Source organism: Cebus imitator, unplaced genomic scaffold, assembly GCF_001604975.1.
Source record: "Cebus imitator isolate Cc_AM_T3 unplaced genomic scaffold, Cebus_imitator-1.0 Scaffold64, whole genome shotgun sequence".
Lineage (NCBI taxonomy): Eukaryota > Metazoa > Chordata > Mammalia > Primates > Cebidae > Cebus > Cebus imitator.
In genome coordinates, this window is record NW_016107379.1 from 5,910,966 (window position 1) to 6,038,339 (window position 127,374).

The 127,374-nt window shown below is 48.9% G+C and overlaps 2 protein-coding genes and 1 long non-coding RNA gene across 9 annotated transcripts in view; 2 read left to right on the forward strand and 1 right to left on the reverse strand.

Annotated features, from left to right (window-relative positions):
• Nucleotides 1-15,999: 15,999 nt before the first annotated feature.
• WHRN (whirlin) lies at nt 16,000-121,382 on the forward strand. 5 transcript variants are annotated; one of them, XM_017530272.2, is made up of 13 exons: nt 16,000-17,343; nt 42,922-43,140; nt 55,382-55,507; nt 96,428-96,630; nt 97,786-97,822; nt 98,266-98,478; nt 99,291-99,500; nt 102,747-102,779; nt 114,879-114,950; nt 116,094-116,631; nt 119,449-119,630; nt 120,156-120,278; nt 120,556-121,382. In XM_017530272.2, exons 1-13 carry the CDS (start codon nt 16,726-16,728, stop codon nt 120,736-120,738), a joined length of 2,757 nt encoding a protein of 918 aa, XP_017385761.1. In that variant the 5' UTR covers nt 16,000-16,725; the 3' UTR covers nt 120,739-121,382. The 5 variants fall into 5 exon arrangements, with proteins under 5 accessions (XP_017385761.1, XP_037595103.1, XP_017385762.1 ...); XM_037739175.1 differs by having other exon boundaries at nt 119,452-119,630; XM_017530273.2 differs by lacking the exon at nt 102,747-102,779.
• Nucleotides 121,383-124,892: 3,510 nt separating this feature from the next.
• The window catches only part of AKNA (AT-hook transcription factor), a 61,935-nt gene continuing 59,453 nt past the window's right edge, over nt 124,893-127,374 (forward strand). Inside the window, exon 1 of one of the 3 annotated variants that reach the window (XM_017530282.2) lies at nt 124,893-124,998. The gene's annotated coding sequence lies outside the window, so the exon portion shown is untranslated. The other 2 variants (XM_037739177.1, XM_017530280.2) reach the window with 2 other exon arrangements.
• Nucleotides 126,841-127,374, reverse strand: part of LOC119471546 — an 8,885-nt gene continuing 8,351 nt past the window's right edge. The window contains exon 2 of the long non-coding RNA XR_005200621.1: nt 126,841-127,260. This is a non-coding gene — a long non-coding RNA (uncharacterized LOC119471546). The remainder of the gene's footprint in view (nt 127,261-127,374) is intronic.

The following is a 127,374-nucleotide window of genomic DNA, read 5'->3' on the forward strand; positions in this document are numbered from 1 at the left end:
TACCTTAGAATGTAACCTTATTTGGAAATATGCAAATAGGGTCATTGCAGATGCAGCTAAGATGAGATCATACTGGAGTAGAGCTGGCTCCTAATTCAACATACTGGCTTTAATTTTTTTTTTTTTCATATGCAGTTTTGCTCTTGTTGCCCAGGCTGGAATGCAGTGGCACGATCTCAGCTCACTGCAACCTCTGCCTCCCAGGTTCAAGAGATTCTCCTGCCTCAGCCTCCCAAGTAGCTGGAATTACAGGCATGTGCCACCACACTTAGCTAATTTTTGTATTTTGAGTAGAGATGGGGTTTCACCATGTTGGTCAGGCTGGTCTCGAACTCCTGACCTCAGGTGATCCACCCGCCTTGGCCTCCCAAAGTGCTGGGATTATAGGTATGAGCCACCGCACCCGGCCAATGGGTGTCTTATAAGAAGCTGGTCTTGTGAAGATAGGCACACTCAGGGAGGAAGCCGAATGACATGAAGGCAGAGATTGGAGTAAGGCAGCTGCAAGCCAAGGCTCGCCAAAGATTACCAGCAAGCCACCAGGAGCTAGGAAGACACCTGAAGCTAGAAAGACACAAAGTATTATTTCCATGCAGATTTCAGAGGCAGGATGGCCCTGCTGCTACCTTGCATTTCAAATTCTAGCCTCCAGAACTGTGAATAAATTTCTGTTATTTTCAGTACACAGTTCATGGTACTTTGTTAACGGTAGCCTTAGGAAACACACGCAACTATTTTTTCTTTCTTTGCTTTTCAAATTGGAAAATAATAAAAAGAATAAGTTCCCCAGGGCTTAGCAGAATGTTCATGACGAGTGGGTATAGGCGGCACTCTCATATCCTCCTGGAGGGAGACTCTACCTGTGAAGTGTTTTTGATGGGTATTGGCAGAAAGTATCAATAAGAGCCTTTAAAAAAGAATAGACTTGGTGAGCTGTTATGTTTCTGTGAATTTATCCGAAGGGTTAAGAAGACAGAAGACTGTTAGAGCTATGTTGACAATAAGAGAAAGTTAAAATATTGAAATGTCCAAAAACACTATCATGATTATCATGATTGCTTAAAGAAATCATGATACATAATATATCGTCATTAAGAATGATATAGATGAATTTGCATTGCCATAGAAAAAGATTGACCACATATTGTTGATATGGTAGAGAAGTTCAAACTATATATAATATATATAATGATAATATCTTTTATGTAGGGAAAGATGTATATATTTGCATGCCTACATATGTAAAAAAAAAAGTCCCCAGGGTTTGGTAAAGTACTTAGCAATTGACACCCAATAAACCTTTGCTGAATGTGTATAGAAAAAAATGAATTGTTCTTTATATTCACAGTTAACACTTCTGTGGCCCCAGATATGTGAGGATTTTCCGCACACAGACAGCTACTATACAATTACACTCTGACACTATCTGTGTAGAGCTAGCACACACCCACAGGTTAAGGGTGCAGTCCTGCACGACTGCCACTCACTTCAGACACCAGTCGCATGTCCACATCATCACCTGCGCTTCCAACCAAGCAGCTGTAAATCGGAGGTTCCTACAACCTTCTCCTCAGTTTTGATCTTTGCCAGAGCTGCTTACAGAACTTAGGGAAACACGTACTTACGCTTACCGGTGTTTTATGAAGAATGTTACAAAGGTTACAAACAAACAGCAGAGGAAGAGGTACGCAAGTCAAGGTATGTGGGCAAGGGTGGCAGCACTTCCGCATCTTCTCTGGACTTGCCACCTTTCCAGAACCGTCGTGTGTTCAGCAACCTGGAAGCTCTCTGGACCCCATGGTTCAGGGATGTTTATGGAGGTTTTATCACATGGTAGATTATTAAATCAGTCTCCAGCTCCTCTTCCCTTCCTGGGGGACGGGGGTAGGTGGCGTGAGGCCTAAAGTTCTGAGCTTCTTTCTAATCACGGTTTCATCTTTCTGGTGACCACCTCTATTCAGAAACCCACCAAGAGTTGTCTCATTAGAACAAAATATGCTTCCATCATCCAGGAAATTCTAAGGGATTAGCAGCTCCGTGTCAGGAACTGTGGTCAAAGACCAAAAAATATATTTCTTATTCTAAATCACAATATCACACTGAATAAATGAATGAATAATTACATAAATAAAAGCTATACACCCAACATGTTTGCATCCATTTTCCATAGTAAGGGGAATTAGGAGTGATGTTTTTCAAAGAAAAAATGTTTTTTTAATTCTTTTTGCATCTATTTACATCTATTTTCAAATGTTTATACAATAAGCACACATTACTTCTATAATAATAAGAAAAAAAGAAACGGAATTCTGTCAAACTCTACCATCAACTTATTTTCTGACCTAGGACACCACAACTCCCCTATCTTGCCTTAGAGTCCCCAGCAAGAAATGGAGATTTGGTTGGATGACCCCCCAGGAATCCCCCTCCCCTGGCCAGGTGGAGTGGAGGAGAGGGCAGAGCCAAGGAAGGCTCTACAGCAGAGGGAACAGGAACAAAACGGAACTGGGAACAGAAAGATTCCCCATGAGCCAGCGAAAGTGTGCAGGGGAGGGACTGCAGTACGTCAATCTTGTCAGGGCCTCGGAGCCTAAAGGGAGGAATAGACAGAGCTGCCCCAAAACTGTGACTTTTCCTGGGCCTGAAGCCACATCGCATCTCAGTGCTGGCTGGTAAAAAGCTGACAAAGAAAGAAAAACATCAATAACAACAAAGAAGAAACTAAAAGTCACACAAGCAGGTGTTAGATTAAAAGGCCTCAAAAGGTTGACTCTTGAAGGCTCTAAACTCTAAGGCTTATTGCAGCCATTTTGGAAAACAGTCTAGCAGTTCTCCAAATTGTTAACCATACAAGTATCTACGGTTAACAAAGGTTAAACAGCTCGGCAGTTCTACTCCTAGGTGTATAACTAAGAGGAATGAAAACATTTGTCTGCACAAGAACTTATACATTAATATTCATAGCAGCATTATTCATAGTAGCCAAAAGGCGAAAACAACCCAAATGTCCATCAACTGATGAAGAGATAAACAAAATGTGGCAAAGACCTATGATGGAATATTATTCAGCCACGGAAAGGAATCAAGTTCCGATACATACTACAACATAGATGAACCTTGAAGACACTACGCTAAGTGAAAGAAGCCAGTCACAGCTGAGTGTAGTGGCTCATGCCTGTAATTCCAGCACTTAGGGATCGCTTGAGGTCAGGAGTTAGAGACCAGCCTGGCCAATATGGTGAAACCCCATCTGTAATTAAAAAAAAAAAAATTACAAAAATTAGCCGATGTGGTGGCAGGTGCCTGTAATCCCGGCCACATAGGAGGCTGAGGCAGGAGAATGGCTTGAATCTGGGAGGCAGAGGTTACAGTGAGCCTAGAATATGCCACTGCACTCCAGCCAGGGCTACAAAGCAAGACTCCATCTCAAAACAAATAAACAACAGAAAAAAAAAAAAGCCAGTCACAGTAGGCCACATATTGAATGACTCCATTTGTATGAAATGTCCAGAATAAGCAGATCTCTAGAGACAAGAAGTAAGTGGCATTTTAGGCGTAGGGCATTGATTATGGGGGATGATGGCTAGAAGGTATGGAGCTTCTTTTTGGGGTGATGAAAATGTTCTAAAATTGCACAACTGTGAATATATCGAAAAACCACAGAACTATATACTTTAAGTGAGTAAATTGTATGGTACATGAATAATACTCCAATAAAGCTGTTACAAAGAAAAGAAAAGAAAAGCAATTGAAGGTTCCCTTTTTCTAATTCATGTTATCAGTTCATCCTGCAGAAAGTGTGATTCCAGCTCCCATTTATTCAAGGCATTCCCTGTCTTCCAGGCAAAAGTGTTAACTGTGACATGGAATTGGATGACAAGGGATGTGTGGGCCAGTTGCTCCTGTAGCCGCAGCCAATTGCCAGAGAACTGACAGGCAAGTGAGTAAGGGCCTCCTAGATCATTGAGCTCCCAGCTGAGCCTCCAACTGACTGCAGACCCATGAAAGAGCCCAGCTGGCCCACAGAAGTGTGAGCTAAACCAGTGATGGTTGTTGAAGATGGTTTGTTACATAGCAGAAACCAATGGACCCATGTCTGGTACAAATGTGTAAGAGTTTCCTCCAGGAAATATACCAAGATACAGAGCTGCCAGGTCTAGAGTTGGCATTTTTCAAGTCTATTAGATACTGCCAAGCAGCTCTCCACAGCGGTCGTGCCAATTTCTACTCCCACCTGCCCCGTAAGCACATTCTTTTTGCACCACAGCCTTGCCAATACTTGGTAATGTCAGTTATTTTGATTCTGCCAATCTGGTATGTGCGAAATGGTATCTCAATGTTGTTTTAACTTGCAACTCTCTGATCACAAGTGAGGCTGAATATTGTTTCCGAGGTTTATTGGTTGAATAAGGTTACTGCAAGAAAAAAAAAATGACCTTGGTCAGATCTGTGTTTCTCTCCCTTCTTGAACTGGCACTCTCCCAGACGTGTGTTAGTCTTCACTTCTGGAGTCCCCTTCCCAGCTCTTTTACCTGCCTTGTCCTTAAGACTCAGTGCAGGCATTCACTCCTCCAGGAAGCCTTCCTGACTTCCAGCCTCTTTGTTGGGTCAGGTGCCCCCTCCCTGCCCCATCTGCCTTCCTCTTTTGGAGCACCCACCTCGTTCTATTGCAGTTGCCTAACTGTCCTTTTAGAGCAGGGATATTCAATAAAAGTTTGTTGTATGAATGGATGAAACTCAAGTTTTGCCTTTTAAAAGCTTAGCCTCCCAGCCTCAGTTTCCTCATCTGTTGAACGGGGATGATACAGAAATCTTGGAGAACAGATATAAGTCTTAAACAAAGAAAGGAACATAATGTATATGATAAAGTAAGCGCTCAATTAATTGAAGCAAGTGTTATTTAGAATAAGGAGGTCTTAATGTTTTTGGTCATGGACTACAGAATTTAGAAAAATGAAACATTGATATGCACACATGCACAAATATGGTGCATAATTTCTGAGACTTTACAGATGCTCTGAAGCCATGAGCCCCACATTAAGAACCTGTAATCTGGCCGGGTGTGGTGGCTCACGCCTGTAATCCCAGCACTTTGGGAGGCCGAGGTGGGTAGATCACGAGGTCAGGAGATCGAGATCATCCTGGTAACATGGTGAAACCCGGTCTCTAAAAAAAAATTTTTAAAAAAGGACGCGCAATCTATTAGATATTTATAAATGCCAATTATTTTTACTTTTATGCCCACTATTAGCACCTAATAAATGTTCAATAAGACAGTGCTGATGAAGGAGTTAATTTTGAAAATGGATCAGCAGCCACCCTCGCCCCATGAAATTCCTGCATCTCAGTCCATGGTCAGGCTTTTGTTGTCCATCACTTAGAAAGAAAGAGGACTCCCTACCAGTGAAGTGACCTTGGCTTTTTTTGACAAGCAAAAAACAGTGGCACAAAGCCTTTGCCACATGACCAGCAAAAGCTTCCACAGTCTCCCTGGGCCGGCCACCCTTCCTAACCTCCCCACAGTCCAGTAAAAAAATCCTCATCTTCTCCAACTCCAAAATCAGAGCAATGTGATTCTGAAATGCAACTGCCATCGCCTTCTTGCTACAGTGCCTTTTAATTAGACAACAAAAAGCCCTGGAGATCATACTGCTCCCTTGTAATGGTGTGTTCCAGAAAATTACTGCCACTGGATTACATTAGAGAAAGATTATTCAAGTGATTGGTTAGGCACATTCCAACAGTGTTAGGATAGCCCCAGGGCTGTTGTTGCTGTTTTTGTTATTTATTTATTTTTTTGTCATTTACAGAGCAAGGAGCAAATGCATGTCCTTCCGGAATGTTTTCGATGACACAAACTAGTTCGCATAGAATAATTAGGATGGGAGTGCCTGAGAAGTCATGCCTGGAATTGGGACATAAAGATTTTCACAAATTGGGGGTAGAGGAGGAAGCATCTAACGTTAGTTGGGAATATACATACTATTATAAGCTGAATTATGTCCTGTCTTACCTCATATTCATACGTGGAAGTCCTAACCCCCAGGGTCTCAGAATGTAACTGTATTTGGAGATAAGGCCTTTAAAGAGGTAATTATGATGTTTTAGGGTGAGCCTTAATCCCATGTGACTTATAAGAAGAGAAAATTTGGGCACAGACATAGGCACATAAACAGGCAAAAGACCATGTGAAGACACAGGGAGAAGGCTGTCTACAAACCAAGGAGAGGGGGCTCAGAAGAAACCAACCCTGCTGACACCTTGATCTTGGACTTCAAGCCTCTAGATTTGTGAAAAAATAAATGTCTGCGTTTAAGTCACCCAGGTGGTGGCATTTCATTACGGCAGCCCAGTAGGGTCTGGATCTGTGTCCGCACCCAAGTCTTATGTTCAGTTGTAATCCCCAGTGTTGGAGGCGGGGTCTGGTGAGAGGTGATTGGATCATCTGAGTGAATCTTTCACGGATGGTTTAGTACCGTCCCTTTGGTGCTGTTCTGATGATAGAGTTCTCGTGAGATCTGGGTGTTTAGAAGTGTGTAGCACCTTCCCCCGTCTCTCCCTCCTGCTCTAGCCATGTAAGATGTGCCTGTTTTCCCTATGCCTTCCACCATGATTGTAAATTTCCTGAGGCCTCCCCAGAAGGCCTGTACAGCCTGCAGAACCATGAGCCAATTAAATCTCTTTGCTTTATAAATTAGTCTCAGGTATTTCTTTTTAATTTTTTAATTTTTATTTTTATAAAGACAGGGTTTCACCATGTTGCCCAGGCTGGTCTTGAACCCCCAAGCTCAGGCAGTCTGCCTGCATTGGCCTCCTAAAGTGCTGGGATTACAGGTGTGAGCCACCATGCCCCGCCTCAGGTATTTCTTTATAGCAGTGCAAGAATGGACTAATACACAGCCCTAGCAAACTAACACATACGCTGTATGCCAAATGAGTACTTGGCATATATAACTGTATTTCCTCTTCACTGCATCCTCTATTATCTTCATTGAATGGCTGAGGAAATAGAGCCAGAGGGGTCAGTCATTCAAGGTCTTTCAAGCCAGTAAGTGGCAGAATCAGGATTTGAACCCTAGGCTGTCTGAGTCTGATGTCTGCCACACCTGCCAACCTGTATCAAACTGCAGTGAGGAGAAAAGGCAGTCATTGGCCTATGTGGATTTTGACAGCCTCTTCCAACATAAACAGTCTGTGTCTTGGTATGCTGTGGTGGCTCAGACATATTTTTAGCAAGCTCTGATGTCTATCAGACTCCTGAAGGAGTGCCACTGTCACTGTGGATCTTTATGGAGTACAAGTGCATCTATAAATCTCTCAGAGCTGTTAGAGAAGGTGCCTGATACTCCTCCAGGAAAAATCAGAACCTGCACCTGCCAATGGATGGTTCTCTGTTGCTCTTAGGATAAGGTGAAAATTGCTTAGCCCAGCATTCCATGTCTGTCATAATCCGCCCCTCTGCAGTCAAATCTCTGGCCATGTATTTGCTACATCCCGTTACGCTGGACTTTCTTCATTTCCTGAACTTACTGCATTCTTTTTTGCCTCTATGTCATTGTTCATGCTGTTTCTCTGCCTAGAGTGTCCTCCCCACTTTGCCCACCTGGTGACCCTTTACTCACTCAAGTGTTCCCTCTTTCGGGACGTCCTTTTTTTTTTTTTTTTTTTTTTTTTTTTTTTTTTGTGACAGAGTTTCACTCTTGTCACCCAGGTGGAGTGCAGAGGTGAGATCTTGACTCACTGCAACCTCCACCTCCCAGATTCAAGCGATTCTCCTGCCTCAGCCTCCTGAGTAGCTGGGATTACAGATGCCCACCACCATGCCTGGCTAAGTTTTGTACTTTAAGTAGAGACCGGGTTTCACCATGTTGGCCAGACTGACTTCAGGTGATCCACCTGCCTCACCCTCCCAATGTGCTGGAATTACAGGCGTGAGCCACTGGGCCAGGCCTCAGGAAGTCTTTTTGACCTCACCTGGAAGAATCTGTTGCTTCTTCCTCTGGGCACTTGCTATACTTGGACATTTCACACAAAAAATGTGTGTCTGTGACATTTTCTGCGTGATAGACACACCCTAAGGGGACCCCCAGCCCAGTGAGTCACACCCATGTATGTTCTCCTCCCCTTCAGTGTAGGCAGACAGGCTTCTAACCCATAGAATGCGGTAAAGGTGATACGAAGGCCCTCCCTTGCTTAGGTTACTTTATGTGGCAAAGACAATGGGATGTTGTTCCTATGATTGCAGGATGTTTTATAAGGTATTATCTTAGCAGACTAGAGAGAGAGACCCCCTTGTACCTTTCAAGGAGTCAACTAACTTGTGCGGACCACATGGCAAAACATTGTGAGTAACTTCTTGGAATAGAGAGTGGCCTCCAGCCAACAGCCGGGAAAAAGGTGAGCCCTCAGTCATACTGTCACAGAGATGGACTCTGCCATCGACTGCATGAGCTTGGAAGTGGATCCTCCCCAAGTGAAGATTTCAGATGAGAACCTAGCCCTGCCAACACCTTGATTGCAGCCCTGCGAGATCCTGAGCAGAGGAAGCAGCTAACCCATGCCCTGACTCCTAACTCATGGAAACTGTGATGTAATAAATGCATATGGTTTAGGCAGTCAAGTGAGTAACAATTTGTTACATAGCTTTAGGTTACTGATACACTGTATTACAGCACATAGCCAGTATTGTTCTTTATATGTTACTACCACTTAGAGGAGAGCCATGAGAACAAGAACTAGAGTTCAGCTCTTTCAGCCCACACACAGTGCCTGGCACATAGTAGGCACTTGATAAACTGTTTGTTGAATGAAAAAGGTGAATAGATCTTTAAGGTTCCACCTGGCTTTAAAAAAAGACTATAATTTTAGGATGCTGAAACTCCATTTACTGTGACCTTCACAGAAGGTCAATGAGAGTATTATATTTCCAAGGAATAAAGAAGAATGCAGACAGAAAGCATTCTTCTGTAACAGTTATAGATTCTTTGACACAATTTGCCAAGTAGTTGGGCAAGCTGGGCCCTGTAAATGTAATAGCAATGTCTGCTGAGTGTCTTTGAAGATGGTCAAAGTCAAAAGCAAAAATCACAAAACTGGCTGAAAGGCAGCTCGGACCATTAGCTGCTATTTGGAACCCAGAGACAAAGAGACATTAGGAGCTCCAAACCAGTCAGAGGAAGAGTCATCAGTCAGCTGTGGAACCAGGGACAGAATTCTCTATTTGCATCAGCCCAGAACTCCCAGAAAATGTTTCACACCCCACCACCCCACCCCCTGTCCCTCTCTTCTTCCTTTCCCCTACCTCCTCCTCTGCTACAGAAACAAAAACATAATCCTTAGCTAGAGAGGGCTGCAGACCACCACCTCCAATCCCCTCATTGTACAAATGCAAAGACTGAGGCTGGAGAGAAGGAACTTGACCAACAGTATCCAGAGGGTCCCACATTACATTTTCACAATGCCCTGAAGACTAAAAGTTAAAAACAAAACCAAGCAAAAAGCTTCCTTAAGGAGCAGTGAGAAAATGAGGCAATTCCACGGAAAGTGAGACACCTCACTATTAAATAAAAAGCTTGATGGGAGCTATATAGATAGGCAAAGCAAAGGAGCAAATTTTTCAACGTATTGTACTTATAACCAGCCCAGAGCTGCCCCTTGTTCCATCTTTCTGTTTCCATTGCACAGTTCCAAGCCACTGTACAATGTGCTTTACATGAGTTCTCTTCACTAAACTTCCAGCCACTCCCCACCTGCTTTTTTTTTTTTTTGAGACAAAGTCTCGCTCTGTCACCAGGCTGGAGTGCAATGGTGCAATCTTGGCTCACTGCAACCTCCAACCCCCTGATTCAAGCGATTCTCCTGCCTCAGCCTCTTGAGTAGCTGGGATTTCAGGCACATGCCACCACGCCCGGCTAATTTTCTTATTTTTAGTAGAGACAGGGTTTCACCATGTTGGAGACCAGGATGGTCTCAATCTCCTGACCTTGTGATCCACCTGCCTTGGTTTCCCAAAGCGCTGGGATTACAGGCCTGAGCCACTGCGCCTGGCCTCAGCCCCACCTTTTAGCTCTTTTTTTTTTAATAGATGAAAAAACTGAGGCTCAGAGAGATGATGTGATTCCTCCAATGTTAGTAAGCAGGGATTATTTGACCAAGTCCATCTGCAGTACTGACCATGGTGCTCTGATGCTGAAATGGGTGGGAAGCTGAGGCTCAGATTAGAGGATGCCAGCTGGGAAGCCTTGCCTGGAACCCTCACCTCACACCTCACAATGCTTGCATCCAGCCACTCATCATCACATTTGATGCACACAATGAGACAGCTCCTGACTGTCAGCTCCAGGACGGCAGGGACCATGGTGGTCTTGCACCTCCTGCTGAATCCCCGGAATGTAGTCTGGCAGAGCGGAAGGACCTAAGTACCTTCTGAATGAATGAATGGAGTGAGTGCATGAATGGATGCTTCAGTGAACCATGCTGATGTGTACATGGCAAGGATGATTTTGCTAAGGGCATCTCTAATCAGAAACGAGCTGGTGTTGGAGTGAGTGTCCCAGTGTAACCAATACCTAATCCCCTGATTTAAGAAGCTCTTAACAGACTTCGTAGCAATCGGATTACAGCACAGCATGCATGATAATGTCGCCTCTACTGTTCTGCCTCTTTCCAGCCCACAAATCAGCTCCCTGCAATTTAGTTTTGCTATCATAATAGTCTGCTATTCCCTCCAAAGCTATATAAGAGAAATTGGCATCGATTCTACCTGTCTTACTATAAGATGCAGTCAGAGAACAGACTTTTGAGAACCAACACATAGCTTGGACACTCAGTTTCCTCATCTGTACAGTGAAGGAAACAATAGTATTTTCAAAGGATCCTGGGGATTAAGAGCAACAATGCCTATAGAGCGCTTAGCTCACACTCAATATATTTTCCTTTAGGAAAAAGCCTGGGACAGGCACCACGGTCTACTGGCAGTGCTATGGGCAAGATAGCAACCTTCTCTGTCCCCTGCGTGTCCCATGTGTAACACAAGAGTGGGAGAGGGAGGAGTCTAAGGAACCATTCAGCAAATTATTATTGAGCATCTACTGTGTGCTCATCCTTGGGCTGAGCACTGGACACAGAGAGATAAAGGAGCCATGGCCTTGCCCTTGAGGTGCTCTCACGTGCTAAGAGCTTTGAGATGTATGTCACGCATTGTAGGAGCACCTAATATGTGCAAGGCATATTGAAAAACACTTTGTATATAAGAGCACAATCGATATTTGCAGCAACACTGATGACAGCACCATTGTCCTTGTTTTAGAGGTAAGGGAGCTTAGGTACAAAAGCCCTCCATGATTTGCCCAAGGTCACAAAGGTCGTGAATAGCAGAGATGGGATTTGAACCTGGAGAGCAACTCTGTGCTCTAACTCCCTTTCTTGCACAAACATCATACGATTCTCCATAATGATGAAACAGACTCAGGAGATTACACATAGGCTAAGATACATACCGGTATCTCTCCTCTTTTTGCGATGTTTTTGTGTTCTTTTTCTTGCCTCTCTTTTATCTCCTTGCACTTCCATCAATATTGTCTGCATTATCTACCACTCATAGGAGTGACTGCTTCTCTTTTCATTGCTGATACCACTGCCACTGACATTGCAGGGAAGAGAAACGTTGTGGTCCTGGAGCAGAAGTGGTAACTCCAGTTGCTAAGGTCCTTTCTCCAGGGATCCCAGAGCTGGAAAATATTCCTCATGACACCCAGCATCAGATAACCTTGAGCCTCTTACTCCACCTGCAATCAGGCTAAAAACCCTGGGGGTCCCCAGATCCTCTCCATCTCCATCTCTCCCAATGACATCTTCTTGACTAAACCCCTGTTCATTCCTGTCGCCACAAAATGTCAGCTTATGAAACAGGAATTATTTGCATGTAGCTTGTTTTAACCTTTGATATTCCCAGACACATTTTTTTCTTTCTTTTCTTTTCTTTTTTTTTGAGATGGATTCTCACTCTGTCGCCCAGGCTGGAGTCTAGTGGCATGATCTCAGCTCACTGCAACCTCCGCCTCCTGGGTTCAAACGATTCTTCTGCCTCAGCCTCCCAAGTAGCTGAGATTACAGGCATGCACCACAATGCCCAGCTAATTTTTGTATTTTTAGTAGAGACGGGGTTTCACCATCTTGGCCAGGCTGGTCTTGAACTCCTGACCTTGTGATCCATCCACCTCAGCCTCCCAAAGAGCTGGGATTACAGGCGTGAGCCACCACACTCAGCCCCAGCTACATTTTCTAGAGAAAGTGTGACCCTCATACCATTCCCATCCATGGGAAAATGTGGTCCTCATACCAACCCCAGCAGAGATACTGAGACAGTTCAGCATTTCCGAGCCAAACACTGGGGGGACCACACAGCACAGGGGTTCAAAATAGGAGCTCTGCAGCCAGAGTGTTTGGGTTCAAATTCCAACACTTCCATTCACAACTTCTATAAACTTGGGTATGGTTATTTCTCTATGTCTCAATGTCCTGTCTATTTTACCAGGAGCATGATGATGATGATGGTGGTGATGGTGATGGTATCTCCCTTACAGAGTAGTGGGAGGATAGAATGAGTTAAAATACAAGTGTTTAAAACAGTTTGACACTCAATAAACATTAGCTTTATTTTTCTGTATGTCCCATTTCAAATCCATCTCCATTGCTTTTAATGGTACATTCCAGAGGATAAAAGGAAAAGAGAGACACTGCCAGTGACTATGAAATACGTAATAGCAAAAGGCTTTTTAAGATTGCCGTAAGGAAGAGGAAAATCACTCACACTCTATGGTACTCTATGAGTTGCAGCATGTTTCCATTTGTTGCACAGAATATGAAACATACAGGTCACAGTTGTCTTGTGGGGAGGCAGGAGGTTTGGGGACCTCATTTTACAGATCAAAGGTGAAGTCCCTTTGCCATATAACTAGTTGAAGGGAAGCTCTGAGACTGGATTCATGATTTTCTGCCTGGTATCCAGAGTGCAGCTCAACTTCTTGGTTAAAACTAACACATAGGAACTAAACCACAGTTCAGGCCTGCCATGGTGACTCGCACCTGTTATCCTAGCACTCTGGGAGGCTGACGCGGCTGGATTGCTTGAGTCCAGGAGTTCGAGACCAGTCAGGGCACCATGGCAAAATTTTGTCTCTACAAAAAATTAGCCAGGTATAGGAGTGCCAGCTAACCAGGAGGCTGAGATGGAGGATTACTGTGCCTGGTGGTGGAAGCTGCAGTGAGCCATGATCATGCCACTGCACTTTAGCCTGGGTGACAGAATGAGACCCTGTCTAGAGAAAGAAAGAAAGAGAGAGAGAGGGAGAGAGAGAAGGAAGGAAGGAAGGAAGGAAGGAAGGAAGGAAGGAGGGAGGGAGGGAGGGAGGGAGGGAGGGAGAGAAGGAAGGAAGGAAAAATAAATGTCCAATACAAGTTACTATTTTTCCCTCTGTCTTTTCAACTGCTCCAGTGTGTTCAAGTTTCCAGGAACATTCCTAAGGGAAGGGCATTCATTGGCCAGCACTGGGGAATATTCATGAACAATTAAAAGTGCCTTTGGTGAAGAAAGCAAACGGAAGCCTGCTGCACGCATGGGAGAATAATATTTTTCCTCTGAAGAGGGCAGTATGCAACCAAGGCCAAGTTGTGTACTCAGGGTTTTTCCAGGTCTTGCAGTGCAGCAGCCCTCAGAAGCCGGGGCATTTGGGTTTCCAAGAGCTTATTTCTGAATGACAAACATATCTTCACACATAAAATAGGATTCTGGAGGTCTGAGCATAGTTACACACTTCCTCTCGCCTGAGGGGACACACTGCAAAATGATACTAAGGTGGTTATGCAAGATAGATGGAAGAAACTCCAACGATTTCTTTTTCTATCATCTGCCCTCCCAAACCATCCTCTATGAAACTAAACAATAGCATAGCATCTCAGATGGTCTCTGATGTTTGCAGAAGAAAGTGTTTCTTTTTACGCTAAGATTGCATGGAGCCTAGTTTCTGCTGCCTGAAGCAAAACACCTTCTCGAAAACATCCTTTGCACAGAAATAACATGTTGGGACTGGGGATCTTAGCTCCTGGGATGCATTTATCAAGCCAATCACAGTAATTATAATTAAAACACAAACTAAGTGAAAGCTGAGCATGAAATACATTAGCGGGAAACCTGAACGGCATACAATCAAGCCCTACTTGATGGTGTTTTGAGGTATATCATTAATATATCTTTGGGGTAGAGGAGATTGATTTTTTTTTTCTTAAACATCTTGGTTTAGTCGCATGAAAGGCTTCAACATCAGTTACCAAGGAGGAATAAGAATATCCACTATTAACTGCTAAACTTAGAGCTGTAAGACGGATGCCCAAAGGTAGCCTAATTGGCTACTCTAAAAAAATCTTCCTCAGACACACTGTTAAATCTGTTTATTGAGTATTAATTTAACCTATGTCTGTTTTAGGGAAGTAAAAATTCGAAGATCTTTAGGGAAAATACAGCTTCCGTTCCTAGCCTCAATGCATTAAGTCAACAGCGTTGAGAATCTTTCCGTTCTTAGGGGTTCGTCATTCAGGTATCACCTCTTCCGTGAAGTCCTTACCATATTCTCCTCTCCTAAACCTGGGTTCCCACAGCCATTACAACACTTATCACACTGTTTTTCAACCTATTTATTTGATCTTTCTCCCCTGGGTCTCCAGCACCTAGCACATGACCCAGCACAGAACAGATGCTTTAAAAACATTGAATGAAGAGTAACCAAATAAATAAATAAATAAACGAATGAATAAAGGAATGCTCTATCCTTCTGGGTACAGCACAAACCAACTCCTCCAGGTGATACACCGTCTTGCCCTACCCTGGATGGAAGTCAGCTGGCTCTGCAATGGAAATTCTGGAAGAGTTTTAGGAAAAACACATAGGAGAGTAGTTTAGGAGAGGGAGTTCATGTTGGAAGGGATGTGTGTAAGGTAGGGGTGTGTGTGTGTGTGTGTGTGTGTGTGTGTGTGTGTGTGTAGCACTGTGAAGCTCCCCCTTTGAATAAAAGCACAGAGCTTTTACTTAGATCGTTTCTGGGGGATTGGGTGGGTGACAACAGACTCCAGGTCACGCCTGGGTATATTTTCCCATTTTGCCTAGGGATAGGAGAGCATAGAAGAGTTTTTTTCCTCCAAGCCACTTCAAATATGTTTATTTTAAATTTCTATTTTGAGATTGTAGATCCAAATGCAGTTGTAAGAAATAATACACAGACATCCCATGTTTCCCTTCACCGAGTTTCCCCCGATGTTGAGACGCTGACATTGACATTGATACAATCCACCCACCTTACTCAGATTTCAGCAGTTTTGTATGCACCCATTTGTATGTGTGTGCGCGCGAGCGTGGGGTGCACACTTTATATAATATTTCTGAAAGTGGCTTTTCCCTCGCACTGGAGACTGGGAAGACGGCCAGTCTGACCCGTCCCCGCCACGGAGTTGGCGGACAGCAGTCTGCGCTTGTATTCGTCTCTTGCACACAGTAGGTGGCCGACGACCGTCCACCTAAACCCCTGAACTTGTCGTGGCAGTGCGCGTGCAGGAGGGGGGCGCCACATTGTAAGGAAGAAAACCGAGACCGAGGTGCCCAATATTTTAGAAGCAAAAACCAAACAAACACAAACTTGGCGGTGTCGCCCTAATTGTGAATTAGCGAGCTGGCTAATTGCTCCAAAGCCATCCCGGTGCCGGCGCTCGCTGCCACCGCCGAAAAGCGCTGTTTTTTTGAGCCCCGCTCCCCGCTCTGCCCGTGGGATCGGGGACGCGGGGGCTCCTCCCGCCCCTACCCCGGCGTTAGCCCCTTTCTTCCCTGGGGCTGGACTGTTTCACCCCGTCTCCAGGCAACGGCCAGGCGCACCAGGCGGGACGTCATTTCCTGAGGAGCCCGGTGGGAGGGGGCGGGCGGGAGGAGGGGCGGGGGCGGGGCCCGGCCGGGCGCGCGGCGCGGCGGCGTCGGAACTCGCTGGAAGACTCGGCCCGGCGGCTCAACAGTTCGCAAAGTCTGGGCTCGCGGCCGCTCGGCTGTGTCTGCGCCCGGGCGGTGCAGGGGCGCGGAGGCCCCCGGGCGGCTGCAACCCGGGGCTGCCCCGGACATGCCGCGCACCCCTTGCCGGACGCCCGCGCGGCTCCACCGCCTACGACTCCCCGGACTGCTCTGGGACTAGAGCGCCCCCCGCCCCAACTTCTGACTTTGGGGTCCCCCAGCCCGTGAGGAACGGGCGGCCCGGCTGGGGGAGCCCCGGGCATGGTGTGACGGGGCGGTCAGGTCAGCTTGGCGGCGCCCCCCGACTCCAGCCACCCGTGGTCTCCGTGCCCTCCGGGATGTAGCTGCTGACTCCGCGCCCCCGGGACTCCAGCCGCAGTCTCCGCGACCTCCGGGCCCCAGCAGCCAACTGCCGCGTGGCCCAGGAACCCGCCGACGTCTGCGCGTTCCCCAGCAGATTCCAGGTTCGCGACCCCCGCCGTCTTCGCGCCTCCGGACTCTAGCAGCGGTCTCCGCGATCCCCTAGGATCCAGCCACTGTGCCCGTGCTCCCCAAACCCGGGCTCCAGCCGTCGTCTCCGCGCTCCCGGGGATCCAGCTGTCGTGCCGGTGCCCGCGAGGGCAGCGCCACCCTCCTCCCCGCGGCGCGCGCCCCTAGCCTGGCCGGGCCTCAGCGGGGAGATGAACGCGCCGCTGGACGGCCTGTCGGTGAGCTCGTCCTCCACCGGCTCGCTGGGCTCGGCGGCCGGGGCGGGCGGCGGCGGGGGCGCGGGGCTGCGGCTGCTGTCTGCCAACGTGCGCCAGCTGCACCAGGCGCTGACCGCGCTGCTGAGCGAGGCGGAGCGGGAGCAGTTCACGCACTGCCTGAACGCGTACCACGCGCGCCGCAACGTCTTCGACCTGGTGCGCACCCTGCGCGTGCTGCTGGACAGCCCCGTCAAGCGGCGCCTGCTGCCCATGCTGCGTCTGGTCATCCCGCGCTCCGACCAGCTGCTCTTCGACCAGTACACGGCCGAGGGCCTCTACCTGCCCGCCACCACCCCCTACAGGCAGCCCGCCTGGGGTGGCCCCGACAGCGCTGGGCCCGGGGAGGTGCGCCTGGTGAGTTTGCGGCGTGCCAAGGCCCACGAGGGCTTGGGCTTCAGCATCCGTGGGGGCTCGGAGCACGGCGTGGGCATCTACGTGTCGCTCGTGGAACCAGACTCTCTAGCTGAGAAGGAAGGATTGCGGGTCGGGGACCAGATTCTGCGCGTCAACGACAAATCCCTGGCCCGAGTGACCCACGCAGAGGCCGTCAAGGTAAGGCTGTGGTTTGGAGAGGAGTATGGGCAGATTATGGACAGGGTGGCACAGCTTCTTCAGTAACTACGTGCTGTGTGTCCTTAGGCAAATCACTTGGCCTTTCTGGGCTTCTTTTTCTTTTTTCTTTCTTTCTTTCTTTTTTTTTTAATACTTTAAAACACGAATATATAGCTTGCAGAGCAAATAGCTGTCAGGCACTGGGAATGTAGTGATGCACAACAGACACGGCCCTTGCCTTCGTGAGGCTTAAAGGCTACTGCAGGTGATAGTATGAAATACTTGAGCAAATGTATGGTTACAGTGTGTGAAAAGGGCTGTGGATTCGTGTGAGCATTAAAAGAGAGAAAAGGTCTGCGTGGCATCATTAGGTGGCCTTTGCTGCTGCCATTCTGTAGGTTTTTTCCCCTGAAAGAAAGTTTTGTTAGCTCTTACGTGGCCTGAGGAGGCCGTTTGTGTGATCCACAGCGCTCTGGCTTGACCCCGCTGTTTGTGGACCGGGCTGTGTATCCTGGAACAAGTCACTTGCCCTCTCAGGACCCCTTGTTCTCCACTTGGAAGATGGTGCCACTGGACCAGATAATTGCTCCCTAACCTTTTTGAAAATGAGATTCCTGCCTGAATGTCAAAAATAAATTCTCCAGCCCCTGAGATTATTTGTCCTCTCTGCGGTCTGTTAATTGAGAAAAATAACCTCATCACAAGCTTCCAGGGATTTAATCATGCTTTTTAAAGGAGTGTTTGTGCTCGCAGATCTCACAGCCCAGGGCTACTGAAAACCAGTTGGAGTATGATGGGTAGTGTTGGGTCCAGGGTGGATTTCAGGATCCCTTGAAGGCATTTTCCCCCCTTTCCTCTTCCCCCACCTCCTTTATGTGCAAGAAGTAAAGAGTTTGGGGAAAAGGGATAATAACACATGCTCTGCTTCTGTAGAGAAGTGCTTCTCAGGGGTTGGATTGGCCTGTAAACCCCCTACTCCCCCCGCAGTGCAGGTGTTTTGAACTCCTGCTGAGGGCCTGCTGGCTACTGGGGAGCTCCTAGGCAGCACAGGCCACGGTTACATCCTCCTGAGTGTCGTTCAGTGACCTGTCTCCAGGTGAGTCTTGAGCTGGCGCTCTGGCTGTGCACCTGATGTTGGCTTCCCTCATTTGCTTCCCAGCCCATCAACCCCTTGAGGCTTTCGGAAACTTCCTTGCAGCTTCTGGAAAAAGGCCGATCGGTTTATACTGCTCCAGGGTGCAGTGGGTGAAGCTCATTGTGAGTTTCCATGCAACAATTCCTCTTCCCTCCTGTCAGCCTTTTCCCTTTGTTTAGCATTCCATGTATGTATGAAGAAGTAGTCCATTAGCCTTGGCCCAAAAAGATCTGGAGTTCCCAGATGATAAATGTATGCACTAAAGATACTTGATGCAAATGGTCATTTATAAATGTGGATTCAATTTAAGTGGCAATTTAAAAAGACTTGGGTAACTTAACAGTCGCAGGGTATAAGGTGATAGGCTTTAGAAAGGCTGTAAGTTACCTTGGGCACTCAAAACACAGACTGTCCCTTCAATTTGCACCCCTGACTCAGCCGTGCCATAAGGGTCAAGCTGCTTGGCTGTGAGTTTCAGTTTACCAGCAGTGCTCCCCGCCTGCCACCCCTGCCTCCACCCCTCCACCACTTCGTTGATCCGGCTCCAGATCTTCTCTCTGAACCTCCCTCAACAATACCATGGTGCTGTTAAACTGTGGCTCAGAGCAGCACTGGCCTTTAGCTCGTTTATTTACTCTTGCTGCTTCCAGAGTAAAACCGAAACTCTCCATGTGATAGTTTTTGAAGCCTGAGAATGAGCCCATGCTGGCAAGGGAGAGGTCGATAGGAGCAGAGCTGTCCTTGAAGTGTGGGAGCCTGTGGCGCAGGAGGCTGTGCGAGCCCAGCGGCTCTATGTCTGACTGTCATTTTCCCATCAGAGGTGGCTGCATTGGCAAAATGAGCTCTTGCCCCAGGGTCACCCTTCTTCAAGCCGTGATAGGACACATAACCTGCCTGCCATGGACCCCTTTGGACCCTTCAGAAACAACAGGCAACATGGACAGCTGCTTTGTGTTACATTAACACTCCACGGGGAAAGAGGACAGACTTTTCTTTGGTGGGTGGAATTTAAAACGGAGGAGGCGGAACTTAGTCCCTGAGGCCAGGGCACTCCAGGGCACTCCTTGTGTAGTTTCAGGGACAGTTTAAAAGACCGCCTGGAGAACCGTTTGACACATTTCCACAACATTAAGAGCGAAAAGTCCCTTAAGTGAAAGCCAAAAGAGGCCTCAGCTTTTCTACTAGGCAGAGACTGCGCTTAACCAGGATTTCTCTACGGGGATCCGTTATTTGTAAACTGCAGTGCTGCAAGTCACCGTGTCGGGGATTTTATGGTAAAGGTACATTACCGTTAACTGGACTTCAGACTTTATTCAAATTTCGCCAGTTTTTCTGCCTACATCCTTATTTTGTTCTAAGATACCACACTGCATTTAGTAGATGTGTTTTTAATCTTAACAATCTTTGTTTTCCTGCGATGGAAGGTGGGATGAGGGGGAGGAGATCTTCTGGGCTTCCCAAACGGAGAGATTGAGAGAGAGTGAGTGAGTGAGTGTGTGTTAAAAATTAAATTTTTAGGAATCAAGTTACCTAAAAGTTTATGAAAAGGGAGTGTTGCAGCTTTTAAAGAGTGGGTCGAGCAAAGTTTTTTCCCCTTCTCTTTCTGATAAATCAAGCATCCATTATTACCTGAAGCAGTTCAGTGAGGATTTGATCCTATATCCATTGGGGCCTCCATCCCTCTCTTGAAACCCATTTGTGAAATCAGCAGTGACAGGCCCAGATAAGGCAAACCCATTTACTATTTGAAATTATGTTGAAATGTTTGATTTTTGAAAAAAAAAAATCGGTATCTTGAATGAACAGGAGCCAGACTCATAATAATAAAAAAGTAGATCTTTCAAAGGTTTTCAGCCAGACGTGCTTGATAAGTTGGTCAAAGAGTCCACAGACCAGGGATACTGCCTTGGGCCCTGCAGCACACTTGCTGTGTGACCTTGGGCAAGTCACTGACCGTCTCTGTATTCCAGGACCCATGGGCCAGGAGCTGTCCAAATCCCTTCCAGCTTAGATGTGATTTGCTTGGTATGTGCTACACAGAGGCATTTAGAATGTCTAATCTGATGTTTTCTTGTTCTTTTGAAATTGCTTTCATTTAAGGCAGAATCAGGAAAGTTGGCTAAGGATTGGGAGATGAGAATCTTGGCACTCTTGTGTGGCAGCCTACTAAATCAGGAAATTGATGGGTTATACACCATACTGACGAGAGCTTGACTGCTGTCTCTTGACCCATGAACACCAACCCTAGTGCTATTCCAGAGCAAATGAGGAAACAATAGGATTCTGGCACAAATAGTGCTGCCCTGGGAGCATTCAAAATCAAATTCACTTGCTCACTTGCTTTCTGAATCCCCTGGTTGTGTGGGTAGCAGAACACAGGGTATCCAGGTACTGCTGGGATATGCGTATGTGTGTGTGTTTTATCTCAATAAAAAATAAATAGCTTCCTTATGGCCTCAGCACCCCCATGGGCAAATTCAAGGAGCATATTAGAATTTGAAATATTCCAGAAGTTAAAAAATGTTGCTGGTACTTTAATTAGAATGATCACACCCTCCCTCCCTTTGCATAATAGCCTGAAAAGAATCTGTCCATATTAATAAAAGACATTATATTTGGTCCAGTACGTTCTGAACGACACAATTGTCCTTTTTCCATTGTGCACGGTTAGCTGAAGCCATTACAAATTATTACCACTTCCAACTCCGTGTCTGAAATGTCGGTTCTCCCCCTGGTCTCATTCCTGTGTTCCAATTTGGAAACCATGGCACCATGGCGTGCACAGACTTTCCCCTGGCCCTGCTTTCACTCTTGGGTCCTGTGAGTCCTGCCAGCAGTGACATGTGGAATAGCTCACTTATTAATAAGCCCATTATTGAGTAGATTCGCGGCCGCTGCATATCCAGAGTGTGATGCAGTACATTGAGAGACTCTGTTTCTTGTGTATTTAGCTGGCTCAAGCTGACACTCAAGGTTTTAGAAAATGATGATGCCTAGGTAGGACTAAATCCTTTTTCATCTGTTTAAATCAAAAAAGCATTTTGTAGGGTGGAAGAGAATGCCCTTTAAAAATAAAAAAGAATCAGTGTTTTTATAGAAGACTCTTTCCTCCTGACTTGAAGCTGGACATGAAAGAGATAGAGAACCACACCAGCACTAGTGTCTTGTTTTCCTGTCATTTCCCTCTGCTGATAAACCCAGCGTTGTTTATTACTTGCCATTGATTCATCATTTGGATGGAGCTGCAAAGATAAGTGTGATCCTTTAACCCTTCCCCCTGCACCAACCAATGGGATTGTGTGTGTGCCTGCTGTCAGCCGCACCCGCAGTACACAGCCGGCCTGCACCTGTGAGTAGCTGCAGCCCCTCGCTCGTGTGCCTGTCTGCTCAAGCTCGAAGCACATGTATAGTCTCCTCAGAGTCATAATCCCCCCTCCATCCTGCACAGGGCTTTGCACTGAAGCAGGCGTTCTTAGGAGATTAGGCTCCAACTGGTGATTTCTAGCAAGGCTCTTTTATGACCTGGAAGAGAAGCTTTGAGTTTACACTTCTCAGGGACCCCAGAGTAATCCTCAGCCAGGACCAGAGAATCTGATTTGAAAGAATGACCTTAAATGGCTGGGGGTAGCTGGAGGCTGAAATGCAGATCTTTCAAAACTGACCTTTTTTCTTTTTTAAACTCCTGAGGAAGAATCTGATATTAACTCTTAACTCACACAGACTTCTAATTGTGCCCCAAGGTAGGGGTGATTTTTAAGATTTTTGTGCTGCTAACATTGGCCTTTTACTTTTAAAGCCTGGCAAGCGGAAAGGGTGCCGAGAATAGGAATCAAATGCTCTCTCCATTCTTTTTCCGTGCGTTCCTGGTGTCAGCTGCAGGAAGCAGCACCATGGGGCCAGTGCACTTGTGGTTATTTATTTATTTTTCAATAGACTGTCTTTTTTAGAGCGGTTTTAGGTTCACAGCAAAATTGAGCAGAAGATACAGAGATTTCCCAAATGCTAGACACATGCTAGCCTCCCCCATTATCAACAATTGATGATCCTGCATTGACACATCATTGTCACCTAAAGTATGTCATTTACGTTGCACTTGCACTGTAACCTTGCTTTAGTGGAAGCCTGTTGGGAACAGGGGAGACTGCCATTAATGAGTACCTACTATGTGCTGGGTGCTCTGTCCTTCCTCTTCCCTTTCCTCTTCCCCAGGGGAGGCAGGCAGGTAAGAAGGGTCATGCTCAAGGACATGGAACTGGGGAGCTCAAGGTCCGCATTGGAATTGGGAACCCTCCCTGCTGGAACCCAGCCCAAAGGTTTTGTAGTCAGTCTCCTGGAAGAGAACACCAGCCAGTCCCCCTACTAGAAAGCATGGCAGATGTCACATGTTGTGTTTGACATTTGGAGGCCTTTTAACCACCCCGAGGCTGGGCACGGTGGCTCACGCCTGTAATCCCAGCACTTTGGGAGGCCAAGGCGGGCAGATCACAAGGTCAAAAGTTCGAGACCAGCCTGACCAACATGGTGAAACCCTGTCTCTATTAAAAATACAAAAATTAGCTGGACGTGGTGGCCTACACCTGTAATCCCAGCACTTTGGGAGGCCAAGGTGGGCGGATCATGAGGTCAAGAGATCGTGACCATCCTGACCAACATGGTGAAACCCTGTCTCTACTAAAAAAAATACAAAAATTAGCCAGGCAGGGTGGCATGTGCCTGTAGTCCCAGCTACTTGGGAGGCTGAGGTGGAAGAATCACTTGAACTGGGAGGCAGAGGTTGCAGTGAGCAGAGATTGTGCCACTGCACTCCAGCCTGGTGTCAGAGTGAGATTCTATCTCAAAAAAACAAGAAAGAAAGAAAGAAAAAGAACCACCCAGAAACTTCTCTTTACTAGGTGAAGGAGTCTGAGACTTACATATCAAGGGAGAGTGGTGTATTTCAGCCTGTTCCATCATCGGGTAGAGCCATGCGACCACACATTCTCTGAGCAGTGCTTACCACACACGGGCCTGTGGCTGCTACTTGGACATCAGAGATGAACAGGACGTGACCTCTGTCCTTGGGGTATATAGACCCATCCGTGGCCACAGGTCACCCAGCATTTAAAGCGCAATGACGTTCTCATGCTTCTGCATCCCTGCCACCCTCTGTGAGGTAGCACCCCACCTGCCCACTCCTCTATCCTTTGACCTGGCTTTAATTGCCTGCAGCCCATTTGTCTCTACTAAAAGGACATTTCTTTATGTCTGTTTATGGTCTGCCTCCCCCATTACAGGTTTGCTTCAGGATAACCAAGATTTGACCTGCCTTGCTCATTCACATATCCCCAGCTCTTGGCACACAGTAGGTGCTTTAATAAGTAAATGAATATTTGCCAAATAAATGGAATGATCTTGCTCCTAATCCAGCATTAGTGAGTTCAGAATTCCCCAGCTTCTGAGAGGGAGATCTGAAGGAAGTCGGCGTGGTGTGTGGCAACGTTGTGGGTGCTAGATAAAAACATTGAAAAAAGCCACAGACTGCAGTATTTGCGTTACCACCACGCTGTGTGGCCATGGGCAGTTCACATGACATCTCTGAACCTCAGTCTCTGGAGCTGTGAAATGGGCATAGCTACCTCCCACCTGCCTCCTTCCTGGGTGGCTGTGGGGGTCAAATGACTACTAGATGTGACTACATTTAGAACTGTCTGCTATTTGAGTGTAAGGCCTTTAAAAAAAAAAAAAGTGGTCTGTGCCTGGATACTCAGTGGCTTTTCTCATCCCCTGAAGCCCAGATCCACGGTACAAAACCCTTTCAGCTGGTTCATTTGTCACTTTGCTCTTAATTTTCAAACCACATCCCCAGAAGTGGGTTATTTCAGCAGCCTGATTGTGTCGGTGATTCCAAAATAGAATCATTTATGCATTCTGAAGCAATCAATGAACCAATTTTGGGTGAGATATATCTTCTGGCTTTTGGGTCTCTTTCTTTCTTTCTTTTGAAAAAACAAAAACCGTTCAGGTTTCTAGAAGCCCAGCATTTTGGGTGAAGGCCAAGTTTCCAGTAGCCGCATGTATTCTTAAAAGCTGCTTTATTCTCTGGATATGCATAAATGGATTTATTTTTTCTTCCTTTTTTAATCCCAGCACCTTTGCTTCCTTCCCCAATTGAGAATTTGTGTTCCTTTTGCTAAACTGGCTGTGGCTTTGCTTCAGTTAGCAACCAATTTCATCGTGATTTTTTCTCTCTACCTGAGTTTCCTAATATTAGCATCCTCTCAACTTTGAATGCAAAGCAAATATATCAGCCTTCCACAAACAAGTCCCCAAATGTCCTCTTTCCTGGATTCTAAAGCTGTAGGCTGCAGGGAAGTACAGAGTAAAATGGTATTTAAAAAAAAAAAAAAAGATGTTCGCAAATACCCAGGTGTTGGAGCCTTAGAAGTGTAATTTACAATGTTAGCTTGCTTAAGAATTAACAAGCTCCCCAGGCAAGCCTTAATCATGCTAAGGTTTGGGAAGCACTGTCTTCCTTTAGGATTCCTCTACCCCCAACACTGTTTCTGCCCATAAATACTTGACCAGAGAGGTGGACCCTTCTTGTCCCTGTCCTTAACTATTTTGTAGCAAGATTCCACTTCTGCAAGGTCAGCTGATATACTGGAAAATCTGAGTAAGGGAGGTATGTACCCAAGAGGTTAGAGATGGATTTTGGAGATGGACCTGGGTTCATCTGACAGTGTAACTTGGTTGTGACCTTGGGCAGGTCCCTTTACCTTTCTGTTACTCAGATGTCCCACCACCAGACCTGGCTCATAGTCCTCACAAACAGGTCATTGTTGATGTCGAACATCAAAAGTCTGGAAAACCTGGCAGTGGAGGTCCCCCTGCAAGCATTGTAATGAAAAATGGTATGGACTGCATTCACTTATCTTTGAAAGTCTTCTGTTATGCCTACTTAGTTTTTTTTTTGTTTGGTTGGATTTTTTTTTAGGCACTATTGGAAGAAAATACTGAACTCAGGGCCCTTGTGATCCACTGTAGCTGTTTGAATTGCAGAGTCATTTACTAAATGTAGTCAATATCCCCACGTAGACAGAGTTTCTTTTAAAATGTAATTGCTCCTGTTTGGCTTTTGGCATTGGCATTTTTGCTTTATGGCAGTAATAAAGCCCAGTGGTTGAATAGAACTGTGTCCCCCTCCCCCCACCATCCCTTCTGATTATCTGTGGGTGGCACACCAGACAGTTGCATGACCCAGAGTGTGACAGCTTGTCCTCTGGATCAGCTGCATCCGTAACTTTGTTCCCCAGCAGCCTTCCCTGATGGCCTCCCCAGGGGCCCTGATGAGGAAGGAAAGGAGGTGGCTGTTTTTAGAGCCCATTAAAGCAATTAATGCAGGTGAAATTGGTGATTTGATAACATGGGCTTCTGCACTTAAAAAAAAAAAACCCTGTAATTTATTTGAACTACATCTGAAAAGGTATTCTAAGTCTCATTAAGAGGTTTCTGATTAAGAAAAGAAACGTGATCCAGCTTTCAGAAACTAACCTCCCACGTAGATTGGAAAACTTCAGAAGTCAGGGAGGAGATTTTCCTTCTGCCACATCCATTCTTCTCCTGTCCCTACACGGAGGGGTGGCATCCTTTGTAGTGTTTGGACCTAGTGTACCCTTTTCCTTTTCTTCGTCTGTCTCCTTCTGCCCCCTCCTCTTTCTCTTTAGGAAGCCAGACATTTCTCCCAAATTTTCCCCGACTCTCTTGAGCCCTCCTCCCTGCAGGTCCTTCCTATCCTGAGATTTTTCAGTCTACTTCAAAGGTCAACATACATGTACAGCTCTCCCGCAGATTCTTCTTTCTCCAAATGTCTGCATCTCCTCCCATCCTCCAGCCTTGTCTCTGCACAGGGTCTGTGCCTCCTTTTAGTGTGTTCATCTATCTTTTAATTGCTTTCTCATGGTACCTTCTCTCATCCTTAAACTCATGGACAGTTCCCAAGTTAGTAGCCTTCGCCTTCTCTTCTTCCCCACTTTCTCCTACCTGAGTGTTGTACCAGCCCCAGAGAGGCTGGACTCTCCAGGCTTTACTTCTGTCCCGCATTTTGCAGACCACACCTCTCTTCCCCATCATCACCATCGACACCGGCACTGCCCAACTGTAGCAGCCTCCTGAGCGGCCTTTCTGTCTCCTGTCTTGCTCATCAGCCCCCTGGTCTGATGTCCATCCTGGTGACAAGGCGCACTCTCTAACTATGTATATCATCAAACTGAGCCCCGCCTACAACCCTGCTCTTGAGCTGGGAGCCTGCAGGGCAGAGGCCAAGCTCCTCAACCCGGTGTTTGGGCTGCCCATGCTCTGATCTTTACCTGCAGGCAGCCCTGTTCCCCAAGTTGTGTCTACTCTTGGCCAAGCAAGCAACATACTCCCCTCTGAAGCGGGCTTTGACTCTGCACCTGTTAACACCCACTGATCCTGTCAGGTACAGCCTCAGTGCACTCTCTCCAGAGGACCTGCCTGCTCACCTCGCCGCTGTCCCCACCCCCAGGAGCCTGCTCTTCCCTCCTGAACCACCCGCAGTGTCGTGGCCTGTCTCACTTCTCTCATGACACAGATAATGCATTTCTTGGTGTTTTCTTTTCTTCGTGGCTCATTGTATGATAATAACCTTACATAGAGGGCTTAGCGTGAGCCAGGCACTGTCCTCAGTGTGTGTATAAACTCAAACCTCGTGACAACCCTGTGAAGCGCAAGGTAGGTATCATTTTTATCACTTTGTTTTCCAAAATTGCCAAGAGTTTGTCACTTGCCAGTCATCACAAAGGTGGAAAGGGACAGAGCCAGGATTTACACCTAGGTTTTGTAGACTTGAGGGAGTGCGTCTTTGCCCCAACAGCAAAGAGAAGGGATGCCCCACCGTGCTCTAGTCTGAGGTCCGAAGCCCTAGGTTTCCAAGCCTGGCTCTGCCACTTTGTGGCTGTGGGGCCTTGAACCAGCTTCCCAACCTCTCTGATTCTCAGATTCCTCTTCAGTGAAATTGTGATGGGAATAATAGTAAAATAGCAGACAAGTTACTTAACCTTCTCTGTTCAAGTTTCCTCGTCTCTAAAATAAGGATACTGATGGTTGTGCAGATAATGTATTAAAGCCCTGGGTGTATCTGTTGGTCTGAACGTTTGATGGTAGTTTTCCACGTTCAAACTGCTGTGTTGGGATCTGTTTCCTACCGGACGCTGCTGCTCTTCCTGACACTGTAGAAGGTACAAAACAGATAACACACAAGATGCTTACAGTACTTAGCGCACTAAAAAATATCACCACCATTGGGAATCTTCTGTGACATCACAAGCTCTGTGTGGGTTTCACCTAAATCCCCCACTGACATCTCACATACCCGCCTGGAAGAAGACACTGAGCATTGGAAGAGGAGGTGACCCATCACAGGCACACAGTCAGAGGTGGCAGGACCAGAATTTGAACACAGGTATTCTGGTCTCCAGAATTGCCTGCTCATTGTCAGGGCTCTTGGCGGCTTCTAACAGAGAAGCACAGCATACGGCCCAGCCTGGTGCTGGCAAGAGCAGTTCAGTAAATGTCCATTTCCTCCCTGAGTTCTTTCCTTGTGGAAATGGCTTTGCAGCTATTTGATAAGAAAACCTAGGCCGCGGCCGCCCTGTTCTCTCCTGGGCATGCCGTATGCATTTTGTTGACTAGACTTCAGGAACAGAGGTGGCGTTGGGCACTTCTTCCTTTTTATTTTTCTTCTTTTTCCTCTCTCTTATCTCTCTCGCCATGCCCTGACCTTTGTCAGGTTTTTATTTTGTGCGTTGTCTGTGGAAATTCCCTGATAGAAAACTGTAACCTCATTGTAACCCCCATTAGAATAAACTGGTGACTTGTGAAATTATCTCATTGAATGGTGGAGTCTCTGAATTCGTCTACACTGCCAGATCAGCACACTTCAAGGATGAGAGCAGGGTCTCTCTCCTGGGCCTCATGTAAAATGCTTATGGTCATCAATGCTGCTGTCACAGACTGGGCAAGTTAAAAGGGGCATTTTGTTTGGTCATAGGAAACTTGTGGAATAGAGGAATTTGTCTAGGTTCTTAAAATGTGTTTCCTTCCCCTTCTTCTTTTTTTTAAAGAGATAGGGTCTTATTCTGGTGGCCAGGCTGGAGTGCAGTGCCGTGATAATTGCTGCAGCTTTGAACTCCTGGGCTCAACTGGTCTGCTTGCCTCAGCCTCCCAAGTAGCTGGGACTACAGGTGTGCGCCACCACATCTGGCTAATTTTATTTATTTTTGGTAGAGATGAGGTCTCACTGTGTTGCCCAGGCTGGTCTCAAACTCCTGGGCCCAAGTAATTCTCCTACCTCGGCCTCTCAAAACACTGGGATTACAGGTGTAAGCCACTGTGCCCACCCTCTTTAATTACCTAACATATATGTACTCACTTGTTTTTCTTTTTCTGAGACAGGGCCTTGCTCTGTCACCCAGGCTGGTGTGCTTGGGTGCCATCCTGGCTCACTGCCTCAACTTTCCAGGGACTACAGGCTCATACCACCATGCCCAGCGTGGGGTGTGTGTGTGTGTGTGTGTGTGTGTGTGTGTGTGTGCGTGTGTATATATATATTGTGTGTGTGTGTGTGTGTGTGTATATGTGTGTGTATGTGTGTGTGTGTGTATGTGTGTGTGTATGTGTCTGTGTGTATTTTTCTTTTGTAGAGATGGGGTTTCACCGTGTTGCCCAGGCTGGTCTCGAGCTCTTGGGCTCAAGCAATCCACCCATCTCTGACCCATCTCTGCCACCCAAAGTGCTGGGACTGCAGGTTCAGCCACCACACTGGGCCTGGACTTAATTTTTAGAACTTGAAAACCTCAGAAAAACACCAAAGAAAACCTCCCCAAATCAGTAATAATTGTACCCACTCACTTACCCAGAAATAATCACTGTTGACAGTTAGAGGACCCTGTGTGTCTGCGTGTGCATTTACATTGGGAACTCTCCTCCAAGCTGCCATTCTGAGCGTCAATATCTAGCCTACTTGTTACACCAAGCGATGTATCATGACTGTGTTCCCACCTTGATAAATGTTTCTACAGTGTGATTTTTAATGATTGCATAATATAGCACAGTGAAGAGGTCCATGATTTATTTAACTAATTTCTTCTTGTTAGACAGTTTGTTTTTTAATATTATCCATATTGCTGCTTTGAACATCCTTGCACATTAATCTTTAAGCACATTTCTAGTAATTCCTTGGGCTGTCTTTCTAGAGGTGGCATTGGCTCGGGGGAGAGGCATCATTTTAAAGCTTCTGATTAACTGTTGCCAAACTGCTCCTGGGAAGGAATTTGTTTTTTCTATTTCCTCCCACCAGCGTTTAACAGTACTTGATGTTCTTCATTTTTCTCCAGCCATGCCAACACTGGGTATTAGATTTCTTTTCCATTTTTGCCAATCTGATAGACAAAAAGGTATCCAGTTTTAATTTACATAACTAAAATAGTGAAGTTAAACTCCGTTTTGTTTTTCAAATTACAAAGCTATTTTTTTTTTTTTTTTTGAGATGGGAGTCTTGCTCTGTCACCCAGGTTGGAGTGCAGTGGCATGATCTCAGCTCACTGCAACCTCTACCTCCCTGGTTCAAGTGATTCTTCTGCCTCGGCCTCCTAAGCTGGGATTACAGGTGCGCGCCACCATGCATAGCTAATTTTTTGTATTTTTTGTAGAGGCAGGGTTTTGCCATGTTGGTTGGCCAGGCTGGTCTTGAACTCCTGACCTCAGGTGATCCACCAACCTCGGCCTCCCAAAGTGTTGGGATTACAGGCGTCAGCCACTGTGCCCGGCCAAAAGCTGCCTTTAGTATTTTGGGGTAGGCCCCACAGGAATAAAAAAACACTGGGTAGGGGTAACCCTGTCACCCCTGAGAGTGACCCAGGGGGAGAGAGGCCACCTGAGGGGAAGGAAGTCCAAAAGGGACCCGCCGTAGACTCAGGGCAAAGGAAGCCATCAGGGCTGGGACCTGTGGGCCCCGCAGGAGGAGACGTGGGTGTGGTGGGACTGGCTCCAGGCACTCAGACGAAGGGCAAGAGGGTTGGACACGAAGCACAAAGCTGCTTGGGTTCCTGCTGCATCATCTCCAAGTCCCTCTGCTTGCAGGCAGCAGCAGAAAGCCCATCATCTGGGTGCTTTCCTTTACCCAAGGCATGCTCTGCTTTTTCATACTCTTCTGGTGGGTTCCCTTTCTAGTTACCACAGGTCATGGTGATGGCAGCGTCTCTGACCTGCCTCCATTGCATCCCCTCATTCTGTCCCACGTTGCAGTGAAGTTAAACTCTTTTACATGTTTATTGTTTGTGTGTGTGCTCATGTATTTACACGTATATATTTCATGCATAACTGATTGATATCCTATCACAAGAGTTTTATATTTCAGTATCATCAAATCTATCGTTATTTTCCAGACATCAGCTGAGAAGGTTTTTAGGAATTAGTTGATTCATCCACCTTGAATTCAGATTTTTCACCTGAGGTTGAATTAAATTGGAAGGCCATCACCTTTTCAACTGAGAATTGTCAGAAAGTGATGAGGGACGGGGATATCAAGAGTCTGGGAGGAGGCTAAATCCCATCAGCGTATCTACTCGTGGACTGAGAAAATGATAGGGACATAAACAGATATTCCTGATGGATCTCTGCTTTGGACATGGATTCCAGACAGCAAAATCCTCCACTGCAAATCCCTCAGGGGTCATCTTGAGTGAATATATATATGACTCTTGAGAATCTTGATCTTCCTTAAAGAAAAAAAAGAATAAATAGACAAAACTTAAAAGAACATTTATAAAGCAATTTACTTAAATTATAAGAGACTGAAAGCCAGGCTTTGAGGATAATTGAAGAATTGCATTAAAAAGGAATCAATATATTTCTGGAATCTGTCCTCTCCTCATCTTATGAGTTGTTTTGCAAAGGGGTGGACAGTCTATCTGTCACTTTCTTGTGGATTTCTTGTAGCATTATCCCCAAGGTCAGGATTTTATCCCTCTCTTTGAAGGTTTATGTTTTTTCTTTTCACACAGCCTTAACTCACCAAGACATTTAGAAGCAATGACAGAGGAGAGCAGGGACTTTAAAATGTCAGGTCTTTCTTCCAGCCTCTGAGATCCTGGCATCCCCAGCATGGGAGCAAAGGTATCCTGCATTCTCACACTGAACCCTTGGAGAAGGTCAAACTCTTCAAGAAAAGAGGGTGGAAGGAATGAACAGTTGGTTTTTATATCTTTTTTAAAAAAACTTTTTCTTTAAATGTTCTTCTTTCCTTAAATACTCTCCTATCCAGCCGTTGGTTTTTAAAAACCTGCTTCGTGAGGCCCAAATTAAAGGCATATTTAAATAGCATTAAAGAAAACCAGAAAAGGGGAGCAGACACCCACGTTCCCATTCTCCTAACTGGACATCATGCATTTCTCTGCCATCTCCCGTGGCCTTTATCCCTGTGCATTCACATTTCCTCAATTGTCAAATCACCTGCTTCCTTGCATTGCTGTTTTGACGTTTGTTGTCATTCGGTTTCATGATCCTTATGTGGAGCTGCATTTCGGGGCTGGGACTTGGATGGTTTCACACCATTGGTCTGTGGTCCACTGGATTTACCCTGGGATGCAGCAGCTAAAGGAAGTGAGGTAGCTGCACAGAGCCAAAGCAGATGGGCCACGTTGTGGCATGGCTGTGTCGCAGGTCGTGGCCCCTGGTGAGCACACAGATGTTGAGGATGCTACTGGGAAGCTATAGTTCTTCGAGAAACACTAAATTCTTACCACACCACTGCCCAGTTATATCATCATTCCTAAATAGTATAATACTTTTTGGACTTTTGTTTAAGAAAATGTTTACAAATGACATGTGTTCTTAGACCACACTAGTAGCTGCCGAGCCTTTCTATAGAGTGGAGGGAGGTAGGAGGAGAAAGCAGAATGATTGCCCAGGCATCTGTAAAAAGGATCTCCATTGCCAGTTGCATAGAGGAGGTGTCTAATTCTAGAAATGTGCTTAGATTTTAGTGTTTATTCACTCACTTGGCAATGGTTTTATTGAGTATCTACCATGTGAATGGTGTAGTTTAACACCCATTTAAAACTCTACATGTTATTTTATTTGCTAATATGTTTATGATTGGGATTCTTTAGTCAAAAGTAGTTGAGTGAGTTAATCTGAAAAGCACTTCATTTAAAAAGTAGAGGAATCAGAAGTGATCTTGGAAGGTGCCTTTGATGGGAACAGTATTTAATACTGAAATTGAATTCTGAGCCCTCGAGCAACCAAGAGAAATTATTGGATTATTTCCATTTTACTAGAGAAATCATCGGTAACTTCAGGAGAGGTAAACTTCTTTATTGGTGTTCAATTGCAAGAGGAAAGCATCCTTGCATTTCTTCACTGTCTCTTTCCGTGGAGTCTCTCACCATCTACTGTGTTTTCTAGTTTTTGGTACATCTGTGATCAAGCCAGAACAGTTTCTCACCTTCCTGGTCAACTGAGAGGGGTGTAGATAATAAAATAATCATTTGCATAAGTAAGTATGTTGAGATGTGTACTTTCAGGGACAGAGCATCACGTGCAAAGGCCTGAAGTGGAAAAGAGCTTGGAGTACTTGATCCTGTAAGAAAACTCAGGTGGCAGGGCAGGAGATGAGGCTGGCCAGGCATCTGGGCCAGCCATACAGGCCTGAGATGCACTGTGGGGAGTTTTATAGCAGAAGCAATGAGGAGAGTTTGGAGAAGGCAACGGCCAGAGTCCACTTATATTTTATAAGCATCCTCTGGCTGCTCTGCAGTGACTGGGATGAGAGAGGAGGCTGGGAAGCTGCTGCAGTTAGTGGTCCCTGTAAGAGGTAATTAACACAGATAAAAACAGTACAGATGGAAGGAGCTTGGAAGACAGAGTGCTAATTAGGGTTTTACTTTCTCATGACATTAAAATATGCTACTGGGGCAGAGTCCGCATCACCAGTTTCTGTCCTCCCTCAAAGCAGGGCTAAATGGGAAGGGACTTTCCAGTCCATGTGGCTGGACCCAGCACCTGCTCGGGGTTCAAGACTCTAACAGACTTTCTCTTGTTTGCATCCTCTAAGGCCCATGTCCTCTTTAAAAACCCTCCCATCTGTCTTAGGCCAAGATGTGGGATTGGCCTGGTGTTATCCGAACCCTCTTAAACTGCTGGGGAGAGGGCCATGGAGACAAGCAGAGAGAGGGTCATGAATATGGAAAGATCAGGATCTAGAGCCAAGCCCTGCCTTTCATCCTCTTTGTGACCATGCATAGGCCCTTCACCACCTAGAATCTTTCCTCCTCTGTGCAGTGGGAAGAATAAAACGTGGCATCATTGCTGTAATTTTGCTGTTACTAATGCCAACCCCTATTTGCCGGGCACCTCCTGTGCACCCTGCCCAGTGCAAGATGCTTTGTGCACATCTTCTCCTTGGTCCTCATTCAGTTTGCATGACAGCTCTATGAGCAGAGGCGTTATGGCCCCTTTTAATAGGTGGGAACACTGAGGCCAGAGAGGTTAAGTAACTTGTCTAAAGTCTCATTAAGCTAGGAAGGGGTTGAACACTGTTTGAGCATGGCTTTCTAGCAACTGTGCCTTCCACTGGGAAACCCTTTGAAGGGGTCCACACCCTAAGACACTACCAGGTTACCCTTTTCATTTCAGTGCTTTGCAGTGCTTTAAGGCCCAAGATTTAGTCCCTAGATGATTGGAAGACAGAGCCAAGATTTGCCTAAACTGGAAGCTTTTTGGAGCCTGTGGAAGAAAGCACGAAGGAGGGTGGATCTCTGCACCAGAGTGGTCACTGCCTTGGGAGAAGGACGTTGCGAAGCCTCCACCCAGCCCCATCCACTTTGTCAGGGGAATTCAGGGCCTCTGTGGGCCCAGAGGGCGTAGTGCTTCCCCCTGCAGGTAGATAGAGGAACTACAAAAAGGATAGAGGCATGCCCCAGGGGACACCCTGGCCAAGAAGCATGATTGTCCGTGAATAAAGACACACTGCCTATGGCTTCAGGAATTCCATTTTTCTCTAGTCTAGGGAATAGTCTTAGATGCATGTGTGCTCCAAGATGGCACATACAAGGATGTTCATCGCAGGTGATGGTGCTAGCAAAAAACGAGAAGCAGCCTAACTGTCCACTGATAGGAGAGTGAGTTCAGTGGTGGTGAGTCCCTTCCAGGGAATGAGTTGTAGTGTGGGAAGAGATCAGCTTCATGTCATTGAACTGACAAGAAAAGATCTTCAGAGTACATTTTTAGCAGGAAAAAAGATGGCGCAGAAAATGTTGAGTTGCGAGTTGATTTATGTAATCAGATGATAAGCTGGTGTATGTATACAGACATGTTTATGAAGTACAAGAGCAAGTCAGGAAGGGTGGACACCACCATGCATCAGTGGTTACCATGGTGGTGGGTGGAGACTTCCACTCTGGGTACTGGGTTCTCTCCAGGAATAATACCTCACTTTTTTGTATCTCTTACCTATGTTCCAGTTGCTAAACATTTTTTTTTTTTTTTTTTTTTTTTGAGACAGAGTTTCACTCTGTCATCCAGGCTGGAGTGCAGTGGTACAATCTCGGCTCACTGTAACCTCTGCCTCCCGGATTCAAGTGATTCTCCTGCCTCAGCCTCCCAAGTAGCTGGGATTACAAGTGCCTGCCACCATGCTCAGCTAATTTTTGTAGTTTTTAGTAGAGACGGGGTTTCACCATGTTGGCTGGCTGGTCCTGAACTTCTGACCTCAGGTGATCCACCTGCCTCGGCCTCCCAAAGTGCTGTGATTACAGGCGTAAGCCACGGCGCCCAGCTGCTAAAACATTAACTAATTTATTCATCAGAACTACCCTGTAGATAATACCTTTGTTAGCTCATGTTTTTGTTTTTGTTTTTTTTTCCTGGGAATCTGGGGACACAGATTGCTTAAGTAACTTGCCCAAGTTTACTGTTGGCAGGTGGCAGAGCTAGGATGGAATTCCTGCAGCCTGACTGCAGGGCTGTGGCTCTTAACCATACTTTCTTCGCTTGTCTCTCCACATTCCATGTGTATCTAAGGTGTTTATGGTCACATTAAGGTGGAGAAGTGTGGTCTGCCTGACTACTGGTCTGAAAGGGAACTGCTCTTTCTGTGCCCTAATCTGAACAGATTCCTGGGGGCTATCTGGCATATAGAAAGCTCATTCAATATCTTGTTCAATGAATGAATGAATGGATGATTGGCTAAACAAATGAAGAGGAGCAGGGAGAGGTTCTAAAGGAAACAGAACATGTAATGTGCCTCAAGGACCTTGTCTTGTAAAGATAAGATCACGAATGTGACTCAGAGCCTGTGGTATAGATGGCAGCACAATCACAGAAGTGCGCTGGATGCTCCTGGAGGACGGAGTCAGCCACAATCTGGGAAGCCTCCCTGGAGGTCGCGGGAAAGGAGCTGAGTGTTGAAGGCAGAGCAGATATGAGGAAATGTGGATTATAGAAGGATGTTCATTAAAAAGAGGATAGTTGGGGGACACATGTATTTGTGTCCATATAGATTCAAGGTTTAGAGAATTTCTGGGGCTTCTGTTTGGGAAAAGGAGCTCAGAAAGGGAATTAGCATGCATTTAGTACCTACTGTGTACCAGGTACTGTATAAGCAGTTTACAGTGTCTTAAATCCTCACAACCATTGCTTTTATTTTATTATTGAGACAGAATCTTGCCGTGTTGCCCAGGCTGGAGTGCAGTGGCTCGATCATAGCTCACTGTAGTCTCGAACTCTTGGGCTCAAGCAAACTTCCCACCTCAGCCTCCTAAGTAGCTAGGACTACAGGTGTACAACATTATGCCTGTGTACTTCAATTTGTTTTGCAGAGGTAAGGTTTCACCATGTTGCCCAGGCTGTTCTTGAACTCCTGGCCTCAAATCATCCTCCTGCCTCTGTCCTACAAAGTGCTGTGTTTGCAGGCGTGAGCTGCCGTGCCCAGGCAACTGTTGCTTTTTAAATGTAGAAACAGGCACAGTGGATTTAGGTAATTTGCTCAGTGTCACGCAGCAAGTCATCTGCAGAGCCAACCCCTGAACACACAAAGCCCCAGCTAGGCAAGGTGGGGCTGGGAAGAGCAGGCATGCATCATTTTTTCCTCCCTTCTGGGTCACTAACCTGGGTCTTAGACCAGTTCTCCTTCCTGTTGTTCAGTCTCTGTTTCCAAAAAGAGAAGACCTTGGCCTTTGAGGTCTGCACCCTGAAATAAGCTGGGTGACTCACCATTATATGTCCTCACTTGAGACTTTTCTGGAACACCTCAGCACAGCGATCTGACAGTCTGATGACCTTGAGTCCACCCCATGCTTGCCTTTGAACACAGGAGCGTATGTGTGTCTGCCGTGTTAACACATCCATTAGTCCCCTACACCGTGACCCTCTCCAGTCTGTTTCTCACTCCTCTGCTAAGCAGAGAATCATGTCAGCCTGGCCTATGATTTTGGGGTTTCAGAGTTGTCTCCAAAGAGCTGAGTGAAGCATATTTGCCTCCTGAGAGCATTAGTCCAAGTAGCAAGTTATTAAGTTTGAAGACATACACATATAATTTATGTTTCCATAATCATAACATTCTGCTGGAATAGTCATCTGGTGATGGATAGTATCTTAGTCATGCCATCTGCTGGGTCAGATCCAGATTTCTCTGTGATCTGAGTTGGAATGCCCCAGGGTCAAGCTTCACCAGTAAACGTGATAATGAGCATGGGAACACAGCACTGTGATGACCATTCCAGCAGGCGGTGGGCTCCCCCCGGGTCTTGCAATTTTTTGTTTCAGCCGTAGCTCATTGAATTCTTCAGTGACGGGCATTGTGCTAATAGGGCTCCCCTACATAAAGAGAAAGGAGAATGATGGGCTTCATTTTGCAGGAGAGAAAACAGATGAACAGAGACGTTTGGCAACTTGTGTGAGATGGCACAGCTAATAGGCCATTGATTCAGGAAGACTGGTGGATCCTGCAGAACTGTCATGGCAGGAAAGGGGTGTGGTTGATGGAGAGTCACCAATGTGCCGATGGATGTGTTGGATGTGACTTACTACCTACAGGCAGCTTCCACAGCCATGGCCTCGTCACAGGGGCAGCCCTCTGGCCTTCAAGTCCTTTCAGAGGTCTCCTGCTGCTGCTGATAGTGCGGAGTTGGATGTGCATCCTTCCGTAACTGAGATGCTTCAATTGTCCTTCTGATGTTTTCTTAAACTCTGTGGAACCTCAGAGCCCCTGGGCTCTGGCTCTGGTTCCGTGACCTGGTAGCACCACCAGCCAGCACAGTTCAAGTGCTCACTCCTGGGATGGGCGAAGCTGAGGACAGTTTTCCAGGCCCAGAAGTCAGGTGCCCACTAGGCCCAACCCTCAGCCTGCCTGGCGTCTATCCCTGGGTGTCCCAGAGCCTCTGATCTCTCTACTCTAATGACCTGTGACCACCGCGAAAGCAAATATAGTCTTTCCTTCTATTCTAAATCCAGCCCTGAACCAGAAAGACATAGAAGTCTAACTTGGAACAGGATCTTAGCAAACAGGCAAGACCAAGGCCTAGCAAGGGGAGAAGCAACCCTAGTAACCACCAGCAAGCTGGTGGCACGACAGGGACCTGCTGGGTCTCTGTCTCACAGGCTCAAGCTCTGCTGGCTCAGGCTACTTGCTCTTGTAGGCTGCTCCGGTGAGGGAAGTAAAACGATGGTCTCGTGCACCTAACCATGGGTGAGGACCTTGCACCCCCTCGGGTGGCCTGAGCCTCAGGGATCAAGGTAGCAATGGTGGGTGAGTTTGAAAGGCTGGCAGAGTGGCTACAGGGAGAAGGCATTACCAGCTTCGTTTAGGAAATAACTCTCCTGTTTAATGATGCCCTTTAAATAAGCAAGCAATGGTTTGTAGAAATGGAGACAAGAAGACAGTAGGAGCAGAGACCGTCCCTCTCCCCTTCCCTGCCTGACCCACACACACTTCAGTGGCATTAAGCAGCGATGGGTGGAGCTGCTCCTGCAGGATTCTCATGGCCACTGCACCAAAACCATATCCCCAGAGCCTGCATAGATGTTGACAATCTGTCTCAGGAATCTTGTTTATCAGTTTTGCCAGAAACATGAAAAAGCAGCAGAGGATGGTGATATTCTTGCTGTCCAAGACCCGTAAAAATCCCATGTTTATTCCCAAAGAATAATTATCAGAGATAGAGAAATGGTCTACGCTTGAGTGGCTGTCCGAGTTTCTAATCCCCATCCCTGTAATGGGGAAACTGAGGCAGAGAGGGGAAGGAGGCACAGGGCTGGCCTCCTGCGTCCTGGGCCGTGCCTCTTGTACTCCTGTACCTTATGTGCCCCTTCCCTTCTTAGGGCTTCAGGGTCCCCTTCTGTAAAATATTGGGGACAGGCAGCACGTGGGAGACTCAGTGTCTCGGCCCAGGCCCTCTCCAGTGCTAGCTCTCCATGGTGTTCTCATCAAGGGCATTAACCTCCTCCCGGTTCTCAAGGTTGCTGCTGGCCTATTTATAGAACTGACCAAGAGGATTCTAATGTTGCCGGCGGTAAAGAATACAAATGATGCTCTGCGCATTGTTCTTTATTCTTTCCTTCACTTTTTTTTTTTTTAAAACTCCTTGGTCAACGTTTTTCTACCGCATGGTTTCCCATCTCCATGCAGACGTTCTGGGGGAGCGGGGAGTGGGCTCTGCCATTTGCTGAGCTCCTACTGTGTGGCCAGGAAGGCTCTGAACTTCATGCACCTCGTCTCATTTAGCCCACGCTGCCCTGGGAGGTGGGCATTGTCCTTCTCCCCAGTTCACACAGGCCGCTTTGCAAGGGGAAGCAGCTGGCCCAAGGACTCTCCACCGGCAAGCCGTGGAAGTGTGGCTGGAATCCCGTTTTCTCTGTCTCCACGATCCATATGTGGTTTTCCATTTGCACCCTTCTGTTCCTGACCCGAGCATACCCTTCCAGACTAGATGTGGGTGCAGGAGAATGCCTGTGGATGTTAATTGTTTCTTTTGAGGGTGATATGTACTTTCTTAACCAATCAGGTAGTCTCTTTTCAGGACCTACTGTGTGCTGGATGGTACTTTTATCTCTTACCAGGCTGTGAGCATCATTGAGGACCTACTGTACACCAGACGATGCCTTGTACCTCACCAGGCATGTGTTGTGAAGACCTCCTATGGACTTGGCTATGCTTTGTTCTTCACCACACACAAGTGTCATAGGACCTACCGTGTGTAGGACAATGCTATGCCCCTCACCAGGCTCAAGTGTCATAAGGACCTACTATGTGTCAGGCAATGCCTTGTCTCACCAGGTGTGTGTCATGAAAACCTATTGTGTACCAGGCAATGCCTTGTCTCTCATGAGGCTTAAGTGTCCTGAGGACCTACAGTGTGCCAGGTGATGCCTTGTCCCTCCCCAGGCATACGTGTCATGAGGGCCTGATGTGTGCTGGGTGATGCCTTGTTTCTCACCAGGCTGCAAACTGTCATGAGGATAGGCCCAATTTGTTTCCTCTAGGCTTGGCACACAGTTGGTGCTGGGTCAGCCCTTGTTGAATGAAAGCTGTGGTGTAGTCCTGAAGAGGAGCAGAGAAGGCAGGCCAGTGGAACAGCACTGGAACAGAGACCTGTGCCCTCATGGAAGAGGGAGCAGTGGGCAGAGAGGAGAGGAAGAGGAAAGAGGGGTCAGGAAGATGGCCACGGAGGATGTGGCGGCCTCAGAGGCTTCTGCCGACGTCTCCTGTGCCCTGAGCCACTTTCCGCTTTGCTCTGGGAGAAGCCACTTGGTCTCAGGCTTTCTCCATCCCGCATCTTCACCTTAGCAGGGACGTGATTTTCCCGAGTGTTCTGCCAGGGGAGCCCTGGGGAATGCTAAAAGAGTACTGTAAATCTTACCCCACTCATCTTTGCAAAAATCTTTTCTAAAAGCAGAATTTTGGAGAGACGCCATCTTCTCATGATCCCTCCACTGGCGACTGGCATTTAGCTGTGGAGCTGAGGACCTGGGTGCCCCCTGGCTCGCCCTTCTCTGCTGAGAGAGACTCAAATGTCAGAGAGTTGCCTCTTCCCGCAGGCCTTGCCTGGCCAGAGCCCCCTCCTGTCTTTGAAAGCTCAGCCCAGGGTCTGGTTTGTCTACTGAGAGTGTTGGGGAGTCGGTAGAGCTGTATGTGCAAATCGGGGCAAGCTTGGGGGACACAGAGAGCTAAGTGTCCACTCCCCTTCTTAGGCATATCATATATTTCTCCAATATTGAAAGCAATGTGACCTCCTTGTGGAACATTTGGAAAATATTGAGAAACAGGAAGAGCAAAATAATAATCATCCGTAATCCTCTCACCAGAGAGCAGCACTGCCAGCATCTCGGCACATTATTCTTAGCTTTGTTTCATTTTGTTTTTCCAGTATGATTTTTCTCTTAACATAACTGACTTCATACTGTAAGGCATGATTTATGGCCTTTTAACCCCACTTAACAGTAAAATATATCACATTTCCATGGCATTACAACCTTTGTAAATATGATTTCAATGGCAGCATAAAATTTCAGTATGTGTGAATCCATCATTTATTCAAACAGCCAGATGGTGCTGCCATAACAAAATACCATAGCCTGGGTGGCTTTAGCAAGGCGCCTTTGTCCTCAGGTTCTGGTGAGGGCTCACTTTCAGACTTGAAAACTTCCATCTTCTCATTGTGTCCCAAATGGAAGAGAGACCAGAACTCTCTCCCTCTTCCTGCAAAGCCACTGATCCCGTCATGAGGTTCCCACCCTCACGGCCTCATCTAACTCCAGTTCCCCTGCAAGGCCTCATCTCCAAAGTACCGTCACATTGAGGGTAGGGCTTTGGTGTACGGATCTGGAGGGAAACCGTTCAGTCCCTGACACAGGCTGTGTTGATTAATCCTAGTGCTTAGTGACTGTCCGTTTGGGTAAATGTCTTCATCTCAGCTGCAGGTGCCTTGTGGTAAAGCAATATAGCAGACCTCAGCTTCCACCCCAGGCTGTAGAGTTTGGGCTTGCCCCTCCACACAGTGGTTCCATCTGAAGACCGGGAAATGTACAATAAAGGTGTTGTCCACACTCAGAATTAGTTGCTATGAAAAAGAAACTTTTTTTTTGGTTTGTTTTTTTGAGATGAAGCCTCACTCTGTCACCCAGGCTGGAGTGCAGTGGTGCAATCTCAGCTCACTGCAACCTCCGCCTCCAGGGTTCCAGTGATTCTCCTGCCTCAGCCTCCCAAGTAGCTGGGATTACAGGTGCCCACCACCATGCCCAGCTAATTTTTATATTTTTAGTAGAGGTAGGGTTTTGCCATGTCGGCCAGGCTGTTCTGGAACTCCTGGCCTCAGGTGATCTGCCTGCCTCGGCCTCCCAGAGTGCTGGGATTGTAAGTGTGAGCCACTGCACTCGGCTGAGAAAGGAACTTCTTACTCACTGTGTGGGCAGGCAGTTTCCTTCCGTTTCTTCATCTGACGAACAAGATCCCCCTTTCCCTCTGTAATCCCCCTCCCCCATTGGATTTCATTAGGATTTCATGAAATCATGCCTATCAGGTGCAGTGCAGTGCGGCTGACACATACAGGCCCTTTATAAATGTCAAGCGATAGCTATAACCATTGTTTTTATCTGTCGACTCTCCGGCCTGGTATTTCATCAGGGTCCCCAGGACCACACCCGGGCTCAGTGATTCTCTGGGAAGGCTAGCAGCGTTCAGCATATGATTGTACCTGTGGCTCGGGTTTATTACAGCCAAAGGATAGTGAGCAGAGTGAGCAGGAGGGAAAGGTGTGTTGGGCCAAGTACAGAGGAGACCAGGCACAGGCTTCCACGGGTCCCCTCCCTGTGAGTTCCACAGTACATGCTCATTCCTCCACTGCCCAGTGGTGACAGAGGTGTGGAATGTTGTCTGTGAGGGGAGGTCATTAGAGAGCACCCATGGTTTTTATTGGGGGCTGGTGACATAGACCCTGTCTGCTCGGACCTACCTTCCAGACTCCCAGGGGGAAAGCGGCTTGAGCATAAACCACACCGTTTATAGGCAGTCTAAGCACATGAACCACATTTCTCAGTTAGGGAATGGTGGGGACACTCGAAATCCAAGGTCCCAGACGCCAGCCCAAGGCCGGCCCTGCACACGAGCCTGCCTGAGGATAGCCGTCTCAGGCCCGCGACGCAAACCCCTCTACAGAGGTATCCTAAGGGATCCTATTTCTTGTATTTGGACCACTCCAGGATAGGGGTGGGACAGATGCTCTTGTTTTCATGGGACAAAACTGAGGGCTAGAGAAGGAAAGGCACTTAGGGGCTGTCCTCTTCTTCCACATGGGGCTCCTGAGAAAAACCAAGGCCTGGATCAGGGGAGGGTGTTTCTCAACAGCCCCAGCACCTGCCTTCCTCTAACCTGTGTGTCCCTCTCTCCCCAGGCTCTGAAGGGCTCCAAGAAGCTGGTGCTGTCTGTGTACTCAGCAGGGCGCATCCCCGGGGGCTACGTCACCAACCACATCTATACCTGGGTGGACCCACAGGGCCGCTGCATCTCCCCGCCCTCGGGCCTGCCCCAGTCCCATGGCGGCACCCTGAGGCAGCAGGAGGGTGACCGGAGGAGCACCCTGCACCTCCTGCAAGGTGGGGATGAGAAAAAGGTGAGTGGGGCAGGAAAAGGAGGCCCCTTCATTCCAAACCCAGAGCAGCAAAGCTGGCTGGAGGCGCCAGGAAGAAGCTGGTTCTCTGTCCAGGCTGCCTTCCTGTGCGTCTGTACTGAAGGGTGGTGGTTTTGCTTTTCTTTTCTTTTTGACCTATGTGGTATCTGTTAGGATACAGGCTAAGCTGCCACAATAAAAGAGCTCAGATGCTGTGATTTCTTTATGTATTGGTTTATTTATTTATTTTGAGACAGAGTCTCACTCTCTTGCCCAGGCTGGAGTGCAGTCGCGCAGTCTTGGCTCACTGCAACCTCTGCTGCCAGGCACAAGTGATTCTTGTGCCTCAGCCTCCTGAGTAACTGGGATTACAGGCCTGCAGCACCATGCCTGACCAAATACTGTGATTTAAATGAGAGGGGTTTTTTTTCTTTCTCCGTCATGTAACCGAATAGAGGGACACTGTCATCTAGGGGACAGTTTTGCTCCAGGACTTATACTGGGACCCAGATTCCCTCCATCTTCCATCCCCCAGGATGTTGCCTGTTCTTGTGGTTGAAGCTGGGCCACATCAAGTCCCTATTCTAGCTCCCTGGAAAGGGGAGGAGGGGCATCTCTTTAAATTCAAGATCACCCAACTTCCCACTGGCCCAGGCCCAGGTGCATGGCCACACGTGGCTGCCAGGATTGTGGTCAGGATTGCTGTTCCACAGGGAATCTTGTGCAGTGTAGATCTTGGGGTAAGGAACAGAAACCAGCCCTGGCCATTTCACAGAGCAGGGATGTACTGGAAGGAGGGGGCCTGTCCCAGAATTGAAGCTGAGAATCTCAGGGTGCAGCCTGTAAGAGGAGGATGTCCACAATTCCGTTCTCAGTGTCCTTCCCCTGAAGATTCCCAACAAGGGAGCACCTCACGGGCTGGCAGGGATGTCTGGGGACTTTGATTGATAGGACCACCAAGACTGTAGCCGGTGGGGGAGGGGTGGTTGCTCAAAGCACCATGGAGTGTTCTAACTTGCAGAAGGGAGCAAGGACACCAATGGATGTCCCCGGTGGAGCCCCTTCTCCCCCAGACCTGCACTGTTTCTTGAAACACAAGAAGACTGGATTGTTCCCCGATGTCTGACCCTTCTCTCTGCGTGCTGTTTGCATTCGCCCCTTGGTTACTCCTGGAACCAAGAATGTAGCTGCTGCAGGCGGCTCCCTGGCATGTAGGACCTTGACACTGACGGCCGGGAGGCCTCATGGCTTGGGCTCCCAGCCAAGTGCCTTCCCTCTGGAGACTCTTTCTCAGCTCTCCTTTTCCTGCCGATAAGACCGTAACATTTATTTAATGTGTTTCGTGTTCTTTGCTCAAACGTCAATATGCAGGACGCCGCAGACATCACAGCAGCTTCTACTGGAGGCGAGCGGCAGTGAGTGGCTCGTTGGTATGCAATGCGGCAGCCCGGACCGCGTCAAGGTTGCCAGGGCTGGGTGGGCTCGTACGCCCTCCCCACCAGGGAACGTGTTCTCTGGCAATCTTGAGAGAATGCTGCCAGTGGGACTGAGTCACGTTCAAGGGCAGCCGTCTAGTGTTGGGCACCGACCTTGCTTTACCTTTTTTGGTCGTTTTCCTGTACAGGGCATGGGGTGAATTGAGCTTATCATTGATAGAGCTTGTGTGCCCAGCCCTGTGCTCACAGCGTCTTCCTGAGTCCCCCTCAAAGCCACCTCGATGGGGGTAGGTGTTGTCATCCCCATTTTACAGATGAGGAACCTGAGGCTCAGCACTGTGGCCACCACGACCCAGCCAGCAAGTCTCCCAGTATTTACTGAGCACCTGGGTGCCTGGCGATGTTCTGGGAGGTGAGAATGAAGCAGTGAACCAGAGCGCTGAGGCCCTGCTCTGGGGAAGCGTCCAGAGAGTTTGGAGGTGGTGGGAAGCGTGAGACGGTAATCCAGAAATGAGCACTAGCGAACAAGATAATATAATGAAGATAGTGCAAACTGATGGGAGGCAGTGAAACCAGGAGCAGGGTAGAGTGCCGGGGAGGGAGGGGCTGTTTGGGGCGAGGTGGTCAGAGAGGACTTCTCTGAAGGGTTGGCTTCTGAACTGAGACCTAGAGAGGGAGAGGGACCTGCTGTGTACCATTCAGGGACTGAAAATCCCAGGCAGCAAGGACAGTGTGTGCAAAGGCCCTGAGGTAGGACTGAGGCCAGCGTCTGCAAGGATTGAGCAGATGGGAGGGTGGGGGCTGGGTAAAGTGCCTCTGGGAGTCTCAGAGTAACTCGTATAAGATCATGGGACCGGGCACAGTGGCTCACACCTGTAATCCCAGCTCTTTGGGAGGCTGAGGTAGGAGGATTGCTTGAGCCCAGGAGTTCAAGATCAGCCTGCACAACACAGTGAGGACCCATCTCTACAAGTCATTTAAAAAAAATTTAGCCAGATGTGATGGCATGCGTCTGTGGTCCCAGCTACTTAGGAGGCTGAGATGGGAGGAACACCTGAGCTCAGGAGGTCCAGGCTGCAGTGAGCTGTGATTGCCCCACGTCACTCTAGCCTGAGCGACAGAGTAAGCTTCCGTCTCAAAAATAAAAAAAAAAAAAAAAAATGCAGAGGTGGAGGCTGCATGAATCGTACTCCAGGGAGGACTCAGAGACCACAGGAGGCAGGAGACACCCTGAACCATGCCAGAGAGGCCTTCCCAGATTCTGCAGCCCCAGACTGGCGCACCCACCCTCCTCTCTGCTCCTCCTCTTCCTGGTGCAGTGTGGAAAGCCCATTTCCTATTGGGAAGAGGCATGCGCTGATGTCTCTGGATCCCTGGCTGCTTGATCTGGAGTAAGGGGCCTGGTGGGCTCTGATTCTCTTCTCTCCAGCAGCCTGGTCCCATCTTCTGATGGTCTAAAAAGCCACGACCAGACTCTTGGACCTCTAAACATAACCTCCACAGAGGAGGTGCCTCTCTCAGGAGGTGGATTCTCAGGGCAATAGTGACATAAAAATCACACATATAGCCAAGTTACCCCTGAAAATCCTTATGCCATCCACCGAAGCTGGTTATGTTTTATAGCTCTTTTCAGGAGCGTCCTCCTCTGTGCCGTTGTATGAGAACTGTCCTGTGATGCTGGAGACAAAGAACAGAGGGAAGAACAGATGTGGTGCTCTGGGAGTCAGACCCGGCTACTCTGAAATCACTGTCAAATCCTCAGACGTGAATGGGGCAGGTGCAGAGCGCTCAGGGCACAGCTTCCCGTGTCGTGCTAACCCGCGGCCTCTACAGCTCTCATAAACTGGAATGGATTTGTCGTGGGGGGTTAACTGGGATAATGTCAGTGTGGCAGGGATGGTAAGACCTTGGGTCCCAGGCGGCCTGAGTTCAAACCTTGGTTCTACCTCTTGCTTTTAGTTTTTTTGGATATATACGCCCAAGTAGAATTGCTGGACCATATGGCGGTTGTATTTTTAATTTTTCGAGGACCCCACATGATGTCTTCCCTAGTGTCTGCTCCACGTTCCGTTCCCACCAGGGGTGCACAGCGTTCCACTTCCTCCGCATCCTGGCCAGCACTTGTTATTCTGTTGTTTTGATGGTAGCTGTCCTCGTGGGTGTGAGGTAGTGTGAGTTTTTTCCTGATGTGTCTTCGCTTTGGGCCTTTATGTGACGCCTTAGCAACGTGATGACAGCGCTGAGGGTCCCAGCAGGGACTTGGTGGTGTTCAGGGGCAAGGTCAATTCTGCCTCTTTTTAAGCTGTTGATCCTAACCATTCCCCTGTTTCTCCTCCCCAGTGTGAGGAAGCAGGTTTGTGGCACAGGACTTGTTCTGGCACATTCCGTGAGGTATAAATGTGATACATGTCCTCTGAAAGGGACAGTGAGAGTGCTGTGGTGTGTAGAGGAGGGAGATCCTGCCCACCAGAGAAATTGGGTAAGGCTTCCTGGAAGAGGCAGCATTTTAGGTTTGGACATGTGGCAGTAGAAGGGAAGGATGATCCAGACAGAGGGAATAGCATGACAATGTCCAGAGGTTAGAGAGCACAAGACGGGTCCGAAGCGATTCCTTTGGCTGTGGAACAAGGTTGGAGAAGTAGAATATGGAGTTGGCTCCTGCAGGCTGAGATGCTGGGCTGGGAATGTGTGGGTGGGGGACAGTTTATTTCTGTAGACAACAGAGACTCGCTGGGCATTCTCTTAAATGGTGAGGGAAGAAGGGCAAAATCAATTCCAGGTTTGCAAAGACCTTTAGCAAGACCATGAAAAAGAAGGTGTGCAAAGCTCATTTTCAAGAGGGGTGAAAGTGTCTAAGTATAAACACAAAGAACTTCTGGAGCCGGTGGTGATGTTTCTTGTTTTAATCAAGGTGAGCTTCCAAGGGGGAAAATGAACCTTGGGGGAAGGTGCCAGCACTCCCTCCCGTGCGCATATTCAGGATGAGATTGTTCTTGAGTTGAAGTGGAGTGAACTCATTTCTTTGAAATGGAGGATGGTTTGAATCCGCTTGCAGGACTGGGATGGCAGGAGAGAACGAAGGAAGACCTAGGGGAGGAGGCTGCATCAGGATGGGAGAGTGAGGGTGTTGCTTTGGGGTCTTTGGGGTGGAGGGAGCAAGCATGTTTCCAGACCCTGCTCTGAGGCCGGCGCCTTCCCTTCTCCTCCGTGCCTCCCACAGGCTTGGGAATGTGGTCTGAGCTGCAGGACCGATCACCTGTTCTTGGGTTCTGACTGTGAAAGTGTGGGGGCTCAGCCTGGGGCCATTGCAGAGCATGCAACAGAAAGTCACAGATGGGCGTTCAGAAGAAGGCTTGCTTCTCCTGCCTCTGCTGCTTCCACACACCACACTTACACTTCTGTCACGCATATTTTTTGGAGATGGGGTTGTTAACCTGGTGATGACACAGCATCAGAGTGATGGAACCACAGCTTCCCAGGGCTTTATCTCTGCACTGCAGTTTTCAGATTTCACCGAAAACTGGTTTTGTAGAGTCATTTGACTGACAAGCCTGTCCTATAAAATACCTACAGGTAGTATCATTACTCCCATTTTCCAGATAAGAAAATGGAGTCCTGGAGAGCCTGCATGAATCATCCAGGTCATACAGCTAGAGAGCGGCTGGGACAGGTCATGCTTACATTCTCAGGCTTACGCCTGGGCCCTTCAGTGTCCCCTGGCTCTGGCCCTTTGGGTCTGGCCCGTGCACAGCTGCAGTGGTGGCTTGGCTCCCTCCGGGTGGAGAGACCACAGAGGCCGCCTGCCACAGCACCAGTCATCTTGGTCAGCATCTGGAATCTGCTCTGGGAGTGATGGGGGGCAGGAATAGCTATTTGTAGAACTCAGATGCCCCTCTCACCCCTGCCCGGTCATTTGCCCATGAACTTTATTGAGAACCTCCTAAGTCTTGTTCCTCTGCAGTGTCCCTGTCCCACAGCCCTTGACTCTGCAATGAGCAGTGAGAACCTGCTGCAGCAGACGCAGCCACTCCGCCAAGCCCATGTGTCTCCAGCAGCCACAGAAACAAAATGGACCCTGCCCTTCAGCTCAGGCTGCTTCAAGCCTGGAACACAAGGAGAGGGGGTTTTGGGCTCAGCAGCACTGGGTGTGAAGCCTGTTTCTGAAACTTCCTGACTGTGTGACCTTGGGCAAGCCACTTAACCTTGAATGAGTCACTTAAGCTTTCCCATCCTTGATTGGAGGATGGTCACACCAGCCATGGGGGGCTGTTTCATGGATTAATAATCAAGGCTCATAAGCACAGAGCACAGCGCCTGGATATAGCGATGAATTCCAGCAACAGCCATCGGTTACTGAATGCTGTCTAGGTATAGTCTCTTTCCCCCAAAGCATGTACGTTTGAGTGCTCTGTGTACTGGGGCTACAGCAGTGCTGTGTATGCTAAGAGTGCTCTGCGTACCGGGGATACATCAGTGAACAGACAAAGAACAGACCACACCTTGGCCACTGTCAAGGGCTGACACTCCAGTGTGTTGTGGGGGGACCATGAGGGGCATGAGAAGAAACAGTATACAGTTTATTGTAAAATGGGAGAACTAAGCAAGGAAAAGGCATGGGGGCATGAGAGGGTGGTGTATGCATGGGGCAGTGTTAGCGAAGGGGCAGGGAAGGCCTCACTAAGAAGGTGACAAAAGAAAGGCTTTGGGCCAGGCGCGGTGGCTCACACTTGTAATCTCAGCATTTGGGAGGTCGAGGCGGGTGGATCATGAGGTCAGGAGTTTGTGACCAGCCTGGCTAACATGATGATACGCTGTCTCTACTAAAAGTACAAAAATTAGCTGGGCTCGGTGGCACACGCCTATAATCCCAGCTACTTGGGAGGCTGAGGCAGAAGAATCGCTTGAACCTGGGAGGCAGAGGTTGCAGTGAGCCGAGAGCGTGCCACTGCACCCCAGCCTGGGTGATACAGCAAGACCCCATCTTAAAAAAAAAAAAAAAAGAAAAGAAAAGAAAGGATCTGGAGCTAATGAGGAAGTGATTGTACATGGATCTGGCCCGTCTGGGCAGAGTGCCCCAGGCGGCTGGAGGCCTCAGGCAGGAGAGCAGGGCCTCCGGAGGAACAGCGGCAAGACCTATGGGATTACAGAGGAGTGAGGCAGCAGGCACAGGCAGCCAGACTCTGAGTGAGACGGTGCCATGGCAGAGCTTTGAGCAGAGGAGGGATCTGGTGCAGATGAGGGTCCAGCCAGACTGCCCAGCTGCTGGATGGAGGGTAGATGGCAGGAGCAAGGGTGGAAGTGGGGAGTCCTGGCATCCTCATCTTTACAACAGCCCTGTACGGTGCTATGAGTTAGGGGTGCTTTTGGCTGGGGATCACAGAAGGCCTGTATTGCAGGAGCACACACACTCAGGTGTTCACTGCTCTCTTCGGAAGTGTAGGTCTGGGCAGCCCCAGCTGTGGTTTGCCAGGGAGTGAGTCTCTCCTTGCTCCTGTTGTTAGCTCTTGCCTTGGGCGTGTTGCTTCACAGCTGCAAGATGGCAGCCACTGCTCCTGCCATCACAGCCTTTCACAGCTGTGCCCAAAGCAGAGTGGGTGGAGGGAACAGGAGGCCCTTCTCTTCCTGTATTTCTGTCTTTTCAGAGTGGGGGACCTTACCCAAAATCCCCTAGCAGACATCCCCCACCACCCCTCTTGGCCAAAACTGGCCTAGAACTACCTGCATGTATTCCAGTCCCTGGTAGAGGGGAACGGATGACCTAGACTGGTGTCATCGCCTGGAGCTGCTCTGGTTGCCTCTGGACATAGTTGAGGCTCCGTGTCAAGGCAGGAAGGGAGATGGCTACTAACTTGGCCATGGGCAGTGCTGGCCCCAGGCAGATGGTACAATTCTCATTTTATAGATTGGGCAACTGAAGATCTGAGAAGCAACAGGCTTATCCTAAGGGTGCCCAAAAGTAGGGGCAGAACCAGGACTTAAACTCAGGCCCGTGAGAAGCAGTGTGGTGCCTTGGTTAAATGCCCAGGCAGGCCACGCTGCTGGCTGTGTGAATCTCAGACCCATCATTTCACCCCCCAGTGAGAGTCGAGCCTCAGTTTCCTCCTCTGGAAAGTGGGAATAACAACAAAACCATAGAGGAGGAGTGAGGATTCAATGAGGTAATTTGTGTAAAGTACTTAGCACGGCGCCTGGGACATAGGAAGCACTCAGTACATTTAGTGATCAATTTCATGAGTTATTATTCTATTAATATTATTAGCAGTAGTGTTGTTGGTTTCACTGGGCCAGGCTGCGTCTCACAGTGTCGTTTGCTTTCCCACAGATGAATTCCGTTTCGTGCCAAATGCTGGTTGAATTTTCAGCAAGTGATTGAGGCAGATTACCCTGTGCTTGATAGAACTGTCATTACAGTTCTGTGATAAAGACTCACTTTATTCTGATGTAAAGAATTTATGGGGAGGTGGCGGGGAGGTGGGGAGGATTGTTTTCATCCTTGGTATTCAGAGGAGGCTGCTGCAGACATGGGCTGCCATCTGTGTGTTCCTGGGCTTGGCTGCAAAGACACCCAAGCTCCTCTCGGCTCTCTCCCTACTGAGATCTTCATGTCCTGGAGCTGCAAGGGACCTAGGTGGGGGTGGCGGGGTGGAGTGGGGTGGAGGACTGACTGCAGGTCACCCAAGGAGCTGGGATCCTGGGTGCGTAGACCTCAGGCCAGGCCTGGCTTGTGCCAAGCCCTTAAGGTACAGCATGGAGGAGGGGGCCCTTCTGGGCATGGCAGGAGTGGGGGTCAGGGCAGGAGCTGCCTACTGTGTCCTCAGCCAGCCTCTCTGCTCTGTCCCTGGTCTGAACCTCACCTTCCTCCCACATCACCACATCGTAAGACACACCTCCTCTCATGGGGGAGCTCCAGATCCCCTCTCCTGCTCCCTGTCCCCAGGAGTCTCCCCGCAGTCCACAATGGAGTCTGTCACTGCCCTGCCCGCTCACAGCCCAGCCTCTTAGCCTGGCTCATGGCACCCTCACCAGCCAGGTGAATTTCAGTCATTTTCCCTGCTCTCCTGGCACACTCTGGCCATATAGGACCTGAGTGGTGACTCCAGAGGGCTGCGTGCTGTCCTATGTGTGGGCTTAGCACGTGTCGTTGGTCCTGGGGCGGCACATTCCCTCCTCTGGCCCTGGGTGCCCCCCCACACCGCCCAGCCTTCAAGGCTCAGTGGTCATATTTCTGGGGAACTCTGCCTGTGGCTGGGCTCCTGGGAATAGACTCTGAGACCAAGATTTGCCTGAAAAAGGTTTATAGGAGTATCCTCAAGTTTGAAGATGTCCACCTCCTCCTCCCTGGAACCTGTGAGTGGAACCTTATATAGCAAAAGGGATGTTACAGATGTGAGTGAGTGACGGTCTTGACATGGGGGATTGTCCAGGTGGGCCCAGTGTCATCACAAGCGTCCTTGTAAGACAGAGTCAGGAGGTCAGAGAAAGAGAGATGTGATGATAAAAGCAGAGAGCGACTGATTAGAAGGTGCCGTGCTGCCAGCCTTGAAGGTGGAGGATGGGGCCATGAACCAAGGAATGCAGGTGGCCTCTAGAAGCTGGAAGAGGCAAGGAAGCCGGTTCTCCTCCAGAGCCTCTAAGAGGAGTGGGGTCCTGTTGGCACACTTTATACTTCAGCCTCCCAAATGGTCAGATAAGAAATCTGTGTTGCTCTTAGGCTCTGACTGTGGTGATTTGTGGCAGCAGTGCCCTGGGGTCAGTGCTGGCAAAGAAGTGAGGGACACAGGACAGGGCTGTGGTGCCCTCTCAACACGGGTCTCGGCAGGTCCCACAGGGAGCTCTGGAGCTGGGATGGCCCTGCAGAGGTGTCCAGAATTGAGGCAGGGGCCGGCTTTTACCCAGCCCCATCAGCCGCTAGCCACAGAGCTGCTTCCGGGGAGAGGTATGATCCTGGTGAGGTGCTCCCTTGGCCTAGGGCAGTTCTTGAGGAGGGACTCGCTGCCCTGGAGAAAAGCGCCTTGGTCCTGGAGGGGGTGCACTGTCCCTTCCTGGGTGGCCTTGATCTTTCCTATCAGCATTCTCTTACCACCTGGTGACTCCTGAGCCTCTGGAGGGACCCAGCACAAGGCCTAGCACAGACTCCCGGCTCAGAGGTGTTTGGATGGAAGTCCAGCCTGGCTCATGTCCACACGGTCATCCCGGCCTGTGCAGCAATCCACCGTCATCGTCCCCCATGAGGAAGGCTGTGGCACGTTTTCCATGTCGCACCTGCTGGCTTGGCCAAGATGCCACTGTGAGGATAGCCACAGACAGTTTCCTAGTGCCTCCCTGTGCCAGCCATGACTCGAAACAGTCTACATAAATGGACCCACTCATCCCTCACAGCAGCCAGGAGAAGTGGGCATGACCGGTTTCTCTGTTTTCTAGATGAGGAAACTGAGGCACAGAGAAGAGGTGAAGCAGCTTGGCCGGGGTCACACACCTAGCAAGTTGGCAGTCTGGCTCTGGAGCCCGAACATATATTAACCACCATTCTGTGTCGCCTCCCAAATACACAGAGCTGCCTGTGACAAGGGACCAGGGTGGGCCGTGAACCCAAGTCCCCTCAGATCTGCTCAGGCCTTGGAGCTGGCACTGCACTGGGGCAGGACGGGTCAGATCATGGGCGCTAGGTCACTGTTCCCAAGTCTGACCTCCAGTGTCCGCAGAGCCTGCTGTTTCTAGAACATCTATCGAACCAGCGGCCGCCTGTGGGTCTCCTGCTTGCTCCCTGCCGAGCTCCGTGGGTCTCACCAGAGCCCGCCTTATTAACGCGGCCATTCTGTCTGAGGAGCAAACTAGAGCTGGTCCCACAGACCTGGGATTATCCCGGGCATTACCCCACGAGCTAGACCACCCTGCCATACTGCGGAGTCTGCCGTCCTGGAACCAAACCCTGGAGAGTCACTGTCTGTTGGGCTCTTTCCTGACGTCGGTCGGCAGCCAACAGGAGCAGAGCCACTGCTTTTGTTTCCAAGCGGTGGTCATCAGAGAGAAGCAGTGCATTAAAGGGTTCTGTGTTCCCGAGGTGGGCAGAACCCAGGTCTGACTTGGTCACGAGTCAGCTGCGACTGTGTGACATTGTCCGGTTTCCTAGCAGGACTTATGTGTACAACCGAACCAACAGTAGCTGATATTTATTGAGCATCTACTAGGGGCCAGAGACCGGCCACAAGCTCTGACTTGTCTCTTAATCCTCTTCATGGTAACCTTATACAACAGGCAGATATTATTGTCATCCTCATTTTTAGGGGAGGAGGCTGAGGCACAGAGAGGTTAAGTAACTTGCTTAAGGTCACACAGCTGTGCCCTCCCCTGGAACGTTGGGACTTGAGTCTGTATTCTTCACCACCTCTCCCCTGAGACAACATGTTTAAAGGGCACAGAACGCTTAACTCTTGGATGACTAACTTCTGAAATAGAAATCTGGCTGGATGGCCTTCCCTGCTGCAATGAGCTGTTTCCTGGTGCCTGAAGATCCCCACCGTCCCTGTCCCGTGGGCAGTCACACTGCTCTCTCTGGACCCCTCGCATGTCACCGGGTCTTGTTGCCGCGTGTGTCTGTCCTCTTTGGGCTGGGTTTCAGCTATTCTGGTCCCCTGCTTGCTTTTCCGTGAATCCGCCATTTACACCCAAGGTACACTTAACCTGCACATTCCTGCTGCCTCCCTCATGGATTAGGACCCCTTCCGGAATCTGCCTGCAGCCCCCACTGCCTGTCCTCCCGAGCCCCACCCTGGCCCCAAGCACTCCCTGCTCTGGCCACAGTGACTCACCTCCTCCTGGGCGGTGCTTGCCTTCCTAACTGAGCACTGACATGAGCCATCCCATATCCCTGGAATGCTCCATTCCCCCTTCCCCACCCCCTGTCTGACTCTCGCTCACCCTCCCATCTCATCAGAGACACGCCACTGTCTCCAGGAAGCACCCCCCACCCCAGTCAGGACTATTGCCCCTTCTCTGCACCCATGTGGCCCTCGAGGTGCTTTGTCACACGCTGATCACGCTGCCCATGAAGGTCAGTTGACTGTCTGTACCACTAGACTGTGGGCCCCTCGTGAGCAGGACTGTGTCTATCTCATCTCCGAGCCGCAGCTCTGGGGCTGCATTTAGTGGGCAAACCCTATGTATGTAGAGCTAGGGACCGTCATGGTCCTTTAGGACGGATGGCAGAGCAGAAGACCCCAGGGAGGCAGAAGACCCCCAGGGAAACAGCAGACATCAGGAGAGATAGACTCCTGAGGTGACAGGAGACCCCTGAGGTGACGGGAGGCCCCTGAGATGATGGGCCCCTGAGGTGACGGGAAACCCCTGGGGAGGCAGGGTGGTGGCTGTTCTGATTCTGGCCTGAACCTTGATCCTAAGGAGGGAAGATATCACCTAATTGAGGCCCCGGGGTGTGAACAGTCACCCCCTGACTGGAGCCTCAGTGAACGTGGCCACTGTGACTTGAGGAAGGTGTGGAGTGTCTGAGAAGTCTCGGATGTTAGCCCTGAGGGGAGCTGGAGGTCATCCCTCTCAGCACCTTCTTCCCACTGCAGTTGCAGCTGTGACCCAGAGAGGGTGAGGGGCTTCCTCAAGGTCACCCATCAAGTCAGAGCGGAGCTGGGGCAGGAAGTGGAATGTTCTAGGGTATCTTCCAGGACTTGGCTTGGGCCTCCTTGCCAGCCGGATAAGCTGTGCTCTTCAAGGTACAAGAGGAGGCTCTGCAGCCTGCTGTCTCCTGAAGGTATGGCTGCCCCAGTCCCTCTGATGTTCTCCTCTCCCTCTTACAGGTGAACCTGGTGCTGGGGGACGGCCGGTCACTGGGCCTCACGATCCGTGGGGGAGCTGAGTACGGCCTTGGCATTTACATCACTGGCGTGGACCCAGGCTCTGAAGCAGAAGGCAGCGGGCTCAAGGTGAGGGGAGGGTGTGAGGGAGGGCAGGCTCTGTGTGTGGAGCTCTTTGCTGCTGATTTTAATCAGACTTCCAGCAAAGCAATCAGCACCCCACCTTGAGGACTGGTCCCAGCTGGGGAGCCCTCCCTGGCTGCTGTACATTTAAATTCACAGCTCACAGCAGCAGCGGGGTGGCCGCCTACGTGGCGTGGGCAGCAGGCCAGCCTGAACTTGTCGTGCTACTGTTTTGCAAACAGTGCTGATGGCCTGTGACGGCCCGTGATGGCCCTGGCTTCAGGGTTTATTAGGATGTGTTGACATGGAAGAGGAGAGAAACTGATGTGCAGGGTTGGGGTTCCCTGGGCAGCACTAGCAGTTGTTGAAATGATATTATCGGCTCCCGTTTTATTTATTTTTATTATTTATTATTATTATTTTTTTGAGAGATGGGATCTCGCTATGTTGCCCAGGCTAGAGGTCAGCCACGATCCCACTACTGATCAGCACAGGAGTTTTGACCTGCTCTGTTTCCAACCTGGGCCAGTTCACCCCTCCTTAGGCAACCTGGTGGTCCCCTGCTTCTGGGAGGTCACTATATTGATGCTGAACTTGGTGCGGATACCCAATCGACATAGTGCACTGCAGCCCAGAACTCCTGGGCTCAAGCGATCCTCCAGCCTCAGCCTCCCGAGTAGCGGGGACTACAGGCATGCGCCACCACACCCGGCTGTTAGCTCGCATTTTAAGAAGCCTAACTCTGTGCCCAGCATTTGTGATCCACTTTGCACATATCATCTCATTGACTCCTCAAGCTGCCCTGAGGGGTAGGGTATTACTACTCACATTTTCCAGTTGAGGAAACTGAGGCATAGAGCGGTTAAACTGACTTGTCCAAGGCCACACAACTGGTGGGTTGCACAGCAGAATTTGAAGTTAGGCAGTCTGAATTTCAAAGCCCTCACTTAGCACCCTGCTGGGGAGCCCGGGAACTCGCTCAGAGAGGCGAAAGGAGGATGCCGGACCCAGGACACCAGTCACCAAATTAAAGAGCACAGTGTGTTTGGGCTAAATTCTGATGCTGGGGATGCCACAGCAGCAGCGATGGGTAGTGGTGACCATGGCACAGGTGGCATTTGAGCCAGGCCATGGGGAGTGTGAGAGAGAGGGATGGGTAAAGGGGAAAGATGGGAGCGGCTGGCCAGAGGACCACGCGTCTGAGTGTTGGTGACTCACTGCATGGATGCCTAGTCTGTGTGCAAAGTCAGGGGAACACAGCACATGATGAGGCTGTCTTTGTAACAAAGGGCCTTCCTGTCATGCCCCGATACCACGAGATTTCATGCTTCATGCAGACAAGAAGAAAAGGTCACATGTGGCCACCAAACCACATCATGGCAGACAGGCTGGAGTACAGAGACGATGCGTCCGTCATGTTTTCTTAGGAAACAGGCATCGTGGGAAGAGCTCTGGGTTTGCCATAGGGGAGACTGGGTTCAAGTCCCAGTTTTGTTGCTTTTGCTGTCACAGCTGTGTGACCTTGGAGAGTCCCTCCACCTGTCTGGTGTTCCCTTTCCTGTATAGTAATACTGAGTAAGTCCTCTCCAGACACTGAACCTGCTGGCATCTTGATTTTTGACTTCCAAAACTGTGAGACATACATTTCTGTTGTTTATAAGCCACCTAGTCTCTGGCACTTTGATATAGCAGCCCAAAGGGACAAAGGCAGACATCATCATCATCATCACTGACGTGATCACTAACATCTGTCGTGTCTCCCCTTTCCCAGTTACTCTTCCAAGTGCTTTACATCATTAACTTGCTTCACCTTGCTTCCCTTCCCTATATAATAATAACAGATAACATTCCTTTCTCAGGATTATTGCAAAGATCACATGGGGGAATTATTTACTATAGTAAACATCACCATTGATTGTGTTCCTCCAAAATTCATGCATTGAAATCCTTACCCACAAGGTGATAGTATTAGGAGGTGGGGCCTTTGGGAGGTGATTAGGTCATGAGGGTGGAGCCCCCTGAATGGGATTAGTGCCCTTATAAAAAATGCTGCAGGGGCTGCCTCACCCCTTCCACCATGTGAGAACACAGCAAGAAGGCACAGTCTATGAACCAGCAGATGGGTCCTCACCAGCCAATGAACCTGCTGGTGTCTTGATCTTGGACTTCCAACCTCTAAAACTGTGAGATGTGAATTCCTGTTGCTTGTAAGCCACCCAGTCTGTGGTACTTCGTTATAGCAGTCCAAATGGACTCAGACAAACATCATCATCATCGTCATTATCGACGTGGTAATTTACACTGATCATGTGTCTTTTCTCCCAGGTGCTCTTCCGGGTGCTTTACGTCATTAACTTGTTTAACCTCATGATACTCTCGTGAAAGTAGGTTCTGTTGTGAGCACCATTTTTATTAGTTTTAATTTTTGTGGGTACATAGTAGGTGTATACATTTGGGGGATACATGAGATGTTTGAATATGGGCATGCAGTGTGTAATAATCGCATCGTGGAGAATGGGGTATCCATCCCCTCGAGCATTCACCCTTTGGTGAGCACCATTTTACAGGCTCAGTAGGTGAGACTCAGAGAGTTGCACAGCTAATGAGAGGGAAAGCCAGGATTCCCATCCAGGAATGAGGAGTCTGATTCTAGAACTGTGCCCATAACCAGGCCAGCCAGATGGGTAGGAGGTGTTCCACAGTGTCGGTTGGGTCTAGTTGATTCTGAAACGTGTTGGATCTAGGTACTTGCTTTGCTTTTGGCAGGTAGGAGTGAAGCCTTGTTGGGACTCCAGGAGGAAATAATCTTATAATATTCTGTGTGCAATTTTTGTTTAATAAATTTATGTCGGAATAATTTTAGACTTAGTGAAAAGTTGCAGAGAGTTTCTGTTTATCCTTCACCCAGCTTCCTCTAATGTTGACATCATGTATAACTGTGGTATATTTGTCAAGACCGAGAAACTAACATCAGTACAATATCGTTAAACACACTATAGGCTTTATTCACAGTTTCTCCGCTCATGTATTTTTTCTGTTCTAGGATCCAGCCTATTCCAGCATACTACATTGCATTTAGTCTGTATGAAGTTTAAAAGTCATTTATTTCCCCCCAAAAAACTTAAAAGTTAGAGGCAGTTTCTAAACACAGAGGAAAGATTTTGAATAAGTGGAGGAGATTGGGGAGGAGGAAAATGGTGGCAGAGAAAAAGAGATGAAGCCCGGATGAGTGATTTCCCAGAGCACCTGCTGTGTGGGGCTTCAGACCCTGGTACAGGCAGGGCACAGACTTGGCTCCGAGCTTCCTGGCAGCCAGCACAAAGAGTGAAGCAGGTCAGTGATGTCTGTAAGAGGAAAACAGACCAGCTGGGTTTGACATGTCCAGTTATTACTCCTTCTGAGGCCTCAGAACAGTTTTCCTCTCGTCCTTCCTTGAGAGAACGTTGTGTGGTGCCATAGTGTCCTTAGTGACATAAATGCATGAACAGCTTACATACCTTGTTGGTGGTGAATACCCCTGATTAAATCCACGTTAAGAGAAAGGGAGAGCGGGAGCATTCCAGAGACACAGCATGTTAGGTCTTGGCCTGAGAGCACTAAGCATCTCTCCTCCTCTCTGATTACCGATGAGTGGTGTCTTTTATTATCACGTTACTTTTTTATTGAGCAATTTCTCTGTCAGGAACTGTGCTATTCTCATTCATTATTATATAATTTTTGCAATGATATGTTTAAAGAAATAATGTTCTTCTTGCCAATTTATAGATAAGAGATTCAGGAACAATGTTAAGTGACTTGTCCAAGACCACCCAGCTAAGTGCTAGAGCTGAGATTTTAACACACGCCAGCAAACTCCAAGTCCACGTTCTTAACCACTATAATATAGGACCTCCTAGCCCTCGGTTTACAGCTGAAAAAACCAAGACTTATAGACTTAAGCTGAGTTGCCCAAGATCAAATTCTTTCTGTTGTCTGAGCTGTTATTTAAACCCAGGCTTGACAGAGCCTGGGGTTGCCTTGTGCAGAGAAGGACAGGAGCCCTGGGACATCCACGACAAGCTATGCGAAGGTGGGCCTGCCCTTCCCCTCCCCCGGCCACGGTCTCCCTGCTTGACACTTGGGCTAGATGATCTCTGAGCTCTTCTCCTAGATCTGCACATTTTCCTGGCCTGAAAAGTTGCAGAGTTCTCTTTACACAGAGTAAAAATTTTAAGTGAGTAGAGGAAATTGGGGAGAAGGAAAATGGGGGACAGGGAAAGAGATGAAGCCTGAATGAGCGATATTCCAGAACAGTTGCCGTGTAAGGCTGCAGCTACAGGCAGAACACAGACTTGGCCCTGAGCTTCCTGGCAGCCAGCACAAAGAGGGCGCCCAGACGCCAGGAATGTACTCCATTCTGTAGTTTTCATATTCACGAAGAGATGTCAACATCAGTAACCAGCTGATAGCCCTCTTTTCTGTGGAAGGATGTGGACAGTCCATGTAGGCAAGTGCCTGTGGCTGTCTCTTGCTTTGCCTCTTTCCATTTAGTCTGTGAGTACATATACTAATGATTCCTGTAAGCTATCACTGTACTTTGCAGCTTCTGAGCTGAGCAAGACGGACACAGTTTCTAACCTCCTTAGCTTATATTCTAGTAAGAAAAACAAAAATTATACAACTGTGTATTTAGTTACAACTGTGACAAATACCAAGATGGCAAAGCACATGGAACCAATTGAGTGTATAACAGGGGAGACCAGCCCTGGTCTTGGATATCTGGGAAGGCTTCCTGGAGGAGGAAGCATTTCGGTTGAAATTTAAAAGAGAACAAAACTAGTTATGTGAAAGAGGAAATGAGAATTCCAGGCAGCAAGAACAGCAAATGGCAAGTCCCTGAAGTGGAAAGAAATGTCCCAGCATGCAGAGGAAGGCCCGTGTGGCTGAATGCAGAGAGCCAGGTGGGGAGAAGATGCCTGGCGATGCTGCTGTGGAAACAACCAGGTCACACAGGAGCTGTAATTCACCCAGGACGGTACAGCTGTGAAAGACGATGGTCAAGGTCTGCAGTGATTAATGTGGCAGGATGTTCGTGGGGTGTTGTTAAGTGAGAAATGCGGACGGCAGAAGCACATACCTAACAGGATTTCATCTGTATTCTGCACGAATGCAAGACTATGCATAGAGAAGCATCTGTGCTGGACGCACACCACAGTGTCAACAGTGGTTATCTCAGGTGGTAAGATTAGGGATGATTTTCACTTTGCTCTTTATGTCCTTAGGCCGCATCTGAATGGGGCAAGTATTCCTTTTATGGCCTTAAAAACAGCAATAAAGTGATTTCCATTCGGAACCAAGGCAGAGAAAGAATATTCCATAGAAGTTTTCCACTCACTTTAGTTTGCCTCTCAGTTGCAGGCAATCAAAGGCTTTATTTGCTCATAAAATGCCCACCTTCAGTAAAGTCCTTTCTATCTTCAGTGCCCTCTGCAGTAAAGCATTTTATATTCCTTCCATTATTGTACTTTCCCCTCCAAGGCCCTTTGGATATGCTAACACCTGCCTACACTCACTTGGGCATCCAGGACTGATTAATTCTTTGTATTGCCAATGCACTTTCGGTGGAATTAGGCATATTGAAATGGAATAAAGGGGCTTGGCTATGTGGGCAGTGGAGCCAAGAAAAGGCTTTATTTGTAAATAGGGCTCCTTGCTGCCATGCAGAGCTTCCCTGGAGAGAAAATGTGCCTTTTGCTTGGCTTCCAGCTGCTCAGCCCACTTAGCTCCTGAGGGCCTGGTTTGAGTCCAGGGGAGGGTCAGGACGGCACTGCCCTAAGTGGAGAAGCACTTAGGGGGGTCAGGCAGGTTCCCAGCATTTGCCCTGGGGAGGCCCCATGGAACTTGACACCTTTCCATCCCCCCCCAGTGGGGGCTAACACCCCTTTCAGAGTTTATCTTTGGATCTCTCTTATTCCTTTGCACCTGCCCCCAGCTTTAAACCCCGCCAGAGAATGGACCACAGAACCTTCTTTGTTCCTTTAAGGACGACTGAGATTGACTGGCATTTAAAATTAACCATAGTGATAGCAGTTGCCATTTATTAACCAGTCATTATGAATCAGGCACTGTACTCACACATTAGATACACTTTTATTTTGTCCTGGTAGCCGTGTGGGGGACATTAATAACATTATTTAATACGTGAACAACTGAGGCTCAGAGAGGTGCAGTATTCCCTGGAATTACACAGGGATCTAGAATCTGGCCTTTTAAGGCCCTCCAAAGGTCATACACTGTGCTCTGCCACCTTCCAAGTACCCTGACTTGATCAAATATCAAAAGACTGCAGAGAGAGGAAATAAAGGACATTGAGTCTTCTTAGAAATCACCAAGCTCCCCAAGCCCAGTGTGGTTCCTGGATCTTGCCTGGCCCACGTCCTTCACACCTGAGGTTACCCAGGGGTGGGAGCACATTTCATCTCTGCTAAGGGAGGCAGATGCCATCCTGGCTGAGGCTCCTTGGAACAGAATCTCTGTTCCCATGAATGTCTCATTCTTGGGGTCACCACGATGTTGCCTGTGGCCACAGGGCAGGCCCATCAAGTGTCTGCTGAAGGAACAGTGTTTCAGTGACGGTGGGGATGACCTGCAGCTCTGCAGGTCTATCACGGATGCTGGGCTTTGCCAGGGGCCTGACCATATTGGCTTCATAGGTGAAGCCAACCGAGCTGGGACTGTCCCCTCCACAGACTGGCTTCTGCCAGGGTCTGTTCTCCGCACCTGCCCTCTCTGGACAGCATCCCATGCTAAGTACACACCAAGCAGCAGGTGATCGATAGGTGTCATCTCTCTCTACCCAGCTCTAGGAGGTAGGAACTCTTTTTTTTTTTTTTCAGATGGAATCTTGTTCTGTTGCCCAGGCTGGAGTGCAGTGGCGTGATCTCAGCTCACTGCAACCTTTGCCTCCCAGGTTCAAGCAATTCTCCTGCCTCAGCTTCCTGAGTAGCTGCGATTACAGGTGCCAGCTGCCCTAATATGCCCGGCTAATTTTGCGCACGCGCATGCGCGCGTGTGTGTGTGTGTATGTGTGTGTTAGTAGACACAGGGTTTCACCATGTTGGCCAGGCTGGTCTCAAACTCCTGACCTCAAGTGATCAACCCACGTCAGCCTCCCAAATTGCTGGGATTACAGGTGTGAGCCACCACACCTGGCTGAAATTCTTAGCCCATCTATAAATTGAATTGAGTGCTTGTTTAATGAATGTCTCTTCTTCTAGATCATGGCTACATGGGGTAAAGAATGAGTGTTCTTTATACATCATATCCCTTCCCAAGACAGCACCTGGCACATATTAGGTATTCAGGAAATTGTTTTTGTCTTAAAGTGACTGTGGAGAAGGCAGGCTCTGAGCCAGGTGCCTTTGACTACAAACCTTCTATCTTGAGCACTGTCTCCTTTGCATCCTGGCCTGAACACAGCACAGAGCAGGCATTTTTGTTTGAGAAGTGTGACTGGTTTTTCCACTCACCTGGGTTGTGAATTGAGCAATCAGACCCTGTCTCTCAGAGACGCTTGCCTTTGGGGTAAAGGAAACTGAGTAGCAGCCTGGCCCACAGTGAGGTTTGCTCGTCACAGGTGCTCTCTGGACGTTAGGTGCCATCTTCAGCTCTTCCCTGATGGAGGGCAGATGGCAGGAATCAGTCTACACTCACAGATCTCAGCTGCCAACCCTCCATTTTACACATGGGAATGCTGAGGGCCAGAGGGGAGAAAAGGACTGTCTGAGAGAAGGGCCCAGAGCTCTGGGCCCCCAGCATAGAGCCCCCTTGCCATCAGGCAGTTTGCGTTTGTCTGCTGATTCTGTCCTGATGCTTCTGTTGGGAGGTGAGAGCAAGCCCAACAGACTCTCCATGCCTGCTTCCTGTGTCTTCCTGGAGGAAGGGGTGTGGTTACTGTGTTTGTTTTGCATTGCTATAAAGGAATACCTGAGGCTGTGTAATTTATAAAGAAAAGAGGTTTATCATGACTCACAGTTCTGCAGACTGTACAAAAAGCAAGGTGCTGGCATCTGCTTCTGGTGAGACCTCAGGATGCTTCTACTCATGGCAGATGGTGAAATGGGAGCAGATGTGTCACAAGGTGAGAAAGCGAGCAAGAGAGGTCCCGGGCTCTTTTAAACAACCAGTTCTCACATGAACTAGTAGAGCGAGAACTTACTCATTACCTCTGGGAGAGCACCAAACCCCTGTGACCCAAACACATCCCAGCGGGCCCCACCTCCAACATTGGGGACAAACATCCAGACCACATCAGTTACTATATAATATTTGTTTAATAAGGATCTTTTAAATGTATTTCATTCTGTGATTATGGCTGATCTTACGACAATCCTAATGAAGATGACAAAAATAATGTCTTAATATTTATATAATTCCTGACAGTTTAAAAAAACCTCAGAAAATAAGGGTATCTTACAAGCAACTCTCTGCCTTTAAATTCCACAACTTGGATGAATGGACCAATTTCTTGAAAGACCCAAACTACTAACACTCAAGAAAGAAAAATAGGTAACCTATAGATATCCTGTATACTACATGTCAAAAAGAAATGAAGTTTATAGTTAAATTTAAAAAAAAAATCAAACCCAGACAGTTTTATGAATGACTTCTGTCAAGCAGTTAAAGAAGAAATACTGTATTTTCTCGTACTGAAAATAAGACATGAGAGAATACTTCCCAACTCGTTTTAGGAAGCTGGTATTATACAATACTAAGACTAGATACATTATAAGAAAAGAAAACCCAACCACTATCCTTCACAGACACAGATGGAAATATTCTCCACAAAACATTAGCAAATCAAATCCAGCAATCTCTGTGAGGGATAATTCACACCAACCAAGTGGGTTTTATACAAGGAATGCAATGCTGATTTGAAAAATCAATGTAATTAACAAATTAAAAGAAAAAAGCCATGTGATCAGAGAACGTACTTAAAAAAATTCAACATCTATTCATGATAAAGACTCTAAACAAACTAAGAATCAAATCTGAGGAAGAGTATCCACAGAAAACTCACAGCTAACATATTTCATGGTGAAAAATTAATGCTTTCCTTTAAGATTGAAAGAAGGCATAATATTTCTCTCAATTGTTCTACTCAGTATCATACTAGACATTGTATTCAGTGTAATAAGTCAAGAAAAAGAAATAAAAGGCATACAGATCCAAAAAGAACAAATAAAACTCTGACCGTCTGCATAGAAAATTTCAAAGATTCGGCCAGGCATGGCGGCTCATGCCTGTAATTCCAGCACTTTGGGAGGCTGAGGTGGGCGGATCACCTGAGTTTGGGAGTTTGAAACCAGCCTGACCAACATGGAGAAGCCCCGTCTCTACTAAAAATGCAAAATTAGCTGGCCATGGTGGCACACGCCTGTAATCCCAGCTACTCAAGAGGCTGTGGCAGGAGAATCACTTGAACCTGGGAGGTGGAGGTTGCAGTGAGCTGAGATCGTGCCATTGCACTCCAGCCTGGGTGACAGAGCAAGACTCCCATCTCAAAAAAAACAAAAAACAAAAACAAGAAAAAAAGAAAAAGAAAATCTCAAAGACTCGCAAAAGACACAAAAGTCAAAGTACAAAAATCAACTGTGTTTCTAGCCATGAACAGCTGGAATCCAAGTTAGTAACAATACCATTTATAATAGTACTAAAATACTTAGGTATACATAGCCAACAAAATATGTGTCGTTTCTGCATGCTGACAATTACAGAACAAAAAAACAAAAACCTAAATAAATGGAGAGACCTGTGTTCATTGATTGGAAGACTAAATATGTTGAATCTTCTAATTTGATCTAGATTCAACATAATTCCAATTCCAACCCCAGGAAGCTGGTTTTTTTGTTTTGTTTTGTTTTTAAATATTTATAAGCTGGTTCTAATTTTTTTATGGAAATACAAAGAAACCAGAGGGGCCAAAACAATTCTGAAATAAGAGCAAGTTGGAGGACTCTGTACCTGACTTCCAGACTGACTGTAAAACGAAGGTAAACAAGATAGTGTAGTGTCAGTGAAAGGCGGGGTACATAGATCCGTGGAACAGAATAGGGTCCAGAAATAAACCCACACAAATATACCCAAGTGATTTTTGGCAAAAGTGCAAAGGCAATTCACTGGAGAAAGAGTAGTCCTTTCAGCAGATGGTGCTGGAACAATTGGCTGTCTATATGCAAACAAGTGAACCTCAGCCTCACACCTTATATGGAAATCAACTCAAAATAAATCATAGACTAAAATGTAAAATGTAAAACTATAATACTTTCAGAGGAATTTATAATACAAAATTTGTGTGACCTTGGGTTAGGCAAAGTATGACCAATAAAAGATTGACACAACAGACTTTATTAAAATGAAAAATTCTTGCTCTGCAAAAGATATTCTTTTTTTTTTCCCCCTCACTCCCATTGCCCAGGCCTGAGTGCAGTGGTTAGATCTAGGCTCACTACAGCCTCGACTTCCAAAGCTCAGGTGATCCTTCCACCTCAGCCTCCCAAGTAGACTATAGACACGCACCACCATGCCTGAAAAGGTACTTTTAAGAGAATGAAGAGATAAGTTACAGAATGAAAATATTTTCTAGCCAGGCGTAGTGGCTCATGCCTATAATCCCAGCACTTTGGGAGACCAAGGTGGGCAGATTGCTTGAGCCCAGGAGTTCAAAACCAGCCTGGGCAACATGACAAAACTCTTTCTCTACCAATAGATACAAAAAAAAATTACCCACTTCTGGTGGTGCATGCCTGTCGTTTCAGCTAGTAGAGAGGCTGAGGTGAGAGGATCACTTGAGCCCAGGAGGTCAAGGCTCCAGTAAGCTTTGATCGTGCCACTGCATTCCAGCCTCGGCAACAGAGCAAGACCCTATCTCAAAAAAAAAAAAAAAAAAAAAAAAAGAAAAGCAAAAGAAGAAAAGGAAAATAAAATATTTTCCAATCACATTTCTAACATAGAACTTGAAAAGATGGTCCTCAACTTATGATGGTTTTATATCTCAATAAACCTATAGTAAGTTGAAAATATTGTAAATCAAAAATCCATTTAGTACACCTAATTACCAAACATCACAGCTTAGCCTAGTCTGCCTTAAATGAGCAGAGCACTTACATTAGTCTACAGTTGGGCAAAATCATCTAACACAAAGCCTATTTCTTAATGAAGTATTGAATATCCCATATAATTTATTGAATACTATATTGAAAGTGAAAAACAGAATGGTTGTATAGGTGCTTGAAGTATGATTTCTACTGAATGCATGAAGTTGAAAAATCATAAAGTGGACCCACTATAAGTCAGAGACTGTATCAAGAATGTGTGAAAAACTCTCAAAAACCAAATGGGCAAAATATCCAGGAAACTTTTGTGTTAGAATTGCAGTGGTGGATGCATGACTCTGCATTTGTCAAATTCATAGAACTGTACATCACAGAGTGACTTTACTGTATACACATTTGTAGAACTCAGCCAGGATGGGCATGGGAGAGGGCACCGCGTGGACAGGGAGAGGAAGATAGAATGCAGACTGAGATGAATGAAGACAACACAACTGTTACGAATGATTTCCATAACCACACTGCAAGGGGATAGAGAAGGAAGGAACTGACCTAAGTAGCTCGGAAGCATTGGTTCAAATGGTATTATAAGACAGAAACCAAGAAGAGCCATATACCAACACTGTACTTCAGTTGAAATCCCCCTGCCCCAAAAGTATATGGATTAGGGGCCGGGTGTGGTGGCTCATGTCTGTAATCCCAGCACTTTGAGAGGCTGAGGTGGGCAGATTACCTGAGGTCGGGAGTTCGAGACCAGCTTGACCAACATGGATAAACCCCGTCTCTACTAAAAATACAAAAAATTAGCTGGGCATGGTGGCACATGCCTGTAATCCCAGCTACGGGAGGCTGAGGCAGGAGAATCGCGTGAACCCAGGATGCAGAGGTTGCCGTGAGCCGAGATCGTGCCACTGCACTCCAGCCTGGTCAACAAGAGCAGAACACTGTCTCAAAAAAAAAAAAAAAAAAGCAAAATTGTGTATGTATATACACAGAGATGAATAGATACAGAAATAGATGTGGATATGTGCACCTGTATGAATTATTATACATATTTATTGTTCCTCACTCTATCCATTGAGAAGGGACTGTAGCCTGGGTCACCCCAATAAAAATAGGTACACCTAGCAGCTGGATCTTGGTTTCTAAATACTGTTCTTCAAATAAGAGGAACCAGGGCTCTTTGTAGGAATGGTAGATTCCAGGTCTAGGGCAGGGAAAATGAACAGCGTGAATCTGGGATTTCTTGTGACAGAAAGTAAAGACGTGCTGTAAAGTAAACAAACAAGGAAATGCATGAGCATATCAAATGTGCACAGAAGCCAACCTAAACGCACTCTCTGTAGCCAGAGGAGAATAAAATAAGCATCCATGAGCCCATACTAATGTCATTACATAAATAACTGAATAAATAGATAAATGAGGGAGAAGGGATGATTCTTCCTGAAGGAAAAATGGCAATTTTCCTTTCCCGTTAATAAACGTAGAAGAAACATGGGAATAGAAAATCACCCTTAGAACATTATGTTTGGTAATTATTTCCATGGCAAGAACCATGAATAGATGCTAAAAAGTAGGCATGAGTTAGCTAGGCGTGGGGGCTCACACCTGTAATCCCAATACTTTGGGAGGCTGAGGTGAGTGGATCACTTGAGATCAGGAGTTCAAGACCAGCCTGGAAAACATGGTGAAACCTCGTATCTACTAAAAATACAAAAATTAGGACTGGTGGCAAGCATCTGTAATCCTAGCTACTCGGGAGGCTGAGGCAGGAGGATCGCTTGAACTTGGGAAGCAGAGGTTGCTGCAGGCCAAGATCACATCACTGCACTCCAGCCTGGGCGACAGAACAGACTCCATTTCAAAAAAAAAAAAAAAAGTGGGTATGAGCTTAAGCAGAAAAAAGATTTTCTGTGTGGTTTCAAAATATCTCTATCAATGTACTTCATAATTATAAAGGGAAAACAGTAAGTTTACAGTGGAGGATTCTGGTAGTCACCCTTGGCAGAGTGTAATACATATTTTTAAAATCTTTACTATGTTTTCCAATGCAGAAATAATACTTGCCAGTTGTAGAAAAGAGAAACAATTTACCAGGATGTGACAGCATGTGGCACGTCCTTCCAGATCTCTTTTGGTCTGACCTACTATACACAGTGACTTGGGACCCTTCTTGTTTGTTTGTTCATTTTAATTTCAACCATGAGCTTCGTAGATAGTTGCTTCCCTTCTTCTTCAAAACCTGACATCTCTAATTTACAAGATTTTGATTAAGCTGTTGCCATTTCAGAGTACTGAGATGGGCCTCCTTAAAAGTAGAAGCACAGAAATGTGGCAAATGTGTATTTTTGCAGGCTTAGCATTATCATTATTTCCTACTGTGATTTAAAATCTATAATGTTGCCTCTTCTGCCGTCAGAGAGAAAAAAAAAAAATGCAGGAAGGAGAAACTGCAGAATGTCTCCAGAGCATGCTTGTGTTAGGTTTTCCTTGAGCAGCGGGGTTTGGAGAGAGCTGTTTCCGGCAGCAGAGGGGGTGGCCTTGTCCCTCCCTGGGTGCCTCAGGCCCCAATGAGTCTTTCTTGTTGTTGGAGCACTGCAGGCACTTGGGTGGGCACCAGGTACTGACAGCCCATGGACAGAGCAAGATGCGTGACCCAGCACCTAGATTTGTGTCTGTAGCACGCTCTGCATAGAAATGGCATTGACTGGGGAGGATGGGAGGGGGAGGCAGAAGGCAGCAAAGACTCCTGGTGCCCCAGGTGCTGTGCTGGCAGAGCGCTGGTGAGAGAAATGGTGGCAGCCAGCATCCACAGAGTGATTATTCTAGGCTGGGCACCCCGCTAAGCGCTTTTTAGGTTCCACTGTAGTGAATCCCTAAACAGTCTCCGCAGTAGGTACCATACCATCCTTCATTGAAAGATGTGTAAACTGAGGCTCAGAGAGGGCATCGCTTGCTCAAGGTCACACAGCAGGGAGCTGGAGCCAGGATGGGGATCTGCTGGAGCCAGGATGGGGATCTGGCTCCAGAGCCTCCCTTGTTAGCCCTATAACTCTGAATTTGCGTGATGGAAACTCAGGCCGATGCCCCTTGGCAGCCGGGCGGCCAGCTCTCCCCACTTCTGCCGGGTTCTCTGCCGTCAGCACATTGGTGACACCTACCTGATGTTTCTGCACAGTCTGCTTTTAGATTTGGAACCCGGAGGGTTCTTCTGGCCATTTGGGATACGTTTTAGTAAAAGCATGGTGAAAACTGCAGAAGATACAGCAGTGTGAGGGTAGTGGTGATAACAGAAAACGCTAATAATATATTTTTAAATTTTTATTCTTTACCTTTCCTGTGTTGCTGAAGGAATAGTAATGACAGAAATAAGTCATTAGGGCAGAGCAGTCTTCTAGTTATTTCTAACGTGCAGTAATGATGACAGCAATTGCCAGCGTTTGAGGAATCTGCCGTCTGTCCCACCCATGGTGCTTACTGAGTGCTGTGCCCACAGTGAGTGATTTGATCCTCCCAGTACCCCTGCAAGGGGGCTCTGGTATGATCCCCATTTTAGAGTGGGCAGCTGAAGCCCAGAGAATTTAAGTAACTTGCCCAAGGTCACACAGTTAATAGGAAGACGAGGTGGGATTCAAATGCAAGTAGGTCCAGCACTTACTCACAGAAGTCCCATTTCCGTACCTTCCCTCTCCTCACAACTTCTCCGGTGAACCCCAGAGGCTCCTACAGAACTTAGATGGGCCACCTCTTTGTGAAGCGGTTCTCAGGCAGAATGAGGGAGGAACACAGGGCAGGGCTTTCCCTGTAGCAGCTTGAACTTACTGCTTCCTGAAAATGAGGGAGGAGCGAATGATCTTTACTTCGGGTTTTCCTGTGTGTGCGGGGTGTGTGTTCAGGCACACATCCCCCTACAGTGATATTTCTGATGTCTCCATAATAACGATGGCACCAAAGCAACTATTTCTTGCCCATCTGCTGCGGGCCCAGCCTCATCCAGGTGTGTCCTCTGAATCATCTTGCTCTGTCCTCTTGGTATCCCCAAAAGGATCTCCTGAGTTTCATCACGCCCATTTGACTGATCAAGAACCCGAGACTCAAAGAGATTAAGCAACTTGCCCCAAAACCTATTTTTAGTTGGCAGAGAAGCTGCGATTCAAAGGCCACATGCCTCACCTCTGTACTGATGCCAGCAGGGACGGCTGAGTACAAAGTCACACTGCCTTGAACTGGCAAAGGACTTCCTATTTTACCTTGGGAAGGTTTCGTCCATGTTTCTCTGACCCAAAATCCAGTGCTTTTTCCACTCCCAAGGGCAGCAAGCCATCAATCACTTCCATGCCAATGCCCTTTCATCAGTGCGCCTGTACACGTGTTTGTACCTGTGTGGTTACAGCCGGACTCTGCAAGAAGGGATAGTTAGCTAATGCTAAGAGTTGCTTAGTGCTGTGTCTGCCATGGTGCAGAAAAGGGGGACCTGTGGCCCAGATGATTCAATGTCTGCCACCCGCACGTGAGAGCATGGGCCTAGCTCAACTTTTATAATTATTTAAGAATTTATGACTAAAGCTGTATCTCAGCCAGAAGTATTTTTTGGGGGGATAACTAATAATAATGACAACAGCAGCTGCTTCTGACACCTACTGTGTGCTAGGAGCAGTGATGACATTCGTCGGGGGGGGTGTTGCAGGGTGGGTAAAACCTGTCTTGTCACTTTATCACCCCGAGACTCAGTTTCCTCATTTGTAAAGCTGGGGTAATAATATCTCTTGGAACATGGTGAAGATGTAGCCAGAGAATCTCTAGCAAGCCCTTGATGCAGATAAAAGTATTTTTTAAAAATTAGCTTTAAAATATTATTTCTGATTTTCAGTATAACCCTGTAAGGTAACCACATGAGCCTTGCTTGAAGCTGAGAAAGTGGAGGTGATTTGCCCACGGTCACTTGCCAGGCAGGGGCTGCCCACGGTTGCAGGCTTGGCTCTGTCCTCAAACACCAGGTCAGTGCAGTTTCCACAGTGGGGCCTGCCTCCTGGGTAGGGGACAGTCTTGCATTGTCCCTCTGGGGTGGAAAGAAGCCGAGGCTGATCCTGCCTGTCCCTCTCTGGCACTCCAGCCCAGGCCCCACACAGCCCCTGCTTTTGAGGGCTCAGTGGCAGAGCAGGAGCCTCTCCAGCACCTGGTTGCTTTGGGGCCTCAAAAAATCCCCAGGCTTTTTTAGCAGGAGGTGGGATGACAAATTCCTTGTCCTTGCTGAATGATGTCCAGCTCAGATAACTGGGCTTCTCCTCCCCACCGGCACCTCTTGCTGGAGTGGATTCTTTTCTAATGAGCCATGCCCTTGGGACTGCCTGTCCCTGAGGTGCAATGGCCACCTCTCACCCCTGGGCAGGGGTCCACAAGTCCTAAGCCTCAGGATTGGCCCTTGCTTCCCTTCCTAGAGGCCATAGAGGGGTGGTGCTTCCCAGGCTCCTGCAGATTCCAGTTTCTGTTAATAATACTAATAATAGCACCACCTATATCCTAGGCACTATCTTGTCAAGACCAAATGAGCCAATGCATATAAAGCCCCTAGCCCAGTGCCTGGCACAGGATAAGCAACCAAAGAAAAAAATGGTAGCTGTAATTATCTAAGTGATTTGCCGATGGCAAGATTGATCTGCAATGGCATCTGAGATGCTCAGATAACTGATGAATTGACATTGATGAACGTCTTTCCCAAGGAGCCAGAAGGTGATTTATTTCCCAAGAAGCTGCCACCGGCTGAGTGACTGCTGTGGCCTCTGTCCCCTACCTGCCCCCGGCTGTGCCACCTTCTCAGTCCTTCCTTATGATACTCTTAGCTGGATTTTTGAAATGGCCTCTCTGAATGAGTGTGTAATCAATCGCAGAAGTTTGAGGCGCTTAATCCTCCAGCCTGGTCTTTACAGCGGCCCTTGCTAGAGTGGTACTTGCTTCAAGGCAGGCCGCCACCAAAAAGACTTAATTTCTCTGGGCAGGCCCATGAGAGCAGAGCTCACTTGCAGCTAGGCCACAGGAAACGGTGAGATCATTCGTTTGTGCACTCAGGGTCCCTGTGACCCATTCTGCCCACCAGAGAGAGGCCACTGGCTGGGGCTGGCTATGGGCTTTCCTTCTCATCTCATTCCCAAGTGGCTGAGCAAAGGTCCTGGCATAGGGTAGGGGCTTGAAGACCTGACTGGCTCCAGGAATGTCATTAGTTGCCCTTCTGGCTTCACATGTGGCCATGCTAAATTAAATGCCTGCTTGTGGGTACGTGTGGTTTACTGAATCTGAGGTCAGCATGGTCCCCTCCTTCATAAGGGAAATGATCACAGTGAGCATTTCCTCAGCCTCTGCTGTGGGATAGGGCACATGTGAAGGGCTTTGGGACAGGTAGATGGCTATATTAGGCAATGCTTTGGGCACTTGACCATGCATACGGATTGCCAAGGGACCGTTTCAAGTACCAATTATGATTCAGCAAATGTGGTTCTTATGGCCGTGTAACCACTGCAGAACTTAGGGATGTGCAGAACCACGAGCTGTGCTCCCAGACACTGTGGGTGAGGAAGTGACAGGGCACAGCAGGGGCGGCGTGTCTCTGCTCCATGATGTCTGCAGCCACAGCTGGAACACTCAACATCTGGGTGCTGGAATCATCTGGAAGCCTATTTCCCCCTGTGCCTGGAAGTTGATGTCGGCTGTGGGCTGGAGGCCCCAGTTCTTCCTGCACGGGCCCCTCCCTGTCATCTTTCCAAAGTGCTAGTTTGGGCTGCTGCTAAGCATGGCAGTTTAGGGGGATTTCCAGGGGATGGTTACGGGGAGAGAGGTGGGTAGAGGCCGTATTCTTTTGATGACACAGTCTCAGAAGACATGGAGTATTCCTCAGCTGGGCTGTCTTCTTTTGAGCTGTCACAAATCCATCCAGGTTCAAGGGGAGGGGGACTAGGCCCTTCTTCCTGTGTGAGTGTCCTAGGGCTGCTGTACCAAATGGCCACAAACTTGGTGGCTTAAAACAACAGAAATGTATTCGGTCATGGGGCCAGAAGTCCAGAGTCAAGGTGGCAGCAGGATCACTCATCCCTCCAACCGCCCTTCTGGTTTCTGGTGGTTCCTGGCGGCCTTTGGCTCCTGGCAGTGCCACTCCAGTCTCTGCCCCTGTCTTCCTGTGGTCTTCCCTGCCTGTCTCTCTGTGGCTCAGGTCTCCCTCTTCATTCTCTTATAGGGACAGAAGTCATTGAATTTAGAATCCTCCCTAAATCCAAGATGATCTCTTCTTGAGATCCATAATGACACCTGCAAAGACCTCATTTCCAAATATGGTCTCACATGCACAGGTGCTGGGGGGTTAGAACTTGGATGTATTTTTGGGGAAACACGATTTGACCTACTCTTTATGATGGGGTGACAGGGTCCCAGGGAGCACATGAAACTCCGAATATTGCTGTGGCCATTTTTGGGAAAAAAGCCTGCCTCAGTAGATTTGGGATGGAGCCTGAGATTCTGCATTTCTCACTGGCTCCTGGGTTTTGCTGTTAGTACACATCTTAGTCCATTTTAGCAGCTCTAACAGAGTACCTGAGATTGGGCAGTTTATAATGAACGTAAATTTGTTAGCTCGCAGTTCTAGAGCTGGGGGAGAGAGAAAGAGAAAGTGTGTGTGTGTATGAGAGAGAGAGAGAGAGAGAGAGAAAATGAGTGAGGGAGAAAGTGGGTGAGGGAGAAAGAGAGAAAGGTGGAAAGGTGGATTCCTTGTGGCCAGATCACCTTTGAAGTGTTTCATCTCTTCATACTGCCTGCGTTTTAGTGGACACACATTCAAAGCACAGCACTGTGGGTCCATGGACAACGCACGGGGTCCTGCTTTCAAATTGCTGACAGTCTAGTGAGGAGGAAATAGCAACCTGTAATAAAGTCAGACCCGTAAGAAGTACCGTGCTTTTACACTTGGATAACAATTAACATCTACGATGTGCGGGGAGCATTCTGGGCAGTTTGTATCAGTCCTTTTACCCTCACAGCAACCCTATGGTAGGAGTGCTTATACCTTGCTTACTGATGTGAGGCTCAGAGAGGTTAAATGACTTACCCAAGGTGACACAGCCAGGACATGGTGGAGCCAGGCAGGCTGCTTCTGCGTCTCTGTGGCCACTACACGGCCCTTCCTGTGCTGGGACCTCAGGTGGGTGCAGTCAGTCCAGATGAGGGGGGCCGGTTGTGGCTGCAGAGAGGACGTGGATCTCGAGCTGGCCTTCTCTTGCTTAGCAGGCTCTTGCTGAGCCTCTCTATGTGCCTGACATGCAAGCATGAGCCAGAAAACACATGATTTTTACCCTCGTGAGGAGTGTGGTCTGCTCGGGGCATTGAATGTGGAAGATTATTGCCAGGCAGACAAATGAAGGAAGAGCTCTTCCAGGAAGAATTAGCAGAAGAACAGACATAGAGGCATGGGGGTCAGGGATGGGCAGGTGGGCTGAGAGGGACCAAGGGGCTAACAGAGAGGAGAGGTGGGGAGGGAGCGGGGAAGGGATCAGGAAGGAGACATAGCTCCAACAGCGTTTCTAAGACCTTGCAACTGGCTAGACGAACCTAGGGATGCACGTGGCACTGGAGTGAGTGAGAGTATTAATTCCAAAGTCAAGGAGCTGTGAGTTAAGGCAGGTGGGAGGAGGCCAGAGCCTCCAGAGTTTGGGATGTCCAGAGAGCTGAGTGGCACTGCGCACAGAGCTTTTGGCCCAAACCCTTTGAGAAACGCATTGAGCCAAACCCTTTGTTTTTAGTTTTATTTTTCTAGCTACTGAATTAAAAAGTTCAATACAGAATACGCACACAAACACAAGCAGAGAGTAGAAGGACCCAGAGATTCTGCCTTTTAAAGCCAGCCTTTATTATCATCATTTGTTTGTTTGAGATATAATTCATATGCTGTAAAAGTCACCCTTTCAAAGTATACAAATCAGCAGTTTTAGTATATTCACAGGGCTGTGCATGCATTACTGCTATCTAATTTCAGAACATTTTTATCACCCCTGGAAAACTGTCTGTACTCATGAAGACACCACGCCCCAGTCCTCCCTCTCTTCACTCCCTGAAAACTACTAATCTGCTTTCTGTCTCTCTCGATATGCCTATTTTGGAGATTTTATATCAATGAATCATAGAATATGTGGCCTTTGTGTCTGCCTTCTGTTACTTAGCATAATGTTGGAGCATCTACCAGGAAATTCCTTCTTATGACTGGATAGTATTCTGTTGTCTGGTGATATTGCATTTGTTTATCCATTCATCAGTTGATGGACATTTGGGTTGTTTCCATCTATTGGCATCTTGATACAGTTCCTGTCATTCCTTTCTCCATATTCTTTGACATGCTTTCTATCATATACATTGTTTTGCATTTCACATTCTCACCTGCATTTTCCCATGTAAATAAAAACTCACTAGTACAACTTATAATAGTTGCATAATCATATTACATCTTGGGGCTAAATTATAATTTACCTAACCGTTCCCTTGAAGTCAGGCATTTAGCCGTTTCTAATTGAAATCAGGTTTTAAAAGGAGCAACAAATGAGAGAAACCTCAGAGGACCCTTCCAGAGGAGATTAAACTGCCTCCAAGCCTATCTATGCTAGCAGGCTTCAGTGCCCAGTGTGGGGCAGAAATAATTTATCCCAAATTAGTCAGAGGCAGGGAATGGACCAGGTGAGATAAAGAAGATTCTTCTCCAGCGTGGCATGGCACGTCTGCCGAGGGCCTAGACCCAGTCTTCCCCAGACCCCCCGACATCAAGGGAGATGTTAGAGAAGGCTGGGGAGATGATCATGGCCTGTGCGATGGCTTGTCTTCTCACAATTTTTTCATTTATTGTTGGAATTTTTTTTTCTTTCTACACTTGGCAGTATGGTCTTTGCATACAATTTGGAGAAGTGCAGAAAATGAATAAAGAGCTTGAAATTAAATTGCCTGGAATTGATCACTTGGAGGCAATGCCTGTGAACATTTGGCATATTTCTTCCCAGTCCCTTGACCACAGTTAAAGACCATGTCTTTATCTTATAACATTTGAGGCTGGATGCGGTGGCTCACACCTATAATCCCAGCACTCTGGGAGGCCAAGGCAGGTGAATCCCCTGAGGTCAGGAGTTCAAGACCAGCCTGAGCAACATGGCGAAACCCCATGTCGACTAAAAATACAAAAATTAGCCGGGCATGGTGGTGCATGCCTGTAATCCCAGCTACTTGGAAGGCTGAGGCACAAGAATCGCTTGAACCCAAGAGGCAGAGGTTGCAGTGAGCCAAGATCACACCACTGTACTCCAGCCTGGGTGACAGAGTGAGACTCTGTCTGAAAATAATAATAATAACATTAGGAAACCTGAATTCAAAAGTAAAGCATGTTCACTGCAGAAGACAGAGAAAAGTCTACACTTAGGAAAAGTAGTGCAACCATTTTGTTGTATAACCTTTCAGTGCGTTATGCCTACAAGGAATATAATATGGATGAAAATATTTCAGCAAAACTGGGATCAGACTATTTTCTTTCCCCCACCTTCCATAACATTTTAGTATTATCCTGCCAGAGGTGTGCCATATATATACACACACACACAAACACACACACACACACACACACACACACACACACAAAACATTGGGATCCTTCATGTCAGAAAGACCTTTGCAAAATATTAAGTGAAAACAAGCAAGTTACAGCATATGGTTATGTGATCCCATTTTTGTTTTTTTTTAAAAGAGGAATATATTTATTTGTACATACTTGTATATGTGAAGAGAACCCCTGAGAAAATGCCTGAGAAACTGATTGTGGGGCCTTAGATTCCAGGAACAGAGATGGGTTTAAGAGAAAGCGGTTTCGGAGGGGAGATTTTTATAGTTTGTGTATAACCCCCTTTTTTACTGTTTGACTATTTGCACTATGTAATTATATCAGTTTTGTAATTTTTTAGAAGTTTAATTGGAAAAAATAATTACATGTGATTAAATATTATACAATGTCATTTTTAATGGCAGTAAAATAATTACTGTATGGATATACCATGCAGCATTTGACTAACCACTAATTTTTAGACATTTTGGAGGGGGTCCAAATTCTTTTTGTAAATTGAAGTTTTGTATAACCATGGTTATTTGGTTGGGGTTAATTCCTGGAAGTGAAATTGCAAAAGCTTTTCCACCATTTTGTCAAATGTTTCTTAGCAAGTTTTTTTTAATTTTTCTATTTTTATTTTAATTTTTCCCCTTGTAAAGAATGCTTTCTAATATTTCTTCGCAAGTTTCAACCAAGTTGTGCTCCAGCTGGTGAAGTGCCAGATGCCCCAGTAGCCCTTCCTCACCTAGATGGGGTAGGGGGACTGATATGGTTTGGCTGTTTCCCCACCCACATCTCATCTTGAATTATGCTCCCATAATGCCCACATGCTGTGGGAGCGACCCAGTGGGAGATAATTGAATCATGGGAGCAGTTTCCCCCATACTGTCCTTGTGGTAGTGAATAAGTCTCATGAGATCTGATGATTGTATAAGGGGTATCCCCTTTTGCTTGGCTCTCATTTCTCTCTTGCCTGCTGCCATGTAAGATGTGCCTTTCACCTTCCTCCATGATTGTGAGGCCTGCCCAGCCACATGGAACTGCGAGTCCATTAAACCTTTTTTTCTTTATAAATTATCCAGTCTTGGGTATGTCTTTATCAGCAGTATGAAAATGGGCTAGTATAGGGATCTTTTGGTGTTCTGTTTTCTTTGGCTATTCATGAATACCCACCATGTTTTTGTTACCATAAATATGGTAGGCAGAATAACGGGCCCTCCAAAATGTCTACATCCAAATCCTCAGAACCTATGACTCTGTTAGGTTACATGGCAGAGGGAATAAAAGTTCCTATTCAGTTGGCCTTGAGGTAGGAAGATGATCCTGGACTATCCTGGTGGGCCCTGTGTCATCACAAGGGTTGTTAAAGTAGAGATGGGAATCAGAAGGAGCGAACCAGAGAGGTGGCTATGTGAGAATGCCTTTTTGGCCTGAGGATGTTGGCTTTGAAGATCGAGGAAGGAGCCACCAATATAGGAATGTAGGAGGCCTCTAGTAGCTTGGAAAGGGCAAAGAATTGGATAGTCCCCCAGACTGCCCAAAAAGGAACTCAGTTCTGCTGACATCTTGATTTTAGCCCAGTGAGATCTATATTGGACTTCTGATCCAAGAACTGTAAGATAATAAATTTTGTGTTATTTTAAACCACTGAATTTGTGATGACTGGTCCCAGCAGTGTAAGATACTCATATAATGTAATATCACCAATACCTATTATAGCTCTTCCCCTTGGGAAGCACGTGGCTCTTGTCTAACATTCTTCCATTGTCTGGTGCTGGTCTCAGTGGTACTGCTTCTTCTTGGTAGGAATTGGAGGACTCTAATGTATTTGGAAGAGGCAGGCCAGTTTCCTTATTTATGACTGTGAAGCACAGAAATGGAAACGCACTCTAGTCTCTGATGTCTGATGCTCGCCATAAAGGACTGGACCTAGAATTTTTTTTGTTTTTGTTTTTATTTTGTTCCGTTTAAGTCATTTTATTTTGAAATAATTTCAAGAATACCGCAAAGAACTCGTTTATACTCTTGTATCTGTGCATTTTGCGTTGCTCTAAAGGAATACCCAAACCTGGGTAATTTATAAAGAAGAGAGATTTGTTAGGCTCACAGTCTGCAGGCTGTTTCAGCATCTGCTTTAGGTGAGGACCTCAGGAATCTTCCACTCATGGCAGAAGGCAAAGGAGAGCAGGCTCATCACATAGTAAGAGACGGAGCAAGAGAGAGAGGAGGGAGGTCCCAGACTCTTTTCGACAACTAGATCTGGTAACTCATTACCGTGGGGAGGGCACCAAGCCCTTCGTGAGGGATCCGCCCCATGACCCGGACACCTCCCACTAGGCCCACCTGCAACACTGGGAATCACGAGATTTGTAGGGGACGAATATCCAAACTATATCAGCCCTTCACCTAGACTCATTAGTTTTTCATGTTTTGCCACATTTGCTTTATCTTTCTATTTTTCTCTCCTTCCCTCTAAAGCATCGGAATTGTCTATCTCATGCCTCTTTATTCCTAAACACTTCAGCATTTTTTTCTCTAAGAACAAGGACATTCACTTAATTTAATCACAGAACAGTGATCACAGTCAGGAAATTTAGCATCACTACAATGCTATTATCCTATCTACATAGCCCCAGTGTTTGCCATTTGTTCCAATAATGTCCTTCTATAGCAATTCTTTCTGCTCCCAGTCCAGGAGCCAACCCAGGATCACATGTCGCATTTGGTTTTTATGATGTTTAGTTTCATTTAATTTCGAACAGTTCCTCAGCCTTTCTTTATCTTCCTATGACATTGATGTTTTTGAAAAATTCTGGCTCATTATTTTGTAGAAAAGTCTCTCTATGTGGGATGTCTGATGGTTCCCATGATTGGATCAGGTTATACATTTTGGCAGGATCATGCTAGCCCTGATGCCAGGTCCTTGGTGGGTCCCGTGATGTCAGTTTGGCCCATTGTTAGTGAGGGTAACCCTGATTACTTGGGTAAGTCATGTCTGCCAGGTTTCTGTACTGTTTTTCCTTTTATAATGAATAACTTATTTGCAGGTGCTGTTTTATTCTGTTCTGTGTCAAACTTTTACTTACTAGTTTTGCCTGATTCCATTGTTTTGCAAAATTTTTAAAAACTCACTTGGTATTTTACTGTAGAGAGGAGCTTTGTCCTCTTATTTATTTATTTAATATAAATATGGATTCATGTATTCTTACTTTATTTGTTAATATTGGCATTACTTACTTTGATGCTCAGAGTGTCCCAGATTTGAGTATGGCAGAACCTTCAGTCTGGCTTCTGTGACTATTTGACATGCATTTGTCATTCTTAGAGAACTTCCTTACTTTCTGGCTCAAGAAGATGGTTCAGGCTCATCCGGTACTTTTCCTGCCCAGTCTTGGAACCAGCCATTCTCCGCTAGACCATGATTTCGCTCAGTGGGGAATGGATTTAGATACCACGATCTGGGGGCTAGATGGGCTTGTTGCTACTGAGGTGTCATTACTTACAGGCCTTTTAGTGGACAAAGCTAGGAATTGTACATGTCTTCCTTTGTATGCACAATTACCCCTTAAACAATGCAGGGCTTAGGGGTGCCAACCCTCCTCCCACACAGTTGAAATTCACGTATAAGTTTTGATTCTCCAAAAACTTAACTACCAATAGCCTACTATTGACCTGAAGCCTTAGCAATAAACAGTTAACACATATTTTGTATGTTATATATTTATATACCATATTCTTACAATAAAATAAGCTAGTAAAAGACAATGTTACTAAGACAATCATAAGGAAGAGAAAATACATTTGTTGTACCTTACTGAATTTATTGATTTCGTAAGTTTACGTCATCTGTTTACAAGATGAATTGTCTGTCTGAAATGGTGGCCAAGTGCAGATGCAGACCTCATCTATGGCACATATTAAGAAATTCAACTTTTTCTTAAATGTTAGGACTTTCTTTGCTTCTTGGGAGCACTTTCAGCATCACTAGTGGCACTTCATAGGGTTCCCGTGGTGTTATTCACGCTTTATGGTATTGCATGAAATATGTTGAAAAATAGACGAGAGTCATGAGAGACCACTTTTTACTGTGGTATGCAATTTACCATAGAAACAAACTGCTCACGCAGAGATGATGAGCAGCACACCGTGTTTTAAGCCGATTCTTTCAAAATTTGAGCACACTGAACTAGCAACAGAAGGTAGCCATGAAATTATTACAGTAGTACCATGTGAACTATTGTAAATTTTATGCAGTTATGATTTAATATCACATCTTTATGTTTGCTTATATTTCTCTTGACTGTGAATGGTGCCATGTCTTATCTGCAAGTGTTTGTATGTGTAAGTTTTGATAAGTTTTAACTTTTTTGGTTGGCCAGGGTGGTTTACGCCTGTAATCCCAGCAGTCTGGGAGGCTGAAATGGGCAAATCTTCTGAGGTTGGGAGTTTGAGACCAGCCTGGCAAATATGGTGAAACCCCATATCTAAAAAATACAGAAAAATTAGCTAGGCGTGGTGGCACACATGTGTAGTCCCAGCTACTCGAGAGGCTCAGGCAGAAGAATCACTTGAACCCAGGAGGCAGAGGTTTCAGTGAGCCAGGATTGAACCACTGCACTCCAGCTGGGCAACATTATGAGACTCCATCTCAAAAACATTTTTTTCTTTTTAACTTTTAAAAATGTTAGATTTGTGGCTGGGTGTGGTGGCTCACACCTGTAATCCCAGCACTTTGGGAGGCCAAGGCAGGCGGATCACTTGAGGTCAGGAGTTCAAGACCAGCCTGGCCAACATGGTAAAACCCTGTCTCTACTAAAAATACAAAAATTAGTCGGGCATGGTGGCGCATGCCTATAGTCCCCGCTAGTTGGGAGGCTGAGGCAGGAGAATCACTTGAACCCGGGAGGTGGAGGTCGCAGTGAGCCGAGATCGCACCACTGCACTGGAGCCTGGGTGACAGAGAGACTCCATCTCAAAAAAAACTAAAACTAAAAATAAAAAGTAAAATAAATATAATAGATTTGTGTGTATTTTATGATCGTAAATGATAAAGTAGATTACATATATTTTATGCATTCATGACATTCCTTTTTCTTAATTTTCTCAATATTTCTAGGCTATGTGGCTCATCTGTACATTTTTTCAAATTGTCACAAATCTCCAAAAATTCCAATATATTTAATTTTAAGAATCTGCATATAAATATACCTACACAGTTTAACCCATATTGTTCAGGGGTCAACTATACATGTAATACACACTCATATTCATACATGAGTATACACGCATACATGCAGATATACATGAAATAGAGATATTTCAATATTTGTCTAAAATCATGAGTTCGTTCATACTGGTACCTCCTCTTCTAGGCCAACAATACAGAGTTCTTCCTAGCTTTTCAGATTTCTTCAACAGTGAGAACTCAAGATCCTACCTTAAATGTTTACCCATTTGCCCAATTTTATAAGACACAAAAGTAGTTTCAGAATTGCCATGTGCCTACCACTGTGAAGTAGAGCTTCTGATTTGCTTGCAGTGTGTTTTGTCCTTAAACTGAGTGTTTACAAAGTACTCTGTTCCTTGGGTTAGTTATTTTGTTTTCCACTTCAGCTGAATTATGTTACTCGTATGAACCAGGTTCCTTTGTTTTTGCTGGTATTGAATAGGGTTCCCCCACCCCCGTCTTTATTGATTTAATTTTACTTTTTGAGTCCTAAAACATCAAAACTATACAAAAAGGTACACGCAGAGTTCCACGTCCCTTCTACCCGTTCTCACCTGCTCCTTAAAGGCAACCAAATAAATGTTTGGTTTATTCTTCTTGTTCCTTTTTGCAAAAATTAGCAGATTTATGTTTACTTTCTTTCTTCTATAAAAGATAGCAAGCTGTAGACATCCTTTTGCAGTCCCTTTTCTTAACTTCACAATATCCTGGAAACCCGGTTCTGTCAGTGCACAGAGGCCATTGTCATTCTTGTGATGGGCCGTGTGTACTCTGCTGTGCAGCTGTACCATACTTTATCCAACCATTCTCCTCTGTATGGACTTTTAGGTTATTTTCAGTGTTTTACAATCACAAACAGTGCTTCAGTGAGTAACTGTGTGCCTATGTATTTTATTGCTTTGGGAAGTATATCTTCAGGGTAAGTTTTTAAAAGTGGGATTCCCTAAGTGTTGGACTATTCTGAATTCCCACCAGCTACGTAAAAGTGTACCCATTTCCCCATAGCTGACAGCCACTGTCAAGTTTTTAATTTTTTTCCTCAATCTGTTAGGTGAGAAATGGTATCTTGATGTAGCTTTATTTTGCAATTTTTTTCCTTTTTGAGACAGGATCTCTGTCTGTCACCCAGGCTGGAGTGCAGTGGCACAACCTCTGCTCACTGCAGCCTTCACCACCCAGGCTAAAATGACCCTCCCACCTCAGCCTCCTTAAGTAACTGGGACTACAGGCATACACCATCACACCTGGCCAACTTTTTGTATATTTTGTAGAGATGGGGTTTCACCATATTGCCCAGGCTGGGCAATTTTATTATTATGGGTGAAGTTGAACATCTTTTCATATATTGAATGGTCATTTATAGTGTCTTTTTTTGTAAATTGTTCATGTCTTTTATTATCCTTTTGGCTCTCAGGATTTTGGATCTTTTTTCCCCTAAAACCAAGAATTGCTTAAATATTAGAGCTAACTGGCCCTTTATCTGTGATATATATTACAAGTGTTCTCTCCGTGTATCTTAGCTTAGGCTGACTGAAATACCGAAGACAAGATGGCTTAAACAATAGGAATTTCTTTCCTCACATTTCTGTAGGCTGGGAAGGCCAGGGTCAGCGTGTTGGCCAGTTCACTTCCTGGTAAGGGCTGTGTACATGGCTTACTTTCTTACCGTGTCCTCACATGGACAAGAGAGAACCCTGGCATCTCTTCTTCACCTTCTTTTTTTTTTTTTTTTTTTGAGATGGAGTTTCGCTCTTGTTACCCAGGCTGGAGTGCAATGGCGCGATCTCGGCTCACCGCAACCTCCGCCTCCCGGGTTCAGGCAATTCTCCTGCCTCAGCCTCCTGAGTAGCTGGGATTACAGGCACGCGCCACCATGCCCAGCCAATTTTTTATATTTTTAGTAGAGACGGGGTTTCACCATGTTGACCAGGATGGTCTTGATCTCTTGACCTCGTGATCCACCCGCCTCGGCCTCCCAAAGTGCTGGGATTACATCTTCATCTTCTTATAAGGGCACCAACCCTATTGGATTAGGACCCCACCATTGGATTAGAAGGTAACTGTATTTACCTCCTCGCAGGCCCTATCTTCAAATACAGCAGATTCAGGGTTAGGGTAGGAATTCAGCCCATAACATGCTGGTTGTCATTTTCTTTTGACTTTGCTTATAGAATCTTTTTCACTGCAAAACTTTTATACATTTCAGATCTAATTTAATTATTAATCCTTTCTTTTGTTGAATTTGAGTCTGGTTAGATGTTTCCTTATCCCCGGGGTATAGATGAACTTACCTGTTTTTTTCTCTTAATGCTTATAAATAACATTTTTCCTTTAGACCTCTGATCTGTTTGGCATTTAGTTTTATGAAGGGCATGGTATATTTTATCTTTTTCCAAATAGTTACTCATTTATCCTAGTACTACGTATTAAAACGTCTATCTTTGTCACAGTGATTTGTAGTGCCACCTTTATATACTAAAATTTCGTGTGTCCTTGGGCCTGTTTCTAGTCTGCCCCACTGTCTGTCTGTCTATGCATGAGTCAGTGCTGCCCTGCTGTAATTGCGGAGGATTTAGGGCAGGCCTTAGTACCTGGTAGCTCCTCTAGTGGCTCTTCTGTATCAGAATTTTTCATAGCCGTTCTTGCATTTTATACTTTTAGATTTTAAAACAATTGTTTTTATTCTTAAATAACAAAAAGTTTTTTATTTTTATTTAATAAAATTATTTTATATTTTAAAATTAACTTTGTTTGTTTGTTTGTTTGTCTAGAGACAGAGTCTCATTCTGTCTCCTAGGCTGGAGTGCAGTGGTACGGTCTCGGCTGACTGCCACCTCTGCCTCCCGGGTTCTAAGTGATTCTCCTGCCTCAGCCTCCCAAGTAGCTGGGATTACAGGCACCCAGCACCAGGCCTGGCTAATTTTTGTGTATTTGGTAGAGGCTGGGCTTCACAGTGTTGGCCAAGCTGGTCTCGAACTCCTGATCTCAGATGATCTTCCCACCTCAGCCTCCCAAAGTGCTGAGATTATAGGCATGAGCCACCATGCCTGGCCAACAGATTTATTTTTTAGAGCCTTAGATGCTAAAGTAAAATAAATTGGGGCCTTAGCTTCCCAAACCGTCTCACACCTCCCTCCCCCACCGGTTTTTTTCCAATCCAACCATACCTGCCATACCTGCCCCTAAAATAAAAAAATTAATTTTATTTTTTAATTTTTTATTTTTAATTTATTTTTATTTTTTAATTTTTTATTTTTTATTTTTAGGTTTACAGAAAAATTAGGAACTACAGAGTTCCCATTATACCTCCTCTGCCCCAACCCTTCCCAAACATATTTTCCCCTATTATTAACATCTCGTAGTTAGTGTGCAAGGAGTACATTTATTACAATTGATGAGCCAATGTGGATAATATTTTTATTAAGTCAATACTTTATATAAGGGTTCACAGTTCAATGGATTTTGATCTATACATGTCATGTGTCAAACATGATAGTGTCATACAGAAGAGTGTCACCCCTCTAAAAGTCCTCTGCTCTCTGCTTCTCATCCTTCCCTGAGCCTCAGGCAACCACCGATCTTTACTGTGTCTCTGTCAGTTTGCCTGTTCCAGAATATCACATAGTTGGAATCATGCAGTGTGTGGCCTTTTCAGACTGGCTTCTTCCCCTTAGCAGTATGCATCTAAGGTTCTTCTACGTGCCTTTTAATTTTTTCCCATGAATTTTTACTAACTTGTCAAACAAAAGCTTGTTGATGTTTTTGTTGGGATAATGTTAAATATGTAAGTGAGCTGAGAGAGAGCTGATGTCTGGATGATGCTGAACCCTTTCCAAGAAAAGGGGATTTTTTATTTGTTGAGTCATTTTGAGTGTTTTAGGAGTGTGTGAAATTTTCTTCATATAGGTGTTGCACATTTCTTGTTAAGTTTATTCCTTGGTAGTTTTTTCTCTTCTCTTGCTGTTATAATTGAGGTTTCCCCTTCCTTCCATCCTGTCTTCCAACTGGTCACTGTTTGTGTCTATGAAAGCTGTGGACTTGAGCTTGAGAACTTGATTCTTGCAGGTCTGCAGAGCAGCATGAAGCAGGTGGAAGACTGGGTTCTGGGCCAGCTTTGCCTCAACTGCCCAGGAAGCCTTGAACCTGTGACACTTCTCCTCTTCCTCTCACCCCACTTTTCTTTCTTCCAGAATAAGGGGCTGGATTAAATGTAATACCATTTCCCAGAATGTGACTCCAGCAGAAACAAAACAAAATCAGTGGGTGATTTGCGTTTTTACCTCTTTGTCTTCCCTTTGATTGTAGAAGCCGAATGCTCCTTTCCTGCTGCAGTCTGTAGAGCTGGGCTGCATGTACCCAGCCTCCCTACATGCCCTGACCTTGTCAAACTCAACCTTTACATAAATGGAAAATGTCTCCAGCCTGTCTGCAGGAACAGAACGGGCAAGGACTAGCATGCTTGTATGCCTGCTCATCCATTTATTTAATTGTTTATTCATTTGTTCATGGATTCTGTCAGGCATTTGTCAGATGTTTCCAATGTGCCATTCAAGGGGGGTGCAGCACACTGACTTTGAACTCTATGCCTGTAGTCTAGTACCATGTCGAACGTGGGGAGTGCTGCAGGGTGCCCTGGGCGAGGGGGCTTAGTGATATCTGCCTTGGAGCTGGAGAAGGCTTCTTGGAGGAGGTGTCATTTGAGCCAAGACCTGAACATTCAGTAGGCGTTATCCAGGTGAGGAATGAAGGGAAATACGTTTTGGACAGAGGAACAGTGTGCGCCAAGGTCCAGCGTGGGGAAAGGGCTCCATCTGTCGAGCAAACTGAGAGATGGCAGTTATGGTTGGATTGGAAAAAAACCGGTGGGGGAGGGAGGTGTGAGATGGTTTGGGAAGCTAAGGCCCCTCTCAGGCTAGGTAGAGGAGCTTGGAAGCTACCGGGGAGATTTTAAAGGAGGGTGTGACCAGATCAGGTTTGCAGTTTAAACGAATCTGTCTTCTACATAAGGAAAGTATTGGGCAGGGTGGTAAGGGTGGCGGCAGAGAGGCCACGTAAGAGGCCGTGGTAATGATCCAGGTGAGAGACGAGACGGGCGGAATCCAAGTGGAGTGAGTGAAGATGGAGAGTCCTTTTGGAAGCGAAGGTAGAATCCACTGGGCTTGATGATGGAGCCAGTGGGTTTGGAATTTTAGGACTGAGCAATGAGATGAGGAGCCCTGGAGAAGGACCAGGCTTGGAGGGAAGAATAGGAGGTCAGGGGTTTGATCTGGGGCTGTGTGTCGGCCTGTTCGGGATGGTGAACATTAGTCACATGTGGTTATTGAAGTGGAACTTGTTTGACTGGGGGAGTGAATTTTTAGTCTTATTATAATTAAAATTTAAATAATAGTTGCTAATCTCTTGAATAACCTAGTTATGGAACATTTCCATTATTGCAAGTCTGGGTCTCAGAATAGTGATTGGTTTGGCTTCAGATCCTGCTCTGCTGCTTGCTTGCTGGGTGTCCTTGGGCAAGTCACTTCACCTCTCTGAGCCTCACTGCTGTCATCTACGAAACTCGGAACCTTCCATGCCTCAGGTGGTGCCTATTAAGTTCAGAGCTAAACTATACAAGGCAGCTGGCCTACGTGAGTCTCTTGGGGGTTGGTAGTTGTTATTCTTTCTGTGCTTGGCCCCTGTGATTTCTCTAAGTTTACTTTGGAAGCCAGATTTTCCTGTGGGAAGAACTCAGGTCTGGCCTCTCAGGCCTAGCTCTGACCTTGACTCAGAGTACGACCTTGGGCAAGTTCTTTCCCCATTCTGGCCTGTTTTGGTTGATGGCTGGGTTAGAGCAGGCCTTCACCAAGGGCTGCCTGTGTTGTGAATAGAGAAGCAGGTACTGACAACGGACCTGCCAATGTCGGAAGAGGGAACGGGAAGGAAGCATGGGCCACACTGGGAGTCAGTGTGTGTTAGCCTTGCCGGGCCCACTCACAGCATTTCTGGTTAGGCTCCCTGCCTCGTGAGAGCTCTAAACCAGAGAGGGTTGGGTGGAGAGCTCCCCCAGACCCAGTCCATACCCTGAGCTTACTCCAAGAACCTTCTAAGCAATTCCCTAGATCTTTTTATTTTCTTTTTCAAAATATGGACAAGGTTTACTGACTTCTGAACTGATGGGAAAAGCTAATGTTGTCTCATTAAAACTGCATTGCTCACTTGTAATGAAAGAAAAAAAACAGCCCATTAAAGTTTTATACCTGACATGGAAAACTATTAAAGATTCATAATTGCAATAAAACTCCTTAATGGAATTTGAATTTTTCTCGTGATAATGGTGCAATCAACAGGGTCCTCCCTTGAAGCCACAAGATCCATTTTAATACAGGCTTGGGATGGTGCTGAAGGCAACTCTGAAATGGGCTTCTTTCGGGCCCTTCCCAGTGTGGCTGGTGCAGGTGCATGCGGCCAGAGAGGATGGATTCCCATCTCCCAGCTCAGCCCGGGATCGGGTTGTTGGCAGGCTTCTCTCCTAACAACTTCTGGCGAGGGAGCTTGAAGCCACTGCCATACCGCCACAGCTTCTTCCTGCTAGTTCCCTTCATCGGGCATGAATACAGCACCTACTGAGTGCATGGCATAAAGCCCAGGGCTGGGAGGGGTAAGAAACGGAGGAAGGGCAGGCTGGCTTTTCTTAAAGGAGAGGGTGGTATCGGTTCGTGCAGGGACTTTGCTGGCTGGTAGAATGAAGGCCAAATCCCAGCTGTTACGACTCCACTTCCTGTCCTCAGCTTCCACATCTGTGAAACGGGGATAACAGTATGAACTTCATGGGTGTGATCATGGAAGCCAGAGGCAGTGGAAACCAGAGGCAGGGCCCTGATCATGGAAGCCAGAGACAGCGGAAACCAGAGGCAGGGCCCTGGGGGAGGTAGGTGGAAAGGTAGGGGGTGGCACTGAGAGACATCCTGGAGGTAGAATTGCTAGATTTGGTTGGTGAGTGATCAAGGGGTGACTTCAGGGATAACCATGGCTTTCCAAAGTGCATTTATTGAGCACTTACTGTATATTAGCTACTCGTTTATGTGTTTTATACATGTTCATTCAGTAAATATTTGTTGAGCACCTACTAGGTGCCAGACCCTGTTTTAAGTGCTGGGGATACACTGGGGAATGTATTAACTCATGTATGAGCCAGGTACTGATATTATCTCCATTTTCCAGAGGAGATAACTGAGGAGGCACAGAGAAGTAAAGTCAATTACCCAAGGTCACACAGCAAGTAAGTGGCAGAGTATGGACTTAGAGACTCCTGGGCCTGTGCTCAGAAACACACATAAGATGGCCACTGGTATACCTTGCACAACAAACTAGCTGTTGGTGGTCTTGTTCCCATTTTGGGAAGGAAGGTTCAGAACAATAAAATGATGTTCCTCAGGTCTTTTAGAGAGTAAGAAGGGGCTGTTAACCAAGTGAGGTCCACTGAGTGTTTCTGCTGTTGCAAGGGCCTCCTCTCCTCCTGGGGCTCCTGTGCCTGCCCAGACCTAAGGGAAGTGAGTTCCCTGTTTCCTGGTAGTTGGCCAATTTCAGGGAAATCAGTATCCTGTCCTTATCGAAGCCCTGCCGTGTTCTTCTCAGAGCATCTGAACAAGAGCCAGTCACTCAGTGGGCTGTGGATGATGGAGGAGTCTTTCCTCTGGCTTAAAATGAAGGGCATTCTGTGGCCCACCCTCCAATCCTCCATCAGTGGTGACAAATGGAATGCCTAGGGTGACAAATAAAATAAAGCTGCCTTTATTCGTTTATCCTTCCACGTCCTCCCCATCAGTGCCACGCAAGCAAGCTGAGCAATATTAGACACTCAATCACACTTGGCACCTGTCCGTCCTATCTCCAGCACGTCCCGTCCCAGGGAGCCCAGGTGGAGGAATGTGAGTGTTTCCACACTTAGCTGCGGGGTCTGGGCTTTGCCATTGCCTCGCTTTGTGGCCCGAGACACATCCCTGTCCTTTCTGGACCTCAGGCTCTGCGTCTGTAAGAGACTCCTTGGAAGGGCCTGATGGATACAGCATCATTGCCTCTATTTTCTGCTTTCTTTTCCTGTACCGTCTAACTCTGAATTGGCTTCAGTGGATAGGAAAAAGCCACATTGCAATGAACAAACAAAAAGAGCTCTTAGTTTTCTTACACATTTTTTTTTTTTTTTTTTTTTTTGACAGAGTCTTGCTCTGTCACCAGGCTAGAGTGCAGTGGTGCGATCTGGCTCACTGCAGCCTCCACCTCCCAGGTTCAAGCAGTTTTTCTGCCTCAGCCTCCCAAGTAGCAGGGACTACAGGCATATGCCACCACACCGAGCTAATTTTTGTATTTTTAGTAGAGATGGGGTTTCGCCATTTTGGCCAGGATGGTCTTGATCTCTTGACCTCGTGATCTGCCCACCTCAGCCTCCCAAAGTGCTGGGATTACAGGTGTGAGCCACCGTGCCCAGCCGAGCTCTTAGTTTTCTTTGAGAAAGAGTAAAAGTAAGACCTTTAAATATGTTGCCTCCAAATTCACATCACACAAACCGAAGGGAAGGGGGAAGCAAGCAGAAGTGAGACTAAGAGAGCAGGAAGGGCAGGTCCCCCTATCCGTTCATCACTTACTAAGCATCTCCCACATGCCAGTGCTGTGCTGAGATGAAGGGCGCATAGGGTGATAGGGAGATGAGAAGCTTGGGCTCAAAGGCTCCTTCATTTGTTTACTTCCTGTACGGCCAGTGACCTTGAGCAACTCGCTCGGCATCTCTGAACCTATGTCCTCCGTTTGGAAGAGAAGCGCATGAGAAGCTATGGAAAGCCTCACGTGTCTCAGGCTCTATGCAGGGTGGTCCCATTGGATTCTCACAGCTACCTGGGAACTGTTGGTAGTATCATGCCCATCTTACAGATGAGAAAACTGAGGCTCAGGTTGCACTTGAGAGCGGTGCATGCAGGGCCACGCAGCTACTATGTCATGGTTGCCTGGCTTTAAAACTAGAGGCTGCAGTATAGGGATGGGACTCCACACTCCACTGGCCGCACGGGGTGACATTAGGACGCTAGCAGCAGGGAAGACGCCAGACTTGGTTGAAAGTGATTTGTGGACTCTAAATCACAGTGAGCGTGTAGACAACTGCTCTGACAGGGCTCCTAGACCTGGGGAAGCTTTCCAGCAAGTAGAGGGAAGGGAAGAGAGCTGGACACGGAAAAATGGGAGTCACTCAGAACCAACCCGGATGCTGCGGAGGCCCTGTGGAGACGCTGAAGCCAATCCTGCCTAGCACTTTGGCTTGAACACAGGCCCTGGAGGAAGAAGAGACAGGAGAGGATTGAAAAGAGATTGGGAAGATGGGCTCACGTGCCCCCAGTAAGTCAGGGTTTCCCAAGCGTGACTCGCATTTCACAGCCGTTCCCCAGTCGGACTGCACAGGAATCCACGCCGCCTTTTCAAATCTGGTAGGGATATATTTACTTAACAGGCATGAGGACAGTGTGACTAGCACAGCCAACCTGGGATTTCATGGATATTAACGCCTAGGATGAGGCTGAAGTAAGTGGGATGCTGGGTAATTCCCGGACTCAGGCTGCATCAGTGCCAGGCACCAGGCTCAGGGTGAGGGAAGTGACCTGAGTTTGGAAGCTACAACACTAAATCAGCCCCCATAAGAGTCACTAGCTTTAGAGGTGACTGATACCTCCACCCCAGGGTGGCTGGATTTTCAGTAATAAAAATACAGGATGCCCATTTAAATTTGAGTGCAGATAAACAATGAATACATTTTTTAGTATATGTGTGCCCTATGCAATATTTGGGACATACATATATTTTTAAAGCATTCATTTATCTGAAATTCAAGTTTAACTGGGCATCCTATATTTTATCTGTCAGTCTTCCCCCAGCCTCATAGAAGGCCGGGTCAATGCCCATGGAATTGAGTTGTTCCCTCCCCTCGCTGCCCTGCTGGCCTGGCCCCGTAGGGAGAGGCCTGCACACAGAAGGATGCCCTTACATAGCTGGTCTCTTGGATGCCAGTTCCTTTAATTAAACTGCATGGATGAAATAAAGTGCGTTAAAGGGAAGATTAAAATTGATTCCCTTAGTGTGACAACAGCGAAAGCTATTGACGGGGACACTTAAGGAAACAAGGCACTTCAGCAATGAAGAGTGCAGGCAGCTCCAGCGCAGAGCAGCGGGGGGAAGTGGAGGAGACTCCTGCCCGGCAGAGATGAGAGGTGGAGCCGCCACACGGGGAGGCGGTTTAGCGGGTTGGGCGCCAGTGAGCCCAGCAGGAATGAGTTTCTCTTCCGCTCTCAGTAAGGCCTGAGTGCCTGGGAGAGCTGCATCAGAGAAAGCCAGCTGGGAGAGAGAGGGCGCTGCAGAGACGAGATAGGGATGCTCAGTATCCACACCTGCATGCATAAGCACTGATGGAGGGCTTGCTGGTTCCAAGCCCTGAGCCAGGTGTTGGGTCTCATCTCAAGCTCTTTATAGGGAGACCAGCTGGGGCTGCCTAAGTTCCCAGGGGCCCGCGCTTCTCAACCAGGGAGCTCAGAGACATAGAAAGGGAGAAAGAGAATTGCAGTTACTGCTGGGGGCAGGGTGAAAGCATGTGGCATTGAGATGCTGTTGACTATAGATATTTGGAGAATGACAATCCTAGGCTAGGACTCCCTTTTTACTCCCAATGAAAGTGAGGTTTTGTGGGGTCACGTGGCGTGGAAGTGGCAGAGGGAATGATTGGAACCTGCGTCTGATCGTCTTTGAAACCCTTAGCCTTAGTGCTTTGCTTCCTCCTGGGTTACGAGGGGTCACAGGAGGTGGTTAAGCAGAGAGAGATGTCAGCAAAGCAAAAAGTTGATGAAATTAATCTGACACTAGCCAAGCACGGTGGCTTACATCTGTAATCCCAGCTCTTTGGGAGGCCAGGGAGGGTGGATCACCTGAGCTAAGGAGTTTGAGACCAATCTGGGCAACTTGGCAAAACCTACTATGCCTACTAAAATAGAAAAAGTTAGCTGGGCATAGTGGTGTGCGCCTGTAGTCCCAGCTACTCAGGAAGCTGAGGCATGAGAATTCTTGAACCCAGGAGGCGGAGGTTGCAGTGAGCAGAGATCACGCCACTGCACTCTAGCCTGGGCAACAGAGGGAGACTCAGCCTCCAAGAAAAAAAAAAAAGAAATTAATCCGGTTCTATGTCTGTGGCCAGTTTAGATGTAAATGTACGGTGAGGAGGTTGCTGGCTTGGGAACGTGGGAGGGGGCAGGTAGGGACCCAGGTCAGGGGGCCAGTGGGGGTGGAGGATGGGATTTGCTGAAGGATCTACTCAGAGGGGTGAAGGCAGAGTTTATGATGGGGTGAGGTTTTCAGATCTGGCTGCTGCAGGCAGGATCAGGGAAAATAAGGCAGGACAGTAGCTTTGGACGCGCTGGATTTGAAGTACTATCACGTGATCCCCAAACAGAGCTCCTGACAGCAGCCTACTAATAAAAAGCAGAGGGGCCTTGGGGCTGGCCTGACCTGGGTGTGCAAACCAGCACTCCTTTACACTAGCTCTGTGACCACACACTATGTGCTTCACCTCTCTGAGCCTGTTTCCTCTCTAGTGAAATGGAGAGCAATGATACCTACTGTGTAGGTTGTTGGTGATACTAAGGAGAAAAACATGTAAAGGGACAAAGAAGGCTGGTGTGATGTGCATCTCTGAGCTGCAGCAGAGATGGTTCTGGAGTTGGGATGGATGGGAATGTGTGTCTTTTTATTTATCTGATAATTTTGTTGTTGCTCTGTCACCCAGCCAGGCTGGAGTGCAGTGATGCGATCTCAGCTTAATGCAGTCTCTGCCTCCCAGATGCAAGCAATTCTCCTGCCTCAGCCTCCCGAGTAGCTGGGACTACAGCATGCCGCCACACCCAGCTAATTTCTGTACTTTTAGTAGAGATGGAGTTTTGCCATGTTGGGACAGGCTGGTCTCGAACTCCTGACTTTAAGTGATCCGCCCACCTCAGCCTCCCAAAGTGCTAGGGTTATAGGCGTGAGCCCACTATGCCTGGCCTCATCTAATGATTTTTTAAGTGAATTTCTCCTGTGTGCTAGGCCTTGAGGATACAGTGTGGATAGGCTGATGGGGAAACCCAGTTATCACACAAAACTGAGATCACCCTCAACCGTGAGCTAAGTGGAGCAGGAGCAGGTTGTCCTGCTCAGTGCAGCATCCTAGCGCACAGTAGGCGTGCAGTAAATGGTGGTGAATGCTTGAAATGCAGCCCAGACCCCGCTTTGCTGGGGTCGTGGAGGCAGAGGCAGCAAGCCCCTCCCCTGAGCACGTCAAAGCCGGTGCAGAGGGGAGAGGTAGTGTCTGCCTTTGTAACCACTTTCTGGACTGGAAACTCCCAACTGGGGTGAGGCATTCGAGAAAAGGCAGGAAGCCCGGGAGCAGGGTTTTGGTTCTCAGCCTTGTCATCACATTTTTTCTCCCAGGCTCCCATGTGTCTCATCTTTTCCAAGTCTTGCTTTGAAAATTGCTGGGTAAACTACGGGAGTTGATCATGTGCTGTCAGCAGGCTGGGAAACTGGGGAGAAGAAAAACCAGCCAAGAATAAGCAGCGTTGTAAAGCTGCCCTTCGAGGCCTCAGTGGCATGTGGCCCTGAGCAGCCCTTTCCTATCCTTGGGCCTCAGTTGCCCCATTTTTGAAAGGAACCCGAGTTTAAAGCTATGCCCCATCATACCCTGCAGCACCTTCCCTTTTAGCTGCTTCCATTTTTGTCACTTATTTGTTTTTATTGGAAGCCTAGTTTTATTTTTCCTCATTTTTAAATTGCTTCATTAAAAGTATTTTTTACGAGACAGGATCTTGCTCAGTTGCCCCAGCTGGAGTATGGTGGTGCAATCACAGTTCACAGCAGTCTCGAATTCCTGGGCTCAAGCAATCCTCCCACCTCAGATTCCCGAGTAGCTAAGGACTACAGGCACACAGCACCATGCCCAACTCATTTTATTATTATTATTTCTCTTTTTTCTTGAGACAAAGCCTCGCTCTGTCGCCAGGCTGAAGAGCAGTGGCGTGATCTCAGCTCACTGCAACCTCTTCCTCCAAGGTTCAAGCAGTTCTCCTGCCTCAGCCTCCTGAGTAGCTGGGACTAAAGGCATGTGCCACCAAGCCCAGCTAATTTTTATTATTTTTAGTAGAGACAGGGTTTCACCATTTTGGCCAGGATGGTCTCGATCTCTTGACCTCGTGATCCACCCGCCTCAGCTTCCCAAAGTGCTGGGATGACAGGTGTGAGCCACTGCGCCCAGCCTATAATTACTTTTTTTAGAAATGGGGACTCACTGTATTGCCCAGGCTTGTCTGCAGCTATGGAGCTCCAGCGGTCCTCCCACCTCATTCTTCCAAAGCTTTAGGATTATAGCCATGAGCCACTGCACCTGCCAAAAACATTTTTTTTTTAATTACAAAATAAAGCTGCCTGCTTGTAAAAATCTAAGCCATATGTACTGCTTTAACGGGAGGCTGGTTTTCTCATTTATTGCTGTTTCTTTTAGTAAATTAAAGTGTTGTTTATACTTTAATATAAGAATGCATGCTCGAGGTACAAATCGCAACAGTGTAGAAGTGTAGGAGGAAAGTTACGGATGTCCGCCTTCATGGCTTGCCTCATCCTACCCCAGTTTCACCCCCGCCTTAGCCCTGAGCTAACTGTCGTTTCCAGATAAGGGGGCCCTTGGGAATGTCATTGTAGACCCATCCCTCAAAGCCATTGCTGGGTCATGGGAACATGCCCCCTTTTGATGAGAAGAGCATGGACTCTGGGTCAGGATCGGAAAGCCGCCTCTGCTGTTGACTTGCTGTGTGACCCTCAGGCATCCACGTATCCTTTCTGATCCTGGATGACCTCCTTGGCAGGCTGGCCCAGAGGAGAATTGGGATCAGGGCTATGAAGCCCCTACTGTGACTCCTGCAAACAGCCTAGGTGACTGTGTTGTGTGGTGGTCTCGGCAGGTTGGGGACCAGATTCTGGAAGTGAATGGGTGGAGCTTTCTCAACATCCTACACGACGAGGCGGTCAGGCTGCTGAAGTCATCTCGGCACCTCATCCTGACGGTGAAGGACGTCGGGAGGCTGCCCCACGCCCGCACCACTGTGGACGAGACCAAGTGGATCGCCAGTTCCCGGATAGGGGAGACCGCGGCGAACTCGGCAGGGTCTGGCCGCTCTGCTCGCTCTGATCTCCAGACCCCAGGGCCATTTCCAAATGCCAGTGATAGCTCTCCCATCGCTCCACCACCCTGGCTCTCCTGTCAGCCTGCAGTCCACACATCAGGACCCCTCCATTGGCAGGGCATGACCTGGGGCACATCCCAGGTCATGGCCTCCTCTCTTGGCCTCAGTTTCCCCTTGGAAAGCTGACATACACCATCCAGCTGTCTCATTCTGTATTTGCTTCCAGACAAATTACTTAACTCATTCTTCAGACCTTAGTTGCTTCATCTAAAAGGGGGGAACCATGACCCTGCTCCCATCCCAGATCTGTGCAGGTGAAAGAGGGGGAGGAAGGGAGAGAGAAAGCGATAGAGCCTCTGGGGTGTATTTGGCCAGGGGCCACCAGGCAGGATCCCATGAAGGAATTTGAGTGAGAGGGTCTTAAAGTCATAAAATGAGATCCAGTTGCCAGGTGGCTACATAGTTGCTAATAATGTAATGTGTCAACTTTTGATCTTCTTGAGAAGTCTCAGCCCAGTGGCCCCTGGCCAGATATAGCTCAGAGGACCTCTCTCTCTCCCTGTGTCTCTCTCTGTGTCTCTCTCCCTGCTCCCTTCCTTTCACCTGCACAGTATTACACATTTTTAAAGTTACTTGCCGACATTTAAAAAGACACCAGGTTTTCTATAAAAAACTGGATTTTTGGATGCCTCTTAAAAATCAGGAAGTCTGGCAGCCTGAGCCCACGTGGGCTGGAGCTGAGCCGCACCTGCGCACTGCATCTGGGATCTACAGTTCACCCGCCCCTAAGCTCCTGGAGGGTTGGCCTGACCCTGAGGTTGCCTGTCAATCACCATTTCTTCCCTCCACTCCTTGTGTCACCTGCCTGGTCCTGTGGGGTTGGCAACGACTCAGGAGCCCACCTTGGGTGGTTTTGGAGGTGCCGCCTACATTGCTGATTGGGAGGCTGGAAGCTACCAGTCTGTCCGGAGTTTCATTTCCCCCTGAGTATTCCCCAGACAGAACAGGCAGTGAGTGGAGGCCATGATGCATGCTTCTCTCAAAGCTGTGCCCTTCCTGCCCCCCGTCACCCTTTCCCTTGCCTACACCCATTTGATCTGCTCAGATCACAACTGGAGACGTGTCTTTTCCCACAGGTTTCCTGGCGATATCACAGCAGAAGGAATAAACAAGGTAGGGTGTCCTCTGTCTAAGGAGTGTCCTCCACTTCCTCACAGCTGCCTGAGTGAGGAGCTCTGGCCAACCAGAAGGTGCCGAGTGACTTACACGACCCAATTCCAGTTGGGCAGCCCCCTGTCTGGCCACCGCTGTCCCCCTTGTCTGTGACTGCCTGCTAGGTTCCAGGCACCACCCCTGGCACCAGGGTTAATGGCAGTGAATAAAACAGACCAGGTCCCTGCCCTCATACAGGTTATACTCAGTGAAGGAGGTATAAAAACAAATTCTAATTAAGAAAGATACCCAGTACCATCAGGGCAAGGTGCTGGGGGTTGTGAGTGAGAGTAACAGATGAGACGCCACACTTAGACGGGGTGGGAGGTGCGAGGGGGCGTGGCCTGGCCACTTGGCTCCAGAGCAGCGCAGAATTCCTGGGCTTCTGTCTTTCTGTCTTGCAGCCAGGATTTTACAAGGGCCCAGCCGGCTCCCAGGTGACCCTGAGCAGCCTGGGGAACCAGACACGTGTGCTGCTGGAGGAGCAGGCTCGGCACCTGCTGAACGAGCAGGAGCGTGCCACCATGGCCTACTACCTGGATGAGTACCGCGGCGGCAGCGTCTCCGTGGAGGCCCTCGTCATGGCCCTGTTCGAGCTGCTCAACACCCACGCCAAGGTGATGCGCCCCCCGCCTCCGGTCTGGCTTCAGTGTTTCCAGGGTTCTGCATCCTGCCCTCCCCCACTCCTTTGCTGAGAACTTACAAGGGGTCAGGCCTGAACTGAACCCTGGGCAGAGACCTGGGACCAAAACAGCCTCCTGCCCCCCAGGAAGCTTGCAGACTCCTGGGAGAAACAGACATTTAAAGCACCCTGTGATTGGGGCCCTAGCGCAATGGCTTCCAGCTCTGAGTGCACATTTAGAATCACCTGGATTACTCTTAAAAGCAATGCTCCGGCCCCATCCCTGTCTGGTTTACTCATATCTGGGGATGGGAGCCAGCCATCAGTCATCTTCACAAGCCCTCCAGGTAACTGTGCTATGCCACCAGCTTGGAGAGCTCTGGGCCAAGCTGTTTGAGGTCCAGAAACTGCACAAAGGAAGAAGTGGTGAAATCCATTGGGAGGGGTTATGTTTCGGAAGATGTAACAGAGGAAATAGGATTTGGAGATGAGTATTAGAAAAGGTATTCCGGGTGGAAGGGACAGCCAGCCAGAGGCTTCATGGTGTGAAATGTTGCAGTGTGTTCAGGGAGTCACAGCCACATGTGCATGCCAAGGAGGCGACAGGGAAGCAGGAGTCAGATAATGCTGGGCCTGGTGTCCAGGCAAAGGTGTTTGGCCTTTCTCTTGAGAGCACTGGGGAGCCAAAGAGAGTTAAGGAGGGGAGGCAGGGTCAAGTTTGCATGCTAGTCATTTGGGGGTAACGGGGACCTGTTCCACAGTCTGGTAGCGCTCCCTGCTGAGTGCCCCTTTTGTCCCCACCTCCAGTTCTCACTCCTCTCTGAGGTGAGAGGCACCATTTCCCCGCAAGACCTAGAACGCTTCGACCACCTGGTGCTGAGGCGTGAGATTGAGTCCATGAAGGCGCGGCAGCCTGCAGGCCCCGGGGCTGGGGACACCTACTCCATGGTCTCCTACAGTGACACAGGTTCATCCACAGGCAGCCATGGCACCTCCACCACCGTCAGCTCAGCCAGGGTGAGCCTCCCCTGCCTTGTCCTGGCTTAGTAGCCAGGGCAGAGTTAAGATGCTGGCTTTGGAGTGAGACCAGCCTGAGTTTGAATCCCAGCACCACCATGTACCAGCTGTGTGCCTTGCCCCTCTGAGCCTCAGTCTGTTCATCTGTCAAAACCCAGTAGTTGTTGAGTGTCTACTGCCTGCCAGGCATGGGCTCTAGGGGATAACAGGTGAATAGGAAAGATGTGGCCTTGCCTCCTGGGAAGCTGGGGGAGAAAGGTTAAAAAAAGTAGGTAATCAGGCAAATAGGAAAAGATCATTAGAATCCTTGGGACGCCTCTGGCATGGTGCCCATTCCCGCTGGGCACTCAGTAGATGATAGTGGGCCCGGTGACTTGGACCGTGATTTTTATTTTTCCCAAGAGGCCATGCTTTTGTCTCTGGAGCCCAAGCCCAGCTTGACCTTTTTTTTTTTTTCCCTCGATATGGTGTCATGCTCTGTCACCCAGGCTGGAGTGTGGTGGCGTGATCTCTGCCCACTGCAACCTCCACCTCCCTAGTTCAAGCAACTCCCCTGCCCCACCCTCTCGATTAGCTGGGATTATAGGTGTCCTCCACCACGACCAGCTAATTTTTGTATTTTTTTGGTAGAGTTGGGGTTTTGCCATGTTGGCAAGGCTGGCCTCGAAATCCTGACATCAGGTGATCCACCCACCTCGGCCTCCTGAAATGCTGGGCTTATGGGTGTGAGTCACCACACCCGGCCCCAGCTTGACTTTCTTGGAGACTCACCAGTCCCCCAGCGAAGCATCTGGCCATCTCAGGGTATGGTTCTGCCCCCTGGATGCTTGGATTCAAATAAATCCCAGAAGGCCTTTGCAAGGAAAGGGCAGGAGGACATGCCTTGTTGTCTGTCTTTGGTAACAGCTGGTCATTAAGGTCCATGCAGTGGAAGGGTCAGGGCTGGAGGTCAGGAGAGCTGGCCTGGCCCCGCACTCTCCTCCGTGCCCTTGTTTCCCACCTTTGGGTCATTCATCACCACTCTTCTGTGGAAAGGGAGAGGGAGAGTAATGTTTCTTAAGCACATGGTTGCTCCTAGATGCTGAAATGAGAGCTCTTTCTGGAGGAATCTCAGACTGGAGGCAGGGACAGCGTTAGTGTTCCTGTCTAATGGGAGAACAGGAGCTCAGAGGGTACACTGACGGCCGTGGTTGCAGACACAGGTGGCTAATGCATGATGAGCTTGCAGCTCCGAAGTGGCCCGGGAGCATGCCCCTCTCTCTTGAGCAAACTCTAGCTCCTAGTGTGGCTTTTCCTTAGTTCTGGGGTTCTAGGGTGATTCCTTTACACTCTTTTACCCCATCCCTCCAGTCCTGACTTTCATCATTTCCGAGAGTGCTCATCCCCTTCCTGGGATGTCCCCACAAATTGCCCTGCATTCCTCTAGGGCTGGACGTGGCTGCAGCAGAGGCAGTTTCATGTTCTGGGACAAGCAGATCACTTCTGGGGCAGGGAGGAGGCTGCCCCTCACCCCAGGCTCTGAGCACGTACTTTGATATGGCATTCAGGCGAGGATCTGGTTTAAGGGTACAGGTCCTTGGCCTGATGAGCGTTTCTCTCTAAGATGGGCTCCGCTGAGATTGGCCTGGATAACGTTCACACGAGGCCTCAGTGGCCGTGAGCCACTGCTCTAAGACCTGGGAAATTACAGACTGTGCTTCTGTGCTGGTCCCTTTGGAATCAGAGATGAAATACCTAGTGAGTGGCGTGATGTGTTCTGGTCTGCGAGGCAGGAGATCTAGGTTTGAGCCCCGGCCTCTCTGGTCTTCAGTTTCCTCATGGATAAAATGGCCTAGGGTCCTTGCTGGCTCTGTCTATAGCAGCCCGAATCCCTGAGGGCAAATCCAGCTGGCATGCCAGGAGTCCGGTGACTGTCTTGCCTGGCAAGGGCTCTCGGCAGGGGTCAGGAGTCCCTAGCTCGGCACTGGCCTACAGCGACCTTATCCCAGCCCAGGAGGCTCTCTCTTACCTGAGAAGCACGGTCTGGAGCCAGCCAGTCCAGATCCCAGCTATGGAAGTTGACCCTGCCCTGCCAGAGAGGCTCTCACTGCAAATTGGGGCACCCTGTGGAAGGCAGACCTCAGAAAGGCCATAGGATGGTTTTATACAGGGAGTTTCTCAGGGACAGATGAAAAGGGTGGTCCTGAAGTTTCTCCCCAAGTTTCTGAGGTGGGAAGGACTCAGAATTTGTTGTTGTGAAAGTCCGTGGGCACTAGGTGACACATGCATGTCACGATTAGGACTCACCTAGACTGGAGGTGATGCTAAGAGAAAATTGTGCAAGCAGGAAAGGCAGCGTAGAAAGGGCAGTTGAGCTCGCGGTGCCTCGGTTTCCTCTTTTGCAAAGGGGCAGTGATCCTGCTTCCCCAGCTTGTTAGAAGATTAAATGAGAGGATGCCTGTGGCCCCAGGGTGAGTGACCTACTAGTACCAACATCCCAGAAATGCCGGCCACACCCTGAGGGCAGGCGAAGCCTCTGTTCTTTCGGACCCAGCCCCCCCCCGGCTGGGGAAAACTACCTGGAGATTGTACCCAGGGTCTTGTGGACCGTGGAGGCTCTGGAAAGAGCTAGGCTGAGGGACTGCCACCGCCCCTCCGACCTTCATCTCACCCGGGTACCCTCCACAGGCACAGCCCAGAGCACCCTCTCACAGTCACAGCTTCTCTGACATCACAGGGCTTGGGCCTTCCTGAAATCCAGCCCTTTTCCAAACAGGGCCCTCCCTGAAGCCCTGCCTTTCATTAGCAGATGTGACCTCAGACAATTCACTTCCCTTCTCTGAGCTTACTTTTCTATCTGAAAGTAGGGATCCCAGCCCCGACCCAAAGTGAATGACTGTCTCCTGAGGGTCCCGCACCAGGGACAAATGTCATTTTCTCAGAGCAGTGGGGACTCCCCTGTTTCCTTCAAGGAAGAGGCAGAATGAAGGGGTGCTACTCATAGCGGTGGGGTCTTTCCTTCCCGTCTCTCCTGTATTCCTGCCCAGAGCATTCAAGGTAAATGGAAAAGGGGTTTGGAGAACATGCTGATTTTGCATGTGTCTGTGTGTGTGTGTGTGTGTGTGTGTGTGTGTGTGTGTGTGTATGCGCGCGCGCGTGTGTGTTGTGTGCACATTTGGGGAAGAGGTTGTTGCTGCACCCACCCATTCCCTAATATTTATTTGATGTATCTTTTCTTTTTGCCTTTTGCTCATCCTTCCTCCCCAGGAGCGGCTGCTGTGGCTTATAGACCTGATGGAGGTACCGTCCTTCCTGCCGGTGGGGACTGTGGGCGTCCCTTAGCCAGGTGCTGCGGTAGGGGGCTGTGGCCTTTGCTGCCACCCCCTGACATCTGCACCCAGCCCTGGTGGGGACTAGGGGTTCTCTATGGTGCTATCTTTCCGGGTCACCAGTTCATCAGGTTTCCTGGGCCCTGGGGTGACACAGTCCCCTCCATTCAAATCCCAGCTCTGCCACTTTCTTGCTGTGAGACCTCAGGAAGTGGTTTCACCTCTCTGAGCTCAGTTTTAGGATCTGTAAAACAAGGATGATAATTCCTGTGCCGTGATGTGGAGAGAACTCTTGGCCTTTGCGTATGCCATATGCTGTCTGTCTGGCATGTTCTCCTCCCCACTTCATATGACCTGTGTCCTATGTGTGCTTCAGCACTCATCTCAGAAGCCACCTCTTCCAGGAAGCTTCCCTGATCCTCCCAAGGGGGGTGAATTTCTGGCCATGGCTCCTCCTGTCCCCTGGGCCTTCCTTTGGCCACAGCTTTTGCCTCATGTCCCATTATAATAATCTGTACATGTCTCCCAGTTACCCACTGTGACTGCTGACTGCCTGAGGGCAGTGATCACGTGTGTGGTTACCATTGAGTCCCTATCCCTAGTGCTCAGCACAGACCCTAGCCCACAATCTGGGCCTTTATTAATTACAACAGTAGCTGAGATTTGTTGAGTGTTGTCTATGGCACTGTGGTAGTGCTTTCCATTAGTATCTTCTTCGACCATCCCAGGAGCTAGGAGTTGTGAGTACTGCTGTGATCCCCATTTTGCAAAGAAGAAAACCGAAGCTCAGAAAGGAGAAGCAACTTGCCCAAGGTTGCACAGCTAGTGAGTGATGGAGCCAGGATTCAAACCCAGGATTGCCGACTCTCAGCTCTGCTGTTAACCCCGCCCTCTGGCTGTGATTCTTCTGTGAAGGATCTCACCCGCTCCTTGTAAAGCATCATCTCGTCATCTGTCTGCCTCTTTCCTCCCTTTTTCCTCCTCCTCCTTCCTTTTTGTTAACAAATATTGAGCACTTGCTGTGTGCTATGTACAGTTTGAGGTGCTGGGGACACAGTAGTGAACACCAAAGAAATCCTTTCCAAGATGGAGTTTAGCAGAGAGCAGGAATGACGGACAATACACAGGATATAGGTAACTGAAATACACAGTATGCTAAGTGATGACAAGTGCTAGGGAGAAAAATAAAACAAGCATGGGGAATCAGAGAGGGGTTGGGTGGTTAGGGAATGACCCTTGAGTCAAGACCTGCAGGCAGTGAGGGAGAGAGCCATGCCCACCTGTGGTGGAAGAGCATTTCCAACAGAACCAGCAGCATGTGCAAAGGCCCTGTGGTAAGAGCGTGCCTGGAGTGTCTGAGCAAAGTCCAGGTAGCCAATGAGGCTGGAGCAGAGGGAGTACAGGGGCAGACGTGCTGAGGATTTTGACTTTGAGTGACATAAGAGCCCGTGGCAGGTAACAGCAGGGAACTGATGTGGTCTGACTTAGATTTAACAGGATCTCCCTGATATTGAGACTAGAAATGAGTGGGTTTGTACCAAGATGAACTGGTTCATTCCTAGGAACCAGCTACACCCAGAGGTCTGTGGGCCAAGAAGGGCCTGAGCAGGTCATGCAGCCTGAGCTGCTAAAGATGTGATGACGGGTTTTGCAGGAACCAGCTCTTCCTGCTGCCAGGTCAGCCCCTGCCCTGCTGTCTCCTGGGAACACTCTTCTCCCCACCCCGACACACAGCAGGCTGAGATTGGAGACCCTGCCTTTTGCTCACCCTTCCTCCTCAGGAGCGGCTGCTGTGGTTTATAGACCTGATGGAGGTACCCTCTTTCCTGCCGGTGGGGACCGTGGGAGTCCCTTAGTCATGTGCACCCATGTTACCTGCATGTGTGGCCACAGGACAGAAACCTCCTCCACCTGGAAGCCCTCCTGCAGAGCGCACAGGGACCTAGGAGTCTAGACCTCCACACCTGTGCTCCACTCTGTCTCTCCCAGGCAGTGTGCTCTCAAGAAAGCCCCTCACCCTTGGCCTCAGTCTCAACATCTGTACAACCACAGCAGACCCCCATGGCTCCTCCAATTCTGAGAGGCTTCTCTGTGTCAGGAGGTGCTGGAAAATATTTGGGGGAGGCACAGCAAGGAATGGCAGCTCTGCGTTGCCACCCCTCCTGTGTGGATTTGAACAAGGACTGCAGCAGTCCTCCAGAGAGAGAAAGAGCTGGAAATAATCATCTTTCTTCACCACCAAGTGCCACTGTGTGGTCTGCAATGCCACATCTTAGTCAGCTTTTGCTGCAGTCATGCTGAGTCGTAACCCCAAAATGTGGACAACAACCCAAACATTTCATTCTCACGGCCAAAATCCCCTCCTGCATAGAGCTCTCGTACTTCTCCTATCTCCGCTGAATCACCTGTCACTTGCTTTGACTTCTTCGTGGGTTTCCCTTCCCCAGTAAACAGGGAGAGCTGGCGCAAAGTGGAGGCCCGGGAAGCGTAGAGCAGAAACGGAAAGGAATCCACACTCTCCCCGGCCACCTGCAGGATGGTCTTCTACCATTTGGCCTTCTAAACATTCGCCTCCTGCTTCGCAGGAAAATGTTCTTCATTACAGTGTTCAGATGGGCAAGGTGACATCACGTGGCTGGCTATCGATGACCGAGATGCCCCAGACACTGGCCCCAAATGGAGCCAGTTTCATTTAGCCTGAATTCCTCGGATCACGCTGTGTGGTTATTGATCCCGGGTTAAATGTGGCTCACTCTGCAGCCATTTCTCTCGAGCAGACACAGTCAGTCAAAGGAAATCAGATCCAGCTCTCCCCTATTCACAAACTGTTTATTTTCCATTTGTCTAATATAGAGCCAGCCCTGGGCATTTTTTGCTGCCTTCACACAATATCATTTCCCCCCATAAAGACGTTGGCCAGGAGAGCAGAGTGAAAGAAGAAAGGCCTGCCTGATATTTCTTGAATTTCTCATCTGGTGCCAGCATGGCTGTGGCAGAGGAGCTTCATTTCACAGACTTTGGAATCCTACCAGCCAGGGTCTGCTCTCCAGAGTAGTAGTTCTGTTACCTTGGGCAGGTGACCTGTGTCTTCTGGGCCTCCGTTTCTGCATCTGTGCAGTGGACTGATAAGACCAGCTGTCTGTGGGTTGTTCTGAAGATTCCGTGAGAACAGGAGTGGATGTGCGGGTGCGGACTATGGAGGAGCACATTCTATTTCTACTCCACAGCTTGGAAAAGAGCCCTGTATTAATCCATTCTCACACTGCTATAAGAAACTACTGGAGACTGGGAAATTTATGAAGAGGCTTAATTGACTCACAGTTCTGTCGGCTGTACAGGGAGCATGGCTGGGGAAGCCTCAGGAAACTTAGAATTATGATGGAAGGTGAAGGGGAAGCAGGCACCTCTTACATGGTGGGAGGAGGTGGAAGAGAGAGAAGGGGGAGGTGCTACACACTTAACCAGATCTCGCATTCACAGGAACAGTAAAAGGGAAATCCACCCCCATGACCCAGTCATCTCCCACCAGGCTCCTCCCCTAGCACTGAGGATTACAGTTCAACATGAGATTTGGGTGGGGACACAGAGCCAATCCATCTCAGGGACTGCAGGGGATTGTAGAGAAAGGGGGATTGGAGAGGTCAAGGCCAGCCTTGTACTCACAGGGCAAATGCCATTGAGGTCAGGAGGCAGCAGCTGGGATACCCCCTGGACTTGACCTCAGGCTTTTTCCACCTGGATTTGAGGGATCTTGTGCTCCAGCCCTGTCATATGCCTGGAAGGAGGCTCCCAGCACCTGCCCTAGGATGCTGGGGACAGGATCCCTGCCCTAAGACCTTACTGTCATTCTTCCCTCCTCTTGTCCCTCGAAAAGAAGGCAGCCAGGGGGCAGTGGGCATGGCGGTCCACACCTCACTACGTTGGCCTCTTTCCATGGCCCCTGCGCCTCCCTCCTCCTCTGCAGCACGGTGGGCTGGGAGAAGCTCAGGCCTGTCTCAGGCCCCTCCAGCTGCAGGGACCCTCACTGTCAAGCCAGCTTTTTTCAGAAACAAGTAGCAAATGGTCAAAGAGCTTTATATCTCCCCCTGCATCCTGACTTTGGTCCAACCTGGATGGTGTAGAGAATCGTCCTCCATCCATGAGCGAGGCGAGAGAGGAACTCCATTTATTCCTTCACTCATGCATTCAGCCCCACCTTCCTGCATGCAGCAGCCTTTGTCCAGCACCTCCTGCCTGCCAGGTGCAGAGCCTGCCCTCTTGAAGTTGAGCAAGTCCAGTGGAGGAGGCCACCGCAACTCAGATCATTTCCATGACGCACGCTCTGATGAAGCAGGCCAAAGGGTGGTGTGAGAACATAAGTGGGCCCTGCCCAGTCCGGGGTACTGGCGGGGAGAGGTTCACGCTAAGATCTGAAGTTGTTGGTTTCAGCCAGGCAATGAATGACATGAGACAGCTGAGGAGCTGGGAGGGCATGTCCGAGGGCCCTGAGCAGAGAGGCACATGGCCACTCAGAAGAACGGAAGGAGACTAGTGTCAGGAGTGAAGGGCAGAGGGGCGAGGGTCAGGAGCAGGAGACATTTGTGTTTAACCCTAGAACATGGGGCACCGTGAAGAATCTCTAGTAACAACATGATGTGATCCTGTTTGTACTTTTTTTTTTTTAAGAGGTAGGGTTTCTGTTGGGGTGGCTCACTGCAGCCTTGGACTCCTGGGCTTAAATGGTCCTCCCACCACAGCGTCCTGAGTAGCTGGGGCTACAGGTGGACGTGCTCCCATGCACAGCTGATTTTTACATTTTTTGGTAGAGATAGGGTCTCACTATGTTGCCCAAGCTGGTCTCGAACTTCTGGCCTCAAGGGATCCTCCTGCCTTGGCCTCTCAAAGTGCTAAGATTACAGGCTTGAGCCACCGCATCCAGCCCTCTGTTCACACTTTTTAAGCTGTCGCCTCTGTGGAGAGAGCCCAGAGGTGCAGGGTGGATGCGGGTGACCAGGAGGGGCTGTTGCTGCTGTCCAGATGACCTCCTGTGTGCCACCCAGGAAGCTGCTGAGTACCGAGGATGGTGGGTGTCTTCTCCTTGAGTAGAAGAGCCTCCTCCATCCCAGGGAGGCCTCAGCATATGCCCCTGCACGTTCTAGAATCTTCAGCTTTCCCAGAGGCCTTAGTGCCGCTCGGCCTGACCGTAGCTTTACCTGGAGCCTGAGTAGGACCATTCCTCCCAGCCAGTGCTGTGCCGTCTCTACGACAGTTTAGGGAACACCTGCCTTCCCCTGTGATGAAGTGGGGTTGCTGGAAGCTGCTTCTATCAAGCAGAGTCAAGTCCGCAGAGGTCAGAGCCTGTTTGAACGTGGACCGGCCCCTGCTGCCCTTTGAGTGAGGACATTCCCAGCTATCAGAGGGGGACGTGGACTAAGCCCTGACTTAGGGCTGGGGGCCGTCCTCATTTCTGTGCTGCCGACCCCTCTGACAGGCTGGGGAAGTCCTGAGGCCCCTTCTTAGAATAAAGCTTTAAAAGTTTAAAATAGGCCGGGCGCAGTGGCTCAAGCCTGTAATCCCAGCACTTTGGGAGGCCGAGGCGGGTGGATCACGAGGTCAAGAGATCGAGACCATCCTGGTCAACATGGTGAAACCCCGTCTCTACTAAAACTACAAAAAATTAGCTGGGCATGGTGGCGCGTGCCTGTAATCCCAGCTACTCAGGAGGCTGAGGCAGGAGAATTGCCTGAACCCAGGAGGCGGAGGTTGCGGTGAGCCGAGATCGCGCCATTGCACTCCAGCCTGGGTAACATGAGTGAAACTCCGTATCAAAAAAAAAAAAAAAAAGTTTAAAATAAAATACAATACATAGAATGACAGATCATATCAGGAAGGAAACCCCATCACAAAACGTGCCACTTTAGGACCGAAATAACAAGGTTGAACAGTGGGTCAGTAACTGCTGTCATGTGAAGCCAAGAGGTGCATAAATGGGCTTTTGCGGACACCTGCAACAGCTGGAATCTGACGCGAAAGATTGGCGCTTTCTGTGGTGACCACGACCAGTTCCACCGCGGCTTTGTTGCCTCCGCTTGTAATGAAAGGAAATGTGGCCTTTCAGTCAGAGGTTAATGAAAATGAAGCTGTAACAGCACTCCCAGCCAAGGTCTCAGGTGCCTGCATCCCCTCCCGGGAGCCCTGGTTTCCAGCCTTATCCTCAAGGCTCTTCTTGCCTTAACCTTCTAGAGATTCTGGGTCACTCTCTTTTCCACTGCCGTCCTTTTCCTAAGACCACAGGGAGGGAGGGGCGGAGCGGGTTTCAGCTTAGCATGAAAGGGGGAAGCACGGTCTGTTCAGCAGCGCACAGGCCTCCTTGCGAGGCGGCGGTGACTCCTGCCCCATCTCAGGGGGGCGTCATGCAGAAGCTTCCCAGACAGCTCCCTACTGTTGTGAGCGGGTGGTCAAATGTGATAGCCGGAATAGACAAGCTGGTAGCGAAGCACAGTGCCGGCCCGTGTTGGGGCGCTCGTGATCTCAGCCACACAGCCAGTGTGGGGCCCAGTTAGCTGCTTTCAGGACTGTTTCTCTCCCATTCCACACCTCTGACCTTTCCCTTCGGCCCCCAGACTTCCACCCCTACCCTGTGTTTGGGAGGGGGGGTCTGATGATCCCCTGTTGCCGCCAGCATGGTTGACACTTCCAGGGTCTTGTCCCACAAACCTCTGGCTCCCTGGCGCCTGCCGCTTCACTCTGGGGACCCCGCTGCCTCCCAGGAATGCCAGGACTTACTGGCTCTCCCCAGCTCACATCCCTGTCCCTCCATTTCCCTACCCCCGCCTTTTCCCGGGTCACAAGCTCCTCTGCTGAGCCCAGCCCCTGCTGTGCCCCCGGCCTTGCTCTTTTTGCTCTTTTCTTTGCCCCCCCTGTTTCTCTCCGTTACTTTCTGCCTCTGCCTTTCTGCTGAGTCTTCTGTTTTCTCCCTTTTCTCTTACTCTCCCTCTGATCTCCCCCTCCCTCTGTCTTTATCTCCCTTCCAGTCAGCAGCCCCTTCAGGCAACATCTAGGCACCCACTGGCAACCCTCCAGAGGCCTTTGTGACTCAGTGCCTCAGTTTCCCCATATACAGAATGAAGAAAGAGCCACCCAGTCTCCGGCCTCTGCTGCATTTTGGGGTGGGGGTTGGGGAAGCCTGTTGGCTTGACATCAGAGTACAGAAGCACGACCAACAAAGAGCTGAAAATAGCACCTTTATGTAAGAGCCCTCCCATTGTAATGAGGGGGAGGAGGCCTCGAAACCCGAAACCCGGAATTGGGCTGAGAGGAGGAGAAGGGCTGGGAGGGAGGAGCCGCATTTTGCTGAGGTGGCCCGAGGTGCCCAGCTGGCCTCAGGCTTTGACGTCATGCAGGGGAGCCTCACCTGTCCCTAAGTCCACCGTGCAAAGGTCAGCATGGGGGTTGCCCTCTTTATGTTGTTTCATCCCCTGACATTTCCCCCAGACTGTACCTCTGTGATATCGGGGCCCTGATTGGTCAGCTCAGGAAATAAAGGGTTCTTTTCTCTGAAAAAAGGAATTTGCTGAACTGCCACAGATTTGAGGAAGGAGATGGAAAAACAATGGCAGCAGGTCATCTTGGCTCTCGTGTGAAGCAGGTTTCTGTCAGGGATGTGGAGTCAGGCTTTGAATAGGGTTCAGCTTTCTGCCCTGTCCTTGCTGTGTGACCTTGCACAGGTGACCTTCCCTCTCTGATCTTCAGTCACTTCAGCTGTAGAGTGGGCGAAGGGTCCCATCTGGCAGGATGAATGGAGCCGCCAGGCCTAAGCCCTCAGTGAGGCTCTGGCCTCAGTGAGTAGAAGGGGAGGGGCCCAGGTGGCTGTGACTACATGTGGGTGGTGGCGAAAGTGCACAGGCCCAGCTCCCGCATGAGCTCTGACCTTGAGCCTCCTCTGGAAGCCCGTTCTGCAGGCGTTTCTGCTGACGCATCCCCTGGGTCCTTAGCCGGCTGTCTGCAGCTATTTCAGATGCATAAGGAACATGGCTCGGGGACTTGGGACTCCTGAGTGTCTGGATTCAGCAGATGGAGTCTGGCAGGGCTGAGCTCCGACCCGTCTGCCGTTTGCTCCACTTCCGGCCTCCCCCACAGGGCTGGCTAGTCATCCCTCATCTACCCCTCACCCTCCCACCTTTCCACCTCCACCTGCCATGTCCCCAGGATGCAGTTACAGCAGGGAACGACGCTGAGGCCAAGGCCGGCTATGGTTGCCTTCTCTCTCATTTCTGAGAGGGTCGTTCGTGGGGGCCTCTGGTTGCTAGGACATCAGGGCCCTGCCCATTTCTGGGGCTAGGATTGAGTGGCATGGGCTTTGGGGTGACCTAGACCTGGGCTAACAACCCGGTCTTCTGTAGAATGGTCAGATGACCTGGACAAGTCACTTCCCTCTGAACTTAAGGTGTAGTAATGTGACAAGGGACAATCCTAGTACCTGCCTCACAGGGTCATTGGGAGGATCAAATGAGATAAGTAAAACACCCAGCACAGGGCCTGGCACACAGTAGGTCCTTCCTAATTTGTAGTTCTCGAATACCCTTTCCAGGAGAAAGCCACGCCCGCCTCCCCCCCAGCTTCCCTGGAAAGCCATCATGGCTTCCTGCGTGGCTGAAGGCGCAAACAGACTCCCACGGCATTGGTCCCACCATGTACTGTCATCTGAGCCCAACCCCAGCTTCCCCCAGGGTCAGCTGCAGGTTGAATTCCTGGGGCAGGGGGCAGTGGCTCCCCTTGTCTTTGCTGTAGATACCTCGAAGGCTCTGGCCCCTCTCTGTGCCTCCTGCTGAAGCTGGGGCCGTGAATGTTGAGCCTGGGGAAGTGGCTGCGTGTCAATCACTGCCTCACTGTTCACCTTAATGCGCCTGGCTGGACTACCAGAGAGCATCGGACTCATTATGATCTAGGAGGAGGGAGGTGGTGGGAGAGGGCCGCCATTGCTTTCCATCCTGGTTGTCACATGGGCCAGGGCACCTCCTGCAGTTCATTCTCTGGCTGGGGCAGATGGCAAGGCCTCTCCATCTTCTGATGCACGTAACAGTCACCTCCCTCATATGCTGAGCCAGGCCCTGTTCTGAGTACTTTGTAAGTGTTAATATGTCCACTGCATAAGGCAGGTATTGCTGTTACCCCATTTTACAGAGGAAGGATTTACCCGCCATCACTCAGCTGTAAGTGGCAGAACTGGGTGTGAACTCGAAGCTTCAGAGGTGGCAAAGGCGAACCAGTGTCACTCATCAGTGGGCGAGAGAGCATCCCAATCACCCTCTCCATTTTCAAAGAATCCCCCAACCACCACATACTGTGCCTGCATCCCAGGGGCTGTCGGCAGCAGCTTCCCGGGAGGCAGTGAGCAGTGAACAGGTCAGGACCACGTAAGCCTCAACTTTGTAGGGAAATGGGGGCAGTTGCCCCTGTGTGACTGCCCCTGAGGCACCGTGGGACCAGATGAGGCGCTCTGGGTTTCCAAGGCTCTTACCTGAAAGGCCCGTGCGAGCATCTTTTGGGTGAGATGGGGATCTGTGTGGCATGACTCTGGCCTCTGTCTTAGGGGTATGGTGTCAGGAGTGCCTTCTGTCCCCACCTGCTGCCTTCACACTCACTCGAGCATTCATTACTGCTCACTGCAGGGACTGCAGCACCACCCCGCTCAATCCCTGCCTGCTCTGGCCGCCTCCAGTGATGGCTCGAGTGATTGATTGATTCGTTCATGGATTCATCAGTTTGCTGAACAAATGTTTATCAAGCAGCCACTGTTCTGAACACTGAGGAGAGAGTGAGGACCAAGTAGTTCCAAGTCCTGCCTTCTCAGAGTTTACATCCTATTGGGAGAGATAGACAGTATGCAAAGAGTATAAAGTCAGATGGTGATAAGCATTACACAGAAAACCAACGCAGGAGCAGGGTGTGGGCCGGGACGGCGGTGGGACAGTGCTGTTTTAGACAGGGCTCTTCTGGGAGAGGCTTGCCGAGGTCTGAACTAAATGGAGTAAGGGAATGAACCACAAGTGTGGTGCAGAGAGAGCGCGGCAGTGCAAAGGCCCTGGGGCAGGATTGAACCCGTGATGTTGAAGCAGCAGCAGGAAAGGGTCCAGTCATGCAGGCAGAGTGAGTGTAGGATTTGCAACTTCCTCCAACTGAGATGAAGAGACCTTGGGGGTCCTGAGCTGCAGAGAGATCTGGCGTGTGTTTCTGGGTTGACCCTCTGGCTGCTGGGCAGAGATAGTGATCAGTGAGGAGAAAAATAAAGCAAGGTGGGTGGGGTGGGGAAGTTATGTTGTAGCTGGGGTGGTGAGGGTAGACCTCGTGGCGGAGGTGACAAGTGGGGTAGGTCTTGAAGGAGGTGAGCAACACCACGCCTTGCGGATGGATAGCCAAGCAGAAGAGTTGGAGGCGGAGACAGCAGCCAGTGCGGAGGCCCTGGCGCATCCACGGTATTCCAGCCTGGCTGGAGAGGATGTGAGCAAAGGGGAGCTTCGTGGAAGGCATACTTGACCACATCTCTGTGGCAACCCACTGCCCTCTGGCTCAGGCCCAGGAGCTCCATGTTTGACTTCTGTGGAGCGCTAGGAGCCACTCAAACATCCTGTCTCCTTCCTGCTTTACACCCTTTCCTCTGTCTGAAACACCTATCGTTCCCTTCTTTTCTCTGCTCACTCACAAAACCTAGCTTTAAGTTGTGCCCCCTCCTCCAGGAAGCCTTCCTTGATAACCCCTCTCCCAGTTGCATTATATGCCTATGTTTGCCTACTCGATGCTCTCTCTGCAGTCTCGCTGTTGCTTGTTTACGTGTCCACCGACCCCATTGTCTCTGAGCTACAAATGGCAGGGGTGGTGTCTCACCTCCTCTGTGTCCCCAGTCCTTTACAGCCTGGAGCTTCAGAGACTGCGCAGTATTCAGCACTGCACTCGAGACTTCAGCCAAGTGTTGATGTGGCCATCAGGGTTCTCCAGAGAAAGAGAAGCAATCAGATGTACTATATTCATTGTGTGGGGCCGGCCCACGCAGTGAGGGAGGTGGAGTCCCATGATCTGCCATCTGCAAGCTGGGGGCCCAGGAAAGCTGGTGATTTTGTCTTAGTCCAAGTCCAAAGGCCCAAGAACCAGAAGCTCCGGTGTCTGAGGGAGGAGGAGATGGATGCCTCAGCTCTAGAAGAGCACGCAAATTTGCCCTTCCTCTGCCTTTGTTTTGTTCAGGCCCTTAGTGGATTGGATGAGGCCCACCCACACTGGGGAGGGCGAGCTTTGCCACCCGTCCAGATGCCGATCTCTCCTGGAAGCACCCTCACAGACACCCAGAGATAGTGTTTCACCAGCTGCCTCAGCATCCCTTTGCCCGGTTGAGTTGACACGCGAAGCGAATCATCACGGTGGTGGAAGCTCTTTGCCATTCTGGACTCTGGGGCAGAGAGAACTGGCTCCCTTAACCCTCAAGAGAGCCCAGCTCAGAGAGGAGCTCCAATCGGCCACCCATAGAGAGCCCACAAACAGCCTTTTGGTAGCTCAGTGTCACTTAAGGGGGCGTTGGGTTTCTTCTTGTGAACTGAGAAGGGAAGAAAGAAATAGACATTTTTTGCAAAATAAGGCCCATTTAAACCTAAAACCACCTTGAGATTAAAACCATTAGAATTTTAACAAGGGAGAGACTCTCCCCATCCACTTCTCTCTCGCCATTTTCACACCTTCCTGGGATTCATCAGCCAGCGGTGGAGGGAGGCCTTGGGTTTTGGAGGCATGACTGCAGAGCACAGCACTCCTGGCCAAACCCAGGAATTCCCAGGCCAGGCTGAAGATGCCCCAGCATCTCTGGTAGTTCAGAGGAAGCCTGAAAGTGATCAGAAAGTCCCAAAGAAAACTTCAAAGTGACCAGCAGGCAAATTGACCTTCATTTTAATGGGCAGAGTAAATTTTGAGGAAGTGAGGTATGTCAGGGCTCACCCGAACCACATGAAGGTGCACTAAGACTTCCAGATTTTGGTGTGCTGGAGAGCAAACCAGTTTTCCCTTCTCAGCTTCTGTTTGCTCACCTTGCTTTCTTGTCCATTTCTAGAACACTCTCGACCTGGAGGAAACTGGCGAGGCTGTCCAAGGAAATGTCAACGCCCTCCCGGATGTATCCGTGGTAAGGCCCTGGCTGGCCCTTTGGTTCTGCTCCCCCCCCCACCACCTTCTGTTTTAATCCCCTGGAACCTGGCAGGCATGCTATCCTGGAGCGGAAAACCTTGACACCCCCCCCCCCCCCGGTCTGCTCAGGCCCTGGGGGCTCCCTCCTCTCCATGATGGCCACAGAGAAAGAACAGAGGGTGGCAAAGGAGACAGGCCTCTGCCATGAGCTCTCAGATCCAGCTGCAGGCCTGTGCACAAACGCACCGTTCTGCCATCTCTAGCTGGTGCCAAGATCACTTGCCTCTGGTGATTTCAGGCAAGGCCATCAGGCTGATTGGCCACAGTAGGACTTTGAGCAAGTTTCTTAGCCTCTCTGTGCCTCAGTTTTCCCATCTGTAAAGTCGGGATGATGATCATAGCATACCTACCCCATAAGTTTGTGGCAAGGAGGAAATTAATTAAGTAAACCCTTTAGGATGGTGCCTGGAAGGCTGGTGGAGCTGTGCAGGTGTCTGCTGCAGACCTAGGCAGAGGGGAATGGTAGTCACAGTGTCCGCAGCTGCCCCTCACCGTGTACCTGCTATGACGCGGGCATTGTGCTAACAGTATCCACACAGCTTCTGACATCGCCACACCACCTCTTCTGGGTAGGTGTGCTTTTCCCCACTGCCAAGAGGTGCGCTCAGAGAGGCGCTGTGCCTTGCCCAGGGCCACACAGCACCCCAGCCTGTGGATCCATCTCCTCCTGTCCATTCTCTCTCCAGTCCTTTGACCCCTCATGCTTCTAGTACTTAATCCCCTAAAAAGAAAAGCCAAAGAAATGCATTTTTTAAAATATATTTTCATCTTCTCCATCCCGTCCCTAATGAAGTCTTTTATTCCCTGTGACAAGCTCTGGCTGATGCCAAGTATTTCAGTTCCCAAAGGTAATGATGCCGTCCCCAGAGACACCCGCCAAGATCCCAGCGCTCATCAGCTGCCGAGATACGGGGGAGAAGTTTTCCACTCGGGTGTTGCATTATTCAGGGCTGCGTGGCCAAGAGCAGTTAGAGTGGGGACAGAATTCCAGCCGGGCCTGGTACCGCTTGGCTGCTTGGCCTCCCCTCTTCCAGGCGCGATGGGTTCTGACTCCTTCTCCACTTGCTGGGTCTTTTGGCAGGATGATGTCAGATCCCCCTCCGAGGGGCTGTCAAGCTTCAAGCCACTGCCTCCCCCACCACCTCTGGCCCAAGGCAACGACCGCCCACTAGGCCAGCCCAGGAAGCTGGGGAGAGAGGACCTCCAGCCGCCTTCCTCCGTGTCTTCCCACTCGGGCACTGTCTTCTCGGCTCTACAGAATCGCAGCCCGCCAGCAGGCACCGTGCCCACCCCAGGAACCTCCTCTGCACAGGACCCGCCCTCCTCCCCCATCTATGCCTCCGTCTCCCCTGCCAACCCCGGCTCCAAGAGGCCGCTGGACGCTCACCTGGCGCTGGTCAACCAACACCCCATCGGCCCCTTCCCTCGGGTCCAGTCACCCCCGCACCTGAAAAGCCCCTCTGCAGAGGCCACAGTGGCCGGCGGCTGCCTTTCGCCCCTGTCACCCTCCAGCCACCCAGACCAGACAGGCACAAACCAGCACTTTGTCCTGGTGGAGGTCCACCGTCCCGACAGCGAGCCAGACGTCAATGAAGTGAGGGCCCTGCCCCAGACGCGCAGTGAGTACAGCAAGGCCGAGCTCTGTGGTCCTTGGGGGGTCCCGGTCCTCTCTGGTGACATGAAAGGTGGGAGGACTGCCTGTCGAGGGACCTGCTACCCCAGATGTTTCCTGGCTCAGGGCCAGAGTGGTAAAGGGAGTTGGAGACCCCAGTTTGAATCCCGGCTCTGCTGCTGACTAGCTGCGTGACTGTGGGCAAGCTGCTGTCTACACCTCGCTTTCCCCATCATAAAACGGAGATAACAGTAACAACCCTGCCAGGTTCCTTCGAGGGTGGGAGCATCTTCTCCAGCTCCCCCTGCCCTGGCCACCCCACATTCGCCAGGAGGACCAAACTCGTGGAGGGCAGGGTGGCTCCTGTTCCTGTCCCCCAGGGCCTGGCCCAGAGGAGATGCTAAGGGGAAAGGTAGAACCTGAAGTGGCCGTCTCTGGACCCTGGCAGGTCCAGGGTCAGGGTGCAGGAAGAATCCTGGGGAAGCCAGCCGACACTGTGCTCCAGCTTGCTAGAGGCCATGGGCTGAGGGAGTAGAGAGAAGGGTGGAGCCTGCTTTCCCCACCCTGAGAGCTGTGGAGCTCCCGCCTGAGTTTGGAGCATTTTGTTGGATTCTGCTGCCATCTTGAGGCTACAGATGCATAGGACCATAGGATGCCCCTGAGCACCTGTACAGACCAGGATGCAAAATGCAGGGCCCTGGCGCTCACAGCTTAGTGAGGGGAGGCCTCTGAGGGAGAGCAGGCAGACGTGGTGACAGGACTCAGGGCTGTCACCGATGGAGCACTGCTGCCTCTAGAGCTGGCACGGAGCTGGACCCATGGGTTAATAAGAGCTAACAGCCATACCAACAGTAAGCACTTTCTGTATGCCAGACAGTGTTAGAAGGGCCTTGCCTGTAGTATTAACTCATTTAATCCTCCCAATAGCCCTATGAGGCTGGTACTACTATTATCCCCATTTTACAGACAAACAAACTGAGACATAGAAAGTAGCAATTTCTGGCCGAGCGCGATGGCTCACGCCTATAATCCCAGCACTTTGGGAGGCTGAGGTGGTGGGTCATTTGAGGTCGGGAGTTCAAGACCAGCCTAGGCAACAGGGTGAAACTCCCATTTCTACTAAATATACAAAAATTAGCCAAGTGTGGTGGCGGGCACTTGTAGTTTCAGCTACTCAGAAGGCTGAGGTGGGAGGATCGCTTGAACCCAGGAGGCAGAGGTTGCAGTGAGCCAAGATCGCACCACTGCACTCCAGGCTGGGTGACAGAAGAGTAAGCCTCTGTTGAGAGAAAAAGAGAGTAGGGGGGTGGGGGAAGGGGAGGGAGGGGAGGGGGAGAGAAAGAGGGAGGAAGAATTTCTAGCTTACTAAGAAAAAAAGAGAAATTCTGAGAGAGAGAGAGAATTTCTAGCTAAGAAAAAAAGTTCTGAGAGAGAGAGAAAGAAAAAGAAAAAGAAAGAAAATTTCTAGCTTACTAAGAAAAAAAGAGAAATTCTGAGAGAGAGAGAGAATTTCTAGCTAAGAAAAAAAGTTCTGAGAGAGAGAGAAAGAAAAAGAAAAAGAAAGAAAATTTCTAGCTTACTAAGAAAAAAAGAGAAATTCCGGCACACCCATCCTGAAGCCCTGAATGACCCCTGCCTGAGTGGCGGGCACTGCCCCCTGCCCACCAGTCAACCCAAGACACTTGACTCTCTGCGTAACAGCCTGGCCCCTGAGTTTGCAGCCCAGGTGAAGAGCGCATACGCTGGAGCCAGGCAGCCTAGCATAGGTCTGTTCCCTTGACTGCTCCATTCTGCACATCGTACCTCCGAGTTTTTACAATAACCCCAGTGGTCAGGCACCATTGTTTCTGTATCGGAAGGAGAGTATAGGAGGCTTAGAGAGGCTATCCTGCTTGCCCATGCTGCACAGCTGCTCAGTGGGAATTCACACCTGACCCGCCAGACTCCAGAGTGTGTGTTCTTAACTTAGGGTCTGGAACTCAGGGGCCAGGCTGTTACACACACAGTGAAGCGGCTTGGGTTGACTGGTGGGCAGGAGAGCATGTGCCCGCCACTCGGCTCAGCAGGGGTCTTGCAGGGCTTCAGGCCAGGTGTAGCAGAATTTCTCTTTTATTCTTGGGAAGCTAGAAATTACTTATCATATGAAATCTTCTAATTTGAATGTGTTGGTTCATCATTAAAAATTGATAGCATTGGCCAGGCATGGTGGCTCACACCTGTAATCCCAACACTTTGGGAGGCCAAGGTGGGCGGATCACCTGAGGTTAGGAGTTCAAGAGCAGCCTGGCCAACACAGTGAAACCCCGCCTCTACTAAAAATACAAAAATAAGCTGGGCATGGTGTTGCACACCTGTAAGTCCAGCTACTTGGGAGGCTGAGGCAGGAGAATCACTTGAACCCAGGTGGTGGAGGCTGCAGTGAGCTGAGATTTCGCCCTTGCACTCCAGCCTGGGCAACACAGCCAAACTCTGTCTCAAAAAAAAAAAAAAATAGCATTATGTGAGTTTTAAAACAAAACCCCCACATCTGTGGGCTGGGTTTGCCTCCTGACCTCTGTTTTAATCATTATGCCAGTGGCTGAGAACTGAGAGATCAAGGCAGATGTCCTGGAAGTCACGGCCTTCAGGCCAGGTCTTGAGTCTGTGGAGAGGGTGGCAGGGAGTGGACCTGCCCTCCAGGCCCATGGTCTCTTCATTCCTTGCCCTATCTTTGCCTGGGGAATTCCCCCAGCCTTCCAGCCTCCATCTCCATCACTGCCTCCAGGCAGCCCTCCCTGCCCCCAGCTATATAAGCTGCTTCTCTGTGCCTTTTCTCCCCTCCCAGCAGCCTCTACGCTCTCCCAGCTCTCAGACAGTGGGCAGACTCTAAGCGAGGACAGTGGTGTGGACGCTGGCGAGGCAGAGGCCAGTGCCCCAGGCCGAGGCAGGCAGACGGCGTCCACCAGGAGCAGGAGTAGCAAGGAGCTGCCTGGGAGTGAGAGGCCCACGGACGGGGCCAGCAAACCGGTGAGCCGGGAGGAGGAGGATGCAGAGGGCGGAGAGGAACACAGGCCCCAGTGCACAGTGGGAGGTCCCTGGACCCGGGTTCAGCTTGGCAAGTGACCGCAAGGCGAGGCAGTGAGCTCCCCATCAGTGGAGGGATTTGGACGTCCTGGAGGAGCACCGTCCTTTGCTCTGACACTGGGGGCTGAGGCTGCAGGTCGGTCTTGGGAATCTTTACGCTCCCCTCAGTTTTGACATGGCAGGTGGCTGAGACAGTCTTTGGAGTCAGGCCTGAATTCAAGTCCTCAGCCACCGCCAGGCAGCCTTAGGCAAGCTCCTTAGCCTCCCGAGCCTCAGGGGGATTTAGTGAGGATTAAAAAGAGCTGAGAACACAAGTGCTTGGCTTAGCGTGTACCACCCCTGAGGCTCCCGACACAGGGCTGGAGCCTGAGCTCTGCTGACCCAGGGAGGTGTCATGGCCCAGCCCAGACCCCTGACCAGGCCTGCCAGCTGCCAAGGCCTCAGTAGTGTCCTTCCTCCCACCCACAGCCTGGACTCCTGGAGCCCACGTCCACTCTGGTCCGTGTGAAGAAAAGTGCAGCCACCCTGGGCATCGCCATCGAGGGTGGCGCCAACACCCGCCAGCCCCTGCCTAGGATTGTCACTATTCAGGTATGTCCCCAGGAGCTCCCCTGGCCATCTCTCCCCACCCCACAGGGCCCTTTCTCAGCATCTCCAGGGTTTTGCAACTCTCATGGGTAACATGGCACGCAAGGGCAGAGCCAAGCTATGTCACCTTTGTTCTTCTGGGCCTCAGTTTTCCTGCTCCAAGTGGTGGCCACCCAGATTGTAGCTACCTGCTTGGCATTGTTGGGACTGGCCCAGTGGGTGGTCAAAGCCAGGCCCACCTAACCCTCGGGCACCCCTGTCCTGTGTCTCCTCCCTGCAGAGAGGCGGCTCAGCTCACAACTGTGGGCAGCTCAAGGTGGGCCACGTGATCCTGGAAGTGAATGGGCTGACGCTTCGGGGCAAGGAGCACCGGGAGGCTGCCCGCATCATCGCCGAGGCCTTCAAGACCAAGGACCGTGACTACATTGACTTTCTGGTCACTGAGTTCAATGCAATGCTCTAGAGGCCACGGCCTGAGGGCCTCCCACCACTGCCCAGCCCCTGGACCCGGTCCCTTCTCACTGTTGGCTTCATCAAGCTCCTTGCAGGGTTGGGGCTGCATGGCCAGGGTAGCAGGAAGATATCCCCCCTCCATCCCAGCCCACTGGACCAGAACTGGGAGAGGAAGGGAGCAAGGCAAACAGAAGGTCAGGTCAGGAACTGGTGCTGTACTGGGTACACAGTAGGCGCCCAAGACAAGGGGGCTGCAGGACAGGAAGAAAGGAAAAGGAAGGGCAGAGCGCTGGTTTCACTGCTGCCCCACTGTAGCTAGGACCCAGCCCATCCCCAGATGCCCAAGCCTTTGTCCAAAGTGAAGTCACTTGAGAATTCGTGGACACAGCCCCCAATCAGGGGGCATCTCACAGGACCTTTAGTGCCACAAATAAGCATCAAGCAACTCCCCATTCACACCCCCATTCCTCCTGGCTCCTATACCCCATGGTATTTATTTATTTCCCTCCCCATACGCCTGGGGACCCAAGACCCCAGCTTCCCTCTGTACCCCCAGCCTATCCCAGAGGCCTTGCAGGTGACCAGCAGTGTCATTGTATTTATATACAGAGCTTATGACTTTAATTTTTCAATAAAGAAATCTGAACAACGTTAGAGGCCAGCGTGCTGTGTGGTCTACCTGTGTGGCTGGGGTTTCCATGTGGTGGGGGCATGGGCAGGACAGGTGGGGCAGTCAGTGCGTCACAGACCCCACTCTGCCTGCCCCCGTGGCTCCATGTGGGATACACGGTGGGGCGTGCAGGGGTGCTGGAGCCACGCTCACATCTTGGAGCTTCTTACTTGAAGACTTGAGGGCAAAACTGAAGTATTTACAGATGATATTTTTAGATTAAGACCCACAAGTATGTTATGAGGTGGAATGCACAATGTGCATGAATGTTTTAAATCTCAGATGTGGTCCGTCTACGGTCCATTTCCAGAAGCTGCCTTGGAGATAAGGATTTATATGCAAGCAATCAGCAGGGAGTACCCTCAGGAAAGACCAGCAGGGAAGGAGGGAAGCTGGACAGGGAAGGGGAGGAAGCCAAGCAGGGGTGAGATTTCAGGCGGAGTCCGCAGAGGGCAGCTTCAGCCTGATCCCAAGAGGACCCCATGGTGTACACTAGGCCTAGAGTTGTCTCCACTCAAGGCCAGAGGGCCGGGCTTTCATGCCTGTCAGTCTTTGGACAAGGCCATGGGAAGAGGCTATAAATTCCCAGTCACTTCTCTCTACCTGTGTAGGCCAAGCTGTTCCAGTAGCCAAGGGCAGTGGGTGTCAGAGCAAAACCTATGGAGCGGGTGGGGAGGAAAAGGTAGCAAACGCAGTCTGTGGTACCGCCACGGTACCGCCTCTGTCCCAGCCCCAGGGTTCATTCCTTCCGTCCTCAGTATTTGTCTGGAAGACGAAGAATTTGAGAAATCCTGCTTTGTCCAGTCCTGTGTCCAGTTCTGCCAGAGGTGGGTTAGGGATAGTTGGTTCCATGTTCTTGTGCCAGATCCTGTCCTTGGCTGTCCCTGTTCTCTTTCCAGCCTGGGCAGACCACCTGAGACTTGAGCCATAGATTCCCCTGAGGCAGCTGGTGTTTCTGAAGGCACCCCTGCCATTCCCCCACAGGGCGCTGTGGCCCCTCTGCAGGGAATGATCCCCCACCTAGCTACAGGAAGGCTTTGTCAGGCCTCAGATCTCCTGGCATTCAACTCCAAAGTTTGTGTGGTCATGGGCAAGTAGTTTAACTCTCTGAGCCTCAAGTTCCCCATCTGTAAAATGGGTTTGGTAGGTTAAATAATGACTCCCAAATATACCCAGATTCCAACTCCTGGAACTTTGGAATGTTACTTCATATGGCAAAGGAGCTTTGCAGACATGATTAAGTTAAGGTCCTGAGATGGGGTGGGCCCAGTGTAATCATCAGGCTCTTATAAATGGGAAGCAGAGAAAGATGTAACAGAAAAGGAAAAGGTATGATCATGGAGGCAGAGGTTGTTGCAGTGATGCGCTTTGATGATGAAGGAAAGGACCACAAGCCAAGGAATGTAGGCAGCCAATAGAAGCAGAGAAAGGCAAGCAAGTGGATTCTCGCCTCAGAGCCTCCAGAAGGAAACGGTCCCACTATCACCTGGACCTGAGCCCAGTGAGACTGATTTCAGACTTCTGCCCTCTGTAAGAGAAGGCATTTGTGTTGTTTTAATTTATGACAACAGCCACAGGAAACTAACACAAGGGTGCTGCTGCCCCCAGCAGCTGCCACTCACAGCCCCATGTCTGTACTTGGGAGGAGTAGGACAAGAATGAGTTTCTGGACTTGTTGCTTCTGTAATTCCTGGGCCCGACTCTGAGGCTGCAGCCCATTGGGTGTGAGGATTTTAAAATTTTCCTTTGCAATTGGACTTAGAAAGGTCCAGCTCGTTGTCCAAAGTCACATAGCTAGAGAGGACAAGTTTGGACCCACTGCTGCCTGAAGCCTGGGTCTGCTCTTCCCTGCACCTGTCCTGGTGTCGTTTTAAGTGTGGTGGGCTAAGGCAGCTTCAAGTACTGGGAGGGTGGGGGAAGGGTTGTCAGAGGTCCACCCTGGCCACATGTACCTGTGACCCTGGCATCTTTACTCATGATACGAAAGTGGGAGGTGTGTGTGTGGGGGGGATGATTGGAGAGTTGCAGGGTCTGCTTCTCCCTTCCTGGAGAATGCTGGGCAGGTTACAAAATGCACCAAGCCTCAGTTTCCCCTTCTGTTCAAGAGTCAGACAGGACTGCCATGCTGCTTAGGAACCCAGGAACACAGTTCACTTCCATGACCTGTGTGGAAAAACACCTGGGGTTCGTCCTACCCTGACATTTCAGAGCCAGAGCCCAGAAGGATTAGCTAAAATGTTTGCCCCGGCACAGAGCTGGTCCTTAGTGGGTGAAAGCTGCTGCTAAACTTACTACTGGATGCGTGTCCAGGGAGCAACGGGCAACCTGGGGAACTGGCAAGTGCTTTCTACCAGGAGGAAAAACTCCAAAGCATTCAACTTTGGATGCAGCTGGATGAGGAACCTTGGGCAAGTCTCTTCTTCAACAGGACTTTATTAACCCTCTTGTGTTAATAGGGTCAGTCAAGGTGCTCTTTAAATCAGTACCACTGATTTATTTCTTACGGGCCTGCCATTATGTTTGTTTATTTACTCTCAGCAACTGTATAAGGTGTGGGTATGAATCCCATTTGCCTGAGGCTCACTGACAGCAGGTGGCAGAGCTGGGGCAAGAGCCCAGGTGAGTTGGACACTGTGCATCCCCGTCCTTTGGGGTGTTTGTGTGATGGACAAGGGATGATGTCTGTGCTGCACTCACAGCAGGACCTTGGAAAAGTTCTTGTCCGTCTCCGGGCTGGATTTCCATGCTTGCCTGACGGAGGGGGGTTGGACTAGAATATACTTAGGGGGAGATGATAATACCTACTACCTCACAGGAGACGACTGAGCAGCAGAAGAGCTTCCAACAGGTCTGACCTGTAATTAGTGATCAAGAAAAGTTTATTATTACTGTTACTAACCAGTCTGTTTCAGCCATGACAGTTTGTGATTTCCTCCTCACTGTGGCTCTCTGCGATTTTTTTTTTTTTTTTTTTTTTTTTTGAGATGGAGTCTCACTCTGTTGCCCAGGCTGGACTGCGGCGGCCCAGTCTTGGCTCACTGCAACCCCCGCCTAAGTTAAGCGATTCTCGTGCCTCAGCCTCCCAAGTAGCTGGGATTACAGATGTGTGCCACCATGCCCAGCTCATTTTCGTATTTTGAGTAGAGACGTGGTGGGAGGGGTTTCGCCATGTTGGCCAGCCTTGTCTCGAACTCCTGACCTCAGGTGATCCGCCCGACCTCCCAAAGTGCTGGGATGACAGGCGTGAGCCACTCTGTGCGATCTTGCATAAATGTCTTACCCTCCGCACACCAGGCCTCCATCTCCAGGGCAGCGGTGGGGCTGATCGCGGTGAGGACGCACAGCCTCCCAGGTCCGACATTTTCATCTGGCAGCAGGGTTTGCGCTCCCCGCGTCCCAGTCCCTGGGGGCGGGCCGTGGCAGCCGCCTCTCTGCGATTGGTGCTCTCCCAGAGGCCCCGCCCCCTGGGCCGCTCCCCGCCGTCATGGGCGGGGCTTGGGATTTTGCAAAGGAGCCACCGCCCCGCCCCGCGCCCGGATTGGAGGCCTTTGTTTGCCGCTCAACTCCAGGAAACCACCCGCGCGCGGCGGCTGCCAGCAGGTGAGGCGTGGGGAGGGGCTCGCAGTGCGTCCGGGGTGGTCCCGGCCCCTCGCTGGGACTCAGTTTCTCCGTCGGGAGAATGGGGAGGGAGAGTGGACAGCACCAATGGGCTCCGTTCCACTGGGACGGCGCTGCTTTCGGTCTTTTCCACGTGGAAACACCACGCGCACGCGAAGGAGACGCATCGCGGCTCCGGGAATGGGAGGGAGCCCTGGACTGGCGATCCGGGCCCCGGTCCAAACCCTGCCGGCCGCGGGGTTCCGCAGTCTCCACCCTCCGGCCTCAGTCTCCACCTCTGCACAATGGGGGCGTTGGCCTTTTCTCGCTCCAGCTGGGGCTGGTGGCAGGGAGGGGAGGGGTCCTGGGGGAGCTCGGGGGTGGGCCTTGGCGGGGCCTCGGCCAGTGTTTGGGCTGGAGGCGTGGCCCGTGTTGCTGTGGTTACTGGAGAGGTGGGGCTCTTCTGTCTGGGATTTGTGTGAGATTCGTTCACCCAGCAACAATCCGCGCAGCCTGGCGGCCCTCGGAGCTGCGCGCCCTTCCCGCACGCCTAACGCAAGTTTCTTTTCCTCTTTTTGTCACGGGGTGGGAGGTAGAACAAGGGCCAGTGTCGGGTAGGCAGCCTGACAATGGTAGGAACTGAACGAGCTGCAGAAATATGCCCAGTTCCCTCTTGGTACACATAGAGGAGAATGAAGTCCAGAGAAGGGTCGTGATTGGCCCAAGGGCGCACAGCAGGGAGGTGCAGAGCTGGGCTCTCCCCAGTGTGATGGGGCTGGCACAGGCAGAGCCAGAGTTTGCTTGCTGCGTGACCTTGGGCGACACTTTCAAAGCTCCTTTCCCGGGCTTTTGTTGAAAGAAATGACGAATTGGAGCCCATCATTACCTATGTTTAAAAACCTGCTTCTGAGATAGTCGGAAGGGAAAAGTGCTGATAACAAATCCGGGCTATGTCGGAACAGAGGGAAGCTGAGACAGGCTGCAGTGAAAAGAGACATTGCTCCTGTCCTCTAGAACAGAAGAAGAAATGGGCTGGAACTGAAGCATGAAAGACTGAACTTAGATACACACAGGGACTTCCCAAAAGACTTTTCCAGGAGCCTCCTCTGGAGTTGGTGGGTTTTATCTGGGGGCTGTTTTGTTAATAAAACAGAATGGCTACCCATCTGTTAGAGGGGGCTCAAGCCTGGTTTACTTACAGGGGAGTGGAACCTATAGTGTTTTGGGACACTGGGTTTATTCCCAGGGACAGTCTCACAGTTCTTCTGCAGGAGGGAGACGATGCCCACATGGGGCCTTTGCCTCCTAAAGTCCAGCTGGTTTGCTTTTAACACATGTGATTGGGGCTGTTTGTTGCAAGGGGATTTCATCAGCTCCCACCGTCCTGCAGACTCTGCCAGAGGCGCTAGGATCGGGGTTTCCAGAGAGACTGGGAATGGTCCCAGCACTGCAAGGCCGTCATGCTAGAGGGTATTTTGGAAATTGGTGCACAACATGGACACTTCAGTTTCCCCCCATGAGGCATGGAGAAGGAAGAGTATTTTTAAAGCATTCACATCCCCAGTCGAATGCCTGGCCCTTTTTATGTTTCCTAGGTCCTAGAAGGTGGGAATGATCTGGAGACCAGGAGTAAGAAGCACTGGGTTTAGATCCCCAGCCTGGCTTCAGTTCTGAGTGCCACAGTTTTCCCTTCCATAAAGTGAGGTTGGTAATGCCCACTTTACCACCATAGGCTCGAGTGAGGGGGCATCACTGAAAGCTTTTGCTCAGTCCACATTCTAAGTAAATGAGGAAACTGAGGCTCAAAGAAAGGAAGGAATAATAATGACGACGATAATACCATTGGTATTATTAGCTAATATTATAGCTAATATTTATTGAGTGCTACATTCTAGCCACTGTGCCAGGGCTTTTGCTGCAAGAAGTAAGGTTTAGGAGGGCAGAGGCTCGTATCTGTTTTGTCACCATTGTTATTCCCTCGTGCCTACCTAGTACAGAGCCCTACATATAGTAGGTGCTCAAAACATTGTTGATCGTTTAGATTATGTCACTTACCTGATGTTGAAGTGGGTGTTATTGCTGTCCCTGTTGTACAGATAGAAAGCCTGAAGTTCAGAGAGGTTAAGCCACTTGACTAGAGTCACACAGCTTTTCACTGGTGTTAGCTCATTCCTACTTTGGGGTGCGCAGGATGTGCTGGTGTCAGCTCAGGAGAGCGGATTATGCCCATCTCTTCCCAGTGCTGCATGCAGTGATGTCAATAGCCTGAAATTGGTATGGTCAATTTCAGTAAGGGTGTTTAACACCATCAAAATTAGTAACACCACAAATCAGGGCTTTTTCTTACCTTCTTTTTTTTTTTTTTTTTTTTTTTTTTTT

Bases quoted from the DNA above. Each gene is read 5' to 3' on its own strand.
- WHRN (XM_017530272.2), top strand. From the start codon at position 16,726: ATGAACGCGCCGCTGGACGGCCTGTCGGTGAGCTCGTCCTCCACCGGC. The intron at 17,344-42,921 runs GTAAGGCTGTGG...CTCTCTCCCCAG, and splicing joins CCCACGCAGAGGCCGTCAAG to GCTCTGAAGGGCTCCAAGAA. The intron at 96,631-97,785 runs GTCTGGCCGCTC...CTTTTCCCACAG, and splicing joins ACCGCGGCGAACTCGGCAGG to GTTTCCTGGCGATATCACAG.